At 39.2% G+C, this 144,179-nt stretch overlaps 4 protein-coding genes and 1 long non-coding RNA gene across 17 annotated transcripts; 4 read left to right on the top strand and 1 right to left on the bottom strand.

Moving 5' to 3' along the window:
- The first annotated feature begins 13,903 nt into the window (after nt 1–13,903).
- lhx3 (LIM homeobox 3) lies at nt 13,904–27,068 on the top strand. 3 transcript variants are annotated; one of them, XM_044174824.1, is made up of 6 exons: nt 13,904–14,583; nt 20,272–20,443; nt 20,589–20,791; nt 22,969–23,120; nt 24,378–24,549; nt 25,811–27,068. In XM_044174824.1, exons 1-6 carry the CDS (start codon nt 14,514–14,516, stop codon nt 26,242–26,244), a joined length of 1,203 nt encoding a protein of 400 aa, XP_044030759.1. In that variant the 5' UTR covers nt 13,904–14,513; the 3' UTR covers nt 26,245–27,068. The 3 variants fall into 3 exon arrangements, with proteins under 3 accessions (XP_044030759.1, XP_044030758.1, XP_044030757.1); XM_044174823.1 differs by lacking the exon at nt 13,904–14,583 and adding an exon at nt 17,073–17,496 and having other exon boundaries at nt 20,592–20,791; XM_044174822.1 differs by lacking the exon at nt 13,904–14,583 and adding an exon at nt 17,111–17,496.
- A 3,671-nt stretch (nt 27,069–30,739) lies between these two features.
- On the bottom strand, nt 30,740–45,663 carry LOC122865963. The gene is made up of 3 exons (XR_006375588.1): nt 45,035–45,663; nt 44,340–44,444; nt 30,740–35,016 (listed from the first exon to the last, which is right to left on the bottom strand). It is a non-coding gene; the product is annotated as an uncharacterized LOC122865963 (long non-coding RNA).
- An 18,859-nt stretch (nt 45,664–64,522) lies between these two features.
- LOC122865343 (transmembrane protein 250) lies at nt 64,523–66,750 on the top strand. Of its 2 annotated transcripts, none has more exons than XM_044173635.1 (2): nt 64,523–64,715; nt 65,292–66,750. In XM_044173635.1, exon 2 carries the CDS (start codon nt 65,488–65,490, stop codon nt 65,905–65,907), a length of 420 nt encoding a protein of 139 aa, XP_044029570.1. In that variant the 5' UTR covers nt 64,523–64,715; nt 65,292–65,487; the 3' UTR covers nt 65,908–66,750. The 2 variants fall into 2 exon arrangements, with proteins under 2 accessions (XP_044029570.1, XP_044029569.1); XM_044173634.1 differs by having other exon boundaries at nt 64,524–64,744.
- Nucleotides 66,751–69,240: 2,490 nt separating this feature from the next.
- LOC122865342 (nucleus accumbens-associated protein 2) lies at nt 69,241–99,235 on the top strand. 4 transcript variants are annotated; one of them, XM_044173629.1, is made up of 7 exons: nt 69,241–69,662; nt 88,215–88,396; nt 88,512–89,264; nt 90,911–91,087; nt 92,549–92,654; nt 92,886–92,983; nt 93,080–99,235. In XM_044173629.1, exons 2-7 carry the CDS (start codon nt 88,285–88,287, stop codon nt 93,610–93,612), a joined length of 1,779 nt encoding a protein of 592 aa, XP_044029564.1. In that variant the 5' UTR covers nt 69,241–69,662; nt 88,215–88,284; the 3' UTR covers nt 93,613–99,235. The 4 variants fall into 4 exon arrangements, with proteins under 4 accessions (XP_044029564.1, XP_044029567.1, XP_044029568.1 ...); XM_044173632.1 differs by lacking the exon at nt 69,241–69,662 and adding an exon at nt 86,422–87,041; XM_044173633.1 differs by lacking the exon at nt 69,241–69,662 and adding an exon at nt 86,422–87,116.
- Nucleotides 99,236–100,577: 1,342 nt separating this feature from the next.
- On the top strand, nt 100,578–136,092 carry nup214 (nucleoporin 214). 7 transcript variants are annotated; one of them, XM_044173060.1, is made up of 36 exons: nt 100,578–100,787; nt 101,502–101,697; nt 101,850–102,004; nt 102,719–102,917; nt 103,011–103,081; nt 103,195–103,258; nt 103,439–103,542; nt 104,513–104,619; nt 104,793–104,859; nt 105,395–105,518; nt 108,150–108,308; nt 109,541–109,961; nt 110,064–110,200; nt 110,344–110,432; nt 111,887–111,970; nt 113,135–113,284; nt 114,069–114,227; nt 114,342–114,445; nt 114,538–114,717; nt 115,118–115,206; nt 115,299–115,385; nt 115,865–116,161; nt 116,323–116,490; nt 116,921–117,026; nt 119,183–119,249; nt 120,132–120,201; nt 120,395–120,479; nt 121,051–121,103; nt 121,219–122,745; nt 124,907–124,974; nt 125,103–125,277; nt 125,453–125,605; nt 130,552–130,723; nt 132,280–132,425; nt 133,705–133,738; nt 135,305–136,092. In XM_044173060.1, the coding sequence occupies exons 1-36, from the start codon at nt 100,746–100,748 to the stop codon at nt 135,339–135,341; spliced, it is 5,946 nt and encodes a 1,981-aa protein (XP_044028995.1). In that variant the 5' UTR covers nt 100,578–100,745; the 3' UTR covers nt 135,342–136,092. The 7 variants fall into 7 exon arrangements, with proteins under 7 accessions (XP_044028995.1, XP_044028993.1, XP_044028997.1 ...); XM_044173058.1 differs by having other exon boundaries at nt 100,579–100,787; nt 115,302–115,385; nt 116,921–117,032; nt 119,186–119,249; XM_044173062.1 differs by having other exon boundaries at nt 100,579–100,787; nt 116,921–117,032; nt 119,186–119,249; nt 121,219–122,739; nt 125,106–125,277.
- Nucleotides 136,093–144,179: the final 8,087 nt, after the last annotated feature.

Raw genomic sequence — 144,179 nt, 5'->3', positions numbered from 1 at the left:
CAATGTTGACAATCTTGTTGTTTTGGTTGCAGTGTATCAGGTCTTGTGGCTTTTCAGCACTCCTTAATGCCCCTCTTCTATAGCATTAATATGCTGATAGCAACATGACAGTGTATAATATGATTCAGGTATGTGAAAATGCTACTAATGTATTGAGCCACACATCCATGTACTTCCCAGCCTCCTTCATCTACCAGAACAGGAAATCAAGTGTTCCTCACTAAATAGAGGATAAGACGGAATAAATATTAGATATATTTAATATGTTTAAAGGATCATCGTCTGTCAGTAAGTGCAGGTTTGTGAATTTTATAATTTGATGCAAGAAAAATTGTGAAAGAAAACAACTGGAATTTTCTTAAAGCCAAAATTCTTTAAACACTGTATATAACACTAATTATTTCACTGACATAAGCTATTTCTATGATTACATATAGAAAATATAGAAGATATGGCATTATCACACTATGTACAGTATCAATTTGTATATACTGTATATGTTAAATAAATTAATGTCAATTAAATGTTATGTCAAAAAATGGATTTATTTAAAATGTATCATTCAGAACACCTGCTTTGACAAACTAAGGATAATAAGAAAAAAATAAATCACCAGCCACAAGTTCTGTATGTTTATACTGTATTTGTTTTTGTATGCTATCATATTATTGCAATGGAAACCACTTATTCTGATGAAATTCCACTTGTACATTTGAAATAATAAGCTCCTCAAAGCAGCCACTTCATACTCTTAAATTCTGGTGTTTTCTCTCTTTTCCCTTTTGCCTTAATCCACCAGCCGTATATCTGTTGGATCTTATGCACGGCGGCACTAGCAACAGCTCATTACAAGGAGCAACAAAAGCAAAATGAGATTGAGGTAAGCTGATTTCAGATTTAAACTGAGCAACTCAAATTTCTTTCTCTTTTGTGAGGCAGCCCATTTTACAAAAACAAAACCATCTGCCTGCCATCTATTAGGTACTCTTTAAAATGCTGTATTGTTATTCACAGGGTTTTAGGAACTTCAGTCAGAAATAAACTGTAAAATACATTGTTGTTTGTCCACAAACATGTGGGGTTTAAGTACATCATTGACCATGAGTCACAATGGTCTTTTTATTCTCTTTGATACTTTATCTTAAACCATTTTGACACCATTTGATCCTGAGAAAACAAGTCATAGATTATTTCTAAAGCACCTAAAAAATGAGGGAAGCCTTGGCTTTCTTAGTGTCTCCTGTTCACAATAAGCAAATTGTTGTCTCCAAATCCTGCCTACTTTGAGGGTTAGGAATGCATTTTCCAGATTCCCACCTTTCACAAACATGAAAGATTACAATAAAGATTTTACTTATTTTTGATTGTTCACCTGAAAATGTGCAGGTGCACAGATGGACAGACATTTCTCTCTGAATGCTGCATTATGATGTTTCACCACTGAAAAGAACATCAACAGCACACAGCATTGATTTAATCAAAATGCACTCCTCATTCTTGTTTTGGCTTCAATGTTTAGGATTGTGAGACATTCGGCTGATGTATACGTGTTTGTGGCAGCAACTGTGTGATTGTTACCATTAGGAGCCATAGGTGGTCTTCAGTTTGTGCCAGCTTTTGACACTCGTCTGCTTTCTGCTGCTGTCCTTGAACGACCAAACAGTCTTCACCCTGGTGGTGCTGATAATCCAGAGGTGGAAACATCCTTGTCATCTTATCACAGTTCCAACTGCATAAGCACTCATTATACCAGTAACACAGCGCCACCACAACCAGGAGGGCAAACCATGCTGCTGTTGTTGACTGTGGTCTGAATACCCTTTGAATGCCAACCTGAACCAGCATCACTCAAGACTGGAGCTTCAGTACGCTGTAAAGCTTTTATAGGTGCCAGCTTTTATTTTCCCTGCCAATGAAAAAGATATAAAAGTTAGCGTTTACCAGAAACAGCAGCACGAATTTGGGAGAAACTGTACCTTGCCTATTTACAATGTTTATATTATCGACCACAAAAGAGATGGATGTGGAACATGTAGGTGGAAAAACTGAGGGGGATTCTGCTTAAACAGTAATGGGATCTTTTTAAGTTTGGTTTGCTTGACTTTAGACAATTAGAACAGCAAGCTGTTGGTAAAGTCTTTCTGAAAATATTTGTGCCTTGAATCCTGAAAAACTGCTCCTCAGATCCCCAGCTCATATTTGGATAATGATACCAGGCAGACTGCTGGAAGCTTGGCATGATTATGGCATGATTATGTTTCTCCTGATAATAGTGTAGGATTCAGTGAAAGACTGAAAAACAAAGTAAAGTAATAAAGTAGTTCCCCATCTACTCTCTACCTCTCTGCTGTATGCTATTTCAAAGGTATAAGGAAGCCTTCCTGAGTTGAACAAACTGTGTATAATCTGCATCATATGAGAATTTGTGCTTCCACTTGTAACTGGTGCTATGTGTTTTCTGGAGCACTAATGTTACACAAGAAAAAAAACCCTATATTTATGTTGGGTTATTTTGGCTCATGAGAAATTAATAACTAGTGGGTTGCAGAATCAACTTGTTCGGATTTTTGTGAAATACCAGCATACTTCTTTAATTAAATTAAGATCAAAGTAAAAGTAAAGTAGATAAAGAGAGAAAAGAGAAGCAGAAGTTAGAAAATGATTTTTACTTTTTAAGACGACAAACATATGAATCACACAATGGGGCTGCAACTACTGTAAATACCAGAAACTACCCAGTTTCATAAACATTGTGAGATAAATAGACACAAAGTTTTCCATCTAAGACAGCGAGTGAAAGCAGGGTTAAACAGACAGAGATAAAAGATAAAAAACTGTGTGTAAGTTACAAATACAGCATATTTTAAATAGGTACAAAATGACAGAAAATAATTAATTGTATTTTACATACAGTAGATGTAAAGGGTAAAATGTGCAGACTGCTAAATATGCAAAGCCTGGGCTTATATACATAGATTAAGCCTGTTTGCAATCACTTGACCTCTCATATGAGGCAGTCTGAAGATTACTTTCAATCTGTGCCCTCACTGGTATAATCAGTGGGATTTACATTTTTCTAAAGACATAAACCTTTTAACTTTATATTAATTAAAAAAAATGTTATTATTATTTCACTTTTTGCATTCTATATATTTAAATCCATGTACCCATGTGGTTAACTTCTAGGAAATTTGGGCAGATTAAATAAAGTAAAATATGTAAAATGTTATTCAAATATGTAATAACAACAGCAATATACCACTCTACTGGGTACTAGGGAAGCCTTAGTACCCAAGAGAGTGTTCTTTATTTACACACTGTACTATATCATGTCAAAATATACAACATTACCAATCCAATAAAGCTGCAAATTCATGATTTTTGGCAGGCAATGATATGATATCATTTTTGATTTTGGGAAAAAAAAACATTTTAACAAATAAATAAATAAATAAAATTAAAACAAATTGGAGCTTATGCTTCATCATTTTTGTGGTCAAAACTGATATTCAACAGATATCCATGTAGGTGCAAGATTACCTGGTGAACACCTGATGAATAAATTACAATAGCATCTATTTTCTCACTGTTTCTCTCTTGGCAGTACGATTACCTATCAGACAGCTGGGCTTTCTTTTTTTTAATGACCATTTTCAAAACAAACAGTAAAATACCAATGCAAACAATACAAGATGTAAACTTGTATTGTTTGTATTGAATGCCATAAATTTTATAATTACAAATTTAAATTAGATATATAAATGATATTTAAAATAATAATAACAATATGTCCTAATCCTAATTAACATTAAAATAAAAGGAAACATACTGTACATAATGTCACACTGGCCGTACACATACATCCAAATACATCACACAATCAGGTAATCACAGATAGCCCAACATCTGGAAGGGGTTAAGCTTATGGCCTCTATTATTGACCATTCACAAAGTCCAGGTATTTTCCTCATTTCTGAGCAGAATTTTCTATCTGGTTAATGAGAGGAAGAGACAACTTCTCATGTGCTGCTACAGTCCCAAGTTGACCAAACCATACATTCACTGGGTGCAAATCAGCGGACTTCCACTCACAAACCAGGAAACATCTGGGCTTTCTAATTTCTGAAAGCAGGACAACAGGCTGCTTTGTGGCTCGTTGTGATACACAACATTAAAACCTGGCTATTTTATGTGCAGTTTGGTACTAATGATAAAGCAATCTCTCAACAAAACTAAGTGATGACAGGGGGCTGGGAAGGAGAAAACAATTTGCATAATGGAAAAATCAGACCTAATCTTCTCCAGAACTCAGCCTGGGAGCTTGGAGAGAAGATGAAGGGAGGGAGGGAAGGTCAAAAGCAATGGATGAGCCTTTAAATCTGAGAATCTCTTAGCTCTATCCTTAAACCTCTTTAGATGCCCGTTAACTTGCAGCAATCCCCAAGACAATGCTTTGGGCTCTAACAATCCCCTTAGTATAATGTATTGATGCATAGCATTGTTGAAAGCTAATCATGTGACCATCTACTATATCTTTACAATGAGCTTCATATATCCTGTGTGCATTAATTGCACTAAATATGGATTGGATTGCAATTGACAGATTACATATACCACACAAATATCTTTCTTTTCTTTTTTTTAAATTTTACTCTAAATTATACATTAATTTGTCATACTGTCTATAGGGCTAGAGACAGTATGTTGACAGTATTTTGACTATATTGTAAACTGTATCGGTAGATTCTGATGACCAAAGGGTGGCAGTGTTGATTACTCCTCTCTGGCATGAGTTTACTCCAGATGGACAATTGTTAAGGTGAAGATTGTGAAGAAGTAGAAGTACTTTAACAGCATGCATGAAATGGAATCATGAATCAGGAAATCTCATAACAATAATCACATTCATGTACATTAAAACAGTTTCTTCCTGTCCTTACAGGCTCTACAAAACCGTTGATGATAATGTAAATGATCCACAGTCTGTGAAATGTCCTCTTTGTGTTTCCCCAGACAGTGTTGCAGTGGAGGAATGGTAACACAAAGAGAAAATGTAGCTTTGGATGATACCCACTTTATTTGTCTTGTGCTAAAGCTTCATATTAGCTTTGTCTGAACTAAGGAATGCAATTGTTGGCACAGAACAAGTAACGTGGATTTTGTCCCCCATGACTTGCAGTACATTGGAATCACATTTGGAACAGATCACTTAATGGCCAGTATGGACAGGAGGAATGATTACAGCAACCAAAAACTGTGTCTGTGTACATATGGCTATTTGAGTGTTATTTGATGGCAGACTTGAAAAAATGTGAACCTATCCTTTAAGCAGCAAATCCTGGAGATTTAATGGTAATACCTGAAAATGTTCAGTTTATGTGCTTTGCATACTAAGCCATTGGTCTGAAATTCAAATGAAGGTGCCATATGCACTAATATACAAATGTCTTTATGTCTATTTGATTGATTGATAAAGAATCTAAGAATGTTTAATTTGTTGAGTTTCCATGGAGACAGTCCCTGTTGCTAAATGTGCAGCAACACTCCTCACCTTTACCAAAGCTTTTAAAGTTGCCATTTCATGGCATTTTCAGCAATGGGGATGTGATTTAGAATATTATTGATTTGTGTTCACAGCTTATACTCGGCCCCTCCTGCCATGCTGAAAACAGGGTGTTATCTCCCATTAAGCCGCTGTACAATCAAAGAAAGTCTTTATCTTATCAGGAGAAACAGAGAATATACACACTGGAGTGAAGCTGATCTGTTTTCCCTTCCAGTGGCCAAGTCAAACATTAAAAGGTGACAGCTGAAGAATAGGAGAGGAGGCTACGGCTAAAGACAGGTACAGTAGGAGACAGTGTGTGTGTGTGTGTGTGTGTGTGTGCGTTATTCAGCATTGTGTAAGGAGTGCAAGAGAGAAACCATGGAAGCAAGTGTGTGTCAGGTTAGCATCTGGGTGTGTCTGTATGTCAGCTTGTCGCATATGCGTCTATACTGTATCAGCTTATACATCATCTGTCCATGCGTCTGTCTGTGTGTATGTGTGTGTGCCAACGTGTGTGTCACTCTTGTCTGTCTGTCTGCCAGCATGATAATGCTGAGCCCTCGTGAAGCCGCTTGCATCTCTGTTGTGGCTCCTTGTTCTTGGCCTACTTTGGGAGAGGTGAATTGAGGGCAACTCGAGTCTATGGGTAAGGGGATTAGGTCTCCAAACATGCTCCTCTCCAGTTTGGGATTTTGCCCCGATGCCAGACACTTAAAGTCTGCCAAGGATTAAGATAAAGAGAGAAGTAAGAGCGGCATGTATTGTGGTGTGCGTGGGGAGATGTTTTCAACAACAAAAAAAGGAAGAGGAGGGGTGGGTGGTGGTTAATAAAAAAATAAGATGTATGGTGGTGATATGATCTAATACATCAATACAGCATTTGTTGACCTATTTCAATGTGGCTCGTGCCATGATGTCGGTCAGTATGGTTTCAAGGGATAAGACACAATAAGGGAGAAGCTGTTCTTTTCATTTCCTTTGTATTAATGGATGATCTGATTAATTCAGTGGTTTAATTAGAAAATAGCTCAGATCTTTGCTGACTAATTTTGGTATCACAGTTTCTTGATTTGGGAAACAAAAGCAGTCTTTGCATTGCACAAGGGAATACAGTGTTAACAGGCATCCCAAGAAGAATCATAGTCCATCTGACATGAAGGCCAAGCTTACAATTAAGCATATTTGCCACTTTGTTCCACTGACTCAATTTTGAATCCTCCAGTAAAATAGAACATCATCTGCATAAAATGACATTTTCGTAAGTCTAAGGTTTACTGAAATACTGTAGTATCTATAAAGAATCTCAAGCACGACAGGTGCAATCAAGAATAAATGAAGCCCCCAACTAACAGATATTTTGCACTGAGAACTAAGTGGCACGTCCTCTGAATAATTTATTAGATAGAATGATAAGAGCATCAGGTTGAGGTATTAGTGCTCCTGAACCTCTTATTTGGCTTTCAGGAGTCTTCACAAGAGTCTGTCTTTTCCTTTGTCTTGACAGAGTAGGGGGGTTCATCCACCCCTCCGCCCTGCGTCTGGAGGCTCCTCCTGGGTAAGAGGCTGCTGCTCCATCATGCTCCTCCAAGAAAGTGGGTCATGAGTCTGAGACTGTGGGATTACCGACCGTCAGGCAGGCGTGTGCCGGGCCGCCTCTTAGCCGTAATGTTTAGACCCCTCCGCCCCCCACCTCAACCCCTCCTTTTAGTGGAAAAGAAAGGCAAAAAAACACACACATGCCCTCCACCACCCGTGGGTACACAAACATCCATCTTTAGCCATAAGCCTTTTAGCCCAAGACAATTCAGAAATGACTCCAAATGCACCATGGTCATCTTTGATGGCGTAATTGAGGAAAAAGTACATCATGTTGCAACTGATGAACTTTATAAAAGTCATGGAAATACATATTCATAACAATTACAACATGATATTGTTACTAGAAAATGTAATAAACAGAAAAAACTGTCAGCATGTCAACCTAGGATGTGTGATTTGTACAGTATTCCCAATGAACTGTTTTATAATTTACAGAATCCCAACCAGCTCAGCAATAATGACATCTAATAGCAACGCCATGATAAATGCTAGCTTTTAAACAGCTGACCCTGTGAAACTAATGGAAGGCTGGTTGTCTGATATGCTCTGAGATGGCGTGTGATTAATCAGCAAATAAATTACTAATGATAAATAAATTCATTTTGCAGTGGAATGATTACATCCATCATTCGAGGTCACTGTTGCCTTGTACAGTCGCTAATCAGTGTCCCTCTCTTTGCTTTCCACCTGCTGATGGCGAAAGAAAGGAATACATCAATGAGGAACTATGGAGACTTTGAAAGGTGGATGCAAAGTAAGAGTTGGGAAAAGAAAGATGGGGTATGGGGTATTGGTGGATGTAAAATGTAAAAATGTTTAAAATTAAGGACCAAAAAATAGATTGTTGTGTTTAAAAATTGGGGCTCTTTCATGCTGCAGAGAGGGAACTATAATTCATCTGCTCATCTCATTGTTTCGGTCCAGTTTGGGGGTCTAGCTCACTCTGTGTCTGGGAGGGTTCATTAGAGAGAAAGAGGGGTGGGACAGAGATTTCAATTAGAGTTCAAATATAAGCACTCATAGCCACACATGACCTCCTTAAAAATCCAAACACAACATTAAATTGAGCCATGGTGTCCCATTCAACCAATTATGTATTTTTTGTCATACTACCAATTTTTTTGTTTGGCCTCATAAAGGTATAGACATACATAAATAAAAATATGCATCTACAAAATTACATTATGACATGGTACCATACCAAGATAGTAATATTATTTTGTCAGTTTTATCAGGAATTTATTTAAAATGATGTATTTCTTTCTCTCTGGCAAATTTCTCTCTCTCTGTACAAATATTTTTTGCAAATAACACATTTCTGTAATTTGGTACCAGTGGTAATATATCACATGATCTCAGTACGCTCTAAAGCATACAGGACAATGGATATGTTTGTATATGTAAAATTGTGCTTTGTTAAGATACTTCCTTGTCTCCCATTAAATCTATCTATAATAAAGCCCAGAATTCTGCTGTTATTACGAAATATTTCTGTTGACACTTCTCATTTTAATAAAAAAGCAACCTGCTTTAAATTTGTCACCATTATTCCACAGTATACAGGACAGTACTCGCTGCTAATTTGTGATTGTCTTGACAACAAAAAAAGACTTTTCAAATTTGCATTTTAAGTTGTGAAACAAACGAATAACATTAATAATGACTGCATTCCATATAGGTGTTCCAATGCCAGAGCCAGATCATCAATGTTACTAGTTACACCTGTGCTTTTCCAGCTATGACAAGTCAAAATGTCCACCATGAAAAGGTCTCCTAAGCTGTTGACTAATTACTGTTAATCTAAGATGCTGTTAGAACATATTCTGAACATTTCAAATATTAATATTATGATTAAAAGCACACCACCTGTCAGGATTTCTAATGGTGTTGAACACAATTCTTCTGTAAAATAAAAAATGGTGGTTAAGATGCAGACTGCAACATCAGAGCCTTGACTAGGATTTTAGAAATCTATAAAATGTTTTGTTTATTTCAATTAGTGATATTTTATTCATTTAGTTAACTGTTTAAACATCAAATTTAAACATTTGATTTAAATTTCATTTCCCAAAGCTTGTTTTCAAAGACTTCTTGACTTCTCCACACTGGACAGGAATAGAATTCTTGAGGGAAAATAATGAATACTTAAGTTTTTATTTATTGCCCTAAATGTAGTCAAATGTATGTATGTATTCTAAAAAATTGTGGATTCTGCCTTTTTACTGCAGAATATACTCCTCCCAGGTTGCTAAAAAAGACAAATTCCCAGAGAAAATACCAAGGACTTAACCTTAGCGTCCTCAATGGTAGCTATGGCAACATCACCTAGCAGTAAGGCAACTAGGTAGGTATGTGGAAATATTAATTTGTGTTAGCTCAGGATTGTGTTAGCTAGACTTTTTTAACAGCAGAATCCAACAAGATAAAAGAAAGGACATTTGGTTAGCACAGAAATATATAAAAAACAATTAAGAATAATGCAGCAATTTTCATATATTTGATTCTATCAAATGGTCTACCACAAACCCTTGGCCATTGGCAGCATCGTTGGCTACATGTATGCCTCTTTTGATCAAAACGTGTCACTGTGCAACACAATACAAATATCCTATCAAGCCTTCCAAAGCTGATTAGGTCTATATAACTTACTTTAAACCAGTCCATGGGTGTAAAGCTCATATCACTGGTAAGCTCTTTAGAAGTATTTCTACCAAAATATAGCACCTGCAAACCAGATAGACCCCACAGCAGGCCAACATCTGTAATGACAAGCTAGGTCAAGCCTCAGCTCTGCCTGAAAGGTTTGAACTCTGACCTCCCAAGCAATAAGGCTCTGGGGTGGCTTATCAATGCTCTAAAAAGCTGATATTTCCCACCCTGAACAAAGACGGGTAAAATACACCGTAACCAGTCAAGTCCCCAGACGGTGTGTCGGAACTGAGTAACAGCATCCCTCATATAAATGGATGGGCAGTTGTTGGCCTTTATTGTCTGAGCATTAAACCAGCGACACATGTTGGGTGGTAAAAGTGTCAAGGCCTGACTGAAGGGCCATTGTATTGGTTTCCAGTGGTAGCAGTCAGGCTTTGTTCCCTGTGTTGTTCATCATTAGCATATCAATATTCAAAGGGGCTGATGCTGGGCAGAGGTGGCAGCCTTTTTAGCCTAGAGTAACCCTCATGCACAAATAATGAATCCTGCATTCGAATCTTAAGGGCCAGCTGTTGAGTTAAGCCCATAATGATAGGAAGTGTGATGAATCATAACCAATCTCAACGTGGAGCTGACTTTGAATTGAGCATTTGTGCATTTTTGTCCTTTTCTTTAAATTTCCAAAGATCATTTCTAATGTCTCACAGTACACATTATACACTTTTGAACCATTTCTCCAGTTATCTTGGGTGAATAACAAAGGGCTAAATGGTGTCACCCATTCCACCCCTCCAGCATACCTCCCTCCCCCTCCTCGACTCAGACCAGCTGACCCTAAGACTGGCAGGCCGGGGGACAGTTAGCCTTGTGTGTTATTGTGTGTGTGTGTGTGTGTGTGTGTGTGTGTGTGTGTGTGTGTGTGTGTGTGTGTGTGTGTGTGTGTGTGTGAGAGAGGGGCAAAGCCACCAGTGAGTGTCGGTTACTCCAAGGGCCAAGCGGAAAAGCGGTTGGGCAGTTTAGCCAGCTGCTGTGGGAGCGAGCCATGGCTGGCCTGGTCAGTGAAACCTTGCCAGATGGAGCCGTTTCAAAACAATGAGAGCTGCTTGCTATGGTTGAAAACTAGAAGCTGGTTGCTCCGGGGACGCAGAGGGTGGGCCTTTATTTACAGTAAATGACTGGTGGTTGGGTTTGCAATATCTAGAAATATTCTTTGGGTCAGCAAGTTTTCTAGTTGTAGTCTAATATGTTTGTTCACTTATCTCTCCAGCAGCGACTGATCCAGACCTATCTGCAAATTGATATACAACTCTAAATAATATTAATATGTTTTCTTTGTCCTCTATTATTTTGCATATTCACTGTCAAGGCTTGTTTTTCATATTCAGATGTCATTCTCCTGCCATCTTTGACATACTCTTGCTAACTCTCTCTCTCTGTGTCTCTCTTGCACTCTTCCTCTTTCTGTCCAGACAGCAACAGGCTGAGATGTCCTGGGACTACTCCGCTTAGGAGTAACCAAGCCTGGGTAATGAGGCGTGTGATTGGTCCCCTCCCTCCTGAACAAGGCCAGTCTTTGGAGGACATGATTGATCATGACTGGAGCACAATGGCAGCCTGGTGTCAGAGGGGTGGTATGGGTGCACATGGACCCCCCGCGGTAACACTTGGTCACCCAGCTCAGCTGTGCATAAACAGTTACACACACACACACACACACACACACACAGGACATGTATGTACAGATGTACATATACAGTATGTACACAGTATGTACAAACAAAGCAAGACCATGTGCTTCAATGTGTGCATGTAAAAACATGCATAAAAGTCAGCACATTGACAGTCAGTCAAACAACAAATTTTAAAAATCTCCCTTGAGTGATTAGCTCCCTAGACTATAGGAGCTTACTCTCAAAATGTTTAATTCTTCTTCCCGTATTTTTGCCATTAAGTGAGTGTGCTGCTAATTTAGCAAAAATGCTGCTTGAAATTTGAAAGCTGTCCAATTTTAGACATTTTTTCAGTTAATGTCAACAGTATCTATTTCACAAATCACTGTCACAATGAAATCCAAAACAGTATTTTTTTAAACTACATTATAAATGGCTGTCGAAACAATTTGGCTAAACATAGTTTATAGAATGTTATACACAAAAATATACTATTCAGTTATATATTGTTTTAAGTATTAGCAGTCATCCGAGTGAATGAGGGAAAGGGTATGTCTTTGCTCCAAATTAAATCCTTTTTAGTGCTAAAATACAAATATAAGCTAAGATCATTTTCTATTATACATGAAACAAATCAGACCTGAGTAAAGATTTGTATTCATAAAACTATTCCATTCTCTTTTCAGGTAAGTGCCCTCACTTGAAGGGAAACAGAGATTTCATGTGCAGCATGCCGTTTCTTCTTTTGAAGTAATCCTTAAGGGGCCGAGGCTAAACCGCAGGGCACTTGTGAGCCTGTTGAACCTGCTCATATTCAACGTCAAAAATCAACTTCTAATAGGTGCAAAAGGCAGAGTCTTTATGGAGGACCATTAATGGCTGATTGCAGCTGCTTTCTCAAGTGGGACCCAGGTGTATTATACTTTACCAATTTTCTGTGATGATGCTCTAGGTTTCACAGACAACAAACAAAACAAGATAAAAGCGTTGGCATGTTTTAAGGGTTGGCTCATCATAATATTCATGCAAGGGAGGAGAGGACACCAGAAAACAAAATGTTTATAGAAAGTGGCTATAGAAAAGTGACGGAAACAGCATTGTCTTTTTTATTTCTGTTTTTTGCTTAGTGTATCCCTCAGATTCCTCATTACACATACAGTAACTTGGTGATATAAGCAATTATTTTGTTGTTTTAGTATATGAAAATAATGATGTTTCATAGAATATTATTATTAGTAACAGCATTATTTGAGATCCTAATTTGAAAGATCTTAACCATGCATAAGTCACTATACACATCTTCACCATGAACATTGTCACAGTGGAATAGCAAAGACTCTCTTCTCACAGTGGATGAAATGAAACGGAAAGCAGCCGTGTTGTTGTGCTTGCATTCTAAGCTCCTTTGATGCTGCATTGGCTTTAGGTTACTGTGCACAGCTCCTTCCAGATTTACAAACAGTTCTCCCTTAATCTGCATAAAGATCCACACTGACTGTTGACCAGAGATTACTGCCAATGAAAACAAAAACTTTCGTCTCATCCTTGAAAACAAACATCTGCTGGATATTGTTTTTAAAATCATGTGAATGTAGTGAAACTGCTGGATGGGGGGAGAGAGGATGTACAGTAAGAGGGGTATAAAGAGTAGAAAAAAGATGGTTGATTTCTGTTGAAGTTTGCAAGGCTAATTGCCCTTAGTGGACTAATGAACAGCATAGGTCTAATTGGCTTACACCACTTGTGGGCTCTCGTGCTGGGTGAGTAAAATTGAATCAAAGCTGTAGGACTACGTCAGAGTAGTTTTGTGCTTGGTGGTGGTAATTGGCACATTGTCAAAGGCATGAGGCATGGCACTCAGCCAAATAGCCCCCAGCTCTGCGCAAGCGCTTGCTTGACTTGAAGTTTTACAGGAAAGCATAAATTAGCGACAATATTTTTTCAAGAAAGATGTTGCTAATGAACTGCGTGAATTCTGTGCATTTTAAGATTCAATCTACGTTTTCCACTTACACCTATTAACTACAACCATTAATATTTTGCACTGTGTATCACTTATCATTTTTCTCTATTTTCTCTAGCAACTGAAAAATCAGCTGATTTAAAAACAACTGTATCCTAGTTTTCCTCTGAACGTATGCATTTTCATTTCAAACGTTTAGGCCTACATGTCAATAACTGTAAACTAATCCCAGTAGTAAGGATGTGCACCTACGTTTTTATTTTTCAGCCTAGCCCAACCGTAACACCACGTAAGCTATAACATAACGGTATGTACGCTTTGTCCACTTCATATCATTAATGCGATGTGGTCTGTTTTTAACCAAACAAAAGAGAGACGCAGCGATGGAAACGCATGACAACACTGTCCCGGGCGATGCTCGATTGCACCATTGTGCGCCTTGAAAGACAGACACGTGCACCACAACATAGATAAGGAGAAAGAGGGGAGGGCAAGTGTGTGTGTGTGTGTGTGTGTGTGTGTGTGTGTGAGTGTGAGTGTTTGTGTGTGAGCGCTTAAAGATAGCCACGGGGGATATAGGAGCAGCACACACGCCTCCAGCCTGTTTGGAGAAACTCCCCTTTCAGCACCCTGGACAGAGGCAGCGACCGCCGGCTACTTGAGTTGAAGTGAAGTCGCAGGCTGCCGAGCTCACACTCAGGTCTGCTGACTCTGCTAATGGTCAGACACGTTTCCACTGCCACCCGCCCCTCGTCTCCACCTCATCTCGAGCTTATCAACGCGGAATCAAAGAGCAACTTGATGAATATTCAAAGTTTCCGTTCTCGGTGGCTGACGAAAGGAGGAAGGTCGACGGGCGTCCTTTTTAACATTTCTCAGAAATCAAGCTGCCATCGAACAGAGCTACATTCACTCTCGAGAGGATAAATCTCCAGGAAGTTGCGGGTTGAATCCTTCGTCCTCAGTAGCTTGTTAGGCTTGTGTGGGTTTTTTTTTTTTTTTTTTTTTTTTTTTTTTTTAATCACAGGCTTGAGTCTTTCGGCGCTGCTTTCTTCCGTTGGAACATCGGAACATCTACAAAATGTTGCTTGAACACCCGGGGTCAAGTTGTCAAAACACCGGAAACTTCTCCCGGTACAGTTCGGGCCAAGGTAAGAGCCCAATTTAACTAATTTCACTGTGCAAATGCATTGTAATGTGGGTTTTGGGGAAGATACAGGCAGTATTGAGCTTGAATTGATGTCCTGGGGTCCGTTATTGAGTTACAATTAGGCGTGAAATAGCGGATAATACAACAAATCAGCACAGCAGGACGGAAGGCGGGTCTTGTTTTGCTGAGTGAACTCTGACAAGCGTGAAATGGACCTTGTAAACTGTTTTTATTTTTATTGTGAAAAGCGAGCACACTTCTATAAAAAGGACACCGCCTTTCAAATATCATTGTATGTTTGATCATTTGCGGTTTAGATGCGCCCTAATGGGACGTAGACTTTAACAAGTGGTATAAAGATGTAACAGTTGCAGTTCTATTATTCACCATCCCCGTGTTGTTAGGCTACACAGACTGTTTAGAGGCGCTTCTTTTGCGTTGCGTGTGGGAGACGTTATGAATCTGTAATGAGCCTTCATTGTTGGAGAATCACACGAACAGATGTTATGCGCGTGCTGTCATTTCACACCGCCGCCTGCGGTTGCAACGGGAGCGCAGGGTGCAGGGAGCCGGATATGGAGAGACCACCGGACCCACTGTGGCGACAGCAGGCGCGGAGCTGCTCCCACCCGCAGTCCAGCGACACAAAATGCTCAACAGGTGTCCCATTCCTGCCCTGACAGGTGGGGCACCTGAGGTTGCCAGTTTAGGTGGTGATGGAGCCCGTAACAGTGAGTCAAAGCTCCCCGATAATAGCTAAATTATTGGTGGCTTGTACAAATATTTGGCGGCATCTAAAGATGGGAAAATGCATGTGTTGCTAGTTTGGCCTGTTTCTGGAATAAGCGTGTGTGTGTGTTATTGTGTCTCAGGCAACACTAACACTCACTCAACAATACATTTTCATTTTATTTCAGTGGTGTGTGTGTGAAATTATGGAGAATAAAACTCCGAAAGTATCATCTTGAATCAGGTCACCCAAATTATTTTAACCACATTTATAAATTCAAATGTATGTAAAAAAAAAAATGTAATTAAATTAAAAATAAAAAAATAAAAACTCAAACGAAAAACGTGAATTTATTCTATCATCCTTGCGACTTTCTCTAACTGACTGACCGTTCCTCTGATGGTCATTTTATCGCTTTGATGTCACATTACCGTCGGGCATACCCCCTCAAAAGTGAGCGATCAATATGACATAAAAATTATTACAAAGCTGAAAAGTAAGAGGGGCACCCATGAACCCCACACCTTTCTCCAAAACGTCTTTCATATACTTCTGAAATACAGGCAAATAGGACATTGATTTTAGATTCATCAGCAGGCCGGGCGGCTGTGGCACTACCCGTGATTTCCCCAGGCGCTCTTTTGTGCCAAAGATCAGTGTCAATAAAATTCATTGGGGTGTTGGCCCGATCAACATGTTATTGAACAGCCAATCTCTCCCCTAAATAAACACTTGTCTTTGAGCACTCAACACACGAGATGAAAATTGTGTGTGTATAAGATATTTAAAATCACTTGTTTAAAATCGGATCGTAAAGCTTATGGTACACATTGGTCCATAAGCAAGTGTATTAAATCCATAAGGATGCATTGTTATAATAGCAACATACAAAACTATAGGCTATATATTTTTTATCTTCTTCCAAGTGTGAAAATACTTGCACCTGTTTGCAAAACAGAGCGATTTTTATTACTTTTATTATTTTAAGGAAAAGAATTGCTGGGTTCCTTTAGCTTTTCTAATGAACAAAGTTCTCTGCTGAAAAAAAGGAATGACTTGATTAAAAAGGCAGACCAAAGCAAGGGTCTAAACAAGACTGTAGTGTTCCCTCAGGGCCCAATCTTCCCTTTACGCATGACAGTACCGGAATCTGAATTAAAAATGGATTGCCATGGCGAATCCTCGCGAGAAACCACTTTGGTCGATTTACATAATAAATCAACAACATAATGGTGTCCAGTTTTCTGGGGGGTTTTGAGGCTGTAAATCTAGTTGGGGTTTTTTGTGGTTGTCCTCAAGTGCTCTTTGCATCAGTCCAATTTCCACGAGGGGATCATTAACATTTAATGTAATAATGTTCTGTCTTGTTGGGCTTCTGACTCAAAACAGTTAAGAGAATATTACCCTAACTCGATAAAGCAATATCAAAACTGTTATCAGAATTAGTTGAAGAATATTTGTTATTTATCGATTTCTCAAAAGCGGCCTGCATGCCTCTTACAAAACTGTAATAGCATCTTTTTTCCCCTCTTCCTCTTTCCCTTTTATGTATGAGCAGGTCAGCCACATAGGCCTATATATTGCCATCATATTGTTCAATGTAATGGTGGAAATACTTCGAGAAATGAACTATCATTGGACGAAGTCATTTCAGAGTTGGAGAAAAGTGGATTTTGTGTCATTTGATTTCAGTTTGGTGACCAAATTAAAAGAGGATGTGAAGAAAATAAATCATTTTCGATAGCTTTTTCATGTTAATTGGAGAGTAACGTCTCTGGGTAACGTTACCACCCAACACTGAATCTCTATTGGCTTTTCATCTCACCCCCTGTTCATTCTTCTTCCGGGTAAGGTCCTCGGTAGGTGATGTTAATCTATCTCCCTGTCGCCCAGGAAACGGCGCAGCGTAACCCTGCACAGGCTTCAACACGGTGAAGCATAAAAGCAAAAACCACCGCACACTCGCGCGCTTGTGTTCGCATTTGGGGCTCGTGCTACATAAAACTGACAACACCTGCCTGGTGTGTGAGCGTGGACAGATCACAAACAAGACAGAGTTGCATTAATGTAAGCGCAAATCATGAGCAATGGATGGAAATGGTGAGCGCAACTCTCCAAAAGAGGCACCAAATAACACGGAGATGCTCCTCGCTTTGCTGTCGCACAGTGAGGAGCTACGGAAAGGTAACCGCAAGCCACAATATTATCAGTTTATTCCTTTTTGCACTGTTTATATTACACATAAGTGTATGTGTGTGTAGCATATTGGACTTTAGCGTCTTTAAATAGGCCTTTAAGTGTGACTGTAGGGCTTCTTGCAGTCTGTTGATAATGTTTCCACTATGTTCAATAAGTGTGTACGTACGCTATCATAACTGCTATATGGATGATGGATGCTACAGCTGTGCAGTCGTTGTTGAGACGGAGGACATGTGCCATTTTCCTTGCTCCAGATCCCGGTAATGCAACTTTTACGCATCAAGCTTTAACCTTTGATTTATCTGAATGGTCGTTCAAATGTCGATAGATTATATTGTATCATTTAGTGCGCTGTTTTGGGGAGCAAATCGGGAGTTGCCCCACTCTTTTAATTTGGAAATTGGTTTGACGCATTTTTGACTCTGACATAAACCTTTGTTATAACGATTCAGAAGGGTGTGCACGTTGTTTTCAATGAACTTTTGTTAAATGGTTGTATGTTTATTGTTCACTATAGTCACACTTCCACCCTTTATTTACCAATACACCGTCCGGTTTGAACAGTTATGAGGAGAGTATTGGAGTGATGCACCTGCTCCAAAGTTAGATATTGTGAATTTACGCAAGAGATTTCGATTGGGATTTGCAAGCCTCTATTATTTTTAATATTCCAAGTGAGCACCACAAGGAGAGCAAATTGCTTGGACACCGTATTGGTTTGTACCGTGAGACTACAGGCCGCAGCTTTCTAGTTTTACAGAGCGCATTGAATTAATGATGACCTGGATACACCTGTTCTTGACGTGGCTCCCACCACACACTTGTGCTGGGCTTCGCTGGTGATGCCATAAGAAATGGTTCATTAATGTTTCATGAATTGTCCACAACAGAACAATAGGAATGCGAGTCCTTGCACGGATGGAATATGAAGTGGTTGAGCCTCTAATTCTAATTAGTAATAAAGAGAGCCTGATAACGTCTTACTTGGCATTTTAGTTGTCCTTGTTTTTACATTAGTTATTGTTTTTGTTTTTTAACATTAAAATGTCTCAGAAAGCTGTTGTCTTAATCAGTCGTTGTTGCTTTGAGGGAACATTTTGTGATGTTCCGTATTGTAGGCATGTCTGAAATGGACCTTGAGTAAATGTGGCTGCTGCTTGTCAAAGATGTTAACACGTGACAAAATAATAACCTGCCAACCGCTATTCGATTAATGAGCGATTAATTCCCGAGATGGTGCTGTAGCTTACGCCTCATTTAGGGATTTGAAATGCCTCTCATCACTTTTTCTTTTAAGAATACTGCAAACTTCGGTCTGCACAATTAGATTTATGCTCAGAATGGCGTCCATCGGTTTCCATGTGCTTTTTTTTCGTTATAATATATAAGCACAATAAGTGTACGAATGTCCATTTATATCATGGAACAGTAGTTTGGTCTACACTTTGCACTAATATCCATATTTATTTCTAATGATTATATATATAAATTCATCACTTAAATGTTCAAATGCCAGTTATTTCATTATTATTCATCAGGGAGGTAGGCTATAAGCCTAAATGTACACTAGTGGTTTCAAATGGAGTTTTACTTTACAGGGGTTAAATGTATGAGAAAGCCCCTCTCGGAGTCAGATTTCGAAACACTCCTTTCCAAGGACCAGGACTGCCTGCGAAATGTAAAATAAAATAATCTGTTAATTTATTTAATATATATATATTTCAGGCATGAGGTTATTAGGTGACTGAGTTTGGACTCACGATCACATGAAACTAAGGCCGAATGTAAGATAGCTGGGGATGGATAGCCCAATCATCATGGGCTTGAAGAATTCTGTAGGTATATCAAAGTCCCCGCACAAACACTCGTGGGGACACCGCTGAGCAATGTCAGGTGTCTGACAGTGCATCATGTGGACAGTCGCTGTTATAAACCATCAGACATTCGTACAGGACGGACTCAGCTTAGAGGAGGTAACACTCCCCTCTTATTTAATCATGCTCCATACACCACTGTCATTTCTTTCTTTCTTTCTTTTTGTTTGTGTGCGTGTTTATATTGTGCAGTGCGATTATCTGGTATAGTGGCATTTAGTGCTCTGCTACTGTACAAGGCTAATAATGTGTGTGCTTCATTTACTTTGCCAACGGGCCCCTTTTACATCAAAGATGTTTTGATTTATGCAATTAAGAAAACTGGACGGTGGTGTGGCCTTTGTATGTTTTACTACATCCGGGTAATACATTTAGATGGAAAGAAGTGTGTATTAATAACATTCATATTGTAAGTTGATTCCGCGATATGTGAAACAAAAAGAGTGAAGATGATGATGATGGTGTAGTGATGGCGAAGGTAGAAAAGGTCTTACAGGCGATTTTATTAAATACAAGTCAATATAATTTGATCTCCTATTGAACATTGTGTATTATTTTTTTATTATTATTACTTTTATAAAATCATAGAAAATCGAAACGACCAAATAGTAAACTATTTAAAATAAAGAGCTCATCATTACGCATATTCTATTCACGCTGCTGATCTTTATTTCAGCTATAAAGTGGGATGTCTCCTTGTGGAGAGCCTTGCATAGCCTAATTAAAGGTGTGTTCATGAAGAGGCAGATCATTACTTTAAGTACCGTAAGTGGGCACTTATTAAGCACAAGAAGCAGGTTCAGTTGTCATTCTGCATCCCCCCCATGCCATTTAACATATCTGGATTGACTAAAACGTTGTGGTGATTCTATCATGTCTCCTGCAGAAATCCCAGTGTGTGCAGGCTGCAGTCAACACATCGTGGATCGCTTCATCCTCAAAGTGCTGGATCGCCACTGGCACAGCAAGTGCCTGAAATGCAGCGACTGCCAGGCACAACTGGCGGAGAAGTGCTTCAGCAGGGGCGACAGCGTCTACTGCAAAGATGATTTCTTCAAGTGAGTGGCTTCAAATATTTTTTGACTTTTCTTTTCGTTAAATTGTTTTTTTATATTTAAAAAAAACACATCTGTTGCTTAAATGACTTTAATGATGTTCAGGAAGTTATTGTGTATTGATGGCAACCGTCTAATTTCCAAAAAGGAGATTCGGGACCAAATGCGCAGCCTGTCAGCAGGGGATACCGCCCACTCAGGTGGTGAGGAGAGCGCAGGACTTCGTCTATCACCTGCACTGTTTTGCGTGCATCGTGTGTAAGAGGCAGCTGGCCACAGGTGACGAGTACTATCTGATGGAGGACAGCAGGCTGGTCTGCAAGGCCGACTACGAGACCGCCAAACAGAGAGGTGAGGTGCAATTTAAAGTGACCGTCTCAACATTTCTATTATTGGCCTGAAAACTGCAACACGATGCACTATTTTACAAATGATTGCGTCATTTTCTGGAAGTTATATGATGCGTTGTCCGTCGACTTGTTTTTAAGTACCCGCTTTGAGTTGTGCGTTTGACTTGACAATGAGGTCAACCATAAACTTTGACCCACCTGTGCTAATTGCGTCGTTGCCCGCAACCCAATCGATAGCAAACTGCGTAAAGTGGAAGCCTGGAGGCTTACACTTGCAGTCTGCGCTGGAAGGAATCGGCTTTCAATAACTCTTATTATTGTGCCGGAGACCGTGTTTGCCTTTCTGGGTAGAGACACACACACAAAGAGAGAGAGAGAGGTGTGTGTGTGTGTGTGTGTGTGTGTTTGTAGGCCTGTGTGAGAGGGAGAAGATGGACGCTCATGTGGTTTCACGTGTTAAAATAATCTCTCTGTTTGTGTCATTATGTAAACAAAATTTAAAAAAATCAAAGTAAAAAAAATCTATTATTATGTTTACTCATGTTATAGGTTCAGCACTAATGATTTAAATATCTAAATATATTTAAATGAAAAAAAATGGAATTGAGTTAAATGACAAGTTGCATGTTGTAGAGTATTTTCTTGAAATTCTACATTTACAGTAAATTCAGAGTGTAGTTTCCCAAGTTTATTCATGCGTATTAGGTAGTTAGCAGTAATTAAGTCTGAACATAAAGAATTTTCATGTATGACTGAAAAACAATTTAAACAGGTTGGGCTTTGAGCTTATGGGGAAATGGACGAGTCAGACACATAAGAAAATTCCACTTACTAGTAAAACAAATAAGTCACACCATTGAAAATCCATCCGAACAATAATGCTAGTGCTTCTGGTTGGGTAAATATTTAATCTATTTCCCCAAAAAGAACTTAAAGTGTTACTATCTGTAATAATTGTTTAAGAGTAGGCCTATTTGCTTATCAAAGTGTACAGAAAGTACAAATTAGAGATCATTTTCTTATAGGGACTTTACACAAATATTTTAACAAGTTGTTAACAAACAAGTTGTAAAAAGTTATATTAAGCCATCAAACATATAATTGCCAAAAATATATAATTCACAGACCTACCTACCTAAAGTAGCAATATTTGGTAATTTGTTGCTCAGTGACAGGAAATATGAGCTTTTACAACTAGACTATGATTTTTGTAATACCCCGTTTACCAGCTGCAGCATGTGTATTGCTTTGAAATAATTGATTTGTAGTAGTTAAATATATTTTAATATGTGTTGTCAGGAAATAGTGAATAGCATTTCAGATTTACCTCCAACACTGTTTATATGCCCAAGAACATTTTCATTAGATACCCTGATTATATCAACCAATGCCACTTTACTGAAAATCCCAGCAGGCTCTGTTGCTGATAGGGCAGACTGGGCATGGTCAAGTTTTATCTTCCCATCTGTTGGTTTGAATTTACTGCCAGACACCATGTTGATTTATGCAGCGAGTTAACACAAGTTTTCACTAAAAACACACACGTTTATTTTGCTAATGAGAGGGCGCAATTACTTGGGCAGCATCCATTTGGATGATGGTTTTGTATTTTGCTGTGCGGGCCAACAGATGTGCAGACATGATGCAATTATGCGCAGGATGCCAGATTTTGGTTTATAGGCAGAGGAGAATTTATCCATTTATGTTGAATTAGAAAGTTGTATATTATACAAGCTGTTTTATGTTTTATCAGTTGCTGTGAATGTATGTTTCAATGACAGATTTTCATGTTAATGACCCAAAATACATGCACACACTTTGTGAATTTGTCCCAGGGACTCACTATGGGAGGATCTCTCTTTTTAATAGTGATATTTTTATTATCATAAATCATTTTTATATTTTACTGCTAGAGACAGCAATGAATTGAAACACTGTACATGGACGTTTAATAGCTGCCAGAGTGAAAATCACTATTACACTATGACAGTGTATATCTACTATTTCATTCTCTAATTTGTCTTATTTCTTGTTAATTCAATTATTGCAAAATTAAACAATTTTCTTGAGACCTCAGGCCTGAAATGTTGAAAAAAGTGACAACTTTGAGGTCCACCACATCGGCAGAATAACTGTCCAGCATTGGCTTACATTGTGTGATGTCCATAAATTTTTCAGAAGCAGACTCGACTGCAAAAAGGCCACGAACAACCATCACTGCTAAGCAGCTGGAAACGCTGAAGAACGCTTACAATAACTCTCCCAAACCTGCCCGCCACGTCCGGGAGCAGTTATCATCAGAGACAGGCCTGGATATGCGGGTTGTGCAGGTAAAGTATATTATTATCCATTAAGGGCTATTCCATTAGTGTCCTGACTTCATTATCAAGGGACAATTGTGGTTGAACTGGCACAAGCCTACTGTACGAATAAGTGTGTGTGTGTGTGTTGGGGAAGAATTTACGGCTAGATGGAGTAAAATGAAGTCCACATGAAAGTCAGCATGGTTTAAGTGCAAGCTCGTTAACAATGCTAAGAGGGCCCCTCGCATATTGTCTGCTGCTGAGGAGCCTCACGCTGGTTGCTAGGTGGTGGTCATATATATTGTTTTATTTGCAAGGACAAAAGTAGAGACGGAAGCCACTTAAATGCTCCTCATTATTCAGTGAAAGGGAAGGGGTGAAGAGGGTTCACTTTGGGCAGAATATCATTAAGGAGAACGTAAAACTGCTTTTTGTGCTTGTGACTCAAATGAATACATTTTGTATGTAAGATACAAAATTAATAAGAATAGGGCCTTTATTCATTTTGTATCAGATTTCATAGACATTTGCAAGCAGTGAGGTTACAGGCAGTTTAAGTTTATGACTATATTTTGTATGTGTTTTCTAAAGTGCAAGGGTAAAATTTATAGATCAGATCAAAAGTGGATATAGAAAAATGTGAATAATTTAAATCAGTGGCACGCTAACCTGTCTGCTCCCTGGGGTGAGGACAACTTGTAGCTGTCGTGAAGTTAATTAAATGCGTGATAAATCTGGTGTAGGGGAAGCTGTTCCCAGGATTAGTGGCCAGTGTCACTGTCTCCCACTTGGACTCACAAAGGCGTCAAGGCGCGTCCAAACAGTCCTTGAACATTAATTTTGTTTTAATGCTTTAAAGCATAATATGTGCATCAAGGAAGGAGCAGAGGACTTTGGATGTCGAGGACTTTGACTTGTGCATGAGAGGCATTATGACTAAAAAACACTGTGGGCCATTTGGATAGTTATGGTCCTCAAGACTGAGAGGATTGTGTGAATTAGGCGACTAATTGCTAATTAAATTGTGTTAGAAAGCATTTTGTTTAATTTTGTTGCAACTGTCTCTAACGTGTATTTATCAGTAATTTACAAAATAAAGAACAAGTTAAGGCTATGCTTTTTTAACATAAAAATACATAACATAACAAAAAGTTTTTTTTTTTATACTCAATAAAATACCCAATTTCTCTCATGGGAATTTCAGACATTGTGTAAAACACTCAAATGTGTTCCCAATAAGTCACCAGAAGCATTGCCAAGACATCTTGTCTTTTTACCCTGCAGGTTTGGTTTCAGAACAGGCGAGCTAAAGAGAAAAGGCTGAAGAAAGATGCTGGTCGGCAGAGGTGGGGGCAGTACTTTCGCAACATGAAGCGGTCACGAGGAAGCTCCAAATCTGACAAAGACAGCATCCAGGAGGAGGGCATAGACAGTGACGCTGAGGTGTCCTTTACAGGTAGAGTCAAGCACAAAAAATTAATAGAGTAGACATGGACGATGGCTCTGTTGTATTCAAGTGTCCCAGTAAGCCATGACAGATAGTGAGCCAACATACACAATACCAGGACCCTAAAACTGAAGCAGCTAAATGGAATTCAGTCATCATTCATTTTATTATTTACACCTGTGCTTTTCCTACTGTGACATGTCAAATTGTCTGCCTTGTCAGTAAGTAAAAGACAGATAGAACAAACAACAAATAACAACTATATTCAATTTAGGTGTGTCATTGCCAGGGCCCTTGTAAGAGGGCTATAGAATATTAATAGGAAATGAATAACCGGTAACAAAAATACCTTATATCTGCTTACAACTAGATTATAGTGTTATAAGTAATTTATTAACTGTTTATATACTGCTTATAAATACTAAATGGGTGGGGGTAAAATCAAGTTACCGAACAGCATCCTAAAGTTCTTATTCAGAGAATAAATGTGCTAACAGGAAGCAGGAATTACAGAGAGCAGGCTTTTGATAAGGGGTTTCACCTACTAATGCAAAGCCGTGTTAAGCATTGTTCTAGATAATTCATTAATAATCAGCTAAAAAGGTCTCTAATCTCTAACAGAAGTTTAAAACACGCTGGACTTTAACATTTTAGGCCATTTCTTATTTTCCATCTGTCCATTATCTATACCTGCTTATCCTGTGCAGGGTATTAATTTTTAAATTGTAATTAAGTGATGATATTCCAGCCACACCAGAAAGTGGCACGGTAAAATACATCTGCATGTCTGCGTGAAATGTTTCTAGAAGTTGACGTAGTGACTACTCGTAAGGTTAGTTTATGGATGTATATCTGGCAAACTAACGTATCCGGTGAGCTGATTGCTAACACAATAGCCAGTCAGGAACATGCTAGCACTATGCAGTCACAATAGCTCCCTAAACGTCTTTCTATTTTCCCTGTACTGTGCCGCTTACCTCACCCTGGCATTTTGTTCCTGGGTTGTACATTATTCCATTCAATGAAAGTGTTATTGAAGAGGAGAAAAAGCTATCCAAACTAGCGAAGCAAGCATGCTAGCTCATTCGCTAACGGGACAATAAGTTCACACACTTTATTTAAAAGAAGACTGGTACAAATACGGGCTGGAAAAAGAGAAATATCCGAAAAATTAATGTTATTCATTGTGTAAATTACAGTAAAATTTTATTAAATGCAATCCTATGAGAATAACAAATATCACCTTTGTTTTCTTGTCCTTGTTGTACAGATGAACCACCAATATCAGAGCTTGGCCTCACTAACGGCATCTACAACAGCCTGAGTGAGTCCTCTCCAGCCATGGGGGGCCGCCAAGGGGGCAACAACCACAGCTCCTTCCCCCTGGAGCACGGCGTCCTCCCCTCTCAAGACCAGTTCCATGACATCCGCTCCAACAGCCCCTACGGCCTTCCTCAGTCGCCGGGGTCACTTCAAGCGCTACCCAGACACCAGCCTCTCATCTCCAGCTTGGTCTACCCCGACTCCGGCCTTTCTATCATGACCCAGGGCAGCGGGCCCGGGATCAACCCTGCCGTGAGGGTCTCCATGGGGGCCGCCAACGGCCCCAGCTCAGACCTCTCCACTGGCAGCAGCGGAGGATACCCAGACTTTCCTGCCAGCCCAGCCTCCTGGTTAGATGAAGTGGATCATGGGCAGTTTTGATTGGTCAACGCAAAGAAATTTGACTTTTTTTGTTTGTTTTTCTGTGTCTTCTGTTGGATTTTAGGAAATAGTCACACAGGACAGTGATTGTGTAAAGGACTATACTGCTGTCTTTGGACAGCAGGTCCATTCAATGTCTGTGATCTGGAAAGGAGGAGGAAAATATCCTTCATTAAAAGCACTTGGCCTAACAACTGTCCTTCAGTAGTAAAAGCATATGTAAAGCAAGAAATGTTCAGTTTTCAGATACCACTATAAGCTTTTTCAGAACAATGTAGAGACCACAGAGACTCAGAAAGTATAGACATCAACCATTTGGATTTTCACCAACTCCCCCCCTTTATTCTCATCTCCTCCCAGTGCTCTTTGTTTTCTACACTATGTTCAGGTGCAGAATTCAGTTCAACGTTCAGCGTCTTTAAATGTCTGGTTGTTGCCAAATGTCTATATATATATACATATATATATAATGGTTTATCATTGTGGAGACTTTATTTTTATACAAACCCCTTCTTGGACATGAATAAGAACCCAGATATGAGGACTTTGTACATTCTTAGACAGGGATATAGGTAAAAATGTAGATGTTGTCTTAAATGGTACCTAGGGGTCCAATTACTTCTATGCATTTGTGTGTTCTCAGATGTATCTTGTTCGTTTTGTCCTACCGAAAACAACTCCAAGGAAGAACTGCTGTAGCTCCCGGGGTCTGATGTATATGTTTATGTGGAAAATGTTTTATGTCTTATTTATTCCTTCTGGTAATGATAATGATGATTCCTGATTAAATGACGGGACTTTAATAAATTTGTCACCAAAATCAAGATGGAGTTCTATCTTTTTAGGTTGGACTACAAAAGCGTGCATCATATGAGATGAAATGAGTAATGAGTGGATTTAAAGAAATATGACACATTTTGAAACACAGGAAGTAAAAATATATAATAATAGTGCTTTGGATATATTTTAAATAATTTGCACAATATGAAAATGTCTTGTCAAACCCAAGAAACAAACCAGGTAGTCATCCTTCACATTTATCTTTTATCTTACATGCAGCATCTATCTTGCATATCTATAGCATATTACAGCGCTGATAGTGAAACCAGAGCAAGCCCGCAGTTCTGCCTGTGTCTGCAAATTGAGTATCTGGCTAACTACCAACACTGTATCAGGGGTTCAACAGCTCTTTAGTGGAGAAATTTGATGCAGACAGAGAGTCAACTCATCAATTCAGAGATTACTGGGTCTTGTTTGCCCAAATGCCCCTATGGGAAAGGAATCTCCAATCCATTAGCCGAGAAGGGATCAAGTGCCCCTTTGTTAATTTCCTCATTTGTTTAGTTATTCAAAGTCAGGTTCAATTAAGTAGATTAAACAGTATATGTGTAGGTGGGTGCATGCATGTGAGTGTATGTGTGTGCAATTGCTTGTTTATGTATTTGCTTCTATAATGGCTTGTGATATGTGTGTATGCAAACACCCTTGCATGATTGTAGGTGACTATCAGGTGATACAGAAACTTTTTCAGCTGTCCCTTACATCGTTTGTCACATTTTAAACTGTCTGCTTTCTTTAACATTTATTTATTTAGTTATTTGTGAATTGTTTCCAAAGCTACTTAACTGTCAAGACTATTTGTGAGATTACATATTTCATTTTCAACTGAATCATCCTAAACATGTATATCAAATATTCTGGACAACCACAAGTGGAAAGTAACTAAGAACATTAACTCAAGTATTGTACTTAAGAGCACTTTAGAAGTATTTGTACTTTACTTACAGTACATATTTAATGCTACTATGCATTACATTTACTGTATTTCTGTGGGAAATATTGTACTTTTTACTCCACTACATTTATCTGACAGCTAAAAGTTACTTTGTAGATTATAGATTTTACATACAAAACAAATAGGAAAAAATTACAATTATACAATACAATTAGCCCTGTATAGTCCAGCTACAACATTAATATGCTGCTTATGCATCAATTATTATAATCTAACACTGATGTGTCAATTTTGCAAATGTATGAGTTATTACTTTTGATACTTTATTGTATGTATATGCGCAGTACTTCTGCACTTTTACTTTAATGCACAGTATGTAATTTCTGCTGCTAGGGGTCTCACATCAAAACAATAGTTTGATGTTGTAGTTTGATGACATCATGAAGTAGCGTGGGATCATGGGAGTTTTCTTCATTGTTAAACAACCACCATTGCCGATGAAAATCTATCTGACGTGACTCAGGCAGAAATCATGTTCACGGGCGAGGTAATGTATTAAAGTTTTACGGGGACAGCTTCGGCAACAGAACGTGCAGCAGACGGCAATGAATAATCGTGCTCCATCATGAGTGAGCAATACAAACAACAGTAAACAATAGCGCGGCTAGCTAGCTAGTTCGCTGACTTCCTTCCTCACTATGACGTATCATCTGGTGTATCCCGTGTTTCCCCGCGAGGTCTAGCAACTAGTGGAGGAGTTAAAGGGGATATGACGCCATTGACAGGTGACCAAATGAAACGTTGGTTTACCATGAATAAAATTACAGATTTCTCTGGGTTTGAACATTGTTGGAAACATATGGGATAATGTAAGTACGCAACTCAACAAAATAAATAACATAGGTCTAGCCTTTTTTTAGACATTTTAATGCGGAAATGTTACATATTATACCTTTAAGTAAGAATTTGATTATTTTTACACTCTGGTATTGCTACTTTTACTTGCATAAAGGATTCACCACTTAAAATAACAATAGTCACACTGTCAAATGAATTATGCTACACTTCATTTATGCAAAATCGGACAATTTTTAACAAAATAAATGTTATAAGGTAAATACTGTTGTGTGCTTATTGTGTTTCTATATGCATAAATGACTGTCAGCATGATTGTGCAGCTTTCTGTGTGTGTGTGTGCAGATCTGTAAAGTCTGACATGGATGAAGGTGATAGCCTGCTGTCCTCAAACCTTTTGTTTTGGAGTGCAACCACTGACTTCCTCCACCATTAATGGCTGCCTGCTCTGCTCCTCGGGTTCCCAGAACAAGAAAAGAAACACCAGACAGGATATTCTGCTGAATCCTTCCAGCTGAGTGGCAGGTATCACTGTTGCCTCTCAAAAGCGACAGGTGTGTAACTTGACCCAAAGAGTGTTTGGCAAAGACAGAAAGGCGGTGAGAGTGAAGTGTGAAAGGCTGTGTTAATCTCCTAGATACCCGCCTTGGTCAGTTTACTAGGCTGTTTGTATTTGGGGTTAGACAGGCTGATTTGTCACAGAGCTAACAGGAAGTACTTTGCTAAACTGTTGATTGTGGTTCTGTTTAGCTCAAGGAAGACAGCGGTTTACCAGTCTAGCAACAGGCCACCTATGCTAAAGCTACCTGTACTTCTAGGACTTTTAATAAATCTCTGAATTTGTTGACTGCTTGGAATTTTTTTTATTTTTTTTTTTATATAAATTGAACACAGTGGACAGATTATTTCTCAGTGAATGATCACACGTCCCTTCACCTTTAATAGCTCTGTCACACAGCAGGTGTGAGATTTTAGTGACCATGAGATGAACTCTTCTAAACAAATAACTGGGATTATCCCACCCCACTCTTTCAGATTGACTTGGAAAGCCACCATTTTCTGAGTAAAGAATTAGATTAAGTTGGGTATGCAATTTGTCAGATGGGTTGTATAGGACTGGGCGAAGGTGAGAAAAGGAGTTTTCAGTGAGGTGTTAGTGTCAACAATACAGATGTAGGTAGCTTCACAGTACTTAAGTAAATTGTGGGAAAATTATGTGAGAGAAAAAAAAGGAAATAGAGGGAAGTAGAGGTTGAGGGTTGTGTGCACATAAGTTAAAGCATGACTGACATGACAGTTAATTGAAACTCATTATTTGGCAGACAAAAGCTGGCTGTATTAATCCTCCTTCCTGTTGATGAAGTGTAAAGCTGCTGAAGATGAGGATGCTGAGAGATACAATCTAATACAATAGTAATTGAAAGCTATTACATGTGCAGGGGAAGAAAAAACTTTGAGAAAGAAATGGCAAATAAAACAAACGTGCTGTTAACAAAAACTGTGGCTGGCCGTGGACGTGATTAGTGCTGTTCCACATTAAAAGCCATTTGAAGGCCAAATGTTTCCTGACATGATTTCTATGAAGAGTACAGCATTGAGATACTGACATCCCAGCATTAGAATCTAAATAGCTCCCATTGTAAAATATCAAAATGCTGGGATAAACAGAGGCAGGATTCTTAAAGAAGTCCACAAAGATAAAAATCTTTTATTTAATTCACTCTACATCTGATCCTCCAAGGTGTTACCTGTTTACAATGACATAACCTCAGTTTCAGTGGGAAACATGAAAATGATTTATTAATGCAGTTGTGAAGCACATAAGAATTATATTAGTCAGTAAAATGATATTTGTTAATATCACAACAAACTACTGTCATGTTCATATTGATTTTTTTTCCCCAATCCTAAACAGAACAATTTACAGAGCAACATTTACAAATTCACATTTACACTGAGCAGTGTGTCATTACAAGCTTGGGTGCTTTTACTTACTATTATGAGACTCCTGGTCCGCTGCTGTTGGCAGCTTACACAAGGATGAAGAGGGTCATTTTGTCCTGGCCTTTTCTCTCACCCAATCCCCAACTCCAAAAATGATCATCTTTTGTTTTGTCTTTGTCTAAAGCTGCATCTCTACTCTCAAACTCAACAAATATGCCACACATTTGGTAAACCAATCTTTGGAGGTTTATAATGAAATAATTTATTGTTGAGTAGTTATTGTACATTGCAAGTCAATGTGTCACCAAAGTCTTATTAGATATCTCATAATTTTGAGTCTCATATCCTCTCGTATACTATGGTACATAAAGAGAAATAAGCCCACTTTCACCATTATTACTCCTCGTGCCTCTGATGAAAAGATTTTGGTTGGTCCTCAGTGAGACAAGATTGTGTTCGGATTAGCAAAAAAATCCACCATGCAATTTCAGATACAGACCTTTTTATTTAAAATATTGAATCTCCAAATGCTTTAAGATGTGGATAACTCAATATTAATTCTTTAACCATATAAACTCGTAACTTAGCAAAGATAAGACCTCTGCTTAAATGTATAATATATTTTAGGATGAAATAAGATGTAGCAGAATATTTTGAGTTGAGATTGTTTAAAAAAACATTATTGCATATAAAGAGTAATGTGAGATTTAAGATTTTAAAGTATGTTGGGTATAACATGAGTGTATTCAGGGACATTTAAGTTGAGTCTTTTTTTTCAGTTTCTAAATTACAACACAAAAAAAACATATTCCTCACAAAGTCACCAGTGCTCGCAGTATAACAATTATAAAATATGAACTACAAGGTGTAAATCATGAAATATACTGTACATTTATATCCCAATGACTGTTAAGGTTGCCTATTGCTTTGCAGCTACTGTTAAACTGTTGCTTTTGACTGTCCTTTCTGTAAAGGACTCTAAGCCTGGCAGTACGCCTGTTGTCTCTCATACACACGCACACACACACACACACATATACAAGCCCCCCCAGCCCCGTGTCAGATGGTGCTGAGTAAATCAGGTCTGACAATAACACCTCCCTTGGGTCCCACATATCACAGCTACAATTCAGACCTAATGGAGCAGCAACGGAGGGGAGGCCGCTTGGTGCGTGCATGTGTGTGTGTGTGTGTGTGTGTGTGCAAGTGTATGCATGCATGCATGGAAGCAGCAGCATGCTCTTTTTTCATTTTGGGACCTCTGGAGGAGGGGAGGAATGAAGGGATGTAGGGGAGAGAGGAGGAGGAGCACAGTGGATTATCTGTGGTACAGATATCAATCAATTAAAGCAGAGTGTTAATGAATAAGATCCTGCAGTGGTTAGGGCTTTGTGGTTGTACAGAGGCAGAGATGGGAAAGGAAAAGGTGTTGCGATGTGGAAAACTAAGAGAAGGAAAATTAGTTGTACATCAATAGAAAATATGATTTGGGTTTTTGTTTTTTCAAGAAATTATCAGAAAATAGTTTAATTTCCATGCATTAAACATATTTGATATAGACAAAGAATGGGTTTTGTTTAAATATTCCTATTTCCGATTAACAACACAAAAAAGCTAAGCATAAAAGAAGCTGCTTTAAACTTAAAAGTAAATGACTGGAGAGTTTTAAAAAAGAAAATACAAAACTGAGTGTCTCCATGATGGTGCACACACCAAGGCAAACAAACTGCAAACACAGCACTGACCAACAGCATACTTTTGTACATGCCGTAGATTAATGGCGGCAGCAGCATTAAAGCAGTCTAACTAATCAACATGGTCATTAGCGTGTGTTTTTACTGACAACTTTAATCAAATCTATCACAGCTCCACCTCTCCATTACCCGCCGGCTGCATAATTATCTCTTCATTTCATTCTTAGACGGGAATGCAATATCTGGTAATCTGTCTGCAATGGTTGACTGGAATGCATTCAGGAACATTTATATTAGAAATGTATTGGCTAATGTATCACTCAGCGCTTCTTCTCACTGCTGGCATTTAAATGTTTGTCATTTTTTATGCAATCTTTAAAGCACTTCATACAGGCATTAACCCAGGAGTGTGTACATGAGAAACATACTGATTTTCAGACAGCATGTTTGTTCAAGTATCATCATTAACAACTTCTTTACAGTTTCATGTGAGCTGTATGTGAACCCAGTGATATTTACCAAATTTACATAAAGTTTACATAATTCTAATTATTATTTTTTGTTATCTAGTCTATCTTCATGACAGTGTGGAGTGAATGAAATGTCAAAAATAACAAGACATTTTTACAAGTTATCAGAGGCCAAAATTATTTATAATGATGAAATTGTTTATTTATTCAGCATTCAAAAAAGTTGAATGCTAGAAAACAAAGTAAGTAACCAGCTCTTTTGTGTTTTAAAGCTGTCTTTCATCTGACTAAAACAAATGATTATGGAATCTGGATTTAATTAATTTCCCATGGATCAACTGAATAATTGAGTAATCATTTCAGCATTAATTGTTTTTTTATGGGTAATAAATCTTCCATCTACAATTGTGTTGGTTTATAGCAAACAAATTCCCTGGTAGAATATAACAGCAATGATTTAGCAAGTTGCTGTCGACGACCTGTGTTTGTACAGGAACTGGCAGACATGAAAAATTTTAGATACTGATGCTTTAACCATATTTCTGCTGGATTTTGCCTTCTTATTTCTGTTGTCAGAATTCATAACAACATGTTTATGTTTGCCTCACAGAGGGATAATCACCCTTTTTCTCATTAGGAGCCTTGGCTCTGCAAAGGGCCATCTTGGGGCCTTTTGGCATCTATGAGGTGTTAACAGCTCCCCACGGGAGGCTGTCTGGCTCTCACATAACCCTCGACCTCCCCGTCTACGAACGCAACACTCACCAAACCACTCAGACTCACAGATGGTCGCTATACCAGCAGCCAGCCATCACGCTTTTCAATTATCGCTACGCCTGGGAAAGGCCATTGCTCAGCTGTCAGCGCTCAGTGACAGGGGATAGGGGAGGAGCCAGAGAGGGATGGAAGGCAGAGAATTCCTGCGTCCAAAACTTGGAAAACCCAAAGAACAGACTCAGGTTTGAAAAAAAAACACACACATGATAATTTCTACCACCAACAGAAATCCTACCAGCAATACACTGCATGACAGCAAAGCAGCTGTAACACGTCTGATGTGACCATAAAAGAGGGTCTTCCTGGTACAGAGCTCTGATCTCTGGCTGAAGAAGGCGATAAATCACTTAGTATAATTGTTGTTTTTGAAGCCAGCAGTTGAAGTGACAAAAGGAAGGAGACTCACGGCTCACTTCTATTGCCTGCATGAAATGAAGGAGAGACAATGAGGGCAAGCCCTGCATGTTTGCTTGTTAGTGTTTTCATTTGAATATTGTTTCATAATAGGGAGAGGGAAAAGAGCGCAGGATATTGAGGATCTTGAGTGCACCCAGCCAAGAAATAGTCCAGCACATAATGCAATAATGCACTCCAGGTGATGTTATATCTTGAGAAACTGGTAACGGGGGTCTGATTTTTGGCACTCACACTGTGGTGCCCCAATTCCCATACGACAAAGTATATCACCCCATATTGTGTATCATTTGCTTAATGTTATTACAGTTTACAGTTGCAGAGTAAATCAAGTGCATGCCCCTCTGTCCCTACCTCCAGCCACTCCTCACTTTCCAGGCCCATGCTTTTCTGAGGAACTTTCTAGACCTGTCCACCAGATCACCCTCGCACTTGACTCCCACATCCACAGTCTCACCTGTTCACATTCACCTGCCTCATCGTTATCATCCGTCATTCAGTGTATATAACCAGCTCACCAGCCCTTTCCCCTTGCCAGTTTGTTATGTTATGTTGTGCACTTGTGTTTCAGCCATCTGTATCTGTTTGTTTCCCTGTTCCAGATTTCCTGCCTGATATCTGTTACCTACATTTTGACCTGCTGCCTGTTCATAAGCTGCCTACTGTAAGCCTGTTAATTCGAAAATTGATTTAATCAGTTACTTTTCTTTGACCTGTTCTGCAGTGTCTGTATTTTTTTTTTACATTTTCTAACTGTATCCACAATTAAGAACTCACCTTATCCCCCCCTGCTTATCCCTGTTGGGTGCTGCGTCTGGGGGGGCAACAGGTAATCAATGAGGCCAGAAACATGTGGCAGGAGCCTGGTCTTCTCTCATTAGGCCTAACAAAAAGGGGAAGACATCTGTCACATGATAAAGCAACAACAGGACCACAGTTTAGCAGTACTATTATACAGGTCAAGGTTTATGGATTTATCTGTCAAAACAGCCCCATTTTGTGGTGGTTTTAGCTGTTTTGAGATGGATAGTGAGTTCTTTTTTTTGTGATCATATATGCAATTGCATATGATTTATGAACTTTCGACTTCATGTCTAATTCATTTGTTAGAGTACTGTATTTTGAATAAGGCGCTGGTATAATATGTTCTGATGCTATAATTTTAGGATTTATATGATTTTTCTACCATCTGAAAAATAGCACATCTGTACGTTCATTCATTGTACCCATCCTGAACATGAGTGCCCGGGTTTTTATTTCACTGTGTTTCCAGCCATGCTATTTGTCTTTTCCAGAGAGGAGAAGTAATCCCGCTTCAGCCCGAGCGCCCCCCAAGGTCGCCGCCATCAGTTGCCAACACTCAATCCAGGTTGGAACATTTGTTCCAGCCCCTCTCTCCCTCAACCCATGGCTGTTGTTTTCTTTCCTTTTTTTTTTTTTTTTTTTATAATTCATCTCAAAGGATCTCTGGAGATGAGTGAGGGTGGTGTGTGGGGGGGCGCGGTGGGCGGAGAGGACAAGGGGGTGGAGAGGGCATACACTTAATCCCTGGGTCAAGATGTATTTATTGAAGATTAATAACCAAGCAGCAATCTCATCATGCTCTCGATGATTTTATAATTTGGTTTCTGGGGGTTAGGGAGGGTGGGGAGAGATCAGGGACAAAAGCAAGAGGGAGATGCTGAACTATTGTTGACACAGGAGCAGAATATAGTACACTGCACAACTTGTTGTGATTTTAAGCTTAGATACTGTATCTAAAAAGGTTTATGTGCTTTAAGGGCGCAACTTGGAGAGTAACACACGCATACAGACAAACACAAATGTATACACATTCATACAGAGCTGATCTCTTCTCATTGTAGTATAGTCTTTTTGAAAGACATCACCTGCCATGCATGTTTCAGCAGCACTGAAAGGAATCTCTCCCAAAGTCTATTTAAACCAAAGCAACTTCTCATTTGACACGTTGTAACCAAACCTGAATGGTGTAGGACAGCATTATTTGCTCTCACCTTCTGTCCAGTGTTTATGGTGTTATGTTAAACAACTTCACAGATTGTGGATTTAAAACAATATTTTTTCCACCCAGCCACCAGGTTGTATATTTTTTTAAATATAATAAATATTACAAAAGCTGGTGGGATATACATTGTTTCTTGCCTGTGTAAAAAAAAAGCTACTTAAAATGTAGATTATGTTTATCCTTTGTTTCAATTAAAAAAAAACAATATTACTGCCATACATCAGTAAACTGATACATCTGTCTAACTGTATAGCGGAACAAGATATTTGTCCATATGGAAACTGTATCTGTGAATATTGCTTATGTAGAGTGGTAGCATTCATCTCATTCAGTTAATGGATTCATTGCACACTCGGACCAAAGACCGCAAGAGAGGGAGAGTTAGAGATGTTGAGGAAGAGACACCTTTTGTCACCAAGCAACAGGGGAAAAAATGACAAAAAGAAAAATTTCAGTTCAGGGTAAAGGTTCAAAGTTCAAGGTGCAGTTTCCCGTCCAAATTTATTTATACCCCTAATAATAATGAGTGGACTGAATAGATTGTTCGTCCCTGACCTCGGTGATCAGGCAAACCTTATGCCACTATATCAAAGCAGACAGGCAGACATGTCTGCACAGTGTGACGGCTGCCATAGTTGGCCCAGCGATGGAGTGAAGGTTGGAAGGAGAGGTGGAGGGAGGGAGGGATGTATGTAGAGCAGAAGTGATGAGAGGTGAAGGGGCACCGCGTTTGCATTTTGCATGGAATGAGGCGCAGGCTGAAGGATGTGTGAAGGACACTAAGGAAGGGCAAATGTGCCGTGTGTTTTAATTTTTGCATGTGTGTGTATTTGTGTACCTGTGCATGTGGATGTGCATGAATGTGTGTGTGTGTGTGTGTGTGTGTGTGTGTGTGTGTGTGTGTGTGTATTTGATGGTTTTAAGACAGAAAAAGGTGGCCTTGAAACATCGTCTTAAACACTGAAGACACTGTATTTTTACTGGTGTGTCGGTTAACTAATTGCCATTAACTTTATGTCAGACATATATAAAGGAAATACTAGTGCTAGTATCATATCCTGTGAAAAATTACAGCCCTATTTTTTGTTACAGTGCAAGAAATCTGAATTTGACCCCCACCTATACAGTGATATTGAACTGGTGGTATTTAGTTTTTGGTTCATTTAAGGGGGTTGAACATTAGGCTAAATTATTTTGGTCAAGATTAGGGTCAATTTTATTGGTTATTTTAAGGTATATCACCCTTACCTTAACCAAAATAACTGGGTTTTGGTCATGGTTCCATGTAAAAGCTTTTTGTGCATATCAGCTGAAAAAAAACAACAACTTCTTTTTACACAAATAAGTACAAATTTCCACTGAGATCAGGCTCTACCGTACATCGTCCCACAACATGAAAATCCTTTTCCAACTTTCTCCTCACACAAACTGAGCCATCACGAGATTCCTTCCTCAGCACATTCCTCCTGAGACAAGACCATCACCAGAATCTCTGAGCATTAGCCATCAAAGGGCCATTCCCGGCTACATTAAATGTATTTAGATCTTATAAAGTGCTCCCCATTGAATCCATCACTTCTTTCAATGACTCAAGAAGCAAAAGAAGGAGGAGGGGGTGGCGAACAGGAGAAAAGGGAGCTCTGGGATTTACGGTGACAAAAAGCCGGGGTCAGGCAGGGTGTGTGGCAGCGGTATTGATCAGTGAGGCATGCAGCGCACACGTGGCCCGAACCCTGACCCTTAAATAGCGAATGAATCTCAATCCAATAGACTGGAGTGTCTGGTACAGCTTACACACACACACAGAGACACATAAAAACACACACACACCACACAAATATAAATGTACTAACTCTCACGGTCTCGCTGCCATTGCTACTAAACAGCACACCACCCCCAGCAACCTGGATCAATATCAGCAGAGCATGATTTCCACATTATAGATTGGCAGTTCCTTAATAAAAGAAAAGGTTTGCATCTGTGTAAGGGCATCGATGTTTACATGTGTGTGCAGTGTGTGTCCAATGTATGCTTGTTTATGTAGAGAGGGAAAAGATACAAAAGATACTGAAAGTAAAGAGATGTGTTTCCAGTTGCAGCAGGTTTCAGCAGCTACAGTTAAGTGTTTTTTGACTCTCCATGAAGATATTTCTCAAATACATAAGAAAATCCAGAAAGGACACAACTTTTTGCTAAACATACAAATGCTGATTTGGTGTGTATTGTTCATATTACCAAAGGAAAGACAATCTGTTCTCACAATCCTGAAACAGCTCAGCGTGTCACCCCTTGACAGTGGGCTGCTACACACACACGGAGGTAAAGGGGAAACAGTTAAAAACAATACAGGAAAAGATAGAATACTCAGTCCAACTCAACCTCTAATTACACTAATTGAATTTAATTCACACAAGGACATATATATGAGAATTATGGCGTAAGCAGGACAGCATGAAGAGATATATTAACATGCATCCACAAGGACATGCAGAGTGATAAAGACACACTGAAGAGATTCATACACACATTTGGGAATTGAATTGTAGGTGTTGATCATGAGAATTCCTAATATTTATAAACTGGAAAAAGTTGTATTCACATAATCAACAGACAAACTGATCAACATCAGTATGCATCACGGATACCAAAATAAATAATTTTTTCATATTTGATTTTGGGATACATTTATGAAAATGGTGAATGAAGATGATTAAATAGATTAAATTAATTTCAAATTGATGTTTAAAAAAACACGTGTATGCTTTTATTTTGTCTGACAATTATGGCCACTTTCATACTGATTTTTGTACATCGTGCTTTGTTTTCTATTTGCTATTTTAGTACCATATAATTATGCAGTATCATTTTTTTTGCTATAACATACAGTACATCTTTTTTTTTTTAAAAACAGAATACGATCTATGAAATCTTTATGAAAGAATGTAAAACAACAAACAATGTTATACAAAACATTAAATGGTACATTTTACAATTTGTGTGATTGTATGGGATTCCCAGGATAGGGAAGTGCTTTTTTAAATATCATAATAAAATATACTTAACAAAACAAAGCACATTTCTAATCTTCATTTATGTTTCTCATAAGGTTTATGGAAGTTGAGCTCAGCCTCTTTTTTACATTACTTAAAACATTAGAAATTATTGGAATCTGACCTTTTCAATTCAGTCCCATATGTAGATTGCCTACCTACATAAGTGCATGGTAAAATCTCCAAACAAAAAACTGCTTGGATTATTCTAATGCCAATGAAAAGCTCTCCTCTTTATTTAATGCCTCTGCCCACTTTGCATTTCTGTGATCTTGATGCTGACACACATTCACCCTCGACCCTACACAGAACGCACAGGCATGACACAAACATAAGGCTTTACTAATAATCACTTCTTCTATCTTCTTAACCCCCAACCACATATACATGCCCACGCACACACGAACACACACACCACAAAGACACACACACACATACACCTCCTGCTCTCCAACAAACACAAAACCCTTTTACGTAATGAAATTACATCGAGTCATATGTTACATCGTTGACTAGAGTTATGGGTACATTTTACATAAAATTCACATCGGGCGCATTGTCCAGGATGCATGTGTGCATACGGATTTACATTTTAGAGGGTATTAAAGAAATGAGCAGGGTGCAGTAAAATAGGAAGAGGGGGAAAAAAAATGAAAAAGCGGCCCAATTTCCGGTTCTATCATCTCAAATCCTGGCAGCCATAAATAACATGAACACACACCCACTTTCTCGATCACTTGCACAGAAAAGAAAAAAAAAATCAAAGACACATCTGTGCACAAGGTAATTTTCACTTGTTTTTGTTTTTTTTACATGAGGTACAAAAACAGATTTGTATTTCTGAACCAAACAAAAAAACATGTTATTTTGTTTATTTATGTACAGATTTTTGCCAGGATCTGATCACTGCTAAAGGTAAAGAAACATTTTAATTTTGATGTTACCAAGTGGAACTATTACACTATCCAAACTTGTGCTTTTCACACTTTCCTCCCTGTCTCTCTCCATCCATCCAGAGCCATGATCACCAGGGGGCACAGAGCCACCGCCTCTGGGCCAGCCTAGGCCATCCTTAATCCAACATGGCTCATTGGATTCCAACAAGCAAATCTCATATTTCTAAACACTGGATTATGCTTTTCTTTTATTACTGCTGGAGCTGGAGGAGAGTTACAGGGTTTGGGGGTAAGGCTGAACTGATAGGATTACCAGAAAAGCCTGTGGACTTAAATATGAAGGGAGGAATAATAATAAAAAAATACATATATGTGGTCATTAAGATGATGACTGAATGAAAAACCGGAATAAAAGAAGGCCTAAAAATACTGATAAAAAGGTAAAAGTAGGTCTGGCACAGGATAATAATCCCAAGATAAACTCAAAAGCAGTTCAATGATGACACAGAAGACAGTTGCACAAACACACTTGATTACACACAGTGAGCAGAAACTTAGTGCTCACACATCTCACATAAACTCCCCAACAAAGAAATGTACATATCAGCAGAACCAAAGGAAAAAAAAAGTATCCACAGACACAAACACAGGCGCACAGATAAACCATTGCTTGTGAATGTGGGGCAGATGCTACGATGCTACAGATAACCTTGTCACGATGCAGCCCTCTGCTAATCCCACATGTGAATATTTTCCCCATGTTCACACCTTTATGAGTATAATAATACTATCATGCCTTGGTCTCACGGCGTGCAAAGAACAGCAAAGAGCTGAGAGAGAGGGAGAGAGACAGTGTAGACTGTATGATGCAGGGGAAAGGGGTAAAAATGACCTTGCTGGAAATAACAACAGCAACCCTTAATGTGTTGCATTACAAGATATGTGATAAAACACTTTTATGGGGAGGGCTGTAAATGCTGCGGTCTCATCCCGCACTGTGCCCACTCAGCGGCCCATTTTGTCTGTGTGTGTGTGTGTGTGTGTGTGTGTGTGGGATTGGGGAGGGGTTGGTGTCCAGTGTCCAGATCCAGTGATCCTGAATGGGGGGCAGCAGCACTGACTAATTGTCATTGTGCTCACCTTGGTCCAGGTTTATTCTGGGTAAATTAATTTGTTCCCTCTCTGAAGTCATGCAAACAGTTGCATTTGTACCTTTCTTGCTGCTGGAAGGCAGCTGAGTGTCATCCCTTTAATGTGTATCTCTTCTCTCGTGAGGTATTTTATCATAATGAGGGCTTCATTGTGCTGTGCAGACAGATGATACATATATGGATTTCTCAAGTTGGCTTGAAGAGGTGTTGTTCATGTTTTTCTTTTCTGCTCTGTGTGTGGGCTGATAGAGGATCATAGAGAATATGGACTTAAACTCAGCATTGCCCCCTGATGGATGTGTCACAGAATAACAGCACCATAACCTGAGGTACAGTAGGCATTATATAACTAAAACAGGGCAACAACTTATTTTGTTGGCTAGGGTTATTATTAATTAACCTGCTCATCTATTTCTTGATTAAAATATTAATTGTTTGCTCTATAAAATGTCAGAAAAAAATCACCTATCACAATTACCTTTAGCCAAATGTGATGTGTTCAGAATCAGAATCAGAAATACTTTATTGATCCCCGAGGGCAAACTCTTTAAATTAAAATGATCTGTTTTGTCCAAGCAACAGTCAAAACAAAGATATTCAATTTACTGTCACATAAGACAAAGAAACCCAGCAAATCCTCACAACTGATTAGCTGGAACTAGATTATATTTGGATTTTTTTGCTTGAAAAATTACTTGAATGATTAATCAATTACCCATAAAATTGCAGATTAATTTTCTTTCAATTGACTAATCAATAAATCGACTAAAAATAGACATTGTTTTAACAGATAGTAGTTTACTTTTAAAGCAGCTGTTCAAATTGACTATAAAGTGTCAAAGATTGCAAATCTAGTATGGTGGTTCATTTATCCAAAAATAGTTCGATAGTTTTATATCAAGTTTTAGAAGAGAATTGGCGTTGCACAAAGACTTTCTGTAGTAAGTGCGCAGAGATTAGTGCTAAACTAGTCTCACCTCTGTCCTCCTTTCACCCACTTACTCATGATTTTGTTCATCCTAATTTGACAGTTCTCTTTTTGGTTAATGTTCTTGACCATGTCATCCCCCCTCAGTGTAATCATTGGAGCACTTCTCTTCTGGTATTCATGGCGCCCATCAGTCTTATACACCAGTTCAGCTACATGTTCCATCTTTTTCTCTCCTTTATTTTAGCATGTGAACATGCCGTGGCTTGTCATTTTCATTATGTTTTCAATCTCTGAAAAAACTATTTCCACACTGCTCTCTCTGTGCCTCTGACCCCATCTCTGTCTCTGCCTCTATCAATCTTTCTCTTTCTGTCACTCTTTTCTTTTCCAACATTCACCTTCTTCCCCGTTTGTGGACCCTGACACTCCTTCCAGCCCTCATATCCAGGCAGTGTAGATGTTAGGCCAGGACTTATCGATCAGACTATAAATTACCCATGCATCACCTCTCCTCTCCTCATTGCATGTCTCACAAGCCGTCTGAGACCTTATAGAGGGAAGAAGAGAGGGGTGGGATGGGGAGTCGAGCAGGGATGGAGAGAGAGTCTCCAGCAAATTGTTAATTAAATACGAATCAATCCTCTGCCATTTATCAGGCCATGCGTCCACCTCACCTTTAAGAGGGGGGGTTGAGAGAGGTGGGGGGAGAACAGGACGGGGAAAATCAATAAGGCGGACTGAGGGGAGGGATAAGTGTTTAATCCACCAATCAAACTATATCATCGCCATTATAGAGCGACAACTGGACATTATGGGGTGAACAGGGTGGGTTCACGTTTCAGCATCTTTTAGCCTACTACTGTATGTAGCATTCAGAAAATATTGTCCAGGCCCATTGGATTGTGTTATATACAAATCAAATACAAATGATATATTTTAGCTTGAAAGCACTACTCAGTATTTGATAGAATGCTTGGTAATTGCAGAGATAAACTAAAATCCATATGAAGTGAGAGGGCCACACAGTTTAATCAACAAACATGTACTGTGGAATCATGACCAGTGTTTGGCAGTAACACATTACTTCGGAATTATATTAATGTGATTATTTTTTTCAGTGACAAGGAGTGTAAGGAATTACATTTTGAAATTTAGTAATAAATAAATATGTTACAGTTACTAGCTTCATTACTTTGACATTTGGGGCATGTGCGTGTTCGCCGTTTTACTGGGAGTTAGATGGCAGGTTGATATAATTGTTTCTGCATTCAGTTAAAGGTCCAGTATGTAACATTTAGGAGGAGCTATTGGCAGAAATAGATTAGTAGTTTTAATTAGTATATAATCCCCTGAAAATAGGAATCATTGTGTTTTCGTTGCCTTAGAATAAGCCGTTTTTATCTACAGAGGGAGCGGGTGCCCTTCCATGGAGGTCGCCATGTTGCACAGCCATGTTTCTACAGTAGCCCAGAACAGACAAACCAAACACTGGCTCTAGATTGAGTCTTTCACGTTTTTCGCGAGTTTCACGGCCACTGTCGTTTATTAATTCATTTTATTTTAATTAATAATTAATTTATTAATTAATAAAGCACTAATGCTACTACTTGCAGGCTTGTACTGTGGCTTATGTTAAAATGCACTTGATGCTGTTAAGCATACATTATTTAAGTTCTAAAAAACAAAACCCTGTTGTTTGCTGTATTGCAGTTAGAAATAATACTGTGAAAAGACAAAAATATTCACCTAACATTGCATTTATATCGATGTCGGATTGGTAAACCACAGTGCATACTTGCATCTGTATGTCTGTGTAATCTGTACAAACATTCATATTTACATGTATATAGCTTATGCATTTATGTTTATTTGTGTGTGTGTCTAAATGTGCATAGGTGTGTGGGCCCTGCCATTTCATTCTTATTATAAATAATTGTCCGTGTGTGTGTGTGTATTCTCAGTGATGCGTTAATTATTTCAGTATTGGCTGACTGGACAGACTCACCCAAAGTCCATAAATCTGCGTAGACTGAGAATAACAAGGGATCTGACCCCCCAACTGTAAATCTGGAGGAGAGTGCTAAAGTTAGCAGAGGCAGGAAAATGATCCTGATAGGAGTTTTAGCACGTTTACATCGACTGAATGACTTACACAGTGGGTCATTCTGTGGTTAGAAAACAGTCGACTGATGTCAAGTTGGATTTGATGAAGCAGCAGAGACGGGTTTTCTGACCTGAACTCCGTTGTGACCTTTGCCTGTTCGAACATGAAGATGCACAATGTGACTTTTGTCCACTGACTTGATTAAATCCATAAATAATATGCTAATGTTTTACTACATGTGCCGTGCAATAAACAGCTAAACGTATTTAAGACTTATCATAACAAATTGGAAAAAGGTCATGAGTCCAAGCTCTTATTGTCCTCGACCTATATTACTTCTATGTTGTTTTTGCAGTGGTAAAAAAACAACATTTGGGCAGGCCTGTGAGAAAATGGATAGGCCTATGTATTTTGTTTTGTTTTTCACAGTCTACATTTTCCATGATCATTCCTCCAATCCCAAATCTACTAAGGTGATACCAAAAAACTAAAGAAACATAAGCACTGAGGATTCAGGTTTGACATAATAGGCTCTAACATACACTAACTGTGTGACTGTGAAGCTCTCACAGAAAACAATTAACTTAACCTCTAAATGCGAAGCCAACACATAGTGACAAACAATACAGCAATCTCAAGACTGGAGTGCATCTTCAGTGACCACAACATATTCATTATTATTGATCACGGTATTTATTGGCATTCAACGCCATGGCTGGCATATAAGCAGCATTGTATCTTACCGTGGGTGGCTTGTGGGGGAGACGCTGGTGCAGGTGGCGTGGCTTGGAGTTGAATATGAAGATTTCATCTTAATCCAATTAATCTGCCAACTCACGAGTAACAGTTTTTAAAAAAGTAGTTCAGAAGACAGCTGGTCATTGATGACAGGAGACGCGTTTTAATCCTGTTTGTTGTATAAAACAGTCTCTCCACACTACAAGATGGAAGTTTGGCAATGACCCTTAGGGGCAATGTATTAGGGGCAACTGTCAAGTACATCCATGACGGAAGAACAGGTGACATTTCCCGATTTTATTTTGTGGTTCAGCTGCTAAGTGAAATCGCCTGACACTGATATGCTGGCGGTAAAGCCGAGTTGGCCTGAGTTGATGCGGGCGTGATGGCGGTGATTCCTTCCCCTGCTGTTTTAGCTTCATTTAAGCTAGCCAAATCCTCACTTGTTTGGTGCACTTAATCCTCCGCCAACCATGGTTTCTTTAAATATCTTGTTATTGACATTTGCTTTGACATGTTAATTATATAACTTAGTAGCTGCCATTTGTTTTTAATTCACAGCAAAGTCAGAATATTTCCGAACCTCGACTCCTTAACAACAGTGAGGTTCACATACAAACTTTTTCACACCATGTTATTTTTCCCCCACCCGTTTTGCGGCAAGTCCCGCCCTACTGTGTTGTGATTGGCTAGCTTGTTACTCCGACGTGTTCTTGTGATTGGATGCTAGCTCCACCGGTTTTAATATTATAAAAATATACATTTTAAATCCTTATATCTACAGAGGGGATGCAACTCAATTCAAATACGCAATTTAGCCCCTTGTTCATATAACATTTGCTTCTCAGCAATCATGTATTAACAACCATAACTTTATTCAATGAATACATTACACTCAATCTTGAACCATATGTTGCCATTGAGAAAAACAAAGGATTAGAGAACTGTATAAGATAACAGGCAAATTATTTAAAATTAAAGCACTTCAGTTAAAATTATTTTATTATTTCCCTAGATATAGTTATTTTATCTAGGGAAAAGGCTGTGCTTATTATCTTAAAGGGATAGTTCAGGGGGTTTTTTTAAGTGGGGTTGTAGGAGGTACTTATCAATAGTTAGTGTATTACCCACAGTAGATGGGGGTCAGCGTGTAGCCAGTTTGGAGAAGCAGATATTTGCTCCACCACAGATGCTCAGCTCTGTATTGTTGTGAATGGGGCTCAATAGTAATAAGTATTTTAACTGCCAAAAAACATTCGACCTAAAAAAATCAATATCAGTCTAAGTGTACGCTATGAAAGTAAAATTCTCACCACTTTACCGTTCTGTCAGACAGCCCTTTTCTTTGGCACTACATTTTCTCAACTGCGGGACTTCCCTATTCCTACGCATACGCGCTGCTTTGCAGTGCACTGTATTACACCGCTCGTAAATCAGCTGTTTAGGTCGTAGTAGGAGGTTTAACAAATACAAGAAAATAAAAATTTGTGATAATGACAGCGACGAAGAAATGCTTTTTCGCTGTGGAGACGAGGATACCTTCATGAACCAGAGTATACAGAAGAAGAACTGCTGCAGATGGAGACTGAATGGGCTGAAAGAGGGAGAGAGACAGCAGGGAAACTAGAGGCCAAGCTGGAGGCAGAGCGAGAGCCCAAGCTACCTGGTGGTGCAGATGTATAAACTGTGAGCCCATGCCCACGGACCCGGAGAGCTACTGCTGCCATGAGTGGGACTTGGTTATAACACAACATGAGGATCTTTCTGAATCTGAGGATGCCAGCGCCTCACACACAGTCTGCATCACCAACCATCCAGAGTTACCTGACTTATTGACTGTCAATGTCAATGTAGATTACTTGTGTTAGCTCTTTGTATCAGCAAACTAAGATGAAATCACAAACACTACAGCCATTAGTTTACTGTGATATGTGTAGCCTACAGCACCTGATGTTGTAGTACACAACTTTACCTGCGTACTTTACTGTAATACAGTGCATTGTGAAGTCCCATGGTTGAGAAAATGTAGTGTCAAAGGAAAGGGCTGACTGACATCACGGTAAAGCGGTGAGAAATATACTTTTATAGCGTACACTTAGACTGACTTTAATTTCATGGAAATTCATCCAACAGTTCGAGACAATCGAGACATTTCACTCAAAACCATGAATGTCAACTTCATGGTGGTGCTGGAGGAAAAGTCAGGGGGTCACCATTAGGACATATCTTCAATCCATCCTATAGTTTTTGAAATAATTCAGTCTGGATCAAAGTGGTGTAGGCCTACTGACCAACCAACCGACAGACCAACATTGCTATCCCTAGAGCCACGCTGCTAGCATGGCTAAAAATGCACTTAAGTTTGCTTTAACCCCCAAATTCCAAGAAATAAATGCTGAGAACATGAACTCAGTGCTCTTATTTGAAGCTTTAACTCTTAACTCATCAGTATCATTTAGGCCTACAGTAAGGGACATAATATTGAAACATTCATTTTAAAATATGTCCAAAACCAAGTTCACCACATGATCTTTCAATGGGCCTTCAATTTACAGATGATGACCCCCAGCATCTACAAACCTGTTGTCATACTTACATGCCTGACTGACATAGAGATAACCACTGTCAAACCATGGGCAACTCTCACTTCTCCTTCCCTAAGAACCCTGGGAGCTTAACAATCATCCAACATCTGTCTGGAGCCCAGAGAAAGGCAGAGGCCCAGATGTTAGATAGATTGGTCTTATGGGAGTAGGCTTCTTGGCCCCTTCACTGGGCAGCCCAGTTAGTGAACTAGGATTAGAGTTACGACATATCCTGGAGCCAAACATAGCCGGACTCTATCCTCAGATTTAGAGATTATAACTGTAAGAAAAACCTCTGCTGTTGTTACATTTTTCACTTCTTTGATAAAAAAACAAGACAGATATTGACAGACATGTTTTTTGGACAGTTCACGTAGTCCATCATAGTATAAAGACATTCAGTGAAGTTTTAGCTCCATTTTCACTAATTTACTGATAATCTAGTCTGTTCAGTGATGATAGCACTAGAACAATGTCCACATAAAAGACAAATTAACAAGGTGTTCCAGATACAGAACAGTCAGGGTGACAAATAATGAGCCTGATTTATGATGTCCGCATAGACAAATATTTATCACTTGTCCTCCAAATATTGCTCTTGGCCCGTTGCCTCGTTGCTGCTGATTCCAAGAATTCTAAAATCCACTTTTAATTTAAGTATGTTTTTAGTGCGGAGTTTATGTGTATGTCCCTCGACTGTATATCTTTTTTTGTTGGTTTGTTTCCTTTTGCTTATATGTCTTCCTGGGTGGGTGGCAGAGCTCGTTCCAGGCATTTGGATTGTCCTCTATTAGTGTTGCTTCTGTTTCGCAGGCGTAATCCTCTCCACTGGAGCCTTGCCTCACTCCTAATCTGAGGCACAATCTCTCCTGCAGATGGTTCTCTCCTTAAGCACCGCAAAAGAAGTGAGCTCATCCCCATCTCTCCTGTTATCCCCCTGTTATCTCTCAAGTCTCTCATCCCTTTCTCCCGACATTGCTCACTCATTTCTCATCCCGAACTGATTTTCCCAGAACCATAGAACACTTTCAAATATGCCATCCGACAGTGTGAATGTGTCAGCCTTCCTGCATTACATTAAACCGGCACAGACTGTAAAGGCATAGCAATCTAAATAAAAACCTAAATAGACAATTAAAGAAAAAGTCCGGTTTATTATAACATGGGTCTTATTTTTTGTAGATTTTGCCAGAATTTCTATCAATTATGATTACATTGTACTCACCAAAGCAATCACTGGGAATGTGGCGACTTTGCTACAGCAAAGTCCAACAGGGCAAGAAACAAGTGGTCAGATGATCAGAAAGGTTGTAAACACGCCAACACTTTAGCCAGAATATCTTGACTTTATTTGGAGGTAAAACTGAAAGTAAGCATACCTGAAATGTCAGTAAAAGTCTCTCATTGCACAGAAAAGCCTATCAAAAGGATAGGACTATCAACCCTGATGGCATTTTTAGTATGTTTACATTGATTGAATGCCTACACAGTCCTGTAGGTCTTTCTTCTAAACAATGACCAACAAGATATTAAATTTAATTTGATGACGACTGAAAACTTTTGCGTGCCCTTTGCCTATTCTGTGTTTAAGATGCAATCTAAAGAATATACACACATTGACTTATATTCTTTAGATTATAAACCTCTGCATGTTTTAGCCAATTTACTATAAATCATGTACGTTTTACACGATTATGCAAACCATGCTTCTGTGTTTAAGAAATCTGAATGTACTCTCTCTACTTTTCCAGGGAGCCATTGGTTTCCATTCATTTTTGTACAAAATTAATTAGCAGACTCTTAAAACATGCTTGAGTTGTGTTATCATAGTGAAATTATTAGTTATTAGTTCTTATTATTATGAGTTACATTATTATGTTGAGCTGTAGCAGAGTTGATGTTCACTGTGTTGGATTACACAACCCAAACACGTTTTGAGTCTGCTAATTGATTTTCATACCGCACAGAAAAGATTGGAAGACAACAGCTGACTGGAAGGGTGTGAAAAAATCTAAAACTGCATAGCAGTCAAAAATGTTCAGACAAGATTTGAGGCGTATAGGGAATGTGTCATTAAAGAGCTAAAGCTTGCTTACACACTAGTATGTTCTTTTTAAATCAATGTCATTTATTTTCTTTTTTCTGCATTCTGTGTCACTGATTATATATATTTCAGTTCAATTCACACATGTTTTGTGATAAATGTTGATGAGACCACTGGTTAAGTTAAGTCTTTTTAGTCTAATATTTTAGTGGGGTTTTTTATTCTTAACTATCTACTTTATTCACAAATGTATCATATTTTAAAACCATGTGAAGTAATTCCCCAGAACTTATATTTTAAAAAGGCTACATTTGAAAAATCTGTACAGCATAGCCTTTCTAAACTGTATGGCTCTATAACTTCCACATTATCCCACTCAATCAGAGAATCAGCCGCCCTCTCCCTGGAGGACTCTTACTTTTTCTTCCACTCCTCCCCCAACAGCTACACTAATAGTCCACAACTGATAGGTAGTTTTCTCTAAATGCTGTGCCAGGAAGGGCAAGGCAAAGAAAGGGATAAATGATGAGGGGTGATAAACAATAATCTAAGGCTGGTTTCTATGGCAACAAGGAAATAAGAGCCAGGTATACAATGTGAGCAAAAAGACAGGAGGCCGGTGCGGTGATCGGGTGCTGTCTGGATACTAGGGAGCGGGAAGTAAAGCTTTGGGTGTTGGAAATAGATTGCAGGGCGTGATTCACTGCAGAGAGAGAAGCCTGAAGAGAGACCAAACGGGGGGGGGGGGCAGTGGAGATGAGAGTTGCGGCACCATTTTTCACAGCAGACAAAAACATTTGCTGGGATATCAATTTGGAGCTGCAAAGCAGTCTTCCCCTCCTGCCCCATCATCCATCATCTTTTCGCACTAACCACCATTTGGGCACTCCACTCCCCCTCTCTCCTCCACCACCCACACACATGCACACTTACACACCCTTGCCCTCTGTTTTCCTCCCACACTCATGGCCATACATATAGGAACACATGAACACTTTCTGCAACCTCATGCAATTACACAAAGCATACATGCACAAACACATACTGGATGCAATACAATGCCTATCTCAAAGAGGACATAAAAATGTGACCCATAGATGCTGTGTGTGGGAAGAAAATGCAAAGCAGAGCTGAAAAGCAGCACTGCGCGTGGTTGGGGTTGAGAAGGCGGGGCTGAGCGGTTGCCACAGTGGCCGTCTCCCCTAGTCTTCTCCCATTAGCACCAGTAGGGGAGACCCCACCCTCTGGCTGCCCCCTTATTGGCACCTTTGCCTGCACCCCATCACTCATCTCCCAGCCATCATCCATCACCCATCGCGATCAATAGGAGGCCACGCATTCATCAGCCCCTGGGTGCTGATGGGAAAGAGGAGGGTCGGCTGGGGGAGAGATGGAGAGAGGGATCACATGCTACAGAGAGGGAGTAGAAAAAGAGGTGAGAATATTTGAAAGTGAGAGTATAAAAGGAGAGCTACAGTGAGAAGCAAAGAGACAGACGTGAACTGATAAAGCAGCAAGATGACAGCATAATTTTAACTTGTTTATGGCTTTTGGTGTCACCAAGAGGGAAACTGATATGTTTTGGGCATAAGACATGAAAATATATAGAGGTACATTAAAACGTAAAAAGAAAAATTATAGGAGTCTTGGAAAAGGATGAACACCATTACTGTAGCAATGAGCAAAGAAGGCTTGTCTAATTTGCCACAATCCCATTCCCAGGTGACAGTGCTGAAGCCATCATAATGATGAGTGGTGATTCTGTGCATTGCTTCACTACGTAAAGAGTGACAAAAAAAAAATAGAAAGATCCTTTAGGGCAAAGAGAGAAATATAACTGAAGGGAGGTTTAATGTGCACGATTATACACACAAGCATACAAACACGCACACGCACACATATATAGGGAACATAAAGGTGCAATGTCCCTGTCAGTCATTAGGTGGTTGTCAGTTTCCGGCAAGGCTCTGCACTTTGTGCTGACAGCCCATAAGTTGTGCCGACACACACACACACACACACGCTGGCTCAGGCCTTTCCCCTCCTGACTGAAGGTGGACCGGAATAGATTGCACTTTAAGATGATGGATGCGCCCTCTGCCCAGAAAGGTTAGGGACGGGGCGATAAGTTACTGAGCACCACATTCAGGGCGAGTCGTAGAGTATACAGTAATTGTGATTGCTTGACGGCTGGAACATGAACCTCTGTGACGGCTGGACCACACCATGACGTACTTTGGTGGAAAATGTATGAAAAGGGTGCATTGCATTTCTCAAATGTCTGTGTGTATTCATTTATCATATATTTGATTTGTTTTCTCAACAAGCTATTTGCAAATATATTTTAAAAATCTCATCAGTTTCTTTTAGCATTTCTTCTTCAACATGTTCTTTTGTCTGCAAAATCAAATACGGATGCACACACACACACAGTAGAGGAAAAATATAATGTCAGACCACAGAAAGACATCCAAACCAGACCAGAGACTCTGGTGGAAACTGGACCCCTTCAAGCCCAGGAGAGAGAGTGTGTTTATCCCAACCACTGCACACTCTGCCCCATTTAGGCATCAACAAGGGAGCCAAGGGAGGGGGGCAGAGAGAGCTGTGGGTTAGGTGACATGTCCAGAAGCCACACCACCACCACCACCAACCACCTGAAGTCATCCAGTCCCCAGGTCCCCTCTGTGCGTATGTGTCAGATGTCGCTCTCAGGTTTCGAACCCCAGTTCTCCATCTACCGGATGCTCTCATTGGATTATTCAGGAGATGCTAAACGCTCTTTGTAGTGAGCTGACTGGGACAAAACCCCACCTGGGCAGGAAAAGCCGCCACAAGCTCTGAAGCAAGTCTGCTCTTGTAACATGAAAATGTTGTTACATGCTTGGAATTTTGGAGGAACAAATTATCATGGTAGGAAATGCTGATTTTGAACAAATACAGCTTTTACACACAACATAAAATTAGAAAATAGCTATTTGTTTATTATGAAGGAGTGTATTAGCATTTCTCAATGTGAGGAAACATAAAAGTGAAACAATAACATGCTATTTTAAAACAATTTGGGAGACAAAATCACAAAGCACTTCAACTAAAGATGGGTTTCTCTTAAAGTTATTAAGAAATGAACACCATATACATTTATAGGTGAGATTAGGAGAAAATAAATGTCATTAAGATAAAGCACATGTGCTAAAAGCTAAAGCTAACACCAGGGATGTCCACAAGAGCAGTAAACAACTGCAGGAAAGGACAGGAAGTGAATGTTGCCAGGACCATTCCAGTTTTAAGTACATAACCACAAAGTTTGATGTTACCTGCTTTTTCTTCTTCTGGCTCCTCCTCTTTCTCCTGGTGATGTGACCTCTAACACCTTACAGGCTATGTGCTGCTCTTTCTTAAATATTTCATTGTGAGCCCATCCATTGTCCTTAGTTCACACACATACACACTGACAAACTAAACATACGCGCTCATGTAAAGGCGGATACTTGTGTATGTGCGTGCATGTGTGTCTCTGTGTGTGTCACAGTGTAAAAGGAGACCAGTTGCAGATAATAGACATCTGTGTTTAATATTGGAGGAGTTTGAGGTAACCGCAAACCTGGGGTCACTGTATGTGAAGCTGGACACCTGATCTGCAGCACTGCTGAATACAGCTTTTGTAAAAACGGCAGCCAACTGATATCCTTAACCTGATTTTTGTTTCATTTGCATTTCATTCACAGCTGTAATACTGTTTTTCTTCTTCATGTGAAATATTTAAATTTGAAATAGCAAAAATGAGGAACATTCAACAGAGAAAACTGCTAATAAATGCTGTTTCTTTCTTCCATTAAGAGGCAGGTTGTTAATAAGAGAGTTTCAGGAATCCCATCCCTAATCTCCCGTCAGCTAGCGAAGAAATATGTGGTACAAGAGCGATAATCTGGCCTCTGCTGAAGTCTGGAGCAAAAGAGAGGGGAGATGTAGGTGTGGACAGCTAAGCAGAAGGTAAACTCTTGCTGCCAGGTAGAGGGATAGTGGAAAAGGAGCCACTAGAATGAGTGAGGTGTAGATTGAGTTACGACGTGGCAGTAATAAATGAAATTAAATGAATGTGAAAAGTGAAAGACTTTTAAACGAAAAGCAAACATGGGTTACGCAAGAAACAGAGAAGGTATAGACAGCCAAAGTCCTGACGTCACTTCTGTTGTTCCACTAGCTTCTGTTACTATGCAGTCTCTCATTGAGCATTCCTGGGGTTTCCATATTCTAAGATAAATGAGCAGCTACTACAGGACTTGATTTGAAACCATTGTGATCTTAAAGCTGCTCTAATCAATATTTTTATATTAACACTACACGGATGTGAAACAGGTTGATCATAATAGTGACCAATTCATATACGCAACTTTACAGTTCCCCTCAGATCTATGCAGCTTCATGGCGTCTTTCAGGTCATTGTTTTAGTTTTACCACCCACACCGAGGGAAGAAGATCTGATAAACTCATCGTATTGCTACCAGCCGAGCACCAAACGGTAGACAGATAAAGTTAGTGACATAGTGGAGCATTTAACTGCTAAAGATAGATATTCCAGATATGCCAGATATTGCCAGATATACTCCAGATATATCAGGAGTTGGAGACCAGACCAGGTAGAAGTAGCAGTGAATACTGGACTTGCATTAATTAGGTTGACACAAACCCGACTCTAAATGTATGCTAATGTTGCTCCATATCTGCTGGAAGCATAAATAGGCAACTGTTTGTTCCCTATATTAACGTTATAAGATGACAACATGTCATTGTTGTGTTTACAGCTTGTTGCGCTGCTCCCAAGTGGCCAAAAACTCAGCTAATGCAGTTTTAACAAAGTACAAAAAAGCAATTAATTTGTTAGTATAAAAAACAACTACAGCTCCCATTGCGCATATTTACGTCATCATAACTTAGTTTCTTCCATATCTATGATATTCACCAACACTCTCTTCTAATGTCAATTTTCAACAAAATTTCTTCCCTGTAAACTGTGTTGTCGAAAACACCATTCAGTCTTTTGACTCTTCAGACATGTGTGAACTATAGCCATGTACAGTCGACTCACCCATGTTCTCACTTCTTCAGTCAAGTTGGTAACATTTAACCTGCCAAGATGTAGGGCTTATGGGAAACAGTGTTTGTTAAAGGCTGCTTAAAACTAAAATATTAAATAAACAATGATATTACATAATTTTTTAAAACTGCACCTTCCTTATTTAGACATATGGACTTAACCGCATGACATGTTGTTGAGTAAGGTTATGGTCCATTTCTGGATTTTTAGTAATTTGCATCATTACAAATGTCAGTGTGATTTTGAATTAGATTTTTTTTACAGAACCTGTATATTCCAGTTTGACTTTGGCAGACAAACAAACAAAAAAGGAAGAAATTTAGAATTTAGGTAAACAAGTTTACTATTTCCCCCTTTTAATCCTTTCATTCTTGTGTTGGTGGCAATGATGCAATGAGGTTAGGTCACCTGCTTTCCTGACCCTTAACCTTTTGACCCCTGACATCATGTCGCTGGGAGCAGCATGTGGAGGTATTTATTTCTAGTGGCTCAGGCAGATCTGGATTTGGCAGGTTAAAGGAAGAGTGGTATCCGAGCTGGGGTACTTTTGTACTTGCTGTATCATTAATGGGGCACAGATAAAGATACGCAGATCTCCTGACACTTTGCTACAGATTAGGAGACAGGCTTCGAAAACTGATGCGTTTATCTTGTGTTTTCTATCTAGGCCACGTTTTGGTTCAAATCACATGTAGGTCTGGCTTTTTTAAAATTGATGGCTGTAATTGATACAACTGTGAAAAGATGTTGAGTGACAATAGTGATATTTGTTGTTAAAAGAAAGTGAAGTGAAATAGCTTTAAGAAAGATCTCTAGAAATGTCACACACAAAATATCAGATTTCTTCTTTTGTTTTTGTTTATTATGTTCAGTTACTGAGTCTGGTTTGAAACAATCCAACACGATCACACTGCTCTGATGTCAGACCTCATGCACTCATATTTTACCACTGTGAAGTAATTTGCAGCATAAATCTTCTTGCATTAAAAATGCTCTCTTCAGCTGGTCAAGAGGGTTGACGGGGCAGTGCAGTCCCAGCGTAAATCAGCATAAGTGATCGGATAGATTTTTCTGTGTTAATGTAACGTAGCCTTGGCGTGCACAATAACTCAGACACAGGGAGGGAAAGCGAGTATGTCCAGCGTCCAGCCCTCTGTTTGCCAAACCAATGTGGTTGGGTCATCAAATCGACAATGTGATTGACCCATCAATTGACCCCTGCTGACCTCTCAGGCCAATCAAACTAATGGTGGCTAGTGGTTCGCGCTTTACTTCACTAGTATCCTTTCACTTGCACTCTTTATTTGTGTGTCCACACACACACAAACAAACACAGACTGACATCCAGTCCTATCTCACACCCAAGGTTTCTAACCCATCTCAATTTTAACAGCCTGTATTAGCACCGCCTTCACTGAGGGACCCTCGTTAGCATTGACCTTTTTCTCTCTGCATGCTTGTTAAAATCAACAGGCCCTTGATCAGTTCACTTTATAATACAATAACAAAATAGGACTGCTAGGCTCTTTTGGAATCACAATGAACTTTTTGCTGTCACAGTTCTCAGTCTTGTATAAAACGTACAAAATACTACATTTGGGACCACTTGTTCATATTAATCATAAAAATGCAGAATCACCATATTCCATTAAAACTGCCTCTTGTGGATCAATATGTTTCTGCAGACTGAATCTCCATAAATCAATTATATAGTAAAATGCTCTCTTTCTCTCTCTGTGTGTATGTGTGTGTGTAAATTGGAAGTGGCAGTAGGGGCTGTATTGATCAGATCCAGTATGTAGTAACTGTATCATGTTTCCACTTATTTGATGTAATGGTAGTGTATGGATCCTTAATTGACAAGAGGGTTTACATCAGGGGTGTCATTCCATATTCCATATGGTGGACAGGCCAAACTCAAGCGGGATTTAAAAAAAGTTCCGAAACCAATCTCCATAGGGTGCCTGTACAATGCTCATTGTCACTTCTTAGACATGCCCGAATCACAGTGTCACATCATATAATGGTACAGTAACTGATATGTGCCAAACAGAGAAGCAAATGTGACAAAATTGCTGCTTTTCCAGAGAGCTGAAATGTGTCAAGATGTAGCCAGTGTATGGGATTTTACATGTAAAAACAATAATGTTAGCTAACAAGTAACATGTAGTTTCAGAATCAGAAATACTTTATTGATCCCCGAGGGGAAACTCTTTTGTTACAGCTGCTCACTATCATGTCAGTGCACACCGGAATAGAAGTACTAAGCAAATCAAAATATAATACACTATAATACAGGCAAGATAAATTAAGTATAAAGTGGATATAAGTATAAAATTAAAATAAGTGTAAAGTACAAAGTGGATTTACCAGTTGATGATAAGTATGTACGGTATAATAAAACAATGTAATAATATAAGTAATAAGTAATAGTGCATGTACTGTCGAGTTAAGTGTAGCTTATTAAGATGATCAAAAAGCCACCTTTTAAGTAGCAGCAATCAAAAGCAAAAGTGCTTAAATTTTCTTCAGAACTCTTTGGATCTAAACACAGGTGCCATATTTTTCACCTTAAACATAGAATTTTGGATTTTTCGTGGTGGATATCTGCTCTCTGCCAAGCTATGATCAAACTTGATCACAGCTTGTTACATGTATTGATATGACCAGAATGCCACAGTAAAATCAGGAAAAATGCTGCATGTCTTAATCACATGGGAGTTTGAGGTTTGCACAAGTTGCAATTTACCTGCACCGCTTTGTCCAACCAGTCTACTTGTCTGCTCTGCCAACAAAAAAACATAAGGAGGTAAAGGACGTAGCAAGTCGACTCTTCATGTCCCAGATTCAAAGTAAAGGGTCTGCAATGCTTTGATGGTCTGACACAACTGCAGAAAGCCGTGACTTTGCATGAACAGCAAACACTGCACAAGCCTTTAGAGCTCTGCTAGAACAGCCCAAAAAAGGATCCAAAAACAGTCTGTTACGTGAATGTAACAGACAGCGGTCTAACTGTCTTTGGCCACACATTGTGTGCCATTTACTTAACATTAACACAGCTCATTTACAAAGAATTGCATTGGCTTCAACCAAGAGTAGTAGATGACAAGATAAAAGTAATGATAGAGTTAATAGTTTGCTCAAAACAAACTGCCATGTCTATCATGATTTATGTTAATCTAGAAACCTTTACCCAATACTTCAGAAAAGTTTCCAGCATCACCTGTTTTTTACCGTACAATGAGAGTAAAGTTCACCCTGCCAGTTCTAGAGTAACCTCATCTCAGCACTCTTTCTCTGCAACAATCAATTCTCTCTCTCTCACTCTGCCTCTCTCTCTACAATATCAACTGAAATAAATTGCACATCTTTTCCAAACAGAGCAATTTCTCCGCCATCTGTTCGCCAACGTAAATCAGGGCTTGTTGATGTAAACCTCCTCCTTCCTCAAACTCCCCCCAGTGAAGACTGAATCAGGCCTAATCCCCCAGTCTCCCCTGCCCTCTAAATCATCCCTGCATATTAATGGCTCTATGCAGATAGAAATGGGTCTATATGCAAAACACAAAACCCAGGCCTTGGGGGGCTCATGATGAGCAAGACGAGAAACAGGTTTTTAACAGCTGTGTGTGCTGGCAATTGTCAGTAAAGTTAAAAATATCCTGATCAAAACTATTAAACGAAATGTGGTCCAGAATAGTTTTTTTATTTGTTGAAAGATGCTTTTAACTTTTACTATAGATATATTTAACCTTTGATAATGTATTTTTCAAAACTTCCATAGTTGTTACAATGATTAGACTTTATTCTGCCATGTACTAAAATGGAAAGTTGCACACTCACATGCACACACACTCACAAAGTCTTCATTCGAGCATGCTTTTTTGTTCCAGTGCAATTTAGAAACCAAGGAAATGCCACATTCTGACTCCCACTATCCCTCTCGTCTTCAGCCATACTGTATCTTTGACAGCTCCCATAGGTCACAGTCCACCCCAAACACCCCCTCCTCCATTTCTAGGTCCAAGCTTCACAACCCTCTCATCCACCCATACAGATGTTTCCACATCAGTCGATAATCCAGCCTAGCCCCCTTATGCCAAGGATTAACACTAGCCAAGCCCAATCCAGCCACATGTGGCTGGGGACAGAGGGGGGACAAGAAAGTCAGACGAGACAGACCAAAAAGGAAGCATCTGCATGACGCCTGTGAACTGTTCTCTGTTTTATCCATTAATTTACTATTTATAGGTAAACTTGCAGGCAAGAAAAATGTTGGATAACACTCTTATATTCCAAATTTAAGCATTTCCCCAAGGTGTAACTCCTCTCAAAGTAATACAGAAACCACTAATGACACATGTTTGACCAAGCTGTTGAAAGTTGTTGAGGTTTGTGCAAAATAACCAGCAAAACTTTGAGATACAATAGTTCAAAGTAACATCTGGCCAGATGAATACTTGGGATCTATGGTGCAACAGGAGCAGGTTTTAATGACAACAGATGGCTTGACAGGATTATGAAACACACACAGACACACATGCACAAGAGAAGATGAAACCATAAGAAAAAACACTGCAGGCGATTGAAAGTGTGTGAACGGGTTTGGAACTATTTTCTTAATAATTCAACTTTATATAGCTAAGAAACTTGGAAGCAACTTCCTGACCCGACTGCCTGCATCATGTTTTATTTTAATTAGTTTAATTGGGTACTTAATTTGCTCTCAGAGGCTTGGCATCCTCTGCACACCTAACTGTCCTGGAAGTGGATCGTTGTTAGACCCTTTTCTCATCTTTTAATTTTATTTATTTTAGGGTTTTTTTAAAGTTTATCATGAATAATTTGATTCCTCAACAGAAAAATGTGCTCAGACCCAGGGGACAGAGGGACAACCACATGCATTACATTCCTTAGGGACAAATAAAAGCAGGCAGAAACCCCTATTATTAAAATGGAACTAACATATAAGAGCATAAAACCGGGGACACACATACATTTTCATATATGTGGCCAAAGTTTCGTCTGACAGGCCTAATGGATCTTTCTATAGGAGATCCATTGAGCTGCTTCATAACGCAGCACAGCGCAAACATGGCTTTGATTAAACTTTCACTAATTAAAGTCTCCCTCATCTTATTAGACTAATTGATTTAATTTGTCTTAGCTCAACTACTGGCTGTGACCTCTACTTAGTTAATGAATTAATTGATTTAGCCCAAGTGTATTTGGAGGAGTCAAAGAGGATTTTGACATGTTGCCCCTTTAATCTTGCTCACTCTAGACACTCTTTGGGTCATGATGGCAATATATTGGCAAAGGTTTGAGAGGGTGGAGAGGATAGCTGTGGACTGCAATTGCCACTCCACAAGGCTACAAGTACAGAGTAGATTTGGCCTTCTGCAGTTTGTCAGGGAATGAACAAGTAGCCTTGGCAATGACATTTTAAAAGCACCATTCTTCAGCTACTTTCAGACTTGGAAAGAAACTTAAACCTACACAGAATCTTCTTTCCCTGACCAACCTCCACTTTCAGGAAGACAAGGCAATACTCTAAAGGTCTTCATGTTTTGGAAGAGAAAAATATGAGTCAATAATATTGCCATAATGCATGATTAGAACCAGTATACATCCTTTACAAGGGCACTTGGGTGCCTAAATCACTAGCATCCACTTTATTGACATCGTTTTTCTTGATAATGGTACGAGACAGAGGAGCTTCCTTAGCTTGGATGCTGTTATTAACCAGCTGTGGGGGAAAGGCAACATCTAAACTTGGCACTATTTAGTGGCATTTGTGCTGTAATGGTGCTGTGTGTGTCCATTTATCAAAGATGGCAATAATGTAGGAGCTGGATTTTGTTCAAATACGCCTATATAAGAGGGAAGGGAGATTGCTTGGTGCCATGCCCTTGAATGTGCTGTTCCTCACAAGCACTGGATTGGAAAGCACCGTCAAACATGCAGTGAAACCTGAACAAACAGCTCCCTCCAGTGGCGGAAAATCTAAATGTTTTCTCTCAAGTGCTCACCTCCAGGCATCCACCAAGGATAGTTTCATCCAACTGTTTCTCGTGAATAAATGAAAATGCAATGACATGTTTTAGACAATACAAACAAATGTGAAAAAAGGAAAAATAATGTCTCGCTGCAAACACTATGTACTGTATGACTGACGTATAAACTACAATAACACACAATAGGACTTCACTTGTTGTAGGCCTGGGTTCCTGTGAGCAGATTATATCAGATCTCTCATTGTGAAACACCAGTTTGGAACTTGGCATCACAACTAAATTCAAACGTTGCTTTGTTCTGTTTGATCAGTGAGCCTTGTAAATAGGTCAACTCGTGATTAAGACTCATTAAAAAGAAACAGCTGATCTGCGTTGGTCATCAGTAAATTGAAGAAGTGTCCTCGTCAAGAGTATATGCTTAATCTTGCGCTCTTAGGCAATCAAAGTGTAACCAAATTAACTGCAACCTTTCCTTCGACATTTCTCCTGACCTAGCGCTTTCTTTTATCAGTTGAGGAAGATTTGTCCTCAACTGATAAAAGAAATCCATATTTGCATATTTTTATGCTCAAGTTTGCATATCACTTGGCTAACATAAATGTGAACTCACATGGAGATCATTCTGATGCCTTGTCCTTTATCTTTGATCTACCTGTGTCCTCTCCTACTATGCCAACATCATTTATCCCCGAGAAAGGAATCTAGTTCTTCACTACCTGACAAGCAAGCAAGGATAACCTTCAAGGTATTTTTTTTTCTAAATGGCCACCATTAATCTTCTAACCAGAAAATAGTGCAACCCATTATAAGAACACCTCTCAAGGGAGTTACAGAGGAAGATAGGAAGAAAAGTTTCTTGCCAAAAGGAATCACCTCAGCTGGGCGGGCAGGGGGGGCAACAACCTGCACAGAAGTTTCTGGTCCCAAATTGCTCTAAAGATCCAAAAATCCAATTCAGAGCAAAGACAGAAAACAGATTCCTGCTGAAAGGAAGTGTGTTAACAAAGGTACTGCCAAATAAGTGTGTGTTGTGTGGCTACAGGTGAACTATTGTTTGGCATATAATTGAATAGTGTTATCACCACGAATAAGCTTTGATGGAATAACACATAAATGGATTTTCAGCTTGTATATTAACTGAATAATATATAGTTGAGGCCTCGGGTCAGTTAGCAGCCATAATTAGTGTTCAGGGTTCCTGTGCCAAATATCCTGATGTAACATTTGTTTAGTGATATTGAAAATGAAGAGTCTTCTCTATTTTCTGAGGCAACAGTTCAGTGCCTTGGTTAAATGTTGTTTGTCACAGTAATGGCAGTGATTATTTATTATTAAATTCACACAGAAGCAATAACATTACATGAGCAAATAAAAGAGAGCATTGAAAGCAGCTCTTCCAATGAATTCAACACATGCGCTGAGATGATCCTGAGCTTTAAAAACTCTTTATCAGAAAACCTTCATGGAGAATACCTCCGAAAAATAAGCCGTTTAGGATCATGGATCATGCAACAATACCGTCGACAACACGATGAATATAGATGGCTGGTAGTGTAAGTGGATTAAGGCTGCAGTCAGTTGCCTCTGGCCAACACACACTTTTTATTACAGCTTTCATGTTGACTGAGATAACAGATGACACTATGCTTTTAATGAGAACAGATGAGATATGATAAACTGATTCAATATAAAGATATCTCCTACACAAATGGGATTCATTCCAGAACACTACGTTGGACATTGAGCGCTCTCTTGTCGACAAAGAAAATACTCTCCATTTTAATAAATACAGATATTATAATTTGAATGGCCAAAGCTGACTTTACTAAACTCAATCATAATGTGAAAGCAAAGTACACAGATTAATATATTCAGCCTCAGTGACAGCTTTATGTATGTTTGATTAAATATTATAAGGTTTGTTTTTCTAATTTTGCATAATATACCTTTAAACTCCCAGTAAAGTGATCCAACACACTATTAACAACTGTAATAAACTTTTTTTTAAACAAAAACCCTGTATTTATTGTGATTTATCGTCACCTGCTGCCATCTGGCTTGCTGACAGATAGCTGAGATGTAATCATTCGGCCAACCCATAAATCTGCCCAATGAAGGTTACTTGATATACAGAGTGAGAGGCTAGGACACATTTAAGTGGCTCGCACACTGAGGATATGCATGTGAACGCACTGTGCAACCTTGTGTGAGGTTTACAGACACATGAATACAAATACACACATGACCTATGCAACGTTTTTTTTACCGAAACTGTTGCAGGTACAGCAAGTCATACGAATTTACTTTGACTGCTAGGTAATGGCAGAAATACTAATTAAAAGATAATGTGATGAACATTTCCACGTATTTGTAATTAATCAGAAAGTGTTTGGCTTTAAATTATTTTCTATATGAACTTAGTGATGTTTTAGTCCATGAATCTTGCGTATTTGTGGTCAAATTTCTCTCACACTGCAACAGTGGCAGAAAGAAACTAAGTACATTTAGACAAGTACTGTATTTAAGCACAGTTTTGAGGTGCTTGTATTTTATTTGTCCCATTTTATGACACTTTACACTTCTACTCCACTACATTTCAGAGGGAAATATTTTACTTTTTACTTTACTACATTTATTCGACTGCTGCATTTGCCAGTTACTTTTCATATTAAGATTTTACATTAAAAAAACATGAGAAGCGTCTACAATACAATGCACTGTTAAAAATTAAAACAGTGGTTGTCTACCTACACTGTGACCGCAGTGTGCAGTTTGGGTCTCTTGTCTCTTGTTTCAGATGTCTTTGAGTTGTTAGCAGTTCCAGCAAAGAGCTGGAACATGGTTTAATTTAAATAACTGTTTTTAGTATAAAGAGGTCAAAGTATCCAAAGTTTTACAAAAAAAAAATCAAAGATGAGAGAAAAGTGGAAAAAAAATATGAAAAGAGATTTGTGTATCAAAACTTTGTTTTTTCTTCTTTCCTCGCTCATCAATCATCTCACGACTCCTCAGATTTATCTGGTGACCTTTTGGAGGGGCCCAACCCCTAGGTTGGAAATCACTGGACAAAACTAGCTGTAACTGTATATAATGTAGTTAAAACAAGCTCCACCTAGAGCAGCTACAACAGTAAAATGCTGCTTACACATTGTTGCATCAGTATTAATAATCTAATAATATCAGATAGAATAAAACATCAGTCACACATGACATTTTACAGCACGAGTACTTTTACTTTTGATACTTTACGTACATTTTACATCTAATACATCTGTACTTTTACTTAAGTGGGATTTTGAATGCATGATGTATTTTACATTGTTGTATTGGTACTTTTAATAAAGTAAAAGCTCTGAATAAGATTCTTCCACCACTGCACTGCATATCCACAACTCTTGTGAGATATTGAGGGGACATAATGATTCATTGCATATTGTTTTTTTAACGCCATTAATTCTGTAGAAAATGAGTCTGTAGACCAAGTGGTTGTGAAATTGACCTTACCTTCCCTTTGTTGTAAGGAAGTAGGGAAAATCACTCATTTTTCAAACGCAGTTTTGAACCATAGCAAAGTCAGATCATCTGACTGTTATTTCCCAATACCCTGTGTGTGACCTACACACACGCATACAATATATAACCCCTGCGTAATGCTTGCTGTACATGCTTAAGTATTTTAAACTGAAATCCAAAGCGAGCATCCTTTCTTGGGGAGCACTTCCCCTTTAACTCTGCAGCTGTCGTCACAGCAGGATGACTCGTATATTTTGCGACAGGACGTACAAGCACCGGCTCGCCTGTCGCTGCCTCATCTCCGCTGGTATTAAACAGTGCATCGTGGGGGAAAAAACTAAATAAATCCCGTGTGTTTATGTTACAGCCAACTGTTTATAATGTGATACAATGTTCCTGTCGTCTGAGAATCAAACACCAGCTTTTTTGGTGAGGAGGAAGACATCGTACTGTTGCATGTAAGATTACCATTGGTTCTGCACGAGCACTTATTTTTTAGACCAGAATAGGGATGAAAGGTCCTTTTTGGACAGAAGATGCTGTGTGCTGGCTATGATGTAGTCATTAAAACATAATAGATAGGTTTAAGCCCATGTCTGAGCTTAAAGCTATCTCTTAAAATGTATCTATAGTTATTGTTTTCAGCTTAAAAAAAATTATGGACAGGCCTGCATTTCTTGCATTAGGTTTGCAACAATGTGTGCATGTGCATTTTGAAAATAACATACAGTAACACGGTGTAGTCCCTCATTTGTCCAGGAATGTTCCATCGTAGAAAACGTTTCAATCGTAGTCATCTGGACACTGTTTTCAGAATCAAGACATTTCGGCTTCCATCCGGAAGTCATTCTCAATTGTGAAAATGGTCTGAGAACTCAGAAATTTAAGCTACTCTGTGTTACTTAAGCCCTGTCCTCAGGGAGGAGTCTACCTGAGTTTCTGCTGTTTACCCGGCCTAGTTTCACCTGAAACTGACCTTACAGTAACAATGTCATTTCTTCACAGAACCTTGCTGCATTCGAAGGAGAAAACCTTGCTGTTGGAGTTCACAGCAGACAGACACTACCAGCAGCTACATCTCATTCCTGGGCTCCTGTAAGAGCCACTTTTTGCACCACACTCAAATGAAGCTAACTGCCTCCACAGAAGCAGCGCTCACCGAATACTCCTGTGCACTGTGCTGGGCTCCAGTAGCCCACCCATGCCTGTGATCCCCATCCCACGGCGGGTGCGCAGCTTCCATGGCCCCCACACCACCTGCATGCACTCGGCCTGTGGGTCGGCGCATGCTTCCAAGCTAGTGCGCACCAAGTACAATAACTTTGACCTCTACCTGCGCTCACGCTGCATGTACAGCTTTCTACGTTTCCTCCTCTACTTTGGCTGCAGTCTGCTGACCTCTCTGCTCTGGGTGGCGCTCTCTGCTCTCTTCTTCCTGCAGTACGTCAGTGTGCGCGTACTCCTGCGGCTGCAGTACAAGCTGTCTGTCATCCTTCTTTTGTTAGGGCACAGGCGCCTGGACTTTGGGGTGCTTAATGACCTGATCATCTACAGCATGCAGATCACCATGTTTCTGGTGGGGGGGCTCGGCTGGTGCTTCATGGTGTTCGTGGACATGTAGCTGCAATATGAGCGACGTAGGAAATGTAGTGTATGATGTGGATGCTTCACACTGTAACTTGAGCATTGTGTGATGTTATGGGACAACATACACCTTTAGCATGTCCTGTAGGACTGCTCTGTTATCGCTTTCAGCTCTAGTCAAAAAGACCCTTTTGACATCAACTCAAAATCTTATTGGTTTAGTTTCAGATATGATAGAATCCAATAAGAATCTGTGTAACATCTATGTGCACAGTCTTTGAAAAATTGTTGGTCCTATATAACTCAGAGGGAACCACCTGGTCGCTTAATATAATAAATGATGCATGAAGTCAGTCTGAACAGGGGAGTTAGAGTTGAATCATCATGTAGGACTCTCAAGGGACCAATAGGGTCAAAATATCTATTTTCATGCCATTTGTAAACCATTTTCACAAATTTTAAAGGGCATCCTGACTACAAACTCATTTGTTTACAATAATGGAAAATGTGAATGTCTATTTTGCACGGATCTGTGACTTAACATATGACTGATGTGCATCACGGCTGTGTGATGCAAGACAGTCATTTGTGCCAAAACACGAGTTGGGCTCCAGACGCAAAAGTGTACCATGATTCCCATGTTGAGATAATTTAGATAATGTTGTGTGTATAAAAAAATAAATAAATACATAAAAACACAATATCATGTACATGTGCCACAGAGACTAAGCTGATAGAGAGTAACTTATGGTGGATAAAGTGACCAAAAAACAAGTGAAGTCGTCAACAGTGTGTGTGTGTGTGTCTCATCAACATCAACTTTTTTTGTAAAGTTATTAAATAAATTTTCTGTTGATGAAATGTTTTCTGCTTTAAAACACTTGGCCAAGTGGATGTGTTTACTGTGTTGAGTAACACCCATGATGACATGCCTCGAGCTGTGTCATAAGAGTGTGTGACAGTTCAAATTGACAACGTCGTCAGGTCAAGTGTTCCATCAGTCGCCCTTCACATTGTTTCAGAGCTGCTTTGACTGACTTCTCTGTTTAGCTTCCTCCAGCACGCAAACACCAGCCACAACTAGACCCCACTGTTTCTGCCAAGCATAACAATGGAAATGGCTGTGTCCCAATCACCTTATATAGCCTCATTTCCACATGGCATGAAGTAAGCTTACGGGATCTAACAAGGGCACAACAGATTGAAGCACTGAAATAAGCTTTTTACGCTTAACCTGGTATAACTGTGAGGATTTGAATTCTGCATGTGTGCTGTCATGCACAAGCATCAGCTTAGACTTCCATGTTTATCATCAGCTAGTGCAGGAAACCAAGCAAAAGAGGCTGAAAACTACCAGCACACCATGTTTAGATATGAACTTTTGACACAGTGGCCTGACTGAGACATGCTTGAGACTGGTATGGCCTCAGGCAGTAAATGGATAATCGGGGGGCAACAACAAGCTATTGTTCTGAGGATCAACACATCATATGCCTCATACTTTGAGCCAGGCCCAGTTACACCAGAGGAGGACTAGAGAACATGAATTGTCTTGTGATGTCAATATAGTGCAATAGGTAGGCTTTTCATTTCTTCTTTTTTTTGAAAAGCTGAAGCTGTTTGCTTAGAATGACTTGTCATTTATTTTGTCCTGTCCATTGATCAACACTGACGCCTCTTCTGTGTTTGATTACCTTCTTCCAGTCCAGATCTTGAACCCTTGAACGCCAGTGAGCCATAATGAAAAAATCTTTAATTTCCTTATAAACATTAATGAGAATGTAATTATACTAATGGAATAGACCTAAGTACAATGAGATCATTATAAACTCACCACTGAGCACCACAGACACATGATAGTCCCTATAGGAATATTATAGTGGTACCATGCACTTTTTAAATACCAAGAGGTACAATAATGGCATTGTAAACTCTATTAAATTCCATCAGCCCGCTGTTATTACAGGACTAACAGAGTGATTTGATCATGCTACAGATAAATACACTTTATTTGAAATTTGAAGCAAACTGGGTATCACATAGAAGTACTTTCACACACTGAGATGACAGAAGTTGCAAATAAGAAATATGATATAATAAATACAGCTAATTCAGTTATATCATGAAGTGAGGAGATAAACAGCAATGTCAGATGTAATAATACTGAATAGTAGAGCAAATTGGGATATGGCCAACGTGGATGAGCTTGCACAGGTGTAAGTGGGGAGGTGGGAAGTAACTATTTACTAAAGTTTTGATGTCATAAATATAATTACCAGTATATCCATTCATTCAGAATTTATAATTGTTGTCAATTACTTACTTACTTGCAAAACAGATAATGAGATAATAAAGTATGGTGGATTGCTGTAGTTTAACCTGGACCACTTACAACACAAGTGGTTTTACCTAAAAAAAGTAATCACATTAACAACCTGAGAATAAAAATCACTCTTTGCTTGAAAAGCTCACAGCTCATATAAATATGTAAACTTTGTGGAGAGGTCGCGATTTGGCTTAACTTTGTTTTAAAGAGTCGCACAAACGGGGGGGGCACTGACTTACAATATTAAAATACAAGTGAATGTAAGTTTATTTTTTAAAAACAATGCCAGTGAACCCACTAAATAAATAAACAATAAAAAAAAATCAAGTGAACCCCAAAACAATTGAACACTCTTAAAGGGACAGTTCTTAAATTTGCTTTCTTGACATGTAATTAAATATTTTCCATCACTAATGGCTTTTAATACATTTCCCACCACTGGGTATAGGTATGGCTATGAGTATGAAGTGTCCTAATATACTGTGTGGGTGATACCCTGCCATGGATATGTAGGAATAGTGGTGAATCATGAGGAAGAAGTAACATACTACACATATAACATAAAATATATGAAAATGTTAATGTGGGGTAGTGAATAAATGTGAAATATAATGTTGCAGTATATGTAGATTGTCCGTGGTGATCAGAAAGATGTCAAGGAAGAATATCCTGCCACTATACAGCCCTGTAGCAGTGATTTAGTGAGCTGTGGCACTGTGATATTGTATGTCTGCAGTAAAGAAAAGTTGACTTGGGGTCACACCGCCAGCAGTTGGCGCTTATAATTTAGCAGAACAGCACACATGCGCATCATGTAGCCTGAGCTGTCATCACATAAGGACACGTGAGGTAACCACACATGTAAATGTTCTCCAGGAGCACAACAAGGCACCCCTGTTTTACTTGTAGCTCCAAATGTGCCCCCATATGTTGTCTTTTTTTATAACACATTACACACAGCGTTGGTCAGTCGGTGGGTTTGTTTTAATCTACCTACAGTACAGTAGTCTGCACCTTTAAGCCTGCAGGAGTGCACCGAGTTCATGTGTCCATAAAGGCGCACGATATGACCGAACGCTGTTGACCGCGTAGACTACAGTAGGACAGTGTGCCTACAGTAACCTGGCAGGTCCTACCAAAAATGTCTGTGTCTTTAAAAAGAAGTCTTTACCGAGTGGTGCATGATGTCAGGCTGCTTGCAGTCCGTATACTGTTCATGTGAGCGGCGTTCACTTCCTGCAAAGGGACAGAAGCGGGCAGAGAGAGAAAGAGAGAGTGGGATAGAGAAATGGGGGACGAGCGGCCAAGATAGGACTAGAGTGATAGAGTGAGCCAGCGGACGAGGGGAAACCCGGGCCTGCCTTTTTTTTTTTTACACCCCGCAAACTTTATAGGCTATCCGAAGAGAAGACCTGCCACATCTGCGCCAGCTGACAGCCGCAGTTTGTGGAACAGCGACATATCGGGTAAATATATCCCCCTCTGTCTTGGCTTGATGTTTACAGTGGCTGATTTGTATGACGCATAGGTTTTACCATGCATTATTCCCTCGCTTCTCCTCCTTTATAGGCGGCTGCATACCACGGACAATCTGCTGACATTACAGCACGAGAGTTAATGTTGATAAAACTACCAGATAAACTAAGTTAGGCTCTTAAACTTTCGTGGAGCAATATCACGAAATGTAAAAGATTTTTACGCGGAGGATGGTGGGTGATTCCTGCAGAAGTGTACCACGCGCCACTAGAAGAATTTAATCAGACTGATAATATTTGTAGTTTTTTTTTTTCAACCACCCAAAATTGTAGTGTAATTATAATGTTGGACAGCACTTTTAAACCACAGGAAATAGTATTGTCATTAGTTTCAACCGTATGAGTGGAGAAAGTGGCATGATATTATCGGTCTTGCGTCACGATGAAGTCAGAACAAAAAAAAAAATCTCCACCCATAATGCATTCATTGTAGCGCTATATGTTGCATGATTGCTACAAGGAATACTTTACACAAATATAGGCCTATTGACGTTGCTGGTGTTGTCAACATTATTTCACGTGTAGTAAGGAGTATAATATGATCCAATACTGCTGGCTTCTCAAATCCTCAATCATAAGCATTTTCCTTGCTCAGACAGTTTAAAATATCTACTACAAGAGACATAACACTAAGCTGTCTATAACATTTACATTAATTTACAAAATTACATGGTATAGACTATAAAATGTTTGGGCTGTGAGGATTGTGAACCAACCTTAGATCAATTATTATGTGAAATAAGTGTAGCAAAGTCAGAGTGATTGCAATATTAAGATATAATTTAAAAAGTTAAAAACAAGTTTCACCGATACACTTTACTGTTGCCTGCTGTTGTGTCAGATCTGTCTGTTGTGGCTCTGTTTACCTTACCTGAACCCTGCAGGAGGCACCTGACTGTACATAAGATACCTCCCCCCCTTTCTCCTGTGTGTACATGCAGTGTGTGGCTAGCAGGCATGTAGCTTGTGGCATTTTTCTTCATTTCCTGTCACTTTCCTTCCCTCTCACATGCTCTCATTTGTATTCTCTAGTCAAGCAGAGTGTGTTTTTTCTCAAGATGACTGTGACAAAAAATCCCGAATATTTGCAAGTTCTGGTCTACATCTTATCTTTGTCATGTGGTAACAACCCAGTTACCCAAGTGTGTAACTTACAGTATATCTAGCAGCCTGGTCCCTGACAGGTGTCACACAGGTCGGAGGCTAAAACGACAGCTTAAAGCTTGTCTTCTTTCTAGGGCCATATCAGTGATTTAAGTAGTGAAGTTCACAGCTTGTTTAAAAAAACATCCCTTACCAATTTACAGTTTGAATCCCACTTCAGAGTGTTTGAACATTTTAGTGCCCATCTGTTTCTACTGCTCCTGTGTAAAAAATATCATAGGGGATAACCAGATGTATTGTACTTCCCTTGTGAATAACTAAATCAGTATGTATCCATAGGTGTACCTGCCAGCCCTATAAGGCAACACAAAGACAGCTTTTATCAAGGTAGTTTATGATATTCTTCCCCCCAATATGGAGAAATCGGTTCAGGCTAATGTGGGTTTGTACTGCCAAGTTTCTATCTTCAGAGTTTAACACAACATACATGGAAAATGTGGGACTTTTTTCCCCTTCTCTCTAAACGGAGGCCTTCCAACACCACTCGTCTTTGACTTGGACGTCTGCCAAAGGGTTGTGATGGCTCTCAACAGCTGTATTTGTCTGTGTGTGTGCGTGTTTGCGTGTGTCAGCCAGTGTGTTAGCATGTGTGTGTCTCGCTGTGTCCCGGGATACCCTTCCTCCATAGGCCTCACACTATACAGCATTCCACAAGGGGGCCCAGGGCTGTGTGCAAGTGGGGAGTGTCAAGGAGAGAGAACGACAGCACGGTTTCAGATATAACTGATGTGGATACTGACAGAAAGAGGGAGAAAATGCAAAGACTGTGAGGTTCTTGCCTCATTGAGGGCCTTGCCTCATTTCTTGTTAGGCCCATAAATGAACAAGAGTTGATATTGTCTCAACACATGCAAAGATACACTATAAAATTCTTCTAGATCTATCTAAGAGATACAAGGCAGTCAATCACTTGACTAACATGTCGACATGTTAGTGTTAGTCTCAATCCTTACTGTATTTTGCAATAACACACTAAGAAGAAGAGTAAAACTGCATGCTACGTTTATAACCTGGAGACTGTTTTTTTGTCCTTGCTTCATTTGCTCTGTGTGTGTGTGTGTGTGTGTGTCTGTGTGTGTGTGTGCCCTCATGCTTGGTGCACTTTTGTTTGTACTGTATATGCGTGCATACTCATGTGGGAAGTGTGTTTACATGTGTATGATTTTCCTTTCCTGAGACAGTAGTGAGTCATTGCTGATGGTATGCGATACAGGGCACCAGTCATACATCATATTCTCATGCATCAGTCTGTTTTCTACGTAGCACAGAGCCTGTTCTAGTTAAACCCTGATGGATAAAAAAAACGCTGCTGCTGGTGTGTTCGGGCTTGTTGGTTGCTGTTAATGGAGCTGAAATTCAAACAGTTATGGTTAAGTGGGAAGAAATGTCTTTCTACTGAATGTTAAGCCTGAAATATCCAGCACAGATGTCCATCAAGAAATCACATAATGTCACAGCTGTTAGAAATGTAAATTATATATTTTATTTTACTTTTTAACTACATTTTCTGGACAAATCAGCTGGTCTGTACTCTACACTACTTTACACAGTAGTTTGTAATTGACTGTGTAGGCTTCAAGGTGGTTTTTCTTTGGAAATTATACTTAACTATTTCCAGGTTTGTATGGCATTGGTTCTGTTTAGGCAACATGCATATGTTTCTTCTTGTAGTTTTTCCTCTTGCAGCATTCTTCACAGAACACTTTTAATATACTATTTAATATACCAGAGAGACGGAAAAGAAAATAAGATAGCTTGGTTCCCTTCTTAGTGTGGTGATAGGTCTAGACTTCAATATAAATGCCTGGTAAATCCGTAAATCTGAGATAAAAGGTTTGCAAGATACACAACATTACTCAGTTACCTGTTGAGGAAGAGTATCCACTGAACTCCATGTGTGGGTTTAAAGGGGTATAAATTCTCAAGTCTTGAAATGCAGATGAATAGTAAACAAAGTTGGAGGCCCCAGTGACCTCGCCTTGTCCACATATTTTCTTATTAAAGCCTAAATAAAGTTGGAAGTCACATCAAATCAGATTGACTGCTAAATGGGTGAATTTGGCAGCGGCTGAAACATAAATTTACTTAGATAAACTAAATTACGTCTAAATGACCGATGTTCCACTGGTCTGTCTTTTAACTAATTATACTGTAGCTACCCGGTAGGTCACGTTTTCCACACAAATCAATAGTAAAAATGTTTGGTTAGGAAGGGGGAAAGAATCAAAAAAGAAATATCTTTAGTTGTTAAGTTGTCTTTTGATGATATATGTGTAAGACCTCATTGATACAGTTGGCACCAGAATATTTGCATTTCTCGTGCTGTTTTACCTCTTATGACAATATTAGTTTGCTGCCTACTTCCGTGCAACATTTTTATGCCATGATAGGTGACTGCCAAAGCCACAAAAAAGGGTTGGGCAGTTCCTTGAATTCACTGCTTATTTAATATGTAATGTAGCGGAATGTATTTTCTTGGAATCTGCTACTAGCTTTTGTCAGTCCTACTTTCAGCCTCATTTGAGGAAAACACAGATTCGAGTATAAGATAAAACATAGAGAAATATGTGTGGTTTTAAAATTAATTTCTTATTACCCCAGTGGTTTGTAGTCCACACAGAGATAATTATGTAGCTAATGGATCTAAGTTTCTGATACCATAAAGTACAAATTGTCATTTACTGTGCACAAACACACACACATACAGTTCATTTATGTGCATGCTGAAATACAGAAAAGTGGGAAAATAATAAGGGCGCAAATGAGAGAAAGAGAGGATCAGCAAAACCCATTAGGAATCTTGAAATGCAACTGATTTGGGCTGCTTTGGCCTGCTATGTGCTTTTCAGGAAGCCTTCCAAGAATTCAGACAATGAACAGTAAACATGGCATGTTCCTCAGAACAATTCCACATTAGATCTCAAAGCTCACGTGTCTCTTTTTTTCTCAGAATCGACAGCCCCCACACCACAGTACATTGCAGATAACTGTAGCAGCTAAATTTCATGTTCTCTGTGTATGTACTGTACTCACACTTGACGAGGAGCTCACACAAACTGACAAATGTGCAGAATCTCTCTCTCTATCTCGCTCTCTCACTCTGTCTCAGAGATTTCTGGTAAGTGACATGTTTGGCCGTTGGCATAATGCCTAGCAAGATCACATGGCATGAATGTTGTGCCTGTGTTGTGTGAGTGTGTGTGTGTGTGTGATTATGTATGTCTGTGCATTTGTGCTTGAGTAGAAAAAAAGAGAAGAAAGGGAGCCTGTGCACATTTGATTGTTCCAAGTATTTTCAGCTTGAATAGGAGCACGTAGCCATAGCAGAGAATTACAGAGGGCTGAGAAGTATGACGAGGATGTGTTTCTGATACAGTCATGAGATCACATTCTCAAACAAGATGGAAAATTAGATTTTGCACAATAATACTTCATAGTCAAAGCTATTTTGCTTCATTTGATGGTATTTGTGGCATCAGCACATTAAAAATTCATCAAGGTTATGTAGCCTTATAGAGCTTATTTCACTTTTAATGTAATGTGCATTAGAAGCAATTCTGAAAAGCTTAAATGATTTCCAAGTTGTTCATACTTGTGAAATCATTCTTAGAATTACCTGGTTCGCTGAACTCTGTTTTCAATTTACAGTACATCATGGGTCACAACCGTAAGGTCACTGGCATTCACTTAAGTACCTCTAGAGAAAAATGTATGGGATTAAATCAACTTTTTTTAACCCCCCCCCCGATCTTTGCAAAGGCTTCATTGTAACTGAAGACAGTAGCCTGAAAATGTTTAGAACAATTTTCTCAGATCCTTAGAGTTTCAGTGAGGGGACATTAGATTTACTGTGAAAGTCAAACCTATAATTCGGGGGATGACGCATGCAGACATGCACAAACACACACACACACACACGCATTCACAAACACATAAATAAACCCCACAGAATCATGCAGATATACACACACACACACACTCAGAAGTAGACAGAGAGAGAGAGAGAGAGCACTGTGGATGGCATTTATTCTTGCAGCCCACCTCGATTTTCCATGCTCTTTTGCTGTGTGCTGTACATAATTAAATTGCTACAAACTTCAAGCCTCTCTCAAGACTGCTGCCAGTAAACAAAGCTTGCTAATTAGTGCATAAGGTAATAAATGAGGAAAGCAAATAGGCTGACCCCTTTTCTGTGGCGATGACCTGTCCTGTATGTGCTCTTCATGTCCTAACAGCCTGGCAGAATGTTGGTAGGGGCCAGTGGAAAAAGACAGGAATCTGAGGCGGGTAGTTTTCACTAGAACCCCCCCACCCTTCGCATTTCCACAGCTAACATGCGTTAGCAATTACTGCTAAATCACAGCATTACCTACCTGATGCTTTCATTTTAATTGTGCTCCCTGCAGAAGGTGAAAGCCACATTTATTGGTTTGTAATATATTTAACGGCTAGAAATGTAATTTATTTGTGTTTATTTTGATGGCAACAATTAGCATTATAATCCCTTAATGTACTCTGTTTTTGTAGACTTATTTCTAAATATTAAAGTAATAGGTCGAGGAGGAAATACGCTCATTCGTTTTCTTGCCGAGATTAAGATGAGACGATTAATACCACTGTCACATCTGTCCATGCAATATGTAGCTACAGCCAGGAGACGATTAGCGCTTATAGCATAAAGACACGAAACAGGAAAAACAGCTAGCCTGGCAAAGATTTTAAAAAAAAAGAAAGAAAGAAAGAAATCTGCCTACCAACACCTCTAAAGCTTACTATTTAACGCATTATATCTTGTTTGTTTCATCCATACAAAAAAATGCTCATTTCCTGTCAACCTCACAACGACACCAGTACTCTAGGAAGTCACTGCTCCTAGTCAATAAATAGTCCAACACATAACCCCCTGTAAAAGCACACTTACACTTTATACTTGGGGTTTTGTAAGGATTAAACAAATGAGATACTATGTGTTAATTAGTGAGCTTTAGAGATGCTGGTTGGCAGATTTTTTTTTACCTTTGGACAGAGCCAGGCTAACTGTTTCACCCTGTTTCAAGTTTTTGTTGTAAGATAAGCTAAGCTTCATATTTAACGTATAAGTATGAGAGTGGTATCGATCTTCTCATCTAACTTTCAGCAAGAAAGCAAATAAGTGTATTTCCCAACATAAAAATCACATTTTCATTGATAAAAAGCCCCTTTGTAGCTAATGGAAAAAAAAGTATAGGCCGCATTGCTCCATATTGTCAGTCCATCAGCAATACTGATACATATAGCCCTGCTATCAATTAAAAATTACCTGACAGACACTTAAAGTATTAAAAATGATTGACCTTGATCTATGCTTTTTTTCTTCTCCTCAAGGAAGACTATTATATGACTATTAACTATGATACCTTTGCACTAAGCACTTAAAGTCACACAAGTGAGGATTACAAATGATTAGTTCCTGAAAACACTATAGAAATCTGTGTTATAAATACCCCTGTCTTATACTTGTGTGTGTGTTCATTTAGTGGAACTACCACATGTTTTAGCTACTATGTGAGGGTACTGCCTATTTCCATGCTGTTTACTCAATTCTGACATGAGACAGAGATAAACGTTCACATAGGTCAGCCAGGCTCCTTTTGAGTGTTTTACCAGTGTGACAGGGTTAACCAAGGTGACATGTTATTTGAGCACATGTATGCTAGCTGAGTCTGGTACTGACTGGAAGATTCTTAGGTCACAGTAAAGTGTGTGTGTGGGGGGGATCAGTTGGGGGGGTGTATGCACTCAAAATAAATGTGTATGTACTGCTGTGCACTTGGACAAACCGTCTTTTATGATACATTATAACACTAGACAACATTATGAGTTTTATCATGGGAAATCTTTGCCGCATGTCATGAGACATTCTTTTGATTCACCTACCCTGATCATGACATCAGACAGCATTTTGTTCCCCTACTGTTTTTAGTTTTTTTCCATGCAGGAGAATGAATTAAAGCATTCTGTCTGCTCTAATTGAAAAACGTACATGGGGCACTTAGTCAATGCGGGCACTACTCTCTCTGTATGTCTTTGTGTGGGTGTGTGTTTGTGTATGCCTGTCTGTAGACAGTAGGGCACTGATGCTGAAAGATGTGTCCTCATTTTTGCATTGCACTGGGCTCCTCTGGCGGTCATGTTGGGCTGCTCTGATGTCACACATGTGTCACTGCAGAACATTCAGCTCAGAAACGACAGCGTGGGGTGACCAAAATGGCATGTTTATCCTCTCCATGTCTACGCCCTCTCTATACTTGTGTGTCGCTCTCTTCCTGTCATTCACTCATTTACTCACTGACAGCGCTATATGCATTTGAAACTTTAATATACAATTTGTCCTTCAAGTTTTTTTCTTTTTTTGTCATTATGCCCGCCCCCCCTTCCTGCTAGAATCCAATTTTTTTTAAATGCAGAGAGATACTTCATGAGGGGTAAAAAGTAGCGGTTTTGCTGGGGAGGAATTAAACATTGCTTTCACACTTAAAGGTGCGACAATCCTATCAGAGCACAACCTCATTTTATGTTTTTTAAATTCCTCTCACCTTGCATGTCCCTATTTGATTGACAGTGTTGCTGCATGTATTGCCATTTTTAACATTACAAAACACTGCAAAAGGAAATGCACTTAGACAAGTTCCTATTTGAAGTCCTGAAATGGTCCATAAGGGTTAAATAAGGGTCATGACAAAAGGCATGAAATGGTGTTTAAACTCCAGTCTGTACTGTTGTTTTTCCCAGGAGAGTGAACCAGCGTAAATCAGAAAAGGCTAGAACTTGTAAAGCCCTTTAGGCTGATGTATGGATCTGTGCTTCAGCAGCTACAAGCATAGGAATTTGGTACCAGCCCTTTTAACAATGTCAGCTATACAGGTATTTTCAGATGACTTACATTTTGGTGGTCAAGATGGCTTGGATCGATGAGGCTGTGAAATTGATAAATAATCATTTTTTGCTTAGTTTTTTCATCACTTTCGCTGAGCACTCAGAGAAACCACATTTCAAACAATTTTCTTTTGTTCCTGTTATCGCCTTGAAACTCCCCCAACAAATACAAATTATGCAGTTTGAGGTTTAAATACCCGGAAACTCCTCACCAGTCAGTAGAACAAATGAAGCTCCTTGGATGAGTACTAAAACAGCAAATCCAGCTGGCTTTGACTTCTAGATGACATTTGACCTGGATGACTAAGAATCTTAATAAACAAAGATCACAATGCTCATACATCCACCAACCACATGTGGAGACAAAAGACTGCAACACTTACAAGTGAAAGATATGAGTGGAAGAAGAATGTTAGGTATGATAAACAAATGTTTCTCATTTAGTATTGCCCTTAAAGGCACCCTGTAAAGTTTTTGACCACTAGTAGCAATATGGAGCAATGTTTTTACAAGTGGGTCCCTCTTTTGGGTCTGACGCTATCCACACTCTTGCCGCTGGTTTCACGCTAGTCCACTGATCAACAGCAGGGCCAACCAAGGCAGTGAAGAAGAAGACTGCAAGCTAGCAAACATGGATGTAAACAATTCCAGATTTGAAATTTAAGAATTGTTTTAAAGAAATGCACTCATTGGGTTTATTAGGCCTCAAGGATACACAGAATGTGTAATGGTTATAGTGAGTTACACTGAACGTAAACATAACTTTTGTTCGTTTACAAGAAAACACAACAAGGCACCTTTCAATAGGGCTGGGACAAAAGGGCATTTTGAGTTATTGATAAATCAAGACAAAACCATCAATAAACAGCAACATTTTTGATTATTGTTTTAATACTAAGTCAATCTTTAACAGATCAATTTTAAAATACATTTGGTATGTACAGTAAAAATCTACATATTTTCTCACCCACTCCATTCACTTGGTGTCTATTTTCTGTATAGTATATGTGTGTGCAGGATCACCACTGATATGCTTTCATTTCATGCTGAATCATCCTATTTCTTCCATATTTTACTGTTTTACTGCCTCATGCACCATGAAATCAGATCAGAAATCTGATTCATATTTGGAATAAATGCATAGGAAGTGTCACCACTGATACACATACACTTGCAAACATACAGACCTACTGTGAAATCTAACCTAATTGTAGTCCTTGTTTGACAGTCAGTGACACTCAACAGGCCATCTCATGGCCCCTGTTGTCCCCAGATGAAGGTGATGTTAAGGAAGATAGCAATGAGGTTTTAGGGCCCTGTGCTTTTGAAACAAAGTGCAAGCAACTGCACAAATCCACTGTGTTTTTAGCATACTTGAGTATCAGATGTCTTGTGGCCAGGAGCACTAGCACAGCAGTGACACACCTGCTTTGTAATTGTACTTGCAAGAATAAATTATCATGGTGCTCTAAAGGCAGGCATCAACTATAGCCAATTAGCTCCTTCTTAAACCAGTACACTCCCTGCCATGGCACAATCACAGTTTGGAAATAAGGGAGCACATTCGAGATGCCACAAAAGTGTAAACTGATGCAGAGTCACAAGGCAGGAGTACAACACCCCTACTGTGATGCCAAGGGCAAGTGATGTTTGTTTGAAGTGGAGTTCACGTTTCTGGAGATGGACAATTATCTGTTCACATACACCTAAATTTACACCATGAAAAGGTGTTTTTTTTTTTTTTTTGCTGCTTAATTTTTAAAGTTGCATTACACTGTTGCCAGTTTTTTTAGGCACACCTAGCTAAAACTAATTGAGTCTAGAACAACAGAATTTGCAATAAATCCTCCCTTTATGAAGATAAGATAAGAAAAAAACTACATAACCCTCCCCCTTTTTTCTGGACAATAATTTTCTTACAGTCCCTAACGGTGCAATTAAACTGCAATTAAAGATACTATGCATACTAAAAATGACACCAATATCAGTTTGCTCTTCACTGACTATTTCTTTTCAAGTAATTTCAGGGAAATCCTTGAAATCACCAAACAGGCAAAGGTGGGGAAAAAATCTGCCTGAGCCCATCAAAACTGATACTTTGCTGGCAGAAGATCAGTGTGAGCCAGCATGAATTAAGGTCCTGGGGGTCTAAGGACAGAGGGTGTTGTATGCTGAACAGATTGTAAAGCCCCTTGAGGCAAATTGCGATTTGTGATATTGGGCTATATAAATAAAATTTACTTGACTTGGCCCTTAGGCTCATGGAAAATGTAAAGTTCTGTGTTATATTTTGGACACAAACCAGTCACATGACAGCTGCGAGCTGATGCCAAAAGAGATATCACATGGCAATCATGGTGCAGTATACTGTATCCTTGTGTACACACACAAATGATGCAGCTTAACATACACAAATTCATTCTGCTGATGTCCCCTGAATCATTTCTTGTGTTGGTGGACTCTCTCTTCCCTCCTTTTCTTACTGTGCTGCTTACGTAGCTTCCTTTTTTAAGTTGAAAATTGGGGGAATTTTCGGTCTTGTGTCAGTGTTTGTTCAAAATATCTCAGTCTTGCGTGAGTCCTGGGCCTGAGTTTCCTTGCCACTCTAACGTCACACTTATGTGTTGCTATAAACTGGAACGACCTGCAGGCCCCTGTGGTTCTGCAATATGAGCTTAGTATTACCGAAAAATCCAACTGTCTTTGTCCTTTAACGCTGTTCTCATGTTATACTGTATTCTCTTCCCTTTTCCTCTGTCACATAGCAAAATTTTGTTTCCCAGAAAATGGCAGTCTGGGAAGCCTCTTTGGTGGAGCTGACATTTTGGAGTCAGTAATGTGGAGGTGGAATCTCTTTAGATTAGAACAAAGTGTCAGTTTGTTGATATCACTTGGCTTCGTCTGTTGCCTTGCTCTGAAAAGCAGAGACCAAATGCAACTGTTTGAAATGAAATATATAACACCATATACCAAGTTTTTGCCCATTCTGATCAAGTTTTGAACAGGAATATGATTGGTACAGCCAATCAGGTCTATTTAGCCTATTAATATTCTTTCTTTTTCTTTTTTTTTCAGCATTTTCTTTTGGGCCTCTTTGTATTTTTGTTGTCTTGGCTCCCACAGTTTCTCTCTTCATCCAGAACTCTTTTTGAGCTTTACCTTTATCACTCCTCCTAATTTACCTATTCCTCTCTAACTCTCTTCTCCCTGTTACTGTGCTTTGTCAACTTCTCTCTTGTTCTTTTCTATTTGCATCTTTCACACACACTCCCTCTCTCTGTCCTCTCTCCTATTGTTCCTCTATTCTACTCCTCCTTTTCACCACTCTGTTTAATCTCCCTGCTATGTACCTTTCAATTTTCTCCCTCCTCTGTCTCTATTTCTCTCTCAACTGTACGCCTCAAAGTCATCATGTATGTTCAAGGTTATGTGGGTTGATATGTTTGTGTGTATGCAGCCATCCCAATGTCCTAGTCACTAGAGTTTGGTGTGATGTAGTAGCCGCTGCCACTGTTTGTTTGTTTACCTCCCACAGCCACTTGGAGTTCATTAGCAATGCCTTTGCCTTAGGGGGATCACTCACACTCACGAGCGCACATGCACACACGTACATGCTCTTCCTCAGTCTTTCCCACTGTCTGGTTTTCTCTCACTCACATCACCACGACTACAAGCTAAACTGACAGGTAGCCCACCATTACAGAAGTTTTCTGTCACAACTTTGTGTGAGTTTTGTGTGCAAGAGGTTATCGTTAACTTGCTGCAGTGCTGTCTTCCTCCACAAAGCTGCTGCACATTTACATATGTATATTTGTGTATATGTGAATGCACGTTAGTATTCATCCCTTGTCCCCGCACTAGAAAATGGATGGAGGATGTTGTTGTTCATTTTGCACAAATGACAATTGAAGCTTTGACTGACTTTAGGGGAAATTAATGGTGACTGCTAATTACAGTTGCAGCAGGCTATAATATTGTATGTGATAGGGCTGGGAAATAAACCAAATGTATCAATTTACTGAAATGGTGAATATCTTACCAATCCAAGTCTCAACCTGCAAATTGAATTGTCTGAATTACATTTGATGAAACTGAGGGCTGTCATTTTTGCAAAAAATCAATTGAGAACTAACACGATATTTGTTAGAATAAATTTGAACACAACCCATAGCATATTCTAAACTACCTTGTAGAATTGATGTTGTTAAGTTAATTTACGGTGTATCCGCTGCCTCACTTTTGGCCACTTGGTGTGCCAGAACCAAGCTGTGAATGCAACCCTGACATATTATCACCTTTTAAGTTGATACGTCTAACTTGTTAGCAAGCAGTAGTATTTACACATCCTGCAGATTTGGAGTGACATTAGCATTATGTCATGTTTCTGGCCACATGATGAATGTAAGTCAAATATTAACTATCCTTTTAGCTCTCTTTTTGTCTACACCAACTCCTGAGAAAAATATGTAGCTCTTTAGCAGCTAAATACTGCGCTATGTTTACCAGCTAGCCGCTAACTTTGTGTGTCTGCTTTTTGGTGCTGGGCAGGTTACGGTGGGTTTATCAAATATTGTTTGCTAAACATAGCCAAAGCAATGCTATGAGAGCGGTGAGAGTGAACCACAACAATTAAGTTGCAGGCCGGAAAAACAAAACAATGTGCTAAAAGAAGCTATAAAACAGAGTTGGGTGATAAATCTCTGTGGGTTTGTCACTGCGAGTGACCCCTTTCACATTACACATAGTCATTTGATCCATTGTTATTATAAAAATATTAATTATAGCTGCTTTAAGTGACAAGCTAACAGGTGACTTCAGATGAATTGTCATGGTTACATATAACCAGACATTCAACAAATCAGTCAGTTTACAGTCCAGTCCAAAAGTCCAGAAAACTCTAAGTGGTCATACTGTATTAATCAGGACACACGAATCAGACGTAAGCCTGCACAAAAAAATGTATTATTAGGCACTGGTGTATTAAAAAAATGGTTACATTTAATATTATTGAACTAATTGTGACAAGTTATTATGATACAGGTTTTAGGTCACATTATCCAGCCCTAGTATGTGATTTTAAACGTGACTTTATATTCACACTGTCATTTTTATATTGCCACAGACAGCATTGTGCCATTAGTTAAACCTGAATTTGAGCCTTTTTTTTCTCCTAGTCAGACCACGAGTTACATTATTGGTGCATATTGAGTGAATACAAGTGGAAAGATACCAGACAATATTCAGCCCACAACAAATCATTTCATAGTTGTCTGTTTGTTACATAACTGTGTGAATCATAGGGAGTTTTTTTTTTTTTAAAGAAAAGATGATTTTGATCCCGACTATATGTGCAGACAACTTCACCCAACGGGGTCTATGCACAGAGAATGATGTTGCATTATAAGCAGTGATAAGCAGCCTCTCTCACTCTTTCTCTCTCTCTCTCTCTCTCTCTCTCTCTCTCTCTCTCTCTCTCGACATCCCATAATGATACTCAGACAGACTCAGGCAGACACCCGCTCGGTCCCGATTGGTAGAACTGTTGCCAGGGAGCGTTGCCGTCTCAACGTGGATAGAATCTGTTGTCTGGTACACTTTAGACATGAGAACAACTGCAGGATCTGAATATTTATAACGAGGGGACTGTTCATATTGAGATTGTATAGAGGCAACATAAGTAAAAGGGGAAGGAGCTGTTCCTATTCAGCTCACTTCAAAATTTTCTTTTAGTTTGCTTTTTTTGTAGATGGCTGTACTTTAACTGAGTTATTAATTAATGTTATCACTTATCTGTATTTGTCTTCTTCATATACGCTTAGCTTAGTTAGGTTTTTGTTATCTGCATCTTGAATAAAAGTTAGTGTGACACCAACTTACTGTAACTTCTCGATTGAACTTGAACTTACTATTCTATAAAGTATTAAATGGCAACGGCATGAATCATAATTGTGCATGACTTTTATGGTTTTATGTTACCCTATTGTCATTTGGTAGGTAGCTACAGTATAACTAGTAATTAAATCTGTGTGTGTGTGTACATGTGTGTGTGCCATCTGGCGAATCGTCTCATTTCTTCATATTATTCAAATATGCCTGGACCTGCTGCTACAGTTAATAACACTGTGCGTAGGTATGAATCCTTGATTAAAATGGATGTAACACATTCCAACAAAGCAGACAACAGCAATCAGAACAGCATTCAAATCTCATATCGCAACTCAGAAACTACGCTGGCACACACACACACACACACACATGCTTGACATACAGTGCCAAAAGTCACAGCCGGGTATATAACGATGATTATAAAAACACTCCTTGGTATGCGAGAAACTTTGACATGGAAATGCAAACACAGTAGGAAATGAGGACACAAGCAGCAGAGAGGCATACAAACACGCACACACACATATAATCACTCATTAGGCAAACAAGTTGAGTGTATGCCTTATATTTTTTATCAGGGATGTGCAAAGTCTATATTTAATGCAGGAGGAGGTTGCAATTTCAATGTGAATGTTTGTGTGTATATGTGCGCTTTTATGTGTGTGTGTGTGTGTGTGTGTGTGTGTGTGTGTGTGTGTGTGTGTGTGAGAATGTGTGTGCCTGTGTGCCTGTGCTCTTACCGTCATGATGTACATGTATTTGTTTCATATTCATTCATGCATACATTTACATGAACATGCGACTGTGTGTCTGTGTATATGTGCAGTTTGGCACACTGCCGTCCTGTCTGCCTGACTCAACATATTCTCTGTTCACTCTCCTTTGCTCATTCTCTCCCCCTCCCTCTTCCTCTTTTCCCTCAGTCTCCCTGTCCCCCCCCCTCCTCCCTGCTCTGCCCGGCTGGCACGTACATGCATGTCTGTAGACTCTGTACTGTGCTTGCTGCCGTGGCACGCGCCAACCTCACTGCAATGCAGCCCTGTGTGCATTAATTGGCAGAGAGACAGTGGGTATGTGGTATGCAGGGCGGGAAGGATAGAGAAAAGGGAGAGGGGAGAAGCAAAAGGCGATGTAAGGACACAATAGTTACAATGACTGACGGACGGTCCGATGGACAAGCAGTCTGGCAGGTTCAGAGAGGGACAGACAGACAAACAAACAGAATGTGTATTGCTGAGTGTGCACAGGGAGATTACCTGACTGTGTGTTGGCGTGTGTGTAAGAGAACAGTGGGACAGTGTGTATATGTCTGTTTGCATTAGTGTGTTTGCAGATTTGTGTCTCCTGCATTTGACTGTGCTTTTTTGTGTGTGCTCACTCATGTGTACCTATATGTGCCGTGCAGATATCACACTGCTGGGGCAAAGCTCTCAAAACCAAAGTCTGACTCACTGTATTCAACGCTTTGTGATATCCTTCCTTTCATATTTCCGCTGTGACTGAAGAGTAAAAGTTTGCTCAGTTTAGCGCAACTTTCTCCACTTGAGGTTTCTTTGGCGAAAAATGAAGCGCAATGTGTCTGGATACTTTGGGGACACACTCAGATATAGAAATGATCTGCATTAGCTTTTTATTTATTTTTTTTAAACAGATTGTGTATTGTGAGGTGAGAAGATGGATTTTGAAATCATTTACCGAAATGTTTACCCTCTTCATGTCTCTTCCACCAAAATGCAGCGCAGAGGTCATAGAGCTTCCTCCACTGTGTTTTTGCTCTGACATGCAAGAGTAACACAACATTTACGTGTGTGTGTGTACGCACACTAAAATGCTGCTAAAATACACTTACTCATCTGTCACAGCAATTCTGCATTCTTATCCTCCCCACACACATCTTTCTGGAAGTTATCCTCTCTATTAGCTGTTGTCTTTTATCTTTCCTTCCCTGTCACAGGCTGTGACATCTGGCTCCTGTCCTCCCTTATCCACATCAAGCAACATTTAGGGAGGCATTCCATGTTGCGGTCTAAAAGAAACACCAGAAAACACAGAAATGTCAATTGAATAAGCTGAGCCACTAAAGTGGAGGCATAAATTAATCATTTAATTTATCAATTCATGTACAAATACAAAAAAGTCTTGCGTGAAGACAGAACTTCTCTCCGCTTGTGTGTAGGTGTTTGGCAGAGAGGTCTTTGCATGATTCAGAGAAAATACACAACACTTGCTCAAAAGTAAAACCTCTTTTTTAAGCATTGTCTTCCACAGATTGTAAGAAAATGGGGAATACCTTGAAATGACAGTGTTTTTGATGAACTTTTTTAATTCTACAATTGGAAGGATTAGAGGATTACTGCATCGTGTACATTATAGCTTTCAGTTTACTTTGCTTTACCAAGATGTGACACATTCTCTCCAGACTTGCGTCAAACAGGGATTTCAGAAGTTTCACTATTTGATTTCTAATTAATTAATGGTGGCTATGACCGCTGTAAGCTTTTCTCATTTCTCTTTTGTCTTAGTCATTCTCCTCCTCTTTCTGTTAGACCGTATAGGCATCTGTGTCCAGGGGCAAGTGGCAGAAGTTGCTTCAACCTAATTGTCTTTCTCTACTCGTACTGTCCTCAAATGACTTTCTCTCTGTCTCAACTCTCTCCTCCCTCCCTCCCTCCCTCCTCTGCTTCTCTCTAGCTCTGCCCAGTCTCTGTCTCCGTCTGTAACTGTAGCCTGTGTTTTTCTCTCCCTCCCACTCCCTGCGACGTATAGATACTGCATTGATCAGACACACGCGCGCAGACACATGCACACACACGCACACACTGAGCCTCCCACTCTTTTCATCATTGATTCGCTCTGCTGTGCTCTGCTTTCTTTCTCTCTCCCCATTCTGTATCTCTCTCTCTCTCTCTCTCTCTCTCTCTTTCTCTCTTTCTCTCTACAGCGGCACTTGTTGAATTCAACCCTTGGAGAATAGAGAGAGGGGAGAGAAACAGAGAGAGATAATGACAGGGAGGCAGAGGGAGGCTTTGAGACAGCGCTAGAACAGACAGTGAGCAGAGAGAATGGGGCTTTGGAGGATATAGAGATAGAAGATAGGCTGGGGAAGACAGACAGAGAAAAGTCAGACAGCAGAGAGAATCATCTTTTGAGACGGTGGGAATGACACTTTAAGAGAAAGAGAGCGTTGACCAGACGGAGTACATCAGAGTGCTCTCCTTCCATCTCTAACTACTCCTCTTCTGTCCTGGTCCTGACTGCTGCTGGTGTGTTTGTGTGTGCCAAGGCTCCATGGTGTGTTTTAACCAGAAGACTGGCTTACACAGGTCAGAACTGTCTGGGATAACAGTGAGTGCTTTTTTCTGCATTTGTGCATGTGTGAGAGACTGTTAGAAGAGGAAAGTCGTGTGCTGGTTTCTCCAGGTGAGTGCTTGCGTGCCAGAGTACACAGTAATTTCCTTATGCAGCCTGTACTGTATGTGTAAGCGCGCGCGTGTGTGTGTGTGTGTGTGTGTGTATGTGTGCACACATTTACGTAAGTAAGCCAGAGTGCTTGTCTGTCTGTATGGAGTGCATGAAGTGGGAGAGAGAGCGAGAGAGAGAGCAAGAGAGAGAGAGTGTGTGTAAGAGAGGCGGTGACATTTTTTTTCAGTTTGTATTCCTGGAAACTGTTCTGCAGCATTGCTTAATAATGAAACTAGTGCGTATATGTACGTGTGTATGTGTGTGTTTGTGTGTGTGGGTTGGTGGGGAGAAAAAAAACAATGGCACAAGGTTCAGGGAAGAAAAGAAGGTGCAAATATGCCTGGAGAATGTTCATGAGGAGGAGAAAAGGGAGCTATCTAAGGAAATATGAAATTGTGTGCGTGACATGAGTTGTGCTGTTTTGTTTTCTAGCCAGAGTTTAGAAAGAGGACAAATGCTGACAAAGGTGTAGAGTCAGCAAAATAAAGGAGTATCTCCAAACTATGACAAGAAAAACTGGTTGTATTTGGTGTGGTTTCCTCGCTGAGAAAAGTTGTTAAGGCTGACTTACAGGTCATCATAGTCCATGCTGCAGGAAAATTGTTGTTGATGAATTAAGTGCAATACATGGAATGAGTCCAAGGTTCTTGGAATTTTAGTCATGTAAAACAACATAGCCTTAAGGTATTTCACAACGTTCTCATGTACAGCAGGCACGGCATTGTATTCACTTTTTTTTTTCATTTTGGGTGGACTGACTTGACTCCTCCTTCCGCTCTACTGCCTCTACTCTCTCACCCACTATCTCAGCATATCCATCTCTCTTTCACACACCTCTCACTTCTCCCTCAACTGTATTCATTTTCTCACTTCATCTCAACTCTATTTTCATTCTTGCTCTTTGCTTCCTTTAAGAGTCTCTCAATTTTCCCTTCTCACCTCTCTACCTCCCTCTGTCATGTCTTTTCATCTTTCACGCATTATCTGTTCACTCCTTCTTTATCACTGTATTTTTGTCCCCAACGCATTCTCCATACCTTTTTTTTTTTTTTACAGATGCCTCTCTCAGTGGCAGAGTCTGCAGTAAAAATCTGAAACCCCATCTTCCTTTTCTTCTGCGGCCAACATGTCCCAGCAGCTCCATGTGGAGATCCCGAACTTTGGAGCCACAGTTCTGGGCTCCCTCAATGAGCAGCGCCTGCTGGGACACTACTGCGATGTATCCATACTGGTCAAAGGTTGGTTAGTAGGAAATCTGGAGGCTTTATTTTAATTACAGTACTTTGAAATGTTACTAGATCATTATCAATATTCTCAACTTTTTTTCTGTTCTCTGTTATTTCTATCAACCAGGTCAGGCTTTCAAAGCCCACCGGGCCGTTTTGGCTGCCAGCAGCCTCTACTTTCGTGACCTCTTCAGCAGCTCCACAAAGACCCAGTTTGAGTTGCCCTCCTCAGTCACACCTGCTTGCTTTGAGCAGATTCTCACTTTCTGCTATACAGGGAAGCTAACAATGGCAGCTAGTGAACAGCTGGTGGTCATGTACACAGCTGGCTACCTCCAAATTCAGCATATAGTTGAAAGAGGCATGGACCTAATGTTCAAGGCGAACTCGCCTCACTGTGACTCGCAAACTGCAGGGTCCTTAGAGGAAACAGGATCTGAGCCGCAGAGTCCTTGTAATAACAGTAACAGCCTAGCGGTGGCTGCCCTTTTGGGAACCCCGGGCTGGTCTCCATCCCTACTCATGCCGCAACGTAAGATTAAACTAGAAGGGGGTGACCCAACACCCCTGACAATACCCTCGACACAAAGCAAGATTTCGTCTTCGGAGTTGGGTAGTCGGCTGGCGAGGGCCAGTTCACTGTTCTACACAACCGCTGGTGGGACCCACATCCCTGGTATACCTCCTTACCACCTTCAAGGGGCCGGTGGGGGTGGAGCAGGAGTTGAAAGGTCCAGTCCTGGAGCTTCCAGCCTGCCAACCACTGACAGTCCTACATCGTACCAGAATGAGGATGAAGAGTTTGAAGAAGAGTCCTATGATGGGATCACAGAGGATGCCTACAGTCATCTCTATGGACGTTCAGCTAACCCCTACGGGAGTGAGTATTATGTTATATAGATGCTTTTATGAGATCTTTGTGAAGTGCAGTGCAGTGTTTAGGTGTAACACCATTGGTGTATTTGGTGGAGAGCACTCGTCAATGAAGCTTCGTTCTGACATGTTTTTCATCCTTAAAAACTTCTAAAAATACAGGATGACCTCAGTTAAAATCAAAAACTAATGTTACATTTTTTATCTCACAACAAACTTACAACTTTTATAGTATTTATTTCTTAACTCCAGTAAATTAAAGTAGTTTAAAGGAAAAACTGGTCCAATGAGCAAATGCTAACAAGACAATCAATGGCAAATCCTGCATCAGTTTTATCTTTCTAGTCATGTAAGATGACTGAAAGTGAATTACTTTGTCCAGTTGCCCTTGGCTCAGATGGAGGATTGATTTGATATCAGACCAATCTAAAAGTAAAACTCAGCATGACTTGTAGAAATATATAACCATAAATGCAGGGTTTTGAGAACATAGTTGCTCCTTGTTCAGACTTGGTGTGTATTGTGCAAATGAATTTCATCCCAGTTACATTATTTAATCTTTCATAAATCATGTACTCTGAGCATCTTGAAAAAGCAGGATGTTGTGCCTCCAGTGTGTGTGTGTGGGTTCTCTCAGCATAAAGATAGCTTTATGGAGTTATGATTGGCATGCATCGTGACCAACAACACACTCTTTATCACAGCTACAACAGCTGGTCTGTACTGCTTTTTATTGTGGTTTTCTACCACACTTTGCCTACACATGCAGGCATAGATTCATTTGTGTTTGAATTCACACCTAAACTCACAGACCGGATACCAATGGACACTCTCAAACTCTCTCACACACACACACACACACACACACACACACACACACACACACACACACACTTTCCATCATTCTTAGCATCCTGCAGCTCAAAGGCATCACACAGGTTTGTCAAATTCTAGAGTTTCAGATATTTATGAAATCCACTCTATCTGCAATCAGTCAGAGCACCCCAGGGTGACATTGTGGGATATTTGAGAACCATGCACGTCTTTCCTGTGTGTGTGTGTGTGTGTGTGTGTGTGTGTGTGTGTGTGTGTGTGTGTGTGTGTGTGTTGGTATAAGTGTGAATACACATGCAAATGCATGAATCCACACTTTTCTGTATACACTATGTGCATGTGTGGGGCAATTAATGGATTAATTTCTCCTCTTCTCTATGTGTGTGGGTGTGTGTGTGTGTGTTTGCATGTGTGTGCACAGAAGGTGTGTGCGTGTACATACACTCACAAGTCATCTCAGAGGTTAGGGGAAACAATTTTGTGAGTAAGAACCTAACACCCAGCTTTGGATCTGTCTCCCTCCAAAACTCAAGTTGCTGATGCAGCATCGTGACTTATCTGGGATACATCTGCAATGCTCTAAAACATTTATGAAACACAACAAACTTATATGAGGTTACACCAAACTGCTTTACTAATTAAATTTTGTAGCTGCGACTTACAGAGGGTATGGATGAGAGCATAGCTTTTTTTTTGTAGTTTATAGTCTGATAAATGTATGGATGCATACACATTTATCTGTTTCTTTTTTGCTGGGTAACACAAACCCTCTTTTCTAAAGCTTTCTGAACCCTTTCTGTTCTTGCTTACTTTCATCAGTCCAGGACAAGCCAGAGATGGCAGCCGTGCCCTTGGCCTTGGAAAGCCGCAACTGTGTGCTGATCCGCAGGGACCTGGTGGCGCTCCCTGCAAGCCTCATCAGCCAGATAGGGTACCGCTGCCACCCTAAGCTCTACTCTGAGGGGGACCCTGGGGAGAAGCTGGAATTGGTAGCTGGTAGGAATGCACGTTCAAACACATGAATCCACTCACACACTTTTACTTGCTCACATTTTATCACATGCACACATGCAGAGGATAACTTGCATGCAGTGAGTTTGGAAAGTATTCATACCTCCACCCTTTTGCACATTTTGATAATTTAAAATTCAATAGTTGGTAAAATTAAATTTAACCGACTTCTCTTAGAGCTGGCCATACGGCCAAAATGAGTAACTGGGCAAAGAAGCCATTGATTGGGGAGGTTACCCACAACCCAGTAACTCTTACTCAACCTATGTATGACCCATATGAAACTGCTGTCAGAGGTTAATCTCTGGTCATCACCATTTACAGTGACTTGAGTCTACAACTCTAGTTCTAGCGTATATTAGTGTTACCATGTAATTAAGACATTTTGGTTAAATTATGATTAGACGTCAATAACATTCAATTGAAGTCTCGTCCCTAATGACAACACTGTTCAGTAGCTCTGACCCACGTTCAAACTGATTCTGATGGACTGGCATAGTGGTTTTGACCCACGTCACTGTGTTGACCTGAAAGGGACAGAACAAAGCTGCAGTTTCTCTGCAGAGATTGAAGACCGTGACAGAAGGACAACCATCTCTGCAGTACTCATCAATCAGGCCTTTATGGTAGAGTGACTAGACAGAAGTCACTCTGGAGTAGAAAGCATATGACAGCCTGTCGGGAGTTTGCCAAATGGCCCTTACAGGGCTCTGAGAGCATGAGGGAAAAGATTTTTTTGGTATGATGAGACAAAAACTGAGCTCTTTGGTCTGACTGCCAGATATCGCTCTTGGCAGTCAAACCAGAGACTTTCAAAGAGACCAGGTACTGCTCAACATGTACCTAATGTAATTCCTACAATGGAGCATGGTAAAAAGTTTAATCAATTTAGTATTGAATCTTTTCAGACAAAGAAATGGCGTCTTCCCAGTGCACTTTACAGACAGGCACAGCTGAACACGATGACACATGCAGATGCAAGTTGTAGTCAGTAATCAATCAAAAAACGTACTGGTACAAGAGTTGAAAGTTACCACATGCTCAGATTCAATCAGATTGTAATAAAAACAGAATGGAACACAATGGAAATGTGTAATTCAGTTCTGTACTCTGCATGTAAAATACAGAATACAATACATGAATGTGAAAGAGATGGTTTTGAAAAGAACGCAAAAAAAAGGAATTTAATAGTGGTCTGTTTTTATATCCTTCAACTTTGATTCCTCTTCCGATTTCAGATTCTACTTTGGACAGCTGAAGCTTTGTTGAACTCCACTAAAGATCTCTGTGAACATAAAATTCAAATGTAGCAAAAGAATAAAAGATGAACTGGTAATTGAGCCACAGAGAGAAAGGACAAACCCTTAATGTCTTCAAAGACAGGAAATGGATTGTAATATGAGCAGTTTTCTCAGCAAATCCTCTTTTTTTTTTATACTACTCCAGGTACACAGGTGTTCATGACTCGAGGCCAGCTGATGAATTGTCATCTATGTGCTGGTATCAAACACAAAGTCTTGCTTCGCCGTCTGCTAGCCACGTTCTTTGATAGGTGAGTATAAAGACATGCACAATTAAGCAGAACAGTTTGTATTAGTGTTTAAGGGCCTACTGTAAGATTTGACTCCAACACTATCGCTGTTGTCACAAACCAACTTTCACACTCCATCTGTGGCCATGTTGTGCAATGCGGTTAATTGTGTGTGTGTGTGTTCCTATGTTTTTCTACTGTATGTGTCTGTTGCTGACTCTGCCCCCTGGTGTTGACTCTGTATCCCTGCAGAAACACTTTAGCCAATAGTTGTGGGACAGGTATCCGTTCTTCTACCAGTGACCCCAGTCGGAAACCCCTGGACAGCAGGGTCCTCAATGCTGTCAAACGTAGGTTTTAATGTCCATATCATCTAATATATATGATGGAGTTTTAAAAGAGCACAATTTGTCTTCATTGAGTTTGTTGTTTTCTCTCTTTAACAGTTTACTGTCAAAATTTCAACCCTAACTTCAAGGAAAGTGAAATGAATGTGATTGCTGCTGACATGTGCACAAATGCGAGGCGTGTCCGCAAGCGATGGTTGCCCAAGATCAAGTCTATGCTGCCTGATGGCATGGAGGTGTACCGTGCAGGAATGGGCATGGGTGCTGCTGTGGGTCTGGGCCTGGCGCTAGGTGCCTCTCAACCAGGGGTACCCCTCCCCTTCGAGCCTGACTTCAAGACCATAGAGCAAAGGTTGTATCCAGATCGCAAGGACCCTCTCAGGACTCACCCACCGCTGACAGAGGGCAGCCCTGGGTCTGGGGCAGCTGGAGCAGAGGCTGAAGGTGAAGGTGAAGGAGTACTCCAGGAGGAACAGGAGGAAGATGAGGATGAAGCAGGGTTAGAGGGTGTAGACGGATCATTGGGGGCGCCAAGTTTGATCCCAGGAGCTGAGGCAGGCAACTGTGATGACACGCCGCCTGAGAAGGAAGTGGAAAGTTTTGGACAAGGTCTGAGGGTGAACGGACAGTGAATGTCCCTTGGGCTGCCTCTCACATTGTGAAATCAGTTTAACACCGCATTTTCTTTTGCTTGCTCTCTTACTCTAACATCTCGTCCACCACTCTTTCTTCTCCTCTGTGCTTCCTCAACAGGAATTATTCAGCACTAAAAGCGGAGCTCGTAGGTCTTACTATACAGGAATTTGTCACACATGCATGCGGACACGTGTATACGCATACTTACTGATAGTGGAAGGAGAACACTGATAATAGCAGTAGACACAGGCATGGCATTAGCACATTAAGAAAATCAACCCTTTCTGCTCCACCCTTTTTCTTCGTATATTCTGTATTTACTCAGTATTTCGGCACCTGCAGCAATATAAGGCCTGATAGCAGAACAAATGGCTGTAATGATTCATCATTTCAGTGCAATACAAAAGCAACAGCTGCTTTGCTGGCAGTTTATGGAGTGTGGTATAATGGTTTGTAAAATGATTCCGTTTTCTTGGAAAGCTGCATCTTAAAATAACCCGTGTAACCTTGGGAAAAGCGGATCAGAGAAACATAGCTCTCTTAAAAAGCAGCTTATTTTGTAGTGTTTGACCACTTTATATCATATTGTTGTATGATAAATATGTATGACTATATAACAAAGATTGTATTATAGTTAAACATCAAGTACTGTATTACTACCATTAAACAGAAGAATTTTCTTTTTTGTTTAAACAGCACATAATTTTCTATGATAAAGATGAGAAGAAGTTTTTTTGCAAAAGCTGAAGACTTTTCCACAATCTAACAAATAATCCATCACATGGAGTTAGTTTTTCATGCATATTTGCCCGTGACATATTGGATTAGATGTCAATGTGATGCCTGTGTCTGCTCCAGACTGCCCCTCCCAACCACACATACACACATATATGCACAAACACACATACACACACACACATGTGATACTAGCCTTTAATATCTGCATCAATGCATTAAAAATACACTGTCCAAAAAATTTAACAATGCTTTTTGACTTTGAAAAATCCTTTTAAATTACATCATTCTGTCTTGGAGATACAGAGAGAGACATGAACAAGAACATGCACTAAAATCCAAGCTTGCATGCATGAATACAAACAATGGATAAAGAGAATTATTGAAAACAACAACAAAGCCACAAACCTGCATCTAAATAAGAAAACAGCTACTGTTGCCTTGAGATATGCCATAAATACGCAAAAGGACTTTGTATCCATTTCTCACTGGCATCTGACCTCAGTCTGACGCATGTTAGAACTGACCTGGTTGCGACCCAGGATTGATTGGATTTTCTTTTTTAACTACGGAGCGTGCTGTCACCACGGGTAGAGGAGACTGAATATATGGAGTAGTAAGAAAGAGGAAGTGCACTACACTGAGTGGTAGAAGGAAAAAATGCCAGAGAGCACTGTTTCACCTCGATGTGGTGGTGTGATCGGCACCAAGACTACATAGTCCTGCTTCCATCCTGTTTTTTTTTTTCCCTGGGGGGGGTTGGGGGGTAAATTATTGAATAAAACTTATAAGAGCAATTTCTGCTGGCTTATTGCATTTGCACTCAAAAAATGGTTAAAGGGCGGGAAACTAAGGAGTTTGGCAAAAATGTGACTGTACTAAGGACTGAAAAAAAGATGATAACTGTTTCTATATTTTGGAAGGAGGCAATGTCAAACAGGGACTTAAACCTGTATTTGCCTGTATTTGTCTTTTTTTTTTATATCTGTTTTCATGCTTTCTGCCAGGCATAGGGACACAGTCCAGCAGCCTTCCTTTTTGTTTTGTTTTGTGCATTGAGTTTAAGAGATACACTGCTGTATGTTTTGTGTTTTCTGGGTTTTCCTGATCAGTGTCAAAGCACATTTAATCACAAGATCAGACCAAGAAATTTAGTTGATGAATGAACCCCAAAGTTATTTTAAGCCACCAACATTTTTGAAAGCATAGCTACTTATGAAGTGTTTGAAAATAATATTAATCAGAGTTTTTTCCACTGCAGAAATCAATTGTAAAAGCTAACAACCAAGCAAAACAAATGCAGTATATGGCCCTGATATATTTGATCTGCTTGTTTATGCTTCAGTGCTGTGTCACTTGAAAAGTTGGGCCCTATTATTATTTTCTGTGTTCTACGTATCTTGTTTCGGATTCTTTAGGGGGAGCTTTAAGATGGCCCTGCACAAGACACACAGGGTTATAATTGCACTAGGTAATAACAATGACGTTTACAGTATCTTTTTTTCTTTCTTTTGGAAGAAATGTGATCTGCCATAGATAAAACAGGGCCGAGATGATGAATGAATGTAAACTGTAGCACTGCTTTGGCGAGGGGTCCAAGCCTTGATTGAATACGGTCAAATACTCAATCTCTTTTTTATATGAGTCACTTTTTCCTCAATTGTATACTCTTAAAAATGGGCCATAATATAACATGAATTTGACTGTGAGGCTGGGTGATGTTCTAACCTAAAGCTTTAGTGATTTTGTGATTTTTAAATTGATGTGAACAGGTCTTCCAACATGGTAAACACCAGGGAGCGTTTCCCTAATAATACAGAAAACTGAGCGAAGTTCGAGCATAGGCTTTTATTACTCTATTGTTTATTCTATTTTTATTTCAACAAGCTCCTCATTTTTTAAGTCTTTTGACAGTTATGTATGTCTCTAATGTTGAAATGACACATATGTGTCCTGAAACTTTCTGTATAGATATACTTCAAGATTTAGCAAATAATTTCTTTATCTCGTTTTTAATTTATTAAGCTTCACTTCCTAAAGTTGCTCTTGTAAAAAACAAATAAAGATATTCAGTTGTTTATTGGAGCCACTACTGTAATTCCTGGACTTTTGAGAGGATCAACGGCACTTCTGATGTTGTCAGCCAAGGTAACAGTCTTCCCAAAATGCATACATACTGTATGTAATTTTGGAATCAAACTAAATTCAGTTATTACTTTAGATTACAAAATAGCTTGCAACTTAATCAGCCTGCCGCCCAAAAAATTTAAACCTGTGTACTCCACTGTTAAACTGTGCAATATGTATAACATACAATTTGATTCTGTTTTTGTCTCTTTGTATTTTCATGCACAATAAATCTATGCTTTTGGTTTTAGTAAGATCTATTTTCAAACAGGCAGAATTTTGCATGGCCACTACTTTAACTTAGACGAATTTGATATGAACTCCGATTAAAACAAAGCGGTAAATAATATGGGGTGGGAAACATTGATATACTCCACTGTAGTGCTAAAGAGGTGTGGAGCAGTGCCTTAGACTGTGTCTGTGGGTGTGGATGCTGTGATGTGAACCTCTATGTTCAGAGATGAAAAAGACAAAGTACCTGTAGGGGTATAATGCAGACACTGACTGATTTCATTCCTTTATTTAAGTTATAATAATAATAATATTAAACTTTATTTGTATAGCACCTTTCATACAAGAAATGCAGCTCAAAGTGCTTTACAACAGAGAAAATACATGCACCGAGTGCTTCACTTAAAAAACAACAGAATTAACATAAAACCAGGAATAGAATGCCATAGTTAATGTAAAATAAAGTAAAAATAAGATGAGAATAAAATACAGGCATCTTCACAGTTATAATTCTACTAAAATTGGCCTCCAAGAACCTTTGCTCTGTATAATTAGTGTAATATTTAGTCACTCATTTTTTTACTTTATGTTTGCCATCATCTCATTCTTTAAGGAGAAAGTATGCACCAGCCCATTTAAGTTGAACTCATTAAAACAGATTTACTGCACTTAGATGCATTCAACAGCTAATCAGCAACAACCTGGATCCCCTGGACTGACATCCTCACATTGTTTATACGATTGACAGACCAAGTATATAAAAAACATGTGATATCTATTCAAACCTGTTCATTCCCTTGTTCACATTTAAAGATAAGGTTTTTTAATAGTCTTCCTCACAAAACAATCACACATGCATAAATAATATTTTACATGTGTTTCCCCTGATGCATTCACCTTTCAGCTTGTTCACTGTTTTAAGAAAAACTTTTCTTGCTTCTCTTCTGCTTAGGGTCTTTTTTTTTTTCTTGTGCAGAGTGAATGATGTTGCACTATAAACTGAGAAATCCTCAGAGAATGTCATGGCTAACCCTTGGGAGGCTGAGCTCTATTTGAGGTGGCTGAAAGAAAAAGTCCTGTAAAATGTATGTAATGTTGTGTGCTTTACATATTCTTTTTTTATTTCAAGAAATGTGTCTTTTGCAATATCTGCCATTCACCTGGATGATCACTGAAAATGACAAAATAAGAGATAGGATGGGATTGTTGGTGGAAAAGAACCTATTTTCACAAACATTTCTTTGCAAAACACTTGTTACTTACTTTCTGAAACCTTACATAGTGCTCTGTTCATCCCCCATTACTGTCAAACTATTGGACACAGTAGTTTTTGTTCCATTGAGTGGTTTATCCTGAAAACAATACATTTATATGCAAAGAGACACTTGTATCATAAAATGCATGCCATTCAGACACTCACTCTAACCCAATGAAACCTCTGATCTTTATGCACCATGTATTTTATGCTGAATAACTGTTGTCACTGTAAGCAAGCAAAGACTGTGGAGTCTTGCAATGAGTAGGGTTGCATTTTTATCACGCACCCTGGCCTTTTATTGAATGTTTGTGTAAAGTTTAATCTATTATAATATTGGCAGAGAAGTAGTGATAAAGAGTGGACTACATAGACTAACTACCCAGTTGAGTGTGTGTTTGAACCTTCATCTCAACTCAGAAAAAATGCACTAAAAGTTTGTATGTGTGTGTATGTGTCTTTGAACATAATGCCAGCACTTTAGAACTACTTAGACAAGTGAAAGAAATGAGAAAAACGTCAAGAGGGGCCGAGGGTTTGGCGACGGAGGAGAAAACGCAACTTTTAAAGCCATGTGTTCAGAGCGCTGACAATCAGAATAGGGATGAGACCCAAAGTGCATTATGGGAGATCTGACATGATTTGCTGTGCTCTTGCTGTTTGCTTTGTCTCTCTCCAGCTTGCTTTGGTCTGTGCTAGCTTACTTTCCAGAGTGGAGAGACATGGTGATAACTCCAGCCTCCTTGGTTATAAGTGTGTGTCTCTGCAACAAGGACTGACGGATATTTGACTGATACCTTGGTGCTTTGTGAACAGAGCTGTCCCATGTTGACATGGACCATATCTGTAATGCTCTGGTAAACTTGGTCCTAAGTCTGGGCTTATTGGTAACTTCTCATTGGACAACAACAGTCCATACGACAAAAGAGGATCTTATCATGCAACCCTACACTTTGATCATGGTAAAATCCTTCACTATCAACAGGGCTTTGGACCAGGCAAACTGGGATGGGACAATTTCAGTGTTGATACTGCTTTATGTTTCAAATGAAAAATGTTAAAATGTTTATGCGCCTTCTGACTCAAGCATCAATAATATATACAACAGAAATGCAAGTTGCCACTTTTGATGTTGCATAAGAATCTACCTTTCATTCCCATCATGGTATTTGCCATCACCAGTTTCAGTTGTGTAGTCCAAGAGTACCTGATTTCTTTAAATGCAATACAGAAAAATCTGCTTTCTAATAAAAGTCCTTACTTCACCATAACTGCCCTCCCTCTTTTGTCTCTGCTTGTATGCCATGAAGTTATTTCTACTAAGATAGCTGTGTTTCCAGAGCAGAGTGGCTACCTTCAGGGGTTTGTCCCGTGCTGACCCCCAAATACCTGTTACACAAGAGGATCCCATTTGAAAAACTTTCACTCAGTGGAACCTTGTTTGAGAATGTTTTTGCAAATTGTGATGTATTGTTGAAATGCTTAACTGTCCATAATACAGGCAAGAAGGTGCCAATATAGGGAAAGTAAAATAATCATTGCAATTGTATAGTGAAATACTTTTTAATTATATAGCATTTTGCTGAAGGATTCACTGGAATTCCCCCAAAGACAATCGGAGCGTTCAGTATATTGCGATTGGGACCAGACAGACAGCAGACAGACAGCATGTGTCAGCAAGTTGTATTTCATGCAGAAACTGTAGATTTAACAGATCTCAAACTTGTAATTCCATAACTTGCAAAAAAAAAAATAATAATAATTCTGGGAGTATGAAAACCTTTGGGAAGAAGCATGGAAAATTGAGATTTCTAAGTTTATGTTAGAAAGTCTTTTTACAGAAATATAGAAAACAAATAAACACATAGGCAACTGTGTTATTCTTTCATTAATGGTCTCTTCAAAGTAGCCTAATACAAATGTTAAAGGTTAAAAAAAGTTTTGAAATCATACCACACCTATAGTGATACCTTAGAATTATTATAAACTCAATTATTTTTTTAATGAGCACATAAAATATAAAAGGACATTGTCACTAAGCAGGGCAATCACACCTCATCTTGACAAAATTTTGTAAATCATTCTTAACATTTGCAAAGCCACAATAAGAATTCAGAAACATTTTACAGAAGATATAAAGATTGTCAACTTCTTAGAGATATTAATTTAATTAACTTACTGAGACCTTTTATCAAACAATATAGGCCTTCTTTTTAAGAACTTTTTAAAATGTATTTTATTGATATCAGCAATGAGGGAAGCAGCCATGTTTTGCTCATTTAGGTTATGAGACCTATGTGCTGTCACTCTATTTGTTAAATGCTATAAAACTGACAGTTTAACTGCAACGTCCCCTGTCGTGTTATTATTAGACTGACTTTAATCCCATCCCAGCAGATCGGAGAAGTGGAGCAATACCTTGGTGATTGTGTTTTTTTTGGGGGGGGGGATTGGTAAATTGTATTTCTTCATAAATCTGCCTCATAAATCAGTTTTGTTTGTTTGTAACCCTCGGTTATTCAAAAATCTGCCAGATGTTGTGCCCATTTTGTAAATGAGGTTTAGTGTATGAGCTCAGTGTTGTGGGATCAGGGTGCTCTGGTATCTATTTGTCATCCTACGTAGCTATGACGTTTTTTCCACTGCAAAACCGCGCGTCCTGTGTTCAGCTGTACTGACAGACTAATGTGGCTCAGCAGACATTGGTGTCAGATACAGACTAGGAAGGAATAAAAGGAAACAACAGATCGGCTGGAAAAGCAATAGTTTCTGTCCTTCAAAATGAGTGACGACACAGACTCCCCTCCTGAGAGGGAAATGAAGGTATGCTCTGTTATCCACAAGTTGTGTTGACAGGTTAGCACTTGTAAGCTAATGTTTGCTAGCACTGTGTTAGGTCATCATCAGTGGTTCTGGCTAGCTTAGCTGGTTAGCTAGCTGGTCGGGTTTAGGTTTTCTGTTTAGTTAACACTAACCCAAACGCATTTACAGAACCATATTAATAACCTGAACACAATTAATATTTGGAGACTTGGGTAACAGGTTAAAAAGTCTGACAAAAAGTTGTTACAGCAACGTATACTTTCTCAGTGTTTAGCCAGCTACCTATGCTAGGAAAGTAGCTATTAGAATATTGTATCATATGTGCTCCTTGAGAGTTGAACGCTAACTTGAGGTTAGATGAATTAACAACCTCCTGTGTGTGAAATAAAGTTATCAAATACTTGTCACGTTCAATATATTTTGCTGTAACGTTACCAACGCAGCTTAGCATCATAAGCTAATGTGACGTGACTGTACGGCATGTTAACTATCACCCAAGATTTTAACTTTCAATTTCAGGATTTGCGTGCCTGTGTTGTTAACAAACTAGTCACATTGAAAGTAACCAAATACTTGCCATGTTGTTAAGCATGTTGCACGTTATATTATTGTTTTTCTTCCTAGAAGTTTGCAGTTATTGAACTGGAACCACATGTGTTTACCACCCATAACTGGTCTCTCTGAAGTAACAAACTGCTTGTTTTTCCTTTTCAGGACTTTCAGTTTCGTCAGATGAAGAAAGCAAGGGTTTTTGAGCCCGCTGGAGATTTGCCAAAAGAAAGATCTAGCCTGCTTACCATCTCAAACAAATTTGGTTTAACTTTTGTTGGGCTCGACAGAACACTCAAAGTTTACCTAACTCAAGATATTCTGGCTGCTGATAAAGTTGACGGACACTCCGGCGAAATAGGTATGAATATGACGGTACAGGTTTGAATTTGAACATTTATCTGTTCAGTTTTGCACTAAATTGTCATGTAATCTACTGTTACTATGAATACATCTTAATTTCCATTCATGCCTCTTAATCACAATTCACTCCAATTATCCTCTTTCTTTTAGTCGAGGGGATAGCAGCATTGGCGGAGGTGACTGTGGAACTGGTTCTGCACCACTTGGCTCTCAGTTGTGATGAACTTACTTTGTCAGTATGTGGCATATCTGAGGAGGCGGGTTTGTCCCTCACATTCTATGATGTCCGCACCTTCATGAACAAGGTGACTGCTTTAGTCAGTGTATTTAATGAGCCAGTATATTAGACATGTGTAATGCCTATTTCAGGTTCTGCTGGGGCTTGTGTATTTATAAGTATGTTTGTATAACAAACATAGAGAGACAAATTTTGCCAGTTGTGCTGTACTGTGAATGAAGATGTTGTTGCAGGTCTCTGGATCACCACAGTCCTCTAGTAAATAATTGTCCAATGCAGATGAGTAAAAATGAACAATGACTACAGGGAAATTATTGATCTGTTCTAATACAAATGTTTTGCATTTTAAGCTCCCGTTGTTATTCAGAGTTATCCAGCATGAGCAGCACCAGACTCGCAAATATCCCTAATATGAAGAAAACCCTGACATGCAGCAGTTATTATTACTAGCTAATCAACATAATTTGTAATTAAAATCACCATGTATCCAAATAATGAATCTACCTTTTTTATTTTGGCCTTTTTATAAATACAGTTTGTAAACCTCTACTGCAGATGGGCATATTGAGTATGCAACTGACAGTCAAACTATTAGAAGACACTACATAATATAATCCGTTTATGGAAATTAAATCAAGATTTCCAGACCACACATTTTAGTTTAAATTTGATTACTTCTCTTGACCTGATTCAGTTATTAAATGTCCTAGTATCTGCCAGATTTAGTCACTTTTAAGCATTTGACTTGTAGAATTTTTTTTTTTTTTTTTTTCCTTTCCAGGCAAGACCACAGAAGTTACCTTTTACCTCACTGCTGCCAGCAGTAACCCCTGGCACTTTAGTGCAGGACCTGAAGTGGAATCCTGCTCTAGCATCCATGTTGGCTGCCTGTCTGTCTGATGGCAGTATGATGATTTTGGATGTTACTGACGGTGTCAAAGTGCAGGCCAATCTACCTGCTTCAAGTGGCATCACATGCAGTGAGTGAGACTCTAAGCATAATAGTTGAGATTACCTATACTCCATATTGCTATTGTGGCTCAATTGTAGTTATTGTACTTTGTTTCACACAGTTTGCTGGAGTCCAAAAGGAAAACAAGTCGCTGCAGGAAAAATGAATGCCACAGTCAGTCAGTATACACCGGTAAGTGAACGTAATACACCATCATTAAAATATAAAACACTTATTGCTTCCTGAGAGCTGCAGCATCCAGTGACTGACAAGATGAATAACTGATTATCTCCTCTGTTGAAAAGGCATTAGAAGAAAAGAAAGTTATCCCATGTCCACACTTCTACACCTCTGACGACCCTGTCAAAGGTAAGGCGAATTCCCGTGCCTATAAAATTAAATGAGATCTGTGTTGTACGCCCATATACTGGATTATTAATGGCATATGTGACAATGTATTACATATTGTAATTTAGTTGTGTTTACCTTCATTACTGTGTTTAAATCCCATCCATGGCTAATGCCTCTCTTTCCCGTTGTCTCTCACAGTTCTGGATGTGCTGTGGCTGAGAACCTTTGTGTTTGCAGTGGTATATGCTGCTGCAGATGGGTCCCTTGAGACCCCTCCTGAGCTAGTGTTGATCTCCATCCCTGTGAGTATGCCCTACAATCATAGTCCACTTAATTCACCTAATCACATTTCGATTTTTGTCAGGTTGCTCCCCTACAGTCCTCAGTGTTGTCTTGCTCATTGCCTCAGTAGATACATCTGACCATATAGTGTTTTTGAAATTCACATGAATGTTACCTGTTTGGTCGATTGATATTTTATTCACAAGGCCACAACAAGGTAAAGAAACAAGTGTAGTATTACCACTAGGGCTGCATGATTATGGTAAAAAAAAAAAAAAAAAATCATGTTGCGATTATTTTTGACATATTATGATTGCGATGTGATTCGCGATTTAGTGGGAATGATAATTTTTGCATCACAATTTTCATTTTCACTGAAAAAACTATTAAAATCATGATGACATTTGTTGGGGTCTGTACCAAACAGAGAGAATTTGTACGCCACGGCATCTCTGCAGCACTACACTACTTCATTATAATGCAGAAAAAAATTCTGCGATTTTGGATATTGCGCTTGGTCATTTTGCGATTTCGATAATATTTTGATTAATTGTGCAGCCCTAATTTCCACATTTTTGTGTAGTGGCTCTGTAGTTACGTAGAGGCTCCTACTGCAGCTGACATGCGACTACTTATGTACTGTTATTTGAGTATGATGCTTCATGTAACTGACCACTAAGCCATGCAGTATAAGGCTTTTGGTTTCATAGAGATATTTAGGTCACAACTTATCACACATGTGCATGTTCATATCAACTGTGTCACAGAATATGAAATTTTAGCAGTTGGATGTCAATCTGTAGCATGTTGATGCATATACTTCTCAGTATGTGTAGTGGCATTCTGTTTCTGGTAAAATGATAAATTATTAAGCAGCTAAAATATAATTCCACCATTAAAAAGTTTCATCAGTTGTTCCTTCTTGTTAATGTACCTTAAGCAAATGAATGTGACACTGATTCTTTTTTGTTTATTTTTTGTTTTTTCTAGAAGAAGGATGAGAAGGTGGAGACAAAGTATGTGAACTTCAGTGACACAGTGTACGGCAGTTGCACTGAGCGACAACACCACTACTTTCTTAGCCACGTAGAGGACTGGTAAGAATGATCACAATTTACAGGCCTGAATAGTATAGTAGGGACCCAAAAGCATGTTCACTGTTGAGACTGAATGCATTGTTTGTTCCTTGAAACTCTTTAGTTTGTTTTATTCTAATGTCATGTTAAATTGGTGTAATGTTTTGCTTTGCCTCATTGTTTATTTCATCCAGGGACCTTGTGTTTGCGGCATCAGCAGCTTCGATTGAAGTCAGCATCATAGCCAGACAGGAGGACAAGGTACCTAATCAAGTGAAAAGCTGAAGATGTTATTGAAATCTTAAGGTTAAATGACACACTCTTTTGAATATCGATAGAAAATGAAAGTTATCTCTCACTAAAACTTTTTTGAAAGAAAAATTATCTTATCTTAGTCTTTGAGATGCTCCAAGTAGAGTTACATAACTGTTCTACAAAGTTCTTCTCACTCAAAACACTTTCCTTTTTTAAATATTTTATGCTAGCAGAGCTTCTCCTGTCTACAGTCAACAAACCTAATGCCAGATACTGAACTAGCCATCTTGATGACAGTTTGTGGATGTGCTGACATTTTTTTAATTACTCTATGAGGTCTCCACTGCAATACAAATAATGTTATCTTGGGTCTTTAGTGTTGCAACTGATTACATGAAGTTCTGATGCTCAATGTTGCTTTACATACATCCGATTTTTATTTTGACAGTTTGTTCAAATGCTTACTGTATGGTGTGAGGAGAAAACACCAAATGTCTGTAGACTCAACTGTAATGATCACAACAGATTGTTGTCCTTTTAGATCTGGGAGCTTTGGATCCTGGAGGATGCAAGTAGGGCTGAGCTTCCAGTGACCAAGACAAATGACGACACTTTTCCCCTTGGCCTAGCCATAGACTTCACCAGCCAGCAGGAGATCCACATCAGTAAGTGAATTTTGCTTTTTGTGTACTTTCTGTCTGACCAGATTTGCATATCTACACAATGTGACTGCACATACCCTAATTTCCCTTCAGCAATGCAGGCACTCAAAGATGGTTGTCAGTTGGCAAATTAACAACAATTTTGGAGCGCAATACAAAAAAAGTTAGGCTATACTTTCTTATTAAGGGAGATTTTTAATGGTATTTTAACAGCTTTTGAAGCATTTGAGCAAAGGTCACATTCCTTTTATCACAATTATGTTGTTCTAATCAATCTTTTTGTGGTGGGTGAAAGTGAAAAGAGAAGTTGGCTTAATGCTAACCCCAGTGTACAATCACTTCGGTGCAGTTGAATTTGTGTGTGTATTTTTATTTTATTTTTTTAAATAAAGATGAGGTCGATTTTTAAAATTTTTTTTTTATTATTTTTTTATTTTTTTGTATTTATTTATTTATTTTAAATTCACCATTTCGACTCAGGTAGGACAGTGTTGCTTGGGGTGATTTTAGAAACGGTGTCATCAAGTGGTTTGTCCAGCAGAGCGCGCTCTGACTTGCTGTCAGTCAGGGTTGTGTCTAGATGGAAACTCTCGCACATGCGCACTTGATTCAGCACAGTAGCGCTTGACTCTGCAAGCGCTAGCAATGTCAGATATACCGGGAGCTGCTACAAAATATTCTTTAACAATGGGGGAGACTTATTAAATATTGTTGCTGTATTGTAATAATGTCTGTGTTTGAATTACTTTGAAGTACTTGACGTAGTATAAAGAGCGACAAAGTCTGTATAGGGAAGAGGTTGTGGTGGATGAATGGGTCAAACCAAAAGTGAATATTGACTTACAATTTTTAGACTCAATTGACTTGTTATTTTCAGTTTTCAGTTGCAGTTTGGTTAGGTTTAGGCAACAAAACTACTTGGTTAGGTTTAGACAAAGATCATGGTCTTAAATCGGTATCTATCTAAAAAAAATCCCATGTCAGTCTGGCTCTGTTTTTTTAAAAAAAATTGTCTTTCACCATTTGTCTTTTCAGATTCCTACAAACTAATGATTTCAGTGGTATAAAGTTGTTTGTAGGCATATTTAAGAACTGGGGGGAGGTTCTGTCGTTTTTAAGTTTACTTTAGTTTCATAATAGTTGGTGTTATCTCTTGTACTGCATTCCAATGTCTTTGTGTAAGCTGCAAAACATTCTATGTTCGACACTCCCCTAATGATCAGATGAAGCTCAAATCCGTCAGGTTTCTCTGTGCATACTGCATCCACTGCAGTGCTCTATTGCAGCATGTGTAAAGAATAGTGATAAGCTACCGTCTCAGTACACTGTTTTATCTTAAATGGGCTAGTCTGCCAGACATTCACGTAGAGCTGCTGTTGCTGTCTAGTCACATCTCTCCCCGCTCGCTGCAAGAAAAAACCTGCAATTTGAGCAACATTTTGACATGATTGTAGTCTGATCAAAATCTTTATCCAAAGTGAGACATTAGATAGAGAACGCGAAGGGAGAGTAACGAGAGAGTTATCTGTGGAGGAAAAAATGCACTCATTAAAATGGCTCAGACAAGCTAGAGGACCACAACAAACAACAAAGCCCAGACAATCCTGTTGCAGAATGCTGATGAGGTTTACCGTGTGCCTCTCCCTTCTGTTCACTCTTTATTTCACCCCCTATCTCTTTGCTTCTCTTTATCTTACAAACTATAGTTTCATAACTGAGATGAAACTTAAAATTAGATGCTATATTTTTGTGTTTTTGAACTTAGGATCACTTAGGATCATTTTATTTCTTGAAACATTATACTAATCTGTGTTTGCTTGAATAGGTATTTTGTGTGTGTGTGTATATATGTATGTATGTATGTATGTCTATCTATCTATTGATCTATCCATCCATCGATCCATCCATCCATCCGCAGCCCACAGCGCATTGCGTGAGTTTGGAAAGTGGGTGTGAAGAGCAGGAAAGAGTTTGGGAGTTTGGCAAGAAGAGGAATGCAGTGGGCTGTGTTTTACCAAATGAGACATCTTTGGACAGTTGTCTCTGTACACGACTACAGTGTGCCTTTTATGAACTGAACACTGGGTACTTATTTTAACCACTGGAGGGCGGAATGAGCCAAGGTCAATGAGATAAGTGCAGTACTGACATACAGTCTTTGTGCTCAAATGCCATCAACACTTTCATGATTAAAGTGACAAACAGCATTTTGTCATCATGAACTGAGCAAGCATAGTGAACAGACAACACTTGCTGTAAATTGTCTCCCTAATGCAGTGGTGTGATTTGGAAGCACAAAGCTGTGCTGAACGCTAAATAATTTTTCACAAAAGTCTTGCATATGCATGTGGCTCTCGGTTTATAGACTCAAGACAAACTTTCCTACCAGAGATCTATAGAGATTCTTCCTGGCTCTCTGAACTATGGAAGGTTGCAAAATGTGTCAGAGAGGGAGGAAATGGGAGAGTCAGACTGGAGAGTTGACTGGAGAGTTATGTGTTTGGTGTGTTTTGTGAAATTACAGTAAACATATATTTGAGTCTTTTTCTACACATCATGTAGACTCAAGTATTTCTCTGTCTGAATGTCTTTTGTCTGCCTCTGTCTTTATTCCATCTTTCCACCCTCTCAAAGCTGATGAGAAGACCTTGCCCCCAGCGCCCATTATGCTAATGCTATCCACGGAGGGATTACTCTGCCCATTTGCTCTGCTCAACCTCAATCCCGGGGTTAAGCAACTGGTCTCAGCCTCCACTACCCTTGCCTTGGAGGGGGAGAGACTGCCCAAGCAAGGTAAGAGAGCCAGTGAACTCGGCAGATGTTTTACTCTAAAATGTCGTTGAGAGTGCTGCACAATTATTCATAATCACACATTGCAATAATGTATTTCCTCAAGTGATCATCAGTGATACCAAAGTGTTTGCCAGATTTTCCATTTCCTGGTGTAGAGCCATCATAGGCTGTTGACAAACACGGACATATCATCTGACATGTCACTTGTTGGTTTCTAAATGGACATTTTTAAGTGTGGAGTTTGATATCACCCTCTTGTCAGTTGTCTGTGGAGTTGAATTAGACCACACAAGTGGCAAGCTCCACAGCTCCGTTAAATGGCCTGAGAGACCTGTCAATCAAGCAAATGCACATCCAAATATATCCCTCATTAGGCTTACCTTAATGTCTTAAAGGAACTTTCATTCTGCATAAAATGTTAACTCTTAAACTTAATTACAAATACACCAATGAAGTTTGGAGGTCTTACTGCACTTTTCCATAAGGAGTGAGTTGTGTATGAGTGTAGTGGTGATGACAGCAGAAAGGAAGTAGAAAACATTTTTGTTAATTGGAGTATTATCATTGTCAATTATCACACATTTTTGAAAGCAAAATGTTATTTATAAACGCTTGTTTTATGTTTTTTTCCTGTTACTGAAATGCTATTATGAGTTTTTTTTTTCTAATAATTTCTTGTCAATTTATATTATACATTATATATATATATATATATATATATATATATATATATATATATATATATATATATATCTATCTATCTATCTATCTATCTATCTATCTATCTATCTATCTATCTATCTATATATATATATATATATATATATATATATATAGATAGATAGATAGATAGATAGATAGATAGATATAGATATAGATATAGATAGATAGATAGATAGATAGATAGATAGATAGATAGATAGATAGATAGATAGATAGATAGATAGATAGATATCTAGATAGATAGATATATATCTATATATATCTCATATATACTGTGAAGTGCTTACTTTTCTATGAAGCTAGAAAACCAGCAGTTTTACAAACACAGACTTATTTAGAGAGAGGCTCGACATTTGTGAAAACTTCTTTGAAGTCTGACAAAAATATGGCTGTGAGCATTTCACCATGAAAACCCAGTCACTTCTAGAATTAGCAACCTTTGCTTGTAGACAAAACTTGCCCTACATGTGATGATATCAAATAAAAGCAAATTTATTTTCTGTTCACAGGTTCTTTGGCATCCCAACCACCCAAAATTGCTGCCTCCATCCCATCTGCCGCAACAACATTCCCAAACCTCGGTCTTACTTCAGCAGCTGCCTCCACTCCTCCAGCCCCTGCTGCATCTTCCCCCGCTGCCCCATTCAGCATTGCTCCCACAGCTCCTGTGTCGTCGACATCATCATCCGGCTTCACTTTCTCTGTCCCAACCACAAACTCCACCTCTGCCCCTTCAGCTTTCTCTCTGGGGGTACCCACACCTTTTGGCTTCTCCTTTGCCTCCAAACCTCCCTCTGACACCCCCTCAGCACCATCAGCATTTTCTTTCACCCCTTCCATCAAACCACCAGCGGTGGCAGCTCCAGTTCCAACACCCCAGAGCCTTGCTGCTGCATCTTCACCAACGGTGAAACTGAATCTAAATGAGAGGTAAACCATTATTTTTGACCTATCATTTATTAAGGTATTCCGACTGAGACACTGAGGTTTGTATACATACATACATAGAAAATCTGTCTGCTCTTTCCCAAGGTTTTCAGCACTGGAGACCTCAGGACCAACCCCACAGTCTTTCTCCTTCAATTCCTCACTGCCCAAAACGGTTGTCTCAAATTCCAGTACTTTAACCGCGCCTCCACTCTCAGCCACTAAGCCACCAGCTGTATTAGGTAAGAAAGACCTGCCTCACTTCCTTGACTATTATACTTTGTACAAGTATGTCATTTTCATTTTACTTTTTATCAAAGAATTCTTTAAATCTTAAGCGTTTTTTGCTTGGGTTGTGATTCTAATATTGTTGGTTGTGTTGCAGCCCCGGTACGTCCAGTTCAAACCAGCACACCGCCCACAGTCGTCCAGAAACCTGCACCTGCTGCCCAGGGCCGTGTCCAGACGCCACAGGTTTATTATGAAGGAATTTTTATGTTCATATGTTAACTAGACCTCTTTTGTTGATCAAAAATATAAATGGTAAATGGCTACATTTATATAGCGCTTTCATCCAAAGCACTTACTCAACTTTGGCTTGACTGTAAAATATTTCATTTAGAGAATACTAAAGTTTTAAATAGATCAGTATAATTCCTGCTTTCACTATGCGTGTAGGTGCACAGCTATGCAGTGATTACTTCCAATGCCTTTTTAAAGTTTTTAAAGGAAGCAACTGTTATTGGTTCTGTTAAACTGTTATTGGATAAAAGTGTTAGACCAAAAGTATTGTTAAAGTGGATTAGTACAGTAACAAAAAAATGGATTCACAAAGCTGTCAAATTAACAACACTGTTTCTTAATGCAGTGAGGTACAATGTATCACCAGTGAAAGAACAACATTCAGTCCCCATAGGAAGTACATCACATACATTAATCTAGTAAAGATCCAGTCCACAAGAGTAGAAGTAAAAAGAGTAAAATACATAATATCAACAGTTAGCCCAAAAGTTACTTAGAATGTTATATTAGCAACACATTAGCCTCAGACAGCTAGTATAATGGCTAGCTTTGTAAGCGGCAAACCAATCACAGAAAAATCTAGAAGGGCACTCGGAGATCGCTGACCTCCGCCAAGGCCAATAGTCCAGTTTTGGCTTGTTCGTAACAATTCGCTATTAGCTTAACAAGCACTGGGGTTGTAACAACAACTGCAGACAAAGCAGGTGGAAATATTGCTTTTCTACTTTTTCCACTTTTAACTCGAGTTGTCGTCAACTCAAGTAAAATGTTACCTTCACTTCACCTGGTTCACTGACTCCACCACGGCCTCTCTGCTCTACTGTCCGCTGTGAGTGTGAGTGAGTGGGTAGGAACTGAGCCCTGCCCTGTAGAAGAGAAGACAGAGAAGCTAGCGCGACCATAAAATATTAGTTCAGTTCATTTTGCCATGGATCCGCTCCAAAATGTAATGGATTCTTCCTTGGCCCATGCTACACTTTTCCACAAAGTTTCATGAAAATCGTGCTAGTGGTTTTTCTGTAATCCTGCTGACAAAGAAATGGCACCGAAAACTTAACCTCCTTGGCGGAGGTAATAAATTGACAAATCACAGCTCAACAATTACAAAAAGAGTGCATAATGCTGAGTTGATAAAAGATTCAATATTTGCATGGTAACAGATCTGACAAAATGGTGTATGTACCGAACAATCTCAGTTAAACTGCAACTACTATGGAACTGTGCTGGTAGCGGTTGCTACTAGCAACAGAATGTTCAACTGAAACCAACTGTCAGTGGCAGAAGAAAAGTATATATTAGCTAGATCACAGAAACACTTGCTTTTTTTTGTCAAACTTATATGGGTTGTGTGTATTTGATGGTGTGTTTCTTACTGACTTGATGTACTTTACCACTTCTCGATGCAGGCAGCTGTTAGTGTGAAGGCCCTGGAGAAGCAGCTACAGCAAAAGAAAGACTCTGATCCCATTATGGCTGGTATATTGGAGGAGGTGAGATGTATCATCCAGGCACTGGAGTACCATGTACCACTTTTAATTGGTGAACGTGAGAAAAGAAATTAGAGCCTCGTGGCCCAAACCATATGGGGGGGGGGAAATACTTACTAGGTGCATGTGTTCATGACTACACACTGCAGGTTTCCTTGTGTAATGTTTCCTCTTAATAAAATTTTATAGTATATTAAATCTGTAAATGTATTTAAAGGGTAATTCCGGTATTTTAAACATAGGCTATTTTTACATATTTTGGGGTCTAAATGACCAATAGGTACAAAAAGTTTTGGTAAATGGTCTAGTAGATCTCCTCAGCTGGCAGCTGCGAAACGGGCTGCAATGGCTTCAACGTAATCCTTGGGGACAATTGCGCGCGTCAAAAGTACGTCCCCTAAAAGTGCTTGTTTTTGCCACTGAAAGGCTCAGATTGTTATCTGACAACATTATGGAAAGGATCCCTAAAGAGAGATCTTTTTGTTAAAGAGTGTGACTGTACTGTCAGCTTTTTTTGTGTATTGATTAAGGCGTACTTTATTATTATAGTATGTTTGTATATGATATTCAGTTTTAATTTTCATGTAGTTAGCATTATATGTATTAGCGTTAAGTGTCAGAAATTATGGTTAAGGCGGTTTGGTTCCTTTTGTCACACCAGCCTTTCTAAAATTCAAGGCTAGTTATAATGTAAGCGTATACTAATTGTAGACTTACGCATCACAGAATTTAAATGGGTTGCATCATTAAATTATAAAGCATTATACTGATAACATCAGACTAAATGTCCAAATATGGTTGGTTAGGTTAGCTTAATTGGCTATTTCCCACTCACTCTTAACTGCATAAATACTATTAACTGAACTTACACATAAAGCAAAGTCATACCTACATTTACAAAGTTAATTTTGAATATGTCATTTGGCCTTCTAAAAAGGTTTGTTTTGGAAGTTCTGTTACAGCGCGTGATGATACACTAACTTCCTGTTTACATAGTTGACTGACAGTTCAACAAATGTTTCCTAGCAACTGATTTTATATACATACATACTGTAAATATATACATCTTAGTGAAGGATTTACAAATATGTGGTCATATACACCCAAATGAGTCTGGACAATTTTTCCTCACATTTTTTCATAACTAAGCATGTCCTTTGTCATCAGATTGCACACTTCCAGAAGGAGTTAGATGACCTTAAGGCACGAAGTGCAAGAGCTGACTTCAAGGTTGGCACCAGTGAGGAGATGAAGGAGTTGAGGAAGGAGTCAGAGGACCTCCATATTTTCACCCTGGAGATCAAGGAAACTACAGAGGTGAGATCATGGTTGAAAAACCAAAACACTTTCAGATATTGCTTGGGCTGACCCAAATCCCTGTTAGCAAAATCACACTCACCAGCCAAATCCTACCTCCAACAGCTGCCTCCTATTCAGACTGCAATGGTCTTTAGAATAACAAAATCACTGTCATACATTTACAGTGTTATGATAACTAAAAGCACCAGCATGTGTGCCATCTTCCCCTCTTGTGGCTGCAGGAGACAATGCATAAAAGTTTGGTATTCGGCTATTATTATTTGGGCTAACCTTTTAACAAGGAAATGTTTGAAAGTATGTAGCCTATGTTCTGCTCTTCTCCCTTTTTAGCTTTTGATGTTGAAAGGTGCACCAAAAAATATTATTTTGGACACACCTAAATATTCTTTTATTCAAAGTATATATTAACTTGTATGACTTGTTTATAGTATATACCATGTACAAACAAACATTTTTAGTCTTCTTATCTATATTTCCCCCCAAAAAAAGTAAGGAAGAAAGGTGGGACTCCAGAGGACAGTCTTTTGGTTACATTTATTTACAATCAATAGACTGACAAATCTTTTTAGCCTTTTTAGTCTATTGTGTGTATCCAGACTTGTTTGTATTGGCAGAATTATAGTGTGAACTTTGTCCAAAACTACATTGTAATACATTTATAGTTGTTTTGTTGATTTAGTTTAATAGTTGTGGACTCCTTGTTTAATTAATTTTTATTATAGCATGGCTATCCTCTTCTAACCTTTTTTTTCTTCTTCTTCTTTCTTTTTCTGATTCGCAGTCTCTCCATGGGGACATTGGTACACTGAAGACCACCCTACTGGAGGGTTTTGCTGGGGCAGAAGAAGCCAAGGCCCAGAGTGAACTGAGCAGAGACAGAAATTACAGACAGCTGCTGTACAAAAAACCTCTGGACCCACGCAGTGAGGAGCACCTCAAGGTGAAAAACAGAAGGACAGATTGTTTGTATGAATGGATACTTTTTGTAAAGCCTTTTTAAATGAATCATCTACATACTCATAGCATTTGGTCTGTTTTTTTCCTCTTTATTCAGGAGATTCGCAGGCTGTACCAGTATGTTATGTTTGCTGTGGAAGATGTTAATGACGTGTTGGATGTGGAATGGGAGAAACACCTGGAGAAGAAGAAAAAGCAGAAGTAAGCGCAAATGACCAACTATTTGAGTATTTGATACTGAGAAGAGTTGGGGTTAAGTATCATTTTTCATAAAATACTTATTTTCTTCATAGACACATGGTCGTGCCAGGGCGTGAGGGTCTGTTCACTACACTGGCCAACAACCTGTACATTATCAACCAGCAGAAGAACAGATTGGACCAGTTGGTTAAGGAACTCACTTCACTGCGCCTCTACAACAAGACTACCACTCCAACTATAAACCGCAATACTGTAACAGCAACCAATGCTGGGTAGGAGCTGGCAAAGAACAAGGAGTAGGAATAGAGGAATGTGGAAATCTCAGGGATAAATGACTGTGGAGTAGGTTCAGGGAATAGAGACTTAAATTTCAAGTTAACCATCACTTAAATCAGCTGCAATTTGAATCTAGAACAGTTTTTGAATAGTTAAAAATTAAGCTGAATTTATTCAGTTTTGTTATTTTCATAACTGGATGACATAATAGCTAACAATAAAATCACCATAGTCCATGAATAATATAAAGATTGCACTCATGTCTTTCATTGTAGCAGCCTTTACAGGATATTAACATTCATTTCTAATTATGTGCATTAGTACACTGAAAATAGCCCTCAATAGTAATAGTTGTTGTTTGCAACTTAAACAACTTGTTTCTGTGTTTTATGACAGTTTGGAAAGCGAGCTTGAGAGTTTAAGGGATGCACTCCTGAAAGCCAGACTGGACACCACCCCTTCTAAGACCAAATCCAAATCTCCAGGTGTCAATCTTTTATATATGTTTGTTAAAAAAATAATAAAGGATATCACTATTCTTAATTTCAACATATACTAACTATAGATGTTTCTCCAGCAGTTAAGATATCACCAGTGAAACAGTCCCAGCTGCGTAACTTCCTCTCAAAGGGACAGATGCCTCCTGTCCGCTCAACTGCACCAGGTACACATATCTTGCTGAAACTAATTTAATAAGGGTTACACTAATATCTGGAGGTAGGAATCTTGATTGATTTTTCTTGTGTAAATTTGGTTTACTGACTTGAAATCTGTGGTTGCATGAAAGCTTATTAATGTAGTTTAGCTTTACTCTCAAGGGGCCTTCAATATTAGTCAAACAAAGAAAAGGTCTATTTAAACAAATGGGAACAATATTCACTTAAATAGGGTTGTTGAACAAGAGTAGACTGTAATGTAAAGAGATGTTAAAAGATACTTTAGAAGAAAAAAAAAATCTGACAGTTTTAAGTTCACAGTAATTTTATCAGAACCGCAAAATACCTTTTCAAAATTCAACATTTGTGGAACTCCATGATGTCAATGAGATTCATGTTGAAATCTGTCGATAATAGTGTTTAAAAATATTACCATAATGCAGCTCACAGTTATTGGTGATCTAGATGTTCCTCTATTCTCTTCCAGCCAACCTATCTCGCTCAGCCTTCCTTTCACCTAAATATTATGAGGACTTCGATGATGTGAGCTCTGCGTCCTCCCTGGAGCCTCACCCGGCTCACTTGGAGCTGGAGGACGAGGAGGAACTACAGCCAGAACCCCTTCCCCTTGTCATTCCTCCAGCATTGTCCACCCCCCGCCACCCCACAGTCGTGAGGACCCCCTCTATCCAGCCAGGCTTCGGGGCCATCCAGTCCACCCCTTTACCCAAAATTCACTCAGTACAGGGTATGGGCTTTGGACTCAGCCCTATTGCCAGCCCTGGTGAGTAAATCACACCAACTATTGCTATTCATTAAAGATGTGATGCAACATACAGTTGTTTGGCATTCAAAGCCAAATGTCACATGTAACAGTGCAGCTGCTAAACACTAGTAGACATGCTTTGTTTCATAAATGTTGCTCACTGACTATTGATATTTCAGTTCCAACCAATAAGATCAACCTCAGCGGGGCTGATAGCACTGCCCTTGCCACCAAGACAGTAAAACATGGAGCCCCACCAACTGAGAGGACCATCCCTGTCACCATCCCAGCCCAGCAGGCTGCAGCCACTGCTGCTTTACGCAGGCATATGGCCAATCAGAAAACAGGTAGGAAGAACATGCAACAGTCACCAGCCTTTGACTGCAATTGAAAAGAATAATTTATTTGTTTATTTTTAAATGGTAGTGAAGATGTATTAAGTCGTTATGGGCAATACTGTGTGTATAAGATGCTGTTTGTATAATATTGTATTGCTATGCCCACTGTAATTCACCAGGGGGAGACACAGACTTCCAGACTAAATAGTGTGAAACTGGTAGCTTTATGTCCCAGCTCAGTGCCCCATCATATCTGAGAATCACTTTCTAAACTGTTAGTTTCAGTATAATTCAAACCAGGCTTAAATTGCCATGGAAACTGTCAGTTCATTTAATTACACCTGTCTGGTATTTTCTCTTTTTTTAATATAAACATTGTTTGTATGTGTATGTACATCTGTGTGTGAATTGCTCACACATGCGTTTGCGTTTGTTCCAGCTGTCGTCAGTACTTCCTTGACAGAGTCCACTTTGAAGACTGTTCCTCAGGTGGTCAATGTCCAGGAGCTCAAGGACAAAGGGCCACCTGTGCCAGTTTCCAATATCATCAGGTAAAAATGAGGGCAAAAATGATTGATTATTTATTTTGTGTTATGTCATGAAATTTCTTTAAGTGACAGTTTCTAGTTTCGAGATGGCGCCAAATTTATTTGTATCAATTTTGATGTTTGTAATTTGTGTGTGTGGGGAAAAGAGAGACAGATCTTTTTAGCTAGCTATCATTGAAGCTGAGCTAGCTAGTGTAATGTGGTAATCTAATCTAATAATCGTTAATGAAATAATACATTTGTTTGCTTTTTCTGCTTTCTGAATATGCCCAAGGTTCTGTGGTGTATGCTTGAGTTTTTATTGTAATCTTTGAGCAGTACAGAGAACTGGTACTTGATTAGGCACTCGGAGGGTACAAGGGCTGATTTTGACAAACCTGCAAGCAGACACTACTATTTAATTGTCTTATTTTGCAGAATAGCTGTAAACAATCCAATAATATTTGTAGGCCCTCACTGGTTACACATTTTAGCCGTTAGGCCGTGAGTCATTGTCCATAGATGTGCTGTTTGGTTCTTACAAAAGTACTTCAAAGCTTCAAAGTCAAGATATGTCTTAACTGGTTTTCATGCATTTTACTTTGAATTGGTATGGAATCTTTTTGGTACAGGTCATGTTTTAATTGACATGTCAGATAAAGTTAATTAATATTTAGCAATTTCCCATTTTATGCAATTTTTCATTGGGGTTAATAAAGTACTTTCTTATCTATGTACCTTCTATCTATCTATCTAATATGTCCTATCTATGTATTTCCTGTTTAATATTAAGCATGATATATAATATTTATGGCGTTAAATCATGCCTGTATCCGCTTGGATCTATTTCTGATACAGTGATGGACAGTCTGTCACTACGAGTCCTCGAGGGGTCCAGTGTTTGTTTTGAGCGTGTCTCCTCAGTATAGATTTATCAGGTCACTGACTCCACCTAATCTTAGCCACAAGACTGGCAGGGGCCAGCAGTCTTACATTTGCATCCCAACTTGTTTCCTCATGCATTATATCTCTTCCATTTTCTCAATATACTCTTCTTTTATCTTTGTTTTTAAATTTAGTCCTACATTTTCATTGTTCACTTAAAAATTCTGTCTTTTACTTCCCTTTTATTATCCTCCCTTGCTAATTTATTCTGTATGATCCTGTCTGCCACATAAAAGGCAGTCCGTTAAGTATTACAACTGTGATCTATATATTATTGTTTTGGATCTACTCCAGCACAATGGATTTTAAATGAAACAATGACTATGATGTTAAAGTCCTGACTTTCAGCTTTTTTAAGGATGTCTAGGATATGTTCATATGCTTATTGTGTGATTTGTGTAGGAAGGCAGCTGAAAGTCACTATAACCTTTATAGTTTACAGTTTAATTTAAAAACCAATATGCTAGAGAATGGAGCTAAAACAAAACTGTGTGAATACTTAGACTGCACTGTATGCACACTGTCTAATGGTCTCTTTTCATACCATTATCCTCTTCACTTCCCTTTTTTTATGTCTTTCATTTTGCTCTTTATTCACTCCATGATTCACACTCTTGTTTTGTCCCTTCCTGCCTCCTGCACCTTACTCTTTCTGCCTCACTGAGCTGTGCTCCACTTTTGTGCTTGATATTTCGGCATGCCATTCCTCCTTGGTGCTTTTCCCAAATAAAGCCTGCTCACAATAACAAACAAGCAAAGCAAGGCATTGTGAGAGTAAGATGATTATGAAAGTGGGCTTTCCCCGATTTCACACTAACATAGTCTTTTATCTCTGTCAAACAGTAACGGTTCAGACATTTCTGATGATTCCCAGCTCAGTATAGAGAACCAATATGTATATTTTATTTTACCAGAACTAAAATGTAAATTCATCATTATTTCATTATAGCAATCATTAATTTAGACGTGAACTGTGAACCAAGAGATTGATATGAAAATTGTGCCACAATATGATTATATAGAGAGATGATAGACTGTAATATTACATTTTTGTCCAGCCTTACACAAAGGAAATATTTGGTAGCACAGACTAGGTTTTTGCTTGTGGACACCTCATTTTATTAAACATGAACACCTCATTTCACTTAACTGTAAGGTGTTTGTTATATTTGTTCCATGTGGACAGAATAAAAAAAAAAAAACACTCTCTCCTCTTCTGCTCTCTTTCCCAGCTCATCAGTACCAGATCCTGCAACTCAGGTCTTTGCAACAGTTTCTTCCAACCAGGCCAAACGAGTGAGTACTAAATCTATCCATCACTCACCAAGCTGTTATTCATCTTTTCATATATTTGTTTATTCACCCAACTATGTTGCTATATATCTATCATTTAAGTGACACATTATCCTTTAAATTGTTCGTAAGATACATCTTGAATGGCTCACAAGTCAAATATTTTTACAGAATTTATGAAACCTTGATGAAACATGAAAATAATGTCAGCATTGTCAACATACCTGAAAAGGTGTGAGGATATTAATTTTGCACCACCACCACATATGCTTAAAAAAACGCGTGATCTGCTTCTCTGATAAATAATTAATTGGTTAAAAGAAATATAAAAATATTGACTTTCTGTGGTGGTTGAGATTTTCAAGTAGAACTGCATGGTGCAGCCACAAATAAATGTATTTTTTTTTATCCATTTACATGCTATTACTTAAATACTCAAAATCAAGCAAATTCCTTGCAACTTTAAAGAACATCCAACTTGCAAAAATTCACAGTTGGCTGACAGCTTTGCATGTGAAGACAGACCATTAACTGCATGGGTGAGAAATGTCCCAGCTCCCTCTCATGTTAATGTTAGAAATTGCAGTTGGGTGACAGGGGAACTCCTCGCAGAAATCTTTGTCACTGTTCAGGCCCAAGTTCAATTTAATGGGAATGGAATGACCCATACATACTGATCTCCAGCCACATGTTGTGCACATACACACCTGCTTTTTCTCTACACCTCCCTTAAGATTAGCAGTGTGTTTGAAGTAACATTTTTTTATTTATTTATTTATTTATTTATTTTTTTTTCATACACATAACAGAAATACTGTATAATGTTTTTCTGTATTAAGGCTTTGTATAATAAAGCTTTAATAGCCAGTGAAACTGTCTGTGCAGAATCCTACCCAAGGTATCCAGAAGATGTCCACTGAAAGTACAACCACCTCACAGGGAGGCTTCATGTTTGGTAAGCGCTGTTTAGATATATGTGCATACATAAATTTCCTCTTATTGTACCTATTGTCCAGCTTTGGTTACACATAAACAAAATTGCAGTCTAGCACATTGCTTATGAAAAATCCTGATATTTTACTTTGCAAGGTGATACCTTTTTTATATGATAGATTTTGACTGACTTCATAAACTTGCATCTCTTTCAGGTCAGTCGTCCAAAACAGATGTTTCTGTGGCTCCTGCTAGCTCAGCAGAGCAAAGCACCAGCAAAGGTTTCTCCTTCACATCAGGGTGAGGCAACTTGTGAAAATTAAAGAAGAATTCTGAAATATAAAGAACGCCTCTTTGTGTATTATATCATTATTTTATTTATCGTAAAGACAAAGTGAAATAAGAAAATTAAATTTTTTATGAGTATTCATATATCAAAATCCCTCTCTTCTCTTCCTTTAAAAGGTTGGAATAGTTTTGATGACTCATCCTGCACTTGGGGGTGTATACATGAATTTATTTATCTAAACAAATGTGATTTGGGGCAACCAACACTTCCATCATATAAAACTGCACTTTATCATTAGCTTGTGGGTTGTAGTAGCTATTGGAGTATACATTTCCAAAAGAGTGTGGTTGAGGTCTAATTTATTAATTTCTCTCTGCCCCCAACTCCTAATCTAACCACGTAGGTGTGGGTGGAGGTGAACAGTTATCTACACCTACCTATCGCTGTGATTCACAATTTGATCAAATCCCTTTCAAATTGATACCCTGCCCAGGGTATTGTTTCACTCTGAAATTTGTCACATTACAGAAGCTAAATATTCTCTCACTGTTGTTTCATTGTGACTTAAATGTTCTTTTACAGGCCCACAGGCTTCAGTTTTGCTTCCGTTACACAGGGAGCTGGAATGTCACAAGGTAAAAACAGTACAGCAGCTTGATATCAGATGTAGGATGATATCAAACATACGCAACACCATCATTTCCTGTATTTATTTATTTATTTTTTTTTTTTTTTCTTGTGTCTCCCCAGTGAAGGATGTTAATAAATTTTCGTTTGGTGGAAATGGCAAGATGATGTTTGGCCAGACTGGAGAGGAGCCATTCCCCCTCACCCCAAAGTCTGCCTCCCCTGCTCTTGGCACTGGGTCTCCCACCCTGCCTCCAAACACATCAGGAGACAAACCCACCTCCACCACAACTGCCCTCAAGATAGAGCCACAGCCCCCTAAGACAATTGGAGGAGAGACTCTGGGCAGTTTCTCTGGGCTACGTGTGGGCCAAGGAGAAGAAGCTAATGATTCATCCACTAAACCTGCTGCTGCCTCATTTGCCTTTGGGGAAACTGGACTTGGTATGGCCAAGGGAGCAGCACAGTTTAGCTTTGGTGCAGGGCTCCAGAAGTCTGCAGAAGATTCTACAGGAGCAGACTTGTCCAAGGGGGCAGGGTCAGGCAGTTTGTTCAAGCCTCCTGAATCGAACCCCAAGCCGGCATTCTCTGTTCCCCAGTCTAGCTCAACTGCCTCAGCTTTACCTACGTCTTTCAGTAGTCTTCTTGTAGCTTCTTCAGATTCCTCAGAGGAACCAAAAGCTCCCCCACAACCTTCAGAGCCCACACCACCCCCTGAAAAAGAACCTGCTACTGAACCAGCCGTAGAGAGCACCGGTCCTCTAGTAATACCTGAGCCTGCAGCGGATGCAGAAGCCACATCAGCCACAGTTACAGCACCAACACCCGCACCTCCTATCGCCACAACTGCACCTATCCCAGACCCTCCCTCCTCCATCACCGCACCACCTGAATCAACCCCTCCAACACCATCCAGTGCGGCTCCCACAATAGAAGCCACCCCAGACAGCACCACCACCACTGCTCCTGTGCCCACTTCAGCTGCTTCCACCCCTGCTGTAGCACCTGTCTCCCAGGTAGCTCCAGCAGCATTCCAGGTGCCCAGTTCTGACAAACCAGGTTCTATTTTTACTCAGCCTGCCCCTGCAACAACAGACAACAGTTCCCTCGAGGTTACTCCAGTTATCAGCACAGTTGCCCCTGCAGCCACCACTCCCACCTCTACTGTTAACAGTACAACAACTACTGCTGCTAGCATAGTGTTTGGGCAACCCGCTGCACCTCCAGCTTCCTCAGCACCCTCAGCCCCTTCAGCCCCAGTATCCACAGAATTTGGCTCAACTGGGTTTGGTGTATCAACTGGAACTGGTTTTTGCAAATCTGTATTTGGCCAGGTGAGTGGCTTTGGCCAGCCTGCCAGCAACACTGGAACAGCCAGTGGCTTTTCTTTTTGCCAATCAGCATTTGGCGCAACTTCTAACAGTGCAACTACTGGAGGAAGTCTTTTTGGTGCTTCTACTGCTAGCAATTCCAGTTCCTTCTCCTTTGGCACAAGCAGTGCCAACACGGCCAGCAGCACTGGCTCAGGGCTGTTTGGACAAAGCACAGCACCAGCATTTGGCCAGAGTTCTGGATTTGGGCCTGTGTTTGGGAGTAACACCACCACATCCTCATCTACAGGATTCAACTTTGGACAGCCCTCAGGTGAGTGTGAGTCTGCACTTGATTTCTTACTGGTCATTTGTAAAATTCGGTAAGAGTTTGTGGCTAATGGTTTTATTTCTTTCCAATGAGTAATAAAACCTAGCATGTCTGTGGGATACAATAGTAGTATAACTATAGAAGCAAGTGTTTTGTAAAGATTAGGGATATGCTGATCAAGTTTTTTTTGGCTTCGATCCCATTTCGAGTCCTTTAACATCAAACCTTAACATCTGCTAACACCGGATCCGATACACTACTGCTCAAAAGTTTGGAGTCACCTGTTATATTGATGTTTTTCTTCTTTCCTTCAATGATGGCTATTTTAACATAGATAAAAACAGTATAATTATACACCGAATGTATTTTTTACATTTGAAAGAGTTTTAGAATAATTAAATGATTAAAACTTTCGTTTAGTCGATGTCCCCACAGTGTTGCATGACAGGGGAGAATACCCATTTTTTCCCCTAAATACTTTTTGATTTTTTCATTTGTTTTCCAGTCCAGAAAAGACCATAGATCATTTTTTTAACCACAATGGTGCTTGCAATTGGGCTCTAAATATTTTGGGAACCTGTTTTTTTTTTTGGGTCCTCTGCAGTCTACTCAGTGGTTAGATTGAATAGGTTTAATCTGTGATTTGTCAGTCCATAGGATGTTCAGCTTCTATTCCATGATCCAATTCCAAAAGTGCTAACCCTAGACTAACTTAATATTTCTATTTTGAAGTTTTAAGAATAGCTTTGCTGCATGCCTGTTAATTCCAGCTTGTAGGCATTATTGTTCACTGGACACTGAAACAGGAACCTGTTCCTATTTAAATCTTTACAGATTTTAATGCTAAGCTTCCAAATTCTTTTACCAGTGACTGCTGATTTCTTATTTTGATTTAACTGTTGCTCAGAGGTATCTTTGTCTCTTTCTGTCCTTTCAGTTGTCCGTCTGGTTGAACCATTGTTTTGTTCTCCATGTACAAAACATGACTTTATATGCAAACCCTTCATACAAAATAATATCTATTTGTAAAGAGGACTTTCTACAACCTAAAAGCAAGAAGGACCATTCAAAAATATCGAGTATTCCTCTCAGCCATCTCACTGTAACGAATCAAGTTTTTGTGGCAGTCGACTCCAAACTGTTGAGTGTATGTTTACCTAAATGTTGATTTTAAATATGTATCTGAGACATTGAAATAACAGCTGTAGCTACTAAATTTGGCACACCTTATTTTTTATGAGCTACTTGATCCTAATACTTGAGGTTTGTGTTCTATGGCGCTATGGCACATGCAAATTATAGTTTCAATGTCTTCAAGTGAAGCTCTGCAATACATTATTTCACCTCAACACAGCATCTTCAGTTCACCAAATTCATACTGCAATCCTGTGGCTATTTATAAATTAGAAAAATGACACCTTCAGGCTTCCAAATTAATGCAGTATGCAAGATTCTCAATTTCAAACCAGTCAGCGTAAAAAAAAAAAAAAAAAACAAGTCACCCAGTGACATTTTTGTCACTCAAAGTGGTGTTATACTTACTAATCAGAACTACACAGCTACAAACAGTTAAGTCGTGTTTGACAATGTTAAAGTTAACGTCTGACAACCAACTGAATTATGTTGTTATGTCTTTAAGGGCAGTGGGCAGTAAAGGGGGCTGTGTCAAAATATCAACTCATTCTGCTGACCAGCCTGCACATATTGTGGTCATCGAAGTTAAATGTGATACCTCTTTTGGTTGAAAGGCCATCCTCATGCAGGAGGAAAGACAGCCAATTTTGTCTGTAGTATACTGCCAGCAGTGGCTGTGAGATTTTGGGTGGCGTGGCAGTCTAAATAAGGAGAGTGGCATGAGGGGAGTTGTCCCATTCCCAAAGATTCTCTAAATTCCCAACACAGGATGGGAATGTTTTTTGTCTCTGTGGACAGCTGATGTTAATGTATCAGCTCAGCAGTTAGACGCAGCTTGCCGCTCCTGTCTACAGATTTTAAGGGGGGTCAGATTTTCTAGAGCCAGCTCATTCTAATTTATGACACTGGGGGAATAAAAGGACATTATATAGTGGTGGTGGTGGTGACTAGGAAATGTATGTGGCGTAATCGGCTACATGACATCTAGGAGTGCAGAGTTAACAGAGTCTTGACTGTCCCTCCCTTCTTATTACAGCTTTTGGCTGCTCTTCAGCCACTTCTGTGTTTGGCCAACAACCTGGAAGTGGGAGTGTATTTGGACAGGTATCATCCGCTAATTTATTTATTTATTGTTTGATTGATAGAGCAACCTATGAATAGTTTTTTAAAAAATGTTTTAATTTTCCCATTCTTCTGGACACATTGTATTAACTAACTTTCTCTCCCCGCAGCAGCCATCATCTGGTGGGAGTCTGTTTGGTTCAAGTTCAGCCAATACAGCAGGCTCAACTACTGCTGGAGGGTTCTTCAGTGGCCTTGGAGGTAAACCGAGTGAAGACGCTGCCAACAAGAACCCATTTGGCACCGCTGCCGCCACTGGAGGGTTTGGGCAGCCTACTCAGACAGGTAGGCTATGCAATCTGTAAAATAATAAATAATAAGATTGTTGATATATTTTTATTTTGTTCTAACCTGTGTTCATACTGGGAGCCAAATGGAAACTGTTAAGCAGAAGTACCAGAAACAAACCCCCATTTTACTGTCTTTGAAAGTTACATTTATCTGCCTCTTTCTCCTCTAGGTTCTAACAGTCTGTTTGGGAATAGTGGTGCCAAGACGTTTGGTTTTGGACAGTCCTCCTTTGGTGAGCAGAAACCTAGTGGAACCTTCAGCACTGGTGCAGGGAGTGTTGCAGCCCAGGGATTTGGCTCCTTCTCTACTCCAACAAAACCAGGTACAGGTTTTCCCATAGTGCTTTTTATTCTAATAGTACTGTGGTTCTTTAGTCCTTGCTGTCTCACCCTTAAGATAATCTCATCCACTCTATAAAAGTTATGCTTGTACTTTGCAGTTAACATTTTATCAGATTATTTATACTGCTGACATTTTCAGACCAGACTTGTTTCCATGTGCTGTTCATACTTCCTTAGGGCAGGGATTCATTTTCTTAATTAGAATTGAGCAAAGGGCCTAGCAAATTAATAGTGTTGTTGTTAGGTAATTACATAATTTCATAACTCCACGCTTATACACATTCACCTGTCCGTATTAGTGATGTTTGATATTCTCTGTTCTTTAACATTTTTCAGGGTTTGGCTTAGGGGCTCTGGTTTAGTGATGTGTGAGATTTTGTGATAGTGGGATGGCTGTGATAGAAACCCTGTGCTACAACAAGTGTCCTTATCTCCTCACCCCAGCAGAGCAGAAAGTGAGATTGTCATGCTTCGTTTTTACCTGCTAGAATACTGCTGATGCAATGTTACCTCTCAACACTGTTAAGTCACAGTGCGGTGAGTCAAAGATGTGATATTTCTGTATCAGATGCATATTTGAGACACAAAAAGCTTTAAATTATCTGCTTAAGCTACATTATTTCAATCTTAGATAATAAACATTCAATATAGATGCAATGTTATGGGTTAAAGAGTGTAGATTGAAATGTATTTTCATTATTTTTTACAATAGCGTACTATATGTGTACTATACATAACAGTTAAAATAGTAATTATCATTACAGCTGGTTATTTATGGTTTTATTTGTGAGAGTACTCTTTACAGTAAGAGTTGTGTATGTAGTTTTCATCAGTCACTTCAGCCACTGATTTCTCAGATTAGTGCCTCCTTTCTGGTAAGTGTATAAATTATTGAAAGCAGCTGTAAGTAGCATAACGGTGCATATGACTTGACAGAGTTTTGAGATGACACTTTACTATTAGGAGTCTTTACTTTAAAGGGACAGTTCACCCCAAAATCAAAAATGCATATTTTTCCTCTCATCTGTAGTGCTATTTATCCATCTGGATTGTTTTGGTGTGAGCTACCGAGTTTTGGAGATATCTGCCGTAGAGATGTCTGCCTTTTTTTAAAATATAATGGAACTATATAGCACTTGGCTTGTGGTGCTCAAAGTGACAAAAAAAATACATTCTAAATCATGCAGTGTCATGCGTGGTTAGAAAATGTACCACTTTTCTACAACAAATTACCATCATCTCTTTTTTGTAACAGTTAAGAGCATGTGACAGCTGATTATGAGCATGATCTGATATTGTGTCCTTGTTGATTTGTTATGCTATGTAATGCTTGTAAACAAGAGTTACTGTTTGTCAGATAAACTGCATCCTTGAGTTTAAGTGTCAAGTAATTTAGTTCATTTGGATTATGGTCTCACTGCTTTAAAACTGCTTTGCTTTACTTAGAAGAGGACTGACATGCCAGTTTCTTTATTTTATTTGTGTCATTACAGCTGATTCTGTCCTTAATAAACTTGTAAAAATTAAAAATAATAAAGGGCACAGCTATTTAGATCTTTCACATGATGTAAACGGTATTCTGTGCTCGTATACACCCAAGCTCCAAGACTATCTAGCAGATTAACAATTTAGAGTGTATCGAGTGCAAATGAAATTAGTTGTATAGCAAGTTTAAGTATGAAGAATTAACTTGATTCTTTCTCAAATAGATTGCTCGCTTTTCAAGATGTAAATTGAGCTTCTGTCTTTTGATTTATTTTTTTGTAATTCTTGGTAATAAGTACTCATAGTAGTAGCAGCCATACAAGCTATCCCTTAGCTCCACTGGGGTATTGGTACCATTCAGCACACTAACGCTCTATCACTGGCCTAAGTACAGGGAATGTAATCTTGTTACATTAGCTCAATCAATTATTTACTGGGGCATGGTGATAGCCAGGCTGTAATTTCAGTACACCCTTTCTCCCCTGCCACTCCTACCATCTGAAGCTTGGAGTTGGAGTGAAGTCTACATCCTGTCATTAAGCTGCCACAGTGTGTTGTTCCAATTCAATTAAATTTTATTTATATAGCGCCAATTCATAACAGAAGTTATCTCATTGCACTTTTCCTATAGAGCAGGTCTAGACCGTACTCTTTATAGTATTATTTACAGAGACCCAACAAATCCCACCACAAGCAAGCATTTGGCAACAGTGGCAAGAAAAAACTTACTTTAAGAGGCAGAAACCTTGGACAGAACCAGACTCAATGGTGGGCGGCCATCCGCCGCTGCCGTGTTAGGTTTTGAGAGAGAGAGAGGGAGAGAGAGAGGGAGGGAGAGGTTTAAAGAAAGAGAGAAGTTTTGAAGTAGGGGGGGTGAGGTGGGTGAAAGGGAGGCACAATGCAAATACCACCTAGAATTTTTTTTTTAAGTAGAAATGTAATTGTAGTGTTAATATTAATAAATTAATAATAATAGGAATGACAGCTATAGGAAAAATAATGTCAGTATTAGTAAGAGAGCCAATAACAACAACTGTAGTAGCAGTTGTCGAGCAGGAACACTGGGCTGGAGGTGGCCCACAACCACAGATCCAGTCTCTGCAGCTCCGGAGGCAGAAATACCTGCTGAAAGCGACAGGAGAGAAACAAGAAAGCACTGAACTACGGGAGAGAGAAGATGTCGAGTTAGTAACATGCAATAATGGGATAAAAATGCATACAGATGGAGAGGGAGAAAGGAAGCCAAGCCAACCCTAACTGTAAGCTTTATCAAAGAGGAAAGTCTGAAGCCTACTTTTAAATTTGGAGATGGCGTCTGCCTCCCGAACCCACATTGGGACCTGGTTCCACAGGAGAGGAGCTTGATCTGGCTCCTAGTTTACTTTTAGAGACTCTAGGAACCACAAGTAACCCTGCATTCTGGGAGCGCAGAGTTCTAGTTGGATAATAAGGTATTATGAGATCTTTCAGATACGATGGTGCCTGACCATTAAGAGCTTTTTAGGTGAGGAGAAGGATTTAAAATTATATATTCTGGATTTTACAGGGAGCCAGTGCAGAGAAGCTAATATTGGAGAAATATGATCTCTCTTCCTAGTTCTTGTCAGTACACGTGCTGCAGCATTCTGGATCAACTGGAGAGTCTTAAGAGACTTATTCGGGCAGCCGGATAATAAGGAATTGCAGTAGTCCAACTTAGAAGTAACAAATGCATGCACTAATTTTTCAGCATCATTTTGAGACAGGATGTGCCTGATTTTTGCAATGTTACGTAGGTGAGAAAAGGCAGTCTTTGAAGTTTGTTTCATGTGGGAGTTAAAGGATAAATCCTAATCAAAGATAACTCAGAGGTTCCCTACGTGCATGCTTGAAGTTTAGTTAACTGGTTAATTTCATCTGGATATAATTGGGTATCATCTGCATAACAATGAAAATTTATGACATGTTTCCTAATAATATTGCCTAGAGGAAACATATATAAGCTGAATAGAATCGGTCCAAGCACAGAACCTTGTGGAAGTCCGTGACTAACTTTGGTGTGCACGGACGGTGTACAAACTGATCGATCTGATAGATAGGATTTAAACCAGCTTAGTGCGGCTCCTTTAATGCCAATTACATATACCAGTCTTTGTAATAGGATGTGATGGTCGAAAGCAGCACTAAGATCTAACAAGACAAGTACAGAGACAAGTCCATTGTCTGAGGCAATTAAAAAGTAATTTGTAATTTTCATCAGTGCTGTCTCTGTGCTATGATGCACTCTAAATCCTGACTGAAAGTCCTCAAATAAACTGTTATTTAGAAAGTCACACAACTGATTGGCGACTGCTTTCTCAAGGATCTTAGAAAGAAAGGGAAGGTTAGATATAGGTCTATAGTTGGCTAAAACCCCTGGATCAAGAGTGGGCTTTTTAAGAAGCGGTTTAATTACAGCTACTTTAAAGGATTATGGTACATAGCCTGTTAATAAAGACAGATTGATCATATCCAGTAAACAGGTGCTAACTAAGGGTAAAACATCTTAAAGCAGCCTGGTTGGAATGGGGTCTAAGAGACAGGTTGATGGCTTAGATGAATTAATCGTTGAAGTCAGCTGAAGAAGGTCGACAGGAGCAAAGCAGCCAAAACACACATCAGGCTCTACAGCCGTTTCCAAGGTTCCTGTGTTTGAAGACAATAATGTAATACAACTACAAGATACAATATAGTAACTTATTCACCATGCACAGACATTTTCTTGTGAGATACGATAGGGAAAAACATGAACTTTTATTGGAAATACAATTAAAATACTCATTGTCTATCTCTTTACTTGTGTACAGTTATTATTCCTTTAGGTAGTGTCAGTCCTGGTTCAGACCACATGTGGAATGTATGTGTAGTCATATTTACACAGGAGTCCAAGCAGAGCTGTTTGGCCCAGGAGCCCTCTGTGAGAAGAAAAACACCCTCCACTTAAGGGAAATATCAAGTCAAGTCAGTTTTATTTATATAGCCCAGTATCACAAATCACAAATTTGCCTCAAGATGCTATATAATCTGTACAGCATACGGCACCCTGTATTCTTAGACCCTTGATTTGGATAAGGAAAGGCTCCCCATAAAAACCCTTTTAACGGGGGGAAAATGGAAGAAACCTCAGGAAGAGCAACAGAGGAGGGATCCCTCTCCAAGGACAGACAGACATGCAATAGATGTGTGTACAGAAAAGACCAAAGTAAAATTACAGAATGGACAATCAGGATGAGGAGAGGATGAAGATGCAGGTCCTATGTAAATAGGCTATAGTCACACCATGTTTCAAAAGCCACAGAAACAGCTTCCTGACTGACCTGTTTTATCTTTTGTAGAAACACAGCTGAGTACCTTATAACTCCTTGTATATGTTCCGCTGCTTTCAAAACTTTTTTTAAGTGCTCCTGTATTTTCCCCTCTACAGGTGGCTTTGGTACTGCTCCAGTGTTTGGGAGTCCCCCTTCCTTTGGTAGTTCCCCAGCATTTGGTGGTGGAGCATCATTTGGCTCAAGCCCTTCCTTTAACAACAACATGGGTCCCTCAGCTGGTAAAGTGTTTGGAGAGGGAACAGCAGCTGCCAACATGGGAGGATTTGGGTAAGAAATCTTATGTTCTCTGACAGGTTTTGAAAAAAGATTTGCTATGAAAATAGTTTTTTAGGAATATGTACATAGATCTGCGAGACAATATTGCACATTCACTGAGTAATTAATGCTGATTTTTGAGCAGGTTGAAGGGTCAGCCGGTCTTTTTTTTTGTTTGTTCTTACTAAATTAAAATATGTCGCTTTCTCTTAATTGCCAGTTGTTGAGATTCTTACTTAGTATAAAACTGGGGTGGCAATAGCTGGAAGTTGCTTCATTAGGGTGACCAGCTAGCCAGTGCTGACTCCAACAAAAACACAGAGAGACAGGTTTGGGGATAGTATGAATACATCGGGACTCACTTGGCAATATATACAATAGGGCTGTCACTTTTTCAAAAAGTCAAGTTTGTCAATAAAAGGTGACTAAGTAGTATAACACATTATATCAACTGTATTTTTCGCTGTAACATTGTTGCAGTCAATAATAATTTGAGAATGTCAGTGTCACCAGGCTTTTTGTGCAATACGGGGGGGGGCAGCAGAGCAGCAGGATTTTGCCTGCAGCGTGGAGCAGTTTTTTGGGAATCAGAATATCTATTCTCTCTCGCTCAGTGCGCCATCACACAAGCATAACACAACTGAAGGGAAGCATTCACCACATTGTTTAACACTCTATTAACATTATAGTGATGATGTGATAAAATAAACCAAATGGTTTACCAATTTCCATTGAAACCATGTCCATTTACTAAGGGAGGCCTGCTTTCACACTGTTGAATCCACTGTTGTAATATACACGCAACAGTTATTCTTCTAACTCTAACAGGTAAGACTTGAGGTGGCAGGTGTGTCCTTACAATTAAAGTTATAAATCTGACAAACATCTTAACTCGAGTTCCACTTACTGAATAGGACATTCTTTACAGCCCCCAGCAAGTCAGCCTTATTCCAGTTGAAATTGTATATTAAACTACAGGGAAAGGGATTATTTTATCATTTCCACTCTAATGATTTCTCCAGCTTTATCAACCTTGTGTGTCCACAATGTGCATGTGCTTTGTTACAGTGAGCATGGCTATGAGCCCAAAACTATGAAGCCCTGTGCAGGACTAGATTATTCCCCTCAGATAATCTCACTGCTGCCTGCAGATTAAACACCCCCGTTTTGCTTATTCTCCCTTTTCTCCCAATTTGGAGTCAATGGGGGTGGGTCCTGTAGAAGGGATTACCGCTTAAACCCCCGTCTCTCAATCCTCACACAAACACACACACCATCTGACACCTTCTGCCTTGCTAGCATGTTTATTTGAAAGGAGCTAAACAATGAATATATACACTAGTCATTTCTCTTTCTTATCTCCTTTTTCTCTCTTTGCACAAAAAAACTGCTGGTGTAAAGCAGCGCTGTTAAATGGCATCCAGCCCTATGGCTTAATATTTTCACCCATTTTTTCTCATCAACCCTGCTCAGTATCAGATATTTATTTAGATTAAGTAGTTGTAGTAGTTGTACCTTTTTGTTATTGTATACCATATCACATCGTCTGTGTCTGCTTCTGTTTTCAGGTTTGCCTCACCTCCCAGCGCCCCGTCCTTTGGTGCTCTAGCCAATCAGAACCCTCCGTCATTCGGGGGCCTGGCTCAGCAGGGCTCTGGGTTTGGAAGTCAGCCCAGCAGCTTCTCAGGCTTTGGACAACAGCCACAGGCAGGAGGTGAGACTACTACTTTAGCTGCCCCCTTTTTTCATCCCTCATCATCTTCAAATATCCTCTTGCTTACCAGCACTTGGTTAAAGCAAGCAGTAGTAGGCAAGCAGCCTGGTCAGTGGCTCAAGTGGAGTCGGCATGCAATTCTTCCAACATCAGTACAGTTGAATAGTCAAGACAACGAAGCATCTTATAGCCTTTGAGATCAGTCTAGTATTTACCTCTTTTCATTGTATAAAGATATACAAATCATATGAATCACAGTTGTAATTTTCCACCTGCTGTGTATTTGTTTCTTATGTCTGTGCCCTTTTTTTGGTTGGTAATCTTTGGAAGCTTTAAAATGCAGATGTACATTGTTTATTATCAAAATATTAATGAAATAAAATTGCACAACATTGTTTTTTAACAAAATTAATATCCAGAACAGCAAATCTTCGTATAACAGAAATAGCTAAGATTAATTTTATTCAAATATTTACTTGTTCCGGTGCAATAATTATACTGTCAGTGTAGATTTTGCACCAGATGAAGGTTTACAAAAGATGTCCATTCGCCTCTTTTGTAACAAGTTGTAAGTTAGATCAAACATATCCAAGGAGTGAACTTTATTCATCCACATCAAATTTTTAAGTTAATTAGGTGATTTTCCTCTCATCGTTACATCTGTTGTGTTGCAGTGGTACTATATTTATTACTACTACCAAATTATCGAAAGTCAAGTGGTAGTCAGCTAGTTCATGTACTAATTCAGTAGGCATCAAGATTAAATGGCACCGAATATTATGGTCATGTTATGGGACTTATATCCGATTCAGAAATGTCCCACCATTAGGTGTCACTCCACAGAGATGATGCATGTCTTTGAGTTTGCATGCATGATCCAAATTTGTTAGCAGATCAGAGTTCCCTTGTCATTTTCCTCCCACTTATTTCTGTGTGATGGTTGTCTTTTTTTTCTCTTTCGTCTCCGTAACTTGTTCAGTCACTTTGGCTTTCCTGCAGCCTGTTATGGTTTTGTTGTTAGTCATATACATACTATACATCAGACCGTCCAATTGCCCTTTCATCCATTCATCTCTATCTTTGATAGCACTATGCAGCAAAGCTTTGTCTGTTTCAGGTCATGTTATGTACATAGACACACAGATGTGTTTGTTGTAGATAATTCAAGCTGTGAAATGAGAACTGCATTAGGATTGTGGGTTTTCTGCTTTGGGCACACTGACAGTCATAATGTTTTATTGCTACAGTCACAATTAATCACTTTTTTCCTTTTTTGTAGCATTCTCTGGAAACACCTTCGGGTCTGCAAACCAGTAAGTGTGGTCAACACATTTACTTTTAATTTGTGTGTGTGTGTGTGTGTCTACAAATGAGTAGACAGACCCACCTCTCTCCCTGGCAGCAGTGTGTTGTACCTGTGGTGTTTGAACCCTGCTGAAGCTCACATCTTTCTTCCACAACACGGCTCCCTATAGAACCTTTCAGATTTAATACCACCTCATCTACCCTCATTTCTTTCCTTTGCTTTGACTTTTTTCCTCTATTCATTCATTTAGAGTCAGATTCAGCTTTATTGCTTTTTCACTATAATGGAATACAGGGATTTTTTTTTCAGTCTCAGCCTTGAACAAAAAACACAAAATAAATGAATAATACATTAAATCACGTTGCAATAGGTGATCCCATAAATAATACAATAAATACTGAACAATGTTGCACATAATAAATATACATCATTCTAACTCCTGTGAAAAGTCGCTGTTCCTGAATAGGGTGGTGCATGATGAGTGCTCTAGTAGCACTTCCTTACTAATTTCCCCCTTATGATTACATTTTCATTCCTATCCTTCTTGCCTCCCCTTTTCTGTCTCTCATCCCTCAATCCCACTTTCTACCTCTCCCTCTCTCATGCTGCTTCTCCCTCCGTTTGCTGCTGTGTGTCACATGGCAGCCAGTGTTCCCCGGGGTGTGTTCCAGTGGAATGCACTCTGAAGTGTGCAGGAGTGTGTCGAGACGAGGCTTAGCCTATTGGACATATTCACATGCTGTTAATCCTTCTCTCGCATTCTTTTTTTTTTTTTTTTTTAGTTTTTCTTTTTGGTCTTCCTCCTAAGGCATATTCAACTTTATGCTTATTGTATTTCTTTGCTAACCTGATATATCAATATCAGTTTTGCAAATATGCAAGCCTCAATAATTTTTGACTGAAACTCAAAATAAAATAAAAAATCAGTATCCTTTTGTACCACAATTTAACAGCTCACCACAACCACCAAAGAAAACAAAACATCAAAATTAGATAACAGAATAACAGAAATCACCAGTACATTGTAAAGCCACTGCGGTCAGTGTACTGAATCCTGAACTCATTTATCCATATGAAATGCTCACATATTCACTGGTTGAAAAATCGAATTCATTTGAAATCGTATTGCCATTTAATTTCCAGTGATATTTGATAAATTACACAAAGAAAAAAACCTAAATATATTATTTCTGTTTGTGCGTGTGTGTTTATTTTTTATATCAAGCTGTCTGTCCAGCTCTTTTGCTAGTTTTGTTTATCTTCTTGAGCCCTTTTAAAATTCAAAATTTCCTCATATCGTCCTCTTTAAAAACAAATAAACTCCTCAGTATCACTCAGATTATCTGTCTGGTTGTTCCAACACTTTTATTGAAGCTTTATCATGCTAATGTTGACAGAAACATTCAAATCCTATATGCAACATGTTAATAACAGCATTATTACATCAAATGGAAAATTGTACCGGTCTTGTGGTAATTCTAATAATACTACTACTACTAGTGCTGTTTCAAGCGTTGAAACTCTTTTTCAATAATCTCTCCCTGTCTGCTTTGTCTGTCATTTCTTCTTCCAGATCAAGTCCTCAAACATTTGCCAGTTGGAGAAGCTAGTTTTATTAAACCTCCATGAGCTAGACGTCACTGCTACCGTACTCTCTGCAATCAAGCTCTTTGTGCCACACAATGGGTGGAGGGGAAGGGGGAAGATTGTGTTGCATTTGGGTTAAAGCGGTAAATAACGTGAATTATTATTTTTTATTATTTTGTAGAAATCGTTTTCAAGCAGCTTGCAGAGTGCAGTTCATTCTCTACAGATATATGTATTAATTTGGGAAGTTTATGTATTTTCTGATCTTAGTATTTTCTTAGGACACAGGAGAATTGAGTATTGACATACATACATGCAGAAGGCGGGTTAGTGTGAGGTACCTAGAAACCGATTTTCTACAATGTTTTTGAAAATTATAGAAAACTGAACTGATTTTTTTTATAAACAGGTTCATGACCTTCTTCAGAAAAAGTAGTACATTTTGTGTCCAGCATTTTAGGCTTTACGTCTGAACGTTTCACTCTTTCATTGAATTATGTGAAATGGTGTTCTCAGAGTGGCTATATGAATTAAAATTCAGTCCAGTCGTGTCTGTCAGTACAGTCATGAACAAATGGCAAAAATGTACATCCATGTAGAATGTACCAAAATTAAACAAACCCAACATTTTGAACTGTAATAAAAAAGAATGTGGTTTGAGATGAAGAAAAAAAGTTTTATATTTTACTTTTCAAATGATTTTTGCAGTAAACCCCCGCTTGATGTATATTTTTACATAAAAAAAGTGGAAATAAACGAAATTTCTCCAACAAATTATTTGTCTACTTAATATTTTATATATTAATGCAGTCATGTTAATGGCTCTTTGATTATGTTTATTCTTTCTAGTGATTATGAAACTGAGATTAAAAGCAAACATTATTGTCTAATCATAATGTGACTTATTCACTAACGTAGTGCTTCTCTATAGCCTGGGAACCAGACGAATCTGCAGAGCTCATGTTTCATTTGGTCTGACAGATACGTCTGGGGCCCCCTCCCATTCAGACAGATTTTCCACCCATCCTGGATCTGGTCGGGCCGATCACAACTGTTTATCTAATATGGGGCGGATTTGATACGATGACTGACAGAGGAGCGTCACCAGTCCAGATTTGAAAAGTCACACGTTTCGCTGCTTTGATTGGTTGTAGGTCTGCACCTGCGTCCAGTCTGCAGGTCCGTCCAGCGCAACGCACCAGACTCACGAAACTCAGATCAAACTGTCCAGCTAGACAGTGCTGATAAAATATTAATCAAGATTCTGTTACTGCATTACCTATTTCCCGCCTCAAGTGTTTTCAGGAACACATTTTAGTGTACTGTTCAGCTGTAACTTGACAAAGTTTGTGACAGTTTTTTTTTTTTTTTCTGCTTGAAAACTGACCAAGCACCACCCCAACTTGCATGCGTAGCGCAGCACGTTTCGTTGCTCTGATTGGTTGTAGGTCTATCCAATTGCGCGTCCAGAGACATTTTGGTCTGTGCCCGTTGATAATGCCCCTTGGAAATCAAAAATGAGCAGGGGGGTTCCAGACTAGATCAGATCTTAACATACATTGTAACAGCACTTCACATCATCGCAGTCGAAAATAGGGCATCACTATGCTTAGTATGTCCTTAATACAGAGAAAAATAATATCTGAATATTAGCCATATAAAACTAGATACAGTAATTCAAGGTGTCATGAAGAATAGCATGGTAGCAAGCCTTAGGCCACGTTTAGATGGTTCACTAATAAATGCTAAATCCTTCTTGATATGCAGCTCATTCCTCAATCTTCAGTAAGGAATTCATTGACTCAGAGGTAAATTGGGCTGTGGGAGAATGTTGATGGGGATCTATAGCTTGTATCAGAGCCTCAGTGTGGCTCCCATCTGGCCACCATCTACAGAATTACATTCCCGGTTTATGGCTGTGGAGCATGTCCCTGTCACTCTGTCCACCCTTATCTCGCGTCTCTCACCAATTGGATGGCAGAGGGCCTGGTCGCTCTGAAGTTGCACGGGAATGTCAGGGTCATAAACTGTGACCTGAACCACCCACCTGCTGAAATTGTCAAATCCACATTCCCCAATAGTCTTTAATATATATAAAACAGTAGACTGGAGCCATTGGCACCATTGGTGTCTCCATGTGAAAAATTGGTTATAAATCAATTATAAATGTGTATTTTTATTTTTTAGATTGGTCAACCAAACAACCAACCAAACTATTTTCTAATTTGTTTTGTCTGAGGAGGCATAATAAGCAGCATTACATACATGATCACAAAGATGTGTGGTCAGCACCAGATTTATTTGATGTCTCAGGTAAAGATAGACACATTGGCAGATTACAGAGGCACACGGGCAGTTACAGAGCCCGAAGTCTGTAATGCTTTCAGCTAAAGCGGATGAGCTTATGAGATTTTCAGCACACACTCCACAACTGGCCTCTATGAAAGCATTAAAGGCAGAGTGGCAGAATTTTTATTATACCACAAATATAACAGAAATACATAGTGACAGTACTTTCTTATTTCTTGTGTCACTGTTCCTGGTGATGGAAAGTGCAGGAAAGTCTCACAGACACTTGGGAGGATGTCAGCTGTCTTCATGGAATCCAGATAAAAATAGCTAAACCATCCCTCACTCCTCCCCCCAACCCCCCACCCTTATTCTCTGTTTTTTTTTTTTCCTAGCACCCCACCTCCCCCCAAGTGAGTGATGATTAGCAGCTCTTGAGCACATCCTGCCTTGCTTTGCGGACATATTCATCATCTCTGTGCCACTGCATTCCCCAGCCTGTGCATGTTTTGGATCTTCAGGCATTTCTATGAACAGTGTGCTGCTCCTATAGTGAATGTTACTGATTCTGGTCACTCCTGTATGTGTGTCTCCTGTACTGTACATAATGTTCCAGCCAGGCTGTTCAGGTCACACTACCGTGTGAGGTGAGTGCACCGGCTTCTCTGAAAGAGCGTGCTACAATTTTCCCTAATGGGTAATTTTGTCTGCACAGATAATCCAAATCCAATAATCCACTACCAGACAAGGGAGACCTCGCCCCTGTTTCTCTTCTCTCTGCACCCTGAGCTGACTTGGTGGTGTACTGCAGATAACTTTTTCTAAGGCCTCCCCCTATTTGGAGAACCGCACCCATGGATAGCCACTGGCCACACTGTTATGAAAAGTTTGAAAGATTTCACAAGATTTCTTTAAATTTTTTACAATAAGAAAAATAATCAGGAAGATAAATATGTGAGGTCAGACTCAGACCACTTGTATTCATAACATTACATGAAAGAAAATCGATCTGTAAACATATTGATTAAATTCAAGGTTTTTAGCCATGCTAGCAGAATAGCTCCAGGGATGGCAATGTTGGTCAGTCGGTCGATCCACAACTTTATTCCAGAGTTAAATTTCTCAACAGCTATTGGATGGATTGCCTTGAAGTTTGGTATAGATACCCATAGTGCACAGAGGATGTATCCCAATGACTTTGTTGGACCCCTGAATTTTCGTCTAGTGTCTCCATGAGATTCACATTTGTGTTTTTGAGTGTAATGACTCAACAACCACACATAATAAAAGTAATTGGATGTATCCATTACCAAGTTTGGCTTTGTAAAATGTATGTAAAATATTTTAATGCAACATAAGTAGCCAGTGAAACAACCCACTGCTAAAATCCAAAGCAAGTGAAAACATTGGCTTTATACTTTGCCGTAATCTTTAATCGTCATATTTAATATTAATATTTATTTCAAATTGTATAGCAGTTATCACTTTTTTTTTTTTATTGTGTGCCACTCACCTACAGCTATGTGCTGCACAGTCCTATGGGTACTGGTACTATTAAGCTGCAGAATGTAAGGACATGATCACTTTGTGTGCTGGTATTCATGCTTAAATGCTAAGCACAGCTTTGAGCACTGTAGTGGCACTTACGTGAACATAATGGATGATAAATAACACCCAGGCCACTATACCAGTAAGTCCATCCCAACCTCACAACCTATTACCCACCTGCCTTAGTTCCTCCTCTTTCATTCTCTTTCCCTCTCTGTCTTTAACCCACTCATAGGAATTACGCAATTCAGTGTCATTACTTATCCTGATACTTCAAAGGAGCTTTATACTGAGTTTTAATTTCAATCAAACCCCATTTGGTCTTCCAAGTATGCACAGTGTTCAGAAAAAGAGCCCTGCCTCTGCAGAAGAAGTAGTCGACACTCCCTCTCCATTTACATGTGACACAACATAAACGTAGGTGTATGCAACAGCAATTTCAACTCTGCATGTGAATGGATTACGGAGAATGGGCTTAAAGTCTTAACTAATAGACTTGATCATGGATGTCAGGCATTATCACAGATGTCAGGGGGAAGGCGTTTAGCATCACCAGAGCCGCACAGGTTTGTGAAGAAAGCATTCCCAAAAGGCTTTTTAATGAAAACTCAACACACCTACCTACACCTACTATTTAAAACTGTTAACCCCAATTCCTTCTACTCTTTTCCCATTATTCTGATATAAACACTTGTGCTCCTCACTGTCATCCTAATGAGAGTCCTTTATCGCTGATAGCTTTAACAAGTTACTTGCACCCCTGATGTGAGAAGTCCTCATTCAAGTGCACTTGAGGTCAGCTCCTTGTTTTGGCCACAAAAGCTGTTTTTCGTGTAATAGCTGAGCCACGGCTGGCTTCCCAGCATCCCCTCTACATTTCCCACTCAGGTGAGCATTCCCTGTTTCTATAGCGCTGGCATCCAGTTTGAGCTTAAGCTTTTGTCTCTGTCAGAACCTAGGTTTCATCGACTTGGTCAGAACTGATCCCAAACTAACGATGTTGTTATCTTATCCAACCTCTTGAAGTATAATTTGATTGCAGTGGTTTTCATCTAATATATGGAATCTGTTTTTCAGGAGAAGACTTGGTTAGCGCATTATTTCATCAATATCCCTTTTTATTTCAGTATTTCAGTTTGAGCTCTTGAATCTCAGTCAACACTTAAAGTAGTTAATTTTCTTATTTGCCGAATCTAGGACTTTCCGCTTTTCACTAAGCAAGCATCTTGTGTTTGAATGCATATTAAACAGTGCTGGTGTCAGCAAATGTGTTGTACTGCCCAGATTTTGGGTACATACATCCATATCCGCCCCTAAAATTATTCCTTTCTCCTGTTTTTTGATCATCAATAAAATCTAAAGGTCTGCTGATGAGACATTGCAAATGATTCAGCACAAACATTATGAGCTTTCACCTTTTTAGACAGTGGCATGTTTTTCTTACAGCTCTCCGGTCTGTTCTAACACCATGTCAACTCGAGCATGTAACTTGTGTTAGTGTCATGTGCTTAATGTGCATCTAGAAAATAAGTATTACTGTATGTGTAACACAGACACACAGATTTAGAGTTTATTGTCAACATCTGCAAGCTTGTACCTTTTTATAGTATGTTTAGATTAACAGACATGTGGCCAAACTACCAGTCACCAATGGCTTTTTTTTCTGATTGGTCAAAAAGGATAAGCATGGGAATCATAGGTCATGTGTTCACTAAGCTTTTACATTAATTACATCCAAACATGTTTGATTGCGGATTATGCCAGAGTCTGCCAGCCAAAGTCGATACTGATCCAATCTGTTATTGTTTCTTGGCTTTAGCTCAGTTTGCAAATGCTAGAAAATTATTCACACTGTAAAACTCCAACTACAGATAAGGCGTTTCTATTTTGTAGTATATTTGAGTAATCTGACATAGGATTGACAAATTAATTTGCTACTGGCTAAGTGTAAATATTGTTTATGCCTATATTTAAATTATATAAGTAACAGAAATAAAATGCAGGTTTTGTTGGCTGAATATTAAAAATTTGACTTCTGCTGACCATTTTCTAATAAGGCACTCTTATGAAGGTTTTATAAGTCATAACTCTTATAACATAACATTAATAAGGACACCTTTTGTGTGACAAATTCCTTTAACTGGTTGGGCTGTTTTACCACTTACCTTCTGGACCAAAGTCAATTTATTAACAACTTATTAACACTTACTGCTGACTTGATATTTAATATGGTTTATTAATAACAACATTTATACCCACAGAAGTGATGATTATTATAAAGTGAGAAAAAAAAACCCATGAGAATTTTAGCGGCTAACCTACATTTATTACAATTGCATTATTACAAAATAGAAAGGATAAACACCAGCCATACGATTTTTAACAACCAAAATGTGTTGTCATTAATGACTTGAAACTGGTCTATAAAGCATTACTAAAAAATGTATTAACCATTAATAAAGCCATTAGTTACAACTTATAAAGGGTGCTAGAAAGTGGTACCAAAAATTCAGGGAACTAGATAGTAGATTTCTAGTTCATTTTTGTTAGAGGACAGCATGGCTTGTTGTTGCTATATGGAGGTGCTACACATGGCACATTGGCATGGAATGATGAGACATGACAGGCCTCAAACATGTATTTTGTTTAAGCACACTGGCGATGAAGAATGTTTCACACTTTGTCCTTACTGCATTCAGTCATAATGAAATGTTTTGATGTTTTTGACAATTCTCAACACTGAGAAAACCATGAGGGATTAAAAAGGGAGGGGGTTTATCAGCCAAGACACGTGAACATATTATCACTACCTGGCAGCACATCAGCACCGGGGACAGTGCTGCAATAGCATGCCGACACTGGCGGTGTAAAGAATTAGCCTTAGTAAAATTAGTCTGTAATGGGCTCACTGAAAATTATTCATAAATTGTAGCTCTATCTGCTTTTCTCCACTTTTTTAGACCTGCCCTCATCCCATTAGATTTCCCCGACCTTTAGTAAGCTCCTTTTAAGTTATACAGCTGTGGAGAGAGAGAAATTTAAAGTAAATGAAGGGGACAAAGTCTCATGTTTTATTAATGTGAGTGAAGGTATTAATATTCGCAGAAATTAATTATGGACAAGGCAGGCATAGGTCAGATGAGGTGCTCAGCTTAACTTCAGCTTATAACTGTGCAAAGGAACTAGATGCTTTCCCTCAGGAGCTGTTTGTAATGTGTGAGTTTATTACAAAGTCTTGGCAGAGTGTGGGAGGTGTGGGATCCAACTGCATCACATGCTGTAATTACACTGATGGCAATTAAAGTTACCCCTGTGCTTGTGGGATGTTCAGTATTTAATGGCTATCATTAATTTAAATGGAAAATTACATTATACTGTATAGTAAGCAGTTATTGTGCTTCAAGGCTTAGTTCGACAGTCCAGATGTAGTCCCGATGTACATGTCGTTTAAACACCAATCTCTTACATAACTGTAGGCATTGCAATGTGAGTGCCTGGCTTAAGCATAACAATGATTGATCTGCTTTGCTGTAGCATTACATTTAAATAAAAGTTAAATAATATTATCTGCAGGCCATGAAAAGTCTTAAAAAGCATTCAAATGAGTTTCCTGGAAAAAAGGCCTTAGAATATATTAATAGTCTTACATTTAATTTACAAAATTCTCAAATATTTTTTCTCTTGCCTGCCATAGCCAGCAGTCTTAATTGAACAATGTTTTTGTGTTTGATTGCGGGCTGTCGGGAGACTTTTAACTAAAAGTGGGATTGTTGCGACAGGTGATTGTGTTTCACCTAATGTAGTAACGTTGTGTTTAATCATTTTAGTGGAGTTTCATTTTCATTAATTTAAATAATTATATCAATAGGAATTATTGTTATATACTTATGGCAAGTACTAAAAAAGAAAAACAATTCTAGTCCATACTGTCCCTACTGGTTTTTCATCATACTTTCATGCTGTGTAAATTCATAAAGAATGACAGAGAGCTAATGCAACTCTAACATTGGCACCATGGGAGTATTAATAGTAACGTCTGGTGACAAAGATACAGTGGTACGGTGATTATTTGGTATTACAAATAGGGACAGGTGGATGTAAGCAGGGAGACACTGCAACATTCTCACAGACTCTGAGCCAAGTAAATATAGCTGTGAATTTACAACTCAGGAATGTGACCAGGATAGCATAGACAGTAGAGGCTGCAGGTCTGGAACGGAGTCCAACTAGACATACTGCTGTTGCTGCTGGACTCAACGTGTTTTTTTACACATGGTTTTACACACACAAACATGGTATTTATGTAATCACTTGAGCATTTTATTTGGTATATAGCCATTAAATCCAAGTATAGTATCACTTTACCTTATCAGCCCCTCTGTCTTCTCTACTTCAGTGCTATCCAGAGTTTCCACAGTTCTCTTTAAATCCCCCAGTGGCTAAATCCCAAACTTGTGTTGAGATTTATGAGTCAGTGTCCTCCATATCTGCAGTGATTCTCTGAGCCTGTATTAAAAGGGAAAATATCAGCTCCCTGCTTATGCTGTAGACTAGAGTTTCATTTTAAGCCCTTACCTACGTGCTTAATGTGGTAATATTATATACCAAGTGATGAACTGAAAATTAAGGAACCTAACAGAGCACTTTGTAATCCTTTGAGAACTCCTTAAAGAGTTGTTATAATGGAGGTGCAGTGCAGAAGGGGTGGGGAAAAAAGTCCTCCCCTATTATTGCTGTTCAGCATACCTGTGCACCCTCTTGCATGTCAATTAATTCAGATTCATCCATTTTGATTCATTTGAGCCAATGATTGTGTGTTGGTGGGATACAAAGAGTTTCCGAAGCCAGTGAGAGTTAGTCATTGCTCCATTATGCCTCATCTTATATAATGTAACTCTGATGCTCAGAATTTAAGTCAAATATCCTTTTTGATATCCTTTAGTCTATCAAACAAAGGTTTGATAGATAGATAAGGTTTGATTGAGCAGCTGTAACAAAAGAGTTTCCACTCGGGGATCAATAAA

The sequence above is a fragment of the Siniperca chuatsi genome, linkage group LG18, assembly GCF_020085105.1.
Source record: "Siniperca chuatsi isolate FFG_IHB_CAS linkage group LG18, ASM2008510v1, whole genome shotgun sequence".
Classification (NCBI taxonomy): Eukaryota; Metazoa; Chordata; class Actinopteri; order Centrarchiformes; family Sinipercidae; genus Siniperca; species Siniperca chuatsi.
The sequence above is the reverse complement of the archived record's forward strand: the minus strand, read 5'-3'. Positions and strand labels throughout refer to the sequence as shown.

Excerpts from the sequence above, each read along its gene's own strand:
- lhx3 (XM_044174822.1), top strand. The coding sequence starts at position 17,400 with ATGGATGGAAATGGTGAGCGCAACTCTCCAAAAGAGGCACCAAATAAC. Across the intron at positions 20,792-22,968 it reads CGAGACCGCCAAACAGAGAG|AAGCAGACTCGACTGCAAAA; the intron begins GTGAGGTGCAAT and ends TAAATTTTTCAG. Across the intron at positions 23,121-24,377 it reads TGGATATGCGGGTTGTGCAG|GTTTGGTTTCAGAACAGGCG; the intron begins GTAAAGTATATT and ends TTTACCCTGCAG.
- LOC122865342 (XM_044173629.1), top strand. The coding sequence starts at position 88,285 with ATGTCCCAGCAGCTCCATGTGGAGATCCCGAACTTTGGAGCCACAGTT. Across the intron at positions 89,265-90,910 it reads TTCAGCTAACCCCTACGGGA|TCCAGGACAAGCCAGAGATG; the intron begins GTGAGTATTATG and ends TACTTTCATCAG. Across the intron at positions 92,655-92,885 it reads CTAGCCACGTTCTTTGATAG|AAACACTTTAGCCAATAGTT; the intron begins GTGAGTATAAAG and ends GTATCCCTGCAG.
- nup214 (XM_044173057.1), top strand. The coding sequence starts at position 100,746 with ATGAGTGACGACACAGACTCCCCTCCTGAGAGGGAAATGAAG. Across the intron at positions 102,005-102,718 it reads TCCGCACCTTCATGAACAAG|GCAAGACCACAGAAGTTACC; the intron begins GTGACTGCTTTA and ends TTTCCTTTCCAG. Across the intron at positions 109,962-110,063 it reads AAACTGAATCTAAATGAGAG|GTTTTCAGCACTGGAGACCT; the intron begins GTAAACCATTAT and ends CTCTTTCCCAAG.
- LOC122865343 (XM_044173635.1), top strand. The coding sequence starts at position 65,488 with ATGCCTGTGATCCCCATCCCACGGCGGGTGCGCAGCTTCCATGGCCCC.